Raw genomic sequence first — 144,179 nt, 5'->3', positions numbered from 1 at the left:
TAAAATTTCCACTGCAGTCTATTCATTAAAACTGCAGTCTGTTCTGTGGCTCAATCAGTGCAGAAAGATTGAAGTCAACAATTTCTTCTCTTGTGTTTTGGTCAATAAATCTGCTGGTCCAGATTCATTCCTGGTACAACTCCAACGCTGCAATGTGGATAGATGTTGTATTTTCTTCTTTTTCCCGAATTAAATTTTCTACCCAAAAAGATGACAAATCTTCAAAAGTACTTTGCTTAAGCAAGGCTGAAAATGTCACAGAACAAAGACAAATTAAAGAATTTTAATTTAAAATTTATTCCAGGTTTGCTGACAACTGGTTGTTAAGTCTATCTATTCTGGGTTAAAACAATAATCATAAATCAAAGTGAAAGAAAAGATCAGGTAAATAAAGCTACTTAGAAACAGTTATTTTTTTCAGATACATCTTTCAGGCTTCTAGGCAATGCATGGACTGTTGACAACTATATGATGACTTGGGCAGATTAAGGAATGGCAATGAGTTAGAACTGCCCGAGTGAAGCACTCCTCTATTCTTCTGTTTTATTACTGCGTTGCCTCTGGCTTCAAGATCCAGGCAGAGCCAGCTGGAGTGGGAAGGCAAATTTACAGATGTTAACCCATGCCTTTGGCATTTTCTTTCACCAAAGTCAAGAATATCATCTGCAGTCTTCTAAGGGCCGATGTGTGGCTCGGAGATGAAAGACAAAACTTACCGGAGGATCCAGCATACTGATTAATAGCCTAGGACACTGTGCTTTAGAATGTATACTCTGGTTATTTTTTGTTTTCATGAAAAGATGTAAAAACCACTGTCTGCGTTGACGAAGGGACTCAAGACGGTGGGACTGTCACCACTAGGTGGCACGAACCTGATGCAGCAGAAAAAAAATGCTGAAACACTTTAGTGATTTGCTGCACAGCTGCCGTCCAGTAAGTGAAAAGACTACCACTGCCCCACCACCATGCTAGCCATCAGCACAGGACTTGTCTGGAGAGCCCACTTCATTCTGGTTTGCACAACAGTCTTTTGGATAATAGGGGAAGGAGGACGCCTCCTTCCTCAGTGTTGCCTCCTCCCCCCAAGCAAAATGAAAATCCGTTGCTAATAAGTAGGGGGTTTTTTTTATTTCTACGGCATTTAAAGTATTTAAAGCACACTTTTTTTTTCCCACTTGGAGCTTCAGTGATGTGGACAGCTAGGACCACATCATAAAAATAAGGTTAGATGGCTGCCACTGTGGTCCCATTCCCTTTGGCTGTGGCCACACAGCTCACTCGGTGTTTAGGCCCTAAGGTTATAAAGTGAAGTATCTCAGCAGCGCGTTGCCCCCGGGTCAGCACTGACCCTGCACTGCAGCTCTGGGGAGAGCTGCTCTCATGGTGTCCTCTGAGCAGACTGTCAACCTGGAAGACTCCAAATGATGGCTCTCCAAATAGGTATTAGAGATCCCAAGATAATTCCAGTTAAAACAAGTGATCCTCAAGATTTCTTTAGGGATATGCACTCTAGTATACTGCTGATTTCTTATTCACATTTGCTAGTATCTAATCCATTCCTTTAAGCAGCACTTCTAGATAAATATGGTAATTGATCTCCCCTAAAATACAGGAAAGCTGGCCTTGCTATTTGTGACAAAGGAGACTAAGAGCCACAGAAATACATTTTGGTTAGGTTTGCAAGTCTTGATTAAGCTTTTGTAACAATTTATTTCTACAGCATTATAGATGTAGAAAGCACTTTAAAGAGAGAGAATATCTGCTTTAAATGTGGTATCATATGTGCAGAAGGCACTCAAAATAAAGAAAATGGAAGGTCCTTGTACTAAAGCACCTATGCTTTAAATGAGATTAAGTGCAGGATAAGATGACAATAAACAAAGGGCTGGATGAAAAGCTGGCAGTGGTGAACAGTCAGACTTAATAATATGACCATATCTTATTTCCTCCTCAGATTTTTTTAATACAGTAAATTTATTGTAATAGGATTTCTGGACAGCATCCACTTGAAAGCCTGCACAGAGGTTAGCAATAGAAGATTGAAAAAAAAATGAGGCATGTCAAAAGATTTTAAGGAAGTCAGAGGCTGCAGGAAAAAAAAGGATCAGAGACTATTATTTTAAAAATAGGTTTAACAATTCCCATTTCTTACACAGACAGCATGCTTTAATATATTATTCTAAGTTCCTGAGTCATTTGTGTCAAATGTGATTTTGGTTTGGTTTCCTGGAAGTGTCATACTAAACCCAGACACTACAGTCACAGAGGTTATGCACATGAAGCCAGTCAGAAACTGCAGTGGTAAGAAAGAGTTCCTTACAGGAAACTTGATTTTTTGGCAGAAAACAAAGTAAGTTCTCAATTTTGGCCAATGAGGTAAGAAAGGGGGGAAATACTCTTTTACATATAACATAGAGGAAAGCAAACTATTTCTGAGAAAAAACTCCATTTTGCTAAAACCTGAGTTTTCATTAGTACAAGCTTCAGTCATCAATTCTCAAACATTTCTAAGGCATTTTGTGTATTCTCACACTGAAGGTCCCTTGCCTGAGAAGGATTACAGTTTACATGCAGTTGTCAATTATATGCTATTTAGCAACAGATTTATTGTGGACACTTAGAAACACTGGAGCTTGAAGCTTGCACAGGGCAGGAGCTTGTTCAAGGGCCTTTGCTTCAAGCAGGCTTTCAGCTCAGGCAGAGATGTTTCACCATCCTATTCCCCTGTCTGTGGAGCAGAGCTTGGTCTCACCCTATTTCCCTTTGGAAGTGTCCAGCACTTGTGAGGCACCCAGCTCCCCTGGTCCCACAGCAGTGACAGAGGCACAAGTGATGCAGGGAGCAGCCCAGGGAGCAGACCTTGAAACAGTACCTGAAAAGGCAGAGCGAATTACTGGGACTCAGTATTTGCCAAATAAATAAAAATAAATTTTAAAAAATAAATTAAAAATAAATAAATAAATAAATAAATAAATAAAAGAGCCTGCCAGCTCACATTAGGGGTGCACAATTAAAACTGCAAATTCAAGGCATCTAATATTCACACTCTTCCTTTCTAAAGAGCGGCAGGAATTTAGGCTGTTTCATAGACAATTGGTGTGTGCTATTCTTGAGATCAAAAGAAGGAGAGAGGCACTTGTTGCATCCAGACCCTTGAAAGTGCAGCCCTGGACTTCCTCATAAAAATCTGCTTTTCCCCTTTCCAGCCCTGCCCTTCCTATGCCCCAACCCAGAGTGCACAAAGACACAGCATTTCTTTTCTGCTCAGGTTTCCTGAGTAAAATGGCATCTTTGTTAGTGTTGGTCCTATTACATTTGAATCTGTGTTACAATCAAAGGAACTAATTTTGGCCAAATCTTCCTGGGACAATCACTGGGCTTAGTAAATCTTTTTCTCTTTGTCTGTTACAGCTAGAAATCTATCTAGAGATCAGCAACTGGAAATCTCCTGTCCTAGAAGAAGCAGTAGGATTATTAGTATTTTATATTCCTGAAGGAAAGTGTTTTCTTAGGTCAAAACATTACATGATAGTGCTATTTGAGGTGCTACACCAAACATCTGTAGTCATTTCCATTAACTGCAAGTGCGCTGGATCAATATTCAAACACGGTAATTTGTTCTCTGCAGTACCACCAAGCATCTAAAAACTGTCTCTAAAACCTGGGTGGTTAATATGAACCAGGCATTTTTAAATAGATCAGCTGGCCCACCCATGATTATAAGCCTGAACATAAGGCAGCATGTTTTACAAGGTCAATTCCAATTAAAGCTCCTCTCCCAACCCAAATATCTTTAATCTCCAAAGACTACTTGTATGCATCATTTCACTTATGCAAGTCTGTTTTGTGATTGCTTCCAATTACTTCCCTGCCCACGTAGCTTTCTCACCCTCATCTGTCACGGTTGTGAGTACACACGTAGGGATGTAAGTGGCCCTAGCATACTACAGCTGCTTTCCTCAGGTGCTCCTTTGTAGGGCAGCCTTCACGATGTGATTTAATACTTGAGAACAAGCTGGCGTGTGGGGGAAGGGGAAAGAACTGCTCAGACGATGATGCTTAGTAGATCATGTTCCTGCTATTTTAGTTACTAGTTTCCCTTTTTCTCTCTACAGTATATTCACAAACATAAAGTTGCAGTTACCAAAAAGAGCACAGGAGAGGGGTTTTTCATAGTAAAAATAGAATGAGATTTTAGTCTTAAACATGGATTAGTGTCAAAACTCCTGATCTATACTGGAGGAGAACTCAAATGTCAAGGGTAGATCTTGATCTTAACTCTCTGCATGGAAGTCTGAAGTAGCTCCACACTTTGTCAAATGTTTTGTTGGAAACCTCACTGAGAGCACAGTGTGAATCAAAGTTCTCCAACCAGGACCAAGAATGGAAATTTGTTCCAGCCCATTTTAATTTAAAAATATGTTTTAAAAAGGTTAACACTGAAAAGGTCAATCAGGACACAGACCACTGTATTATTTGAACAGAGTAGAAAGATATCTGTTTCCAAACTCTACCACAATATACTGATTTTTTTCTTACTTTTCAACAGGCATAAGAAGTGATGGGCTTCTGCAATTGTTCTATGCCAGGAAAGGGGAGTGATTCCGTCTGATTCAATGTTTGTTTCCCTGCTTTGCATCAGCCCCACTGTACAAAGGAAGGTGGGAAACAGCCAGTCTCCTGACCTGACTGCCCTCTCTCTGGGGAGCTCTCGTCCAGCACCAAGCTGCCACGTACCCCTTTGTGCATCAGAAGAGAAAAGGTAGGGAGGGAGATGGCCAAGCCTGTGGTGCTCCCATCCCATCTGTCATCCAGTCCAGTGGGACACTCGCTCCTCAGGAGAGCAGAGCAGCCTTCGGGCTATAACTGGCTTTTCTGAGACATCTCTGCTCAGCTCGGGTGTGCCTGAAAATCAGACCCAGTGGATTTACCAGTATGCGTGAGAGCAAATTATGGCCCTGGCTCTTTAGTTTCATTGTTTTGTGTTGATGATGCAACATCAACATGACTAATTCGTTAGGAATAATAGTGCTGCACTCAAATATGCCCCTCTCAGAAATAGATTCCTCACAGGCTCGTTAAGGGTAATGGTTTTAGAAAAACAAATGCATTTGCCTTAGTTCCTGAGAGCAAAATTACTTTAAAGTAACAGATACTCCTTTCAAACTATACCAACTTGCTGGTGTATTATATAAAAGTATTAGGTGGCATCACACCTCGTTTGAATGGTGCGTTTGGACATGCCATTTAACCACTGCCTCAAAAAAAAATCTAAAACCATATTTTATAACAAAAATGTTCTCCTTTTAAACAGACATTCCCTCCATTACTGAGGCCTGCAGTTTGCTGGTGTGGGATTGTCACTGCAGAGTAGGCTGGTAGTGCAAATACCTTGAATTAAAGGTCTGAATTAAAGAAAGCAAATATTTATCTGAAAGGAGATCCCAAGTATACACAGTACATTTCTAATCAGTGTCCATTAATACAACTGATGGTAAAGGAATCCTGCCTTTGAACTGATTGCTCTGATCAGATTTGGTTTTAATTGAGTTCAGATGTAAATAATTTCTTAAAAGTATGCAGTGCTATAGAAATCATTGGGGATTGTGTGCTCCCAGTTGGGATTGGGGGCGAATTATGAAATTCCTCTTCTATTTCTCTCTGACTTGTGTCAAGTATGTGAATTTCTGGTTTATTTTTCTTTCGTTGGCATAGGAAAATGAGAACATCTGTATTAGTTCACCTCACCCGAAACACAAGAGGCCAGAAGGGTTTTACATGGAAGTGTCCTCCTACAGGTTCAGCCTCCATGATTTCTACAAGTATACAAATCTAGCCCTAAATGTTAAGCATGGGTTTTCTAGGGAAGCTGGTGATTGGAAGAACATGAATAAGAGTGTCATAAAATGGCAAATATTCTGGAACAATATTCACTTAAATATAGAAGGAATTCCTTTGAATATGGAAATATTTTGGGGAATGCCTGAGAAATTTTCCATTGCCCTTATAACGGTTAATGTGAAAACTCTGCCGCACTGCTTCCCATCATTTTTCAATTTGAAAATTTTATAAGGTCATATTAAAAACCAAGAGGTACTAGGAAAGATATCTTGCTAATTTTGTATATTCATTGCCTATGCCTGCACAATTAATTTAGATTTTGAGGAGAAAAAGAACAAGTGTATACATTTGAATGAAACAATACAGCATATATTTATCACCAAAATTTGCTGCATTGAGCAGCAAATCTCTGCTGGAATTCCTACAATGAGTAAATTAGCAGGCAAACTGTACCTGAAATGTTATCCCAAAAAAGCACACTTGATTGGAGACTATGTCTGTGCTTACTTTCTGCAGGAGCTGCCCGTGTCCTGAGGAGTCAGTAGTTACACTTGTTATGACTAAGGTAGACCTTTGGAGCAGATGTTTGTATTGATCCGATTTCGAGGACGCACATCATTGTAGTATCCAAGTCACCTTAGGCAGCATATTTCAGGACTATGTATAAAGAATATTGATTTTTGGATGCTTGTTTCTAAATGGAGAAAACGCAACATCTGCATCTTTCTTCTCCCTGAACTCGCACCTGGTATTTCCAATTCTTTCCATGCAGGCTGGCTATAAAGCACTTTCTTATATCATTCCCACTGCGTGTTTCTAGTACTTGATCCCACAGAAGTCAACAGCATGATCTTCATGCGGACAAGATCAAACCTTGAAGATGTAGATTAAGACCAAGGTGAAGGAGATAGGCGTACACTACTTCTGCTTCACACTTTCATACTGAAAGCCCCTTTCCGCTAGTAAACTGTATATAGTGCTTTGTTCAGATAAAAACACTTTGGAAGAAGCCATGCTGTTGCAAAGGATCAGACAGAAAATATCTGGTCCTTTCACATTACCCCTACAAACTCATTCCTAAATGATTCCCTGATGAGGAAGTGGGGCATCATCATAGAAACAGAAAACAGAGTGAAAAAAAAAGAATGGTCCTGTGAAAAGAAAGAAAATATATCACAGCCTAATCACTTAGATCTCAAGGCAGAAAGATTTATGCTATTATTGGTACCCTTGTGACCTTGGACACCAATATTCAAGAATATTATTTTCTTCACACATTTTTGCAAGTGCAGCTTGCAAACACGACCATAGTAAAAGCTCGGGTTTAAATTAGCAGAAAGCTGTGGTGTGGAGGCTGTGATGGTGCCCAGTGATGTTTGTGAATTAAGATGGCTACTGCAAGGAGTGAACATTGCATGTGGCCCCACATGACACACGTGTGCTCTGCTTCTTTGAGCAACACAGGAATGGCCACACTATATTGCGGAAGGTATCTTTTCAGCTTTATACCGGCTAGCGCTTGTATTTCAATGCCTTAGAAAGCCTCGAGCAGCCTTGAGAGGTAGCACGGGCAATCTAGCACTTTAGTAGCTCTAAAATCGGTACCTGAATCAGCTGCAGAGCAAATACCATCAGCAGAAGCAAAGAGGGAGAAATATAGCTCCCTGCTCGCTCAATTCCCTGCAGTTAGAAGCCTTCAAATGAGACAGACGACCAGAGATGTTTACAGGAAAGTAGCTGAGCTGAGAGAGAGCATTTGCCTCCCCTCGACCATCTTTTATTAGGAGAAGGGGAAAGGGGAGGACTGGGGGCGGACCCGGGGTGACCGGCCAATGAGACACTGCTGAAGAGTCTGAGTTACATTTGGCTTTGCCCGCGCTTGGAACAAAGGAGCTATGAGCACATGTCTTTGGGAGGGGGGAGGGGAAGCTCAGAACAGGCAGCAACACTATATAAAGTCCAAAGAGTGGGCCCAGCTCACCATGCAGAGGCATATAGCATATTTAAATTTACATCTCAAATTTTTATCCAAACTGCTCATCTAAGCTCCATTGATGGATACGGGGTACTTGCATTAAAATCTTCACCTCGTTGACAAATAATAGGCTATTTAAAAAGTCTTGCAATTGTAGCACTTCAGCTAGATGATGTATGTCTAAGTCAGGTGATTATGGAAAGAGAGTCTTTACACTAATTGATTGGTTATGTTCTCTATTAGTGTAGGAAACCCATCCACTATGCTTTAGCTAGACGTATGGAAGGTTTTAAAAGTGCCTTTGGCATTGCAACCCAGTATGAAATATAATGCAACATAAAGTTCTTTCATAAAATCTAGCCCAGTTTATCACAGAGACATTAGGAAATCAGTAAGGATTATTTTTGTGAGCAAAAGGTGCAGAATTTGATATATTGCCTGAATGGATCTATGCAATTGCTGCTGCACTTATTTCTGTTTGTGCAAGTTGCTTTCTATGGGAACTTGAATTGTGCCCTGTGTATTATTTACATGTGCTGAAAGAAGCATTGATGTATGATAGGAGCCAGTCTAAAACTACCAGGGGAAGGCTATTAAGACATATACACACTGAACTCATTAGGTAAATTTATCTTGTATTATTTTTAGTGAAAGTGTAGATGACTGTGTATCCCCATAACATCTCCCTGAGCTTGTAAATGATCTATTTGTTTAAAAAAAAATTAAAAGGCTTAAATTATCCAATTATTTGTCTTTCAAAAACAAAGTAAGTTTCGTTGACAATCTAACAACTCTGAGGGGCCAGGTGGAGGCTGCCTCTGTAGCTTAGTGGTTGCAGCAGTAGGAAGACCCACACCAAATCGCACCTTCAGGCTGCATATCCTGCCTTCCCAGCTGAATGCCTTTAATCAAGGCAGAGTTACTCTGTGTGTAAGGAAACCTCTGCAGCAGAAGAGGCAGTGCAGTAAAATAAGTTGAAATCTGGTGTGTTGCTGGTCTCCAGCAGAGGATGGTTGACGTCAATCATCCTCAGGCAGCAGAAGACTGAGGTGAATCCAGCCTGGATTCACCACATCTTAGGAATGTTTCTTTTCAGGAGAAAGAAAGGCTGTGGCAGCAAGAAATCCTGAGCAGGGATGTATGTACCACAGCGTCCCTTAGGAGGACAGACTCCCCAGTTGCAGTAGCTTTTACAGCTCCCCTGGCCAGGTACCTTACTGTTCCTCAGCTCCATGAACAGCCATGGCTCAGAGCTGTGGCTTCAGTGGGTGACAGCTGATAATTTACAAAGCATTTCGTCTTTGCCTGTAGCAGGGATTTTTCCATACTGCAGTGAAAATCAAAAATCAGTTCTAATGAGAACACCATTAATATCTACACAGACCTCCCAGCTGAATAAAGTCCTCTGCACCAGTGCTTGCACTCTGGCATCACGCTTCCACACTCATCTTCCCCACCACTCGAGTGTGAAGCACCCTCAGGGTGCCAGCAAACCATCATCTTCTTCCAGCACCCTTTGCTCTTCTCAAATGCTGTTCGCTACGTGACATTCGAAAGCAAAACAGGCAAGAGCACCCTGACTGATTATGCTCTATCCCACTGGCTCCTGACGTCTTTTCACTTGGAAAACAATGAGATGTTGACTGTGGCTGGGGAAACTGGGACCTGCTGGGTGAGTTACACAGCAATTATATCTATTTCAGGATAATTCAGGCACACCTCATTACTCCTGGTGTACCATTGATTTTACTGCAATTAAATCCTAGAGGTTTCAGACTTGGTTGAAATGTCAAATATCAATTAAAACAAAAAAAAAATCTCAGACATTACATTCACAGAATGGATGCTTCCTGGAGGTGCTTTAGCAACACTTCTGCTCTTCCCTGCTTTTTGATCCCCAGCTTCAGTGAACATCAAACTGAAATCTTTCTCTCGTAGTATAAAAATGTCATCCAAAATGGCTGAAAATCACTAAAACTTCAACCTTACCGGCTAAATTTAGCCAAGGAGTGATAAATACGCCGTGCCAGCACAGGTCAAGGACGACATGCTAGGTAAAATTATAGTACATAATGGGAGATGCTTCTCAGAAGTCAAACAAGTTTTGACAGAGAGAAAAAACAAGGCAGTGCAGCTGGTGCATTTCTGTTCCTCCTTACTAGAGCTGGTGTCTGAGCTCTGTGAACCAGCTGTGTTGACTGGGTCTTGTCTGTGGACTTAATGCAAAAGGCCATGCTGGCTAATGCTAAAAGCCAGGCTCTGGGCTGGAGGGTCCCATAATCCTGTTCTTACCTCCCTGACTTTCCTGTGCTGGGTGAGCATGTCACCCAGACCCTTCACTAGGCATTAGATCCATTTGTTGTGTTAACTTACCCAAGAAAAACTCATTACCCCAATACCACTATCATGCTCTCACAGGAGAATCTCTTTGTTTCCAGTGCACAGGTACAATCCATCGTCCACATCCTAGGACCAGCTTCTCTCCCTTCTTCTGCTCCTGCACAGGAGAAAGAAGTAGTATTTTCATAAAGGACGTGTTAAACATCACTGATTAGGCTTGAGAGATCTGAAGAGTGAACATTTAAAATATGGTGCTCATTTTGTTAGACACTGTTTGAAAGCCAGTAGTTTACTAGCTGTGTTTGTTGTTTTCTCATTTAATTAGGGACTTAGCTCAATGTTCCAGTGTCAACAGAGTCAGCAAATATTTTGTGCTAGTTTAAAAACAGTCTAGTTTTTGGTGGGCAGGAGCAAGCTGTCAGAGTTTCTACTATGTCCAATACAGAGCCAAGCACTGAAGGCTCTGATGATGGGCAGGTTACCAGCCCAATTAGACAAGTTGGTAACGCCTCTGTGATGACATATTTAAGAAAGGAAAAACCATGGGAAGCTCTCTTTCTTCTCCCAAGGGGTGGTGAGGTGGCTGCTGGGGCCCATCCCGGCGGGGGCCGCATGGCCGGGGCCTTCCCAAGGCCAGAACCGCGTGTCCAGGGCCCTGCCGAGGGCCAGTGACGAAAACATGGTGAACAATTTCCCGATACGGAGCCTAGATGAAATCAACCTTTTCAGCGCAGCGAAGCTCTGTAAGAACTTTTCAGTTGATAGAACTTGAGAACAATAATCCCTATGGACAACAATTTTCTTCCAAGTCAGAGAAAAGGAAAAGTGAGGACACGGGAGGAGAACCAACATGGGGACACTAAGGTTGGTGCAAAGGAAGGAGGAGGAGAAAGTGCTTCAGGTGCCAGAGCTGAAATTCTTCTGCAAGCCATGAGGAGGACTGTAATACAACAAATTATTTCCCTGTAATTCCTTAGGTGCATGGGGGGATGCAGAGATCCACTCGCAGTCCGTGAGAAAGAGTGCTCACACTGGAGCAGGTGGTTGTTGAAAAGCTGTTAGCTAGTGAGGAACTCGAACAGAGAGAGAGTGAGAACGCTTGCTTCCACTACAACAGCTTGTCCTTAAAAGACTAAACCCCATGAACTAAAATGGCCCACACTAGGCAGTTGTGGGAAGACTGCTTGGCCTGTGGGAGGGACTCACATTACAGCAGGTCGGGTGGGACTGCTGTTTGTGAAAATTAGAACCACACTAGAGAAATTCACAGAGAACTGTCTCCCGTGGGAAGGACCCCATGGCACAACAGAAGAAAAAACTCCTTTCCCTGAATGACCTGAAGAAAGATTCTTAAGAAGTGAAAGACCGACCAAAACCCCATGGTTTTGTCTCCTTGCACAGTTGGTGGGAAAGAGGGAGGGACTGGGAAGGAAAAGTGTTCTAAAGGTTTATTTTAGTTGTCATTACCCTTTTTACTTTTAATTCTGTTAATAAATTTTCCTTATACTGTTTAAGTTTTGAACCTGTTTTGCCCTAAAGTGTTTTTCCCCTAATCCTTATCTCAACTCATTAAGTTTTTGTTTTAATTCCCCCTCCTCTGCTCAGCTATAGCAGAGGAAAATATGTGAATAGGTTTTTTTTCGTGGGTGCTTGGCGCTAAGCCAGTATCAAACCATGACATATTTAAATGAGATTGGCATGCTTATTTCTTCATTGCTTTGCTATAGGGGGAGGAAACATTTTAGTGCCTGTCTTTCCAGGCACTTTTTATAACGAAGCAAAAGAGTCAAGTTATTTCAATTGTCCGTGTGTGTGTTGAAAAGAGGGATGGTAGAAAGCAGGGACACCGGAGACTAAAACACCTTGTCTCTGCATTATATGGGAACACAGCTGGATTATAGCAAATTGATGTCCTAGGCAAAATACAACACAGAGTTACCTGAGGCTTTCTCTGCTCCTCCAAGGACACGCAGTGTCTCCACTGCTACACAGAGCTACACTGACAGGAGAGTTTTCTTCTCTGGCAGGCAGAGACTTACCTACCAGCCACTTCTGGCACCATGCTAGCACCCAGGGGGACATCCAACAGCATTTTCCTGGGCCTGGCAGGGTGGCCTGAGATGTCATACTCCTCCAGCAACACCTTCCAGTGGCAGTGCAGTTAGTCTTGGCTTTTAGAGTTTGCAGTCTAATTTGTCTTGGTCTAATCTTCCAGGTGCCAGTGGGCTCAGGCATCATTGCATCCATTATGCGCTCATCGCCCTTCACAGATTTTCCTTCTGACCATGAGATCTAGAGATATGTATGAACTTATGTTCAGATGCGGTCATGCAGCTCCCAGGAAGAGAGACTGAGATTTAGACCCAATAGAGTCACCACATCTAGCATGGGGGAGCTGGAAGCATTTGCTATGGATCCATTTCACGGAGGGTGAGATGTACCCCAGCTATGAACAGAAAATACAGGCAGCAGCACTGGCAGACCCTTGCAAGGCTGGGCTTCCTTCCTCCATTCCAGCATTCCCCTGGCACACTGAAAGATTGGGAATGGAAGACTGCTTCAGATACAAAGCATCCATTTGTATTTAATAGCTAGCATTGATTTCCAATTTCATATCTGCTGAACAGTATCCACTGGCCACATTAAAATTCATCATCGTCTTCACTGCACCTTCCAATTCAGGCCCTACCATCACCCTTAATGAATCAATCTATGTCATCATACAATGTATATTTTTTAAGTATTCTCAGTCACTTTATGAAGTTAAATCATCTGGACTCTGAACAGCCTGATCTTAGTTTGTGGGGCTAGGCTACAAGGAAAATTTAAATATAAAACACTCAAACAGTTCAATGATATGTTCAACCTATATTGAAAAACTTAGTATTAGACTATTCTCTGTCCTTAAACCACACATCTTTAATGCATGATAATAGTATTTATCCATCATCATGAAGTTTTACTGCTTCTGAAAGCAACATGGCAAACACCAATCATCTGTGTTATTCTTTGCCAGTGTTTAGTTGCAGCTCTCTGCGTGGGTCACCCTGTACCCACACCATGAGCACGCACTGGCACAATCTGCCCAGGAGCTGGCTATTTTGGAAGGAGGAAGGGATCCCAGGTTTATTTCTTCCAGAAAGGGAAGCAAATCTTTTATTGCATGGCTTTGTGACTTTGTAGCCAGAATTAGGGTTTGTTTCTGTGTGAGAGGATTGCAGACCTTGCTATCCAGCGGCCTTGCTGGTAGCACTAGCGGAAATGCTGGAAATGTCAGTGAAGCAGAAGAAGGGGACCTAGGGCTTTTCCAGCCCACAAAAAGAAACGTGGCATCTTCGGCCCAGGGATCAATAGAGGCTGCTGCTTGCTTTGATTCGCATGACCTGGCACCACCCTACTTTTTTCACCTTGTTACAGGACAGCACTGAAGCGCATGTCAGTGTGTGGTCTCCTCAAAGGCTTGTGCAGTCCTGTGTAAGGAAAAGGCACAAATCTTCATTGCAAAGGGTTGTGAAGGACTCTGACAACTGACAGCAGCAAACTCGCTTGCTTGGTGCCACGTGTAAATGAGGTTTTTTGTTTGCAGAAGGGCAGCTCTGCTTATATCATGTCCTCCTTCAAGAGATTAATTCTCCCTAGACCTAATGTTAGCACAGTGAGTCCAGAGATACTACTCATCAATTAAAAATTCAATAAAAATAAGCTGTCATTACCATAATCCTTCAGACTGGGAAACATGGAGTCGAGAGCTGCACCATCCTGGCCTGTGACAAAAGCCCCAAAGATTGCCGGCTGTGGTGTTAATTGATTGGTGTCGTTTATAAGTAATCTAACAATCCTGAATAATTTATTTTGCAGTGGCATGTGCTGAAAATACACAGCTGCACAGATATCTGCACAGCTTCAGAAGAAATGGTGCTAAATGGGGTGTAAGGCAAAGATTAAGATTCAGTGATATCCTTAGGAGCACTTTATCATATGCTCTGCTCTCCAGTGCTTTTATTACAGCAGAAGTATATAGATCTGACAATAGGAATGTATAGACCTGGGTGGTCAACACATACAGGCTCAATATTCTCTTTCACAGCAGATTACCCATAATGAACTTTAAAAGCAAGGAAGGTGGATGCCAAGCAGGAAATACACAGCGCTGAGGACAGCCCTGCCAAACCACAGTAAAAATTGACCGCTGTGTTTCCACAACAAGGATGCTGATGATGGGAAAGAGTCTAACAATTTAATCTCTCTCCAGCCAAAATAGGATAAAAATTCTTGCCGTTGATTGAGCAGGTTTCCCAGGGGTCACCTAGTGGGGAGTGACTCTCATCAACCCACATTGTTTTTACAACTGCATGAAAAGCCCTGGCTGATACACTTTGAAATCAAGAGGAACCACCCCAGAGAGCCTGAAGGACCGAAGAGGCTGGCAGCCGAAGCCAAATTTCTTCCCTGCCTGTTTCAAGTCCACATCACCTCTCACCCTCACACGCCAAACCCTGCTCCTTTTTGTTTCTTTTAAGGGCAGAAAGCTTTTCCCTAAATTCCATTTAGCTGGAATGATTAACTGCATTTCTGGAAGTTGCTTTGAAAAATTGTGTATGTGCATTGTAACTGAAGCCTAATCTCATGCATGTTTGCAAAAGAACATGGAATTCAACCCCAAAACACACATGATGAGAGGATGGGCTCCTTACAACATCATTTCTGTGCTGTTGAATCAAATTTTAAAAGTAGAGAACTATATTCTTGAAACCAGATTCATGTGGCTAGCTTAAAATTGTGTTTGTACAAAACATTTGTACTTTAACAAGTGTGGCAGGGTGGGAGATTTCTTTCTGAACATAAGCTTTTGAAGTGAAGTGATCATGCGGAAATCCTAACTTTCATTTCACAAAGTTTTTGGTACTTCAATCTGCTCTTGGAACAGAGCCTAAAAATACAACCAAATATAGCTAAATGCCTCAGAAACTAGAATGGCAGGGGAAAAAAGCATGCAAAGTTTTATTTTAAAACTCTTTTTTTTTTCCTCCCTCCTAACCTTGACCTTATTTTGGGGCCTAGAGGGTGAACCTACTAACCCTAAGTACGATGAGCCCTGCTGTCTCCATGGGACTTTTCCATCTGCACTGCATTTCGAGAACTAAGCTTGTTTGAGGGGAATGCCGATTGCAGGCAGCAAATCCCATCTTGCTCCAGAGAAGTCAACAGAGAGCTCTCCCTGACTTCAGTCAATGCTGGATAGCATCCAAAGAGAGTGAGGGCAGCAGGGAATATACTTGTTATCATTATTCATGTTGGTTGTGTAAACAGTGCTCACTTGTGACTGTAAAATATGTGACTTTTTCCTATAATTTTAAGAAAAAAAACCCCAAACATTTACCAAGAAAATAATCATTACTGCACACTGATTGCTCATTTTTTCCATTGCTCTGCATATAAGAGCACTCATTGGTACAAATACAACTGATCTGGTTAAGTGTTTCGATACACCGGGGAGTAAATTGTTTGGGATGAAAGAAATTCATTATCTACAGTTTGCAGGGCTGAAAGTCTGGCTGTTTTAATGTTACTGCTGAGTAAAAAATTTAAAAGTGCATGCTGTGGCAAGCTGAATATGTCTTTAGATTCTAGTCTAGTACACTAAGCATATTAATTAGATTACTGTTCATACTTTCAGTAATGCTGAACCTCTCACATGGCTAGTAGGATAACTAAAGGTAATCAGCCAAAGAACAGCCAAATTTCCCTAGATTATTTTTCCATTAGTTTAATTCACAATGGGAAAAACTCATGGTTTCCTCCTAGGATAGGGATGGGCAAAGCATAAGTGCTAAAGACAGAATATCTCAAGAGGTCCCAGATGAATCCGAGAGCTAATGTATTTGCACAGGAGGCAGGGGAGCGTCTCAGGCTGTGGACTGCAGCAGTGTGTGTGCTCCCACTCCAGGTGATACAGGTTAGACCCCCTCCCCCCCTACAGAGGGCTCCTGTACACAGCAAACACAGCCAGGCCTTACACAGACCTTTAGTGCTTGGACAAGAGATTCTGTGATAAAACTGAAGGACCTTCTCAACAAGGCTTTCACATTAGCTTTTTTCTATTTTTGTCCATAATTCCCTCCAACTTGTGCATGATAAAGGAGAGAAAGACATATTTATTTACTTACTTATTTCTTTGTATTTCACCCTACTTTGGCAAAGTTTCATGATTCAAAAAATTCAACTTGCAATATCTGAAGCAATTCCTCTTCATGAATACCATGGGAGTAACTTCTCAGGAAATTAAATGTTTCCCACGTGGGCTTTTGTATGTAGCTGCTGCCAGATCCCCCTTTGAGCTCTGAGGTCAAGACATTGAAGAGAAATCATTTCCAGTTCATTTAAAAGCTTTGTGGGGTGGGATGGCCCATGGTTCAGCATACAGCTCTTTTTATAAAGTTGGGTTTGCTAGTGCTCAGTTAGTTGGTTTCAAAATAAATTAACTTTTCAAAGCTAATTCTTCAAAAGAAATTAACTTTTTTTGTTTAAATTATTTTTTTTTTTTAAATAGCCCCAGTCTGGCATTTTAGAAAATACCGCTAGATTATACGGCCGTAAAGCTATAGCACTGCTGTGCACAGCTTGCGCTAGAGATGAGATAGAACTGTAGAATTCCTGCGTAAGGTTTTTGACTGCCTTGGAAAAATTGTATCCCCATCAGTAAGAGTTCCCTCCAGCTTTCTGCCTTGCCCTCTGCCAAAATTTGCCACCTCTGCAGCAGAGGTGGTTAAGAACCCATGCCTGCACTGTAGAGCTCGGAGCTGAGGCAGCAGGGAGGGAGATCGCCCTTTGCTGATTGCAGCTGACAGCAGCCCTGAGGGGCCCACAGTGGCTGTGGGGAGTGGGAGAAGCCTCAAGGAAACTGAGCCAGGAACAGGACTCCATTGCAAGGCAGGGCCAGCTGCTCAGCCAGCACAGTCACCACTCCCAGCTACCAGCATCAGTTCTGCACTGGAGGGAAGTGCTCTCACAGCTGCGAGGGTCTGCCTGCACCTCAGCTGCCCCAGTTTGCTGGCTGCTGTGTAACACGAACCGCAGATGATTAATTAGCAGCATCACATCCACAGAAGTACCCACAGCACCGGCCCACCTTGCTCTTCTTCCCAGGATGCCATCCTGCCTGGCTCCCCAGGCTCACCCAGGAGCAAAACTAAGCACCCTACAGACATTCCCAGGCAGCCCCCAGCTACAATTTTCTGTTTAGGAAAACCCTGCATTTCATAATGAACTCAGTCATGCTGCCGGAGCTCAGCATGTCCCTGAGTCAAGCCCTTAGCTGCACCACAGCAGAGCATACGCAGTTCATTATCCCTGCAGCTAAAGGCACCTTGGCAAAAATGCTGCAGGGACCTGAGGTCTCTATGTATTCATGGCACTTCTTGTACAGATTCAGAGTTACTGCCTGGCCCAGTGCTGGGCTGCACATTCACATTGAGGGGGTTCAGACCTTGTGAGTGGGACCTAGGGGTGGATAGAGAATGTGTCTCTCATCAGTATTTGAGCCTCATACCTCTTTCACTCCCTTTCTAACTGAAGGGACTGTTTTGCACTTGCACAGAAAACTACAGAACTGATGAAGTGAAAAGCCATTAATTTGGCTGCATCTTGTCTCAGTTTTTGGGTACTTACACAGAGGCTCTGGACTGTGACTGATACTCATGGCCAGAAGCTGGCACCATTCCAGCAAGCATCCGTGGAAACATGATGCCTCACAAACACTATCTGGGAAAACAGGCAAGTAACCCAAATTTAGGAGCAAAAAGTAGGGGGGCACAAAGCCAGTGGTGACAGTAAAATAGAAGGAGGCTGTATCTGCTAAGGGCTGCACTGGTGCTAAGCCTAGGGCTTACAGAGATGAAAATTTTTGTCATCATCTGTTTCACTAATCCTAGTTTGGGGGGTCCTTGGTTAAAATCAAGGGAAAAGCCTGAAAATCAGCAGGTGCAGAAGTGCTTCATGTATGTGCCTCAGACAGATCTTTTTTCAGACCCATCCTGAGAAACTAGGTTTGGGCAAGCAGGGGTAGAGGAAGGAAGTGTGTCCTTTCCCTGCTCATGCAGTATGTTCTATAAGCTCTGCTCTTCTGTCTGCTTCCCTGAGTGTACTGAGGAGTGCAGAAACCTCAGTAATTTTGGTGTCCTGGCCTGGTATCACTGCCAGTTTTATCTCCAGCCCCTTGCTCCAAAGGCTTTGGCATTTGCTACTGCCAAAGGATCACTGTCCTGTCCTCTTCCCCTGGTCCATCCAGCTGGACAGAAGGGTACAGGATTTGTTCCTCCTGGAAGAAAACAATAAGGAATTTAAAATGAAGTGCCTTGTTGCTCTGTGAGTGCCAGTATTGCCCCAGGATGATACCATTTCACACAGGAGAGCTGCATGGCCCTGCTTCAGCCTGGAGCTGCAGCCCTGGCCCTTATCAGGTATTGACTATCTACAAGGACAATAGCAAAAGGAATTTTGTTTGCTAAGGTAATGACAGACTTTATTATAGAGCAACTGTACCATACCAAACATGTTTAATAATTAAGCAATGAGATATGACAAGAGGCAAATTCCAGCACAATTTTTACATGCCTTGGATTGTATGATGAGGCCAAAGGCCAAGGAATTTTCAACAGACACTCAAACTATTTTGCATTTGAATCACCTATTCTGTCTAGTTTTCCACACTCTTTAGCACAATGGTGATATTCTGTCATAAATATTGTAAGCATTAAATTTCTTATGGTCTGAGACCTTGGAATCTATTCTCCAAGTGATATATGTGTATCACTGGCATGCAGAACATGGAATGCACCCCTTTGTCCATGATTAAGTCTGGAATTGATTTTCAGACCACAGCTAACAGGTCTGAAAAATAAGTTCACTGATGGAATCGCTGACAGATTAACTACGTCGATGCAAGGGAATATCAACTCGGTGCCATGGTTGCTAACTCAAATATTTCTCCTTATGCCTTAAAAAAGAAGAGAAAAACTTGAGATTTTGAGACAATGCTTGTTCTTATCTGCTGCAAATTTGATACGAGTTCTGTTTACTTCACACTTGTCTCTCTACTTTAGAACTTGAGTACATTATTATGAAATGCAATCATTTCCACAGAAACACCACACTAATGCAGCATCAATTCTGAGACTTTAATCGTATAAAATCAGGCAAAGCCAGACTGAAGATTCTCAAAATAGATTTACAACAAGCTCTTTGTGGTGTGTTTTGCAAGGACTTTCTTTATGCAGAGAACATAATACTGGGTAGTGTGACGTACTGTACAGCAAATATTTGTTTTTGAGATAAGCATGGAGGCTTGAAAGGTCTAATGAGCTAATCGAAATAAATAAGGCTGAGCTGGAATTCAGGGCTGGATGTGCGTGGCAGTGATGGGGAAGCTGCCCAAATGCTTTGCTACTCCTTCTCTAAAGACCAAACTTCTGGCTGGCAAGATACTATAGCTTCGGGCTGCTGACCCCTTCCCACCTCTGCTTTGGGTAACCCATACCTGCAGGAACAATATAAGCCATTCCTGGCATAATTAGGTTTACTAATATTTAAGGGAGTGCGTACCTCACCAGGACAATTAAAAGTAGAATCATGCTCTTTGGAATGGCCAGAATATGTTGTTCCAAGGGAAAAGAGCAAACTTAAAAACTAAATGTTGCATGTTCTGTAATGTAGACATATATGTCTGTAATGTTCATTAGAGACACCAGAATGTAATTGTCATTCCTGTCCTCAAAAGCTTCTGCTTCAGCAGAAACCTGAAGTTCAGGGTGCACTGGAAACTCATAGGAGGCAACCTCATCTCAAGGCAGAGAGCCATCATGCACAGACTATGGCCATGTGGTAGGGTGGCTGGACACAGACCAGCCTGGATGGTCACCAAGGGCCACCTCAGAGCTGCTTTTAAACACAGCATAGATGAAGATCTTATTACAATACAGAGGGGCAGGGGTGAGGAAAGAAGGCATCAATTAAAACATGATCATCTGACTGTGTGGTTAGGTATTTCCACATCTTCCTGTGTGCTCAGCCAGCTGTGTGTAACATCTGGAGTTGGGAGGGGGAGTACAGCTGGGACAAGGTCCTTTCCTGATTCCTGCAGATAATCGGCTTTTGCCCCGAGGCACTACACTTTGCTAACCATCTTCAAATCCAATTTTAAACAGACTGCAAGATCATACTGTAACACTGGCTGGCTAGGACAGCATATAACTCAAGGTATGACACATACCTTGCAATGCATTTCACTGGAAAGTGAAGAAAGAAATCAGTTCTATTAAAAACAACAACAGCCATGCCTTTCTATGCAGCTCTTCTTTATATTATATTTAGATATCTAGACTCTTATCATTTTCTTGAATAAGTAAGGGCTGTTTCACAGAAGCTTCAGGAAAATAGCTGCATTTTAATACAGTCTAATTGACTTTTATGGTTATCTCTGAGGATTCCTGGTCATAAAAGCTAATTAAATTATACTGATCTACATATTCAAGAACCATTCTATTTCTTAACCTTGGAAAGGGAAAAAAAAAAAAAAGCCACCCAAACTGGAGGCTGGAGGCTTATACTCATCATCAGAACACCTCAGTTTGATTTGCTCACTGTTACAGGATATATTTAACCTTCTTGAACAAGTAACTGTCCTTACCAGTTTGAAGAATGTTGGTTATGTGATTTCAGATCTCTCATTCTGCAAATGTAGAAAGATCTATATACTCGATTTACAATTCTGCATTCATCTAATAATTCCCAAGAGAAAAGGTTAAAAAAAAAAAAAAAAAAAAAAGGCAAAAGTAAATCATCTAAATCTGCATGATAGGGTCTTTATAAAGTAGACTTTTTGCATTTTCTCTGTTATCTTTTTTTTAGGTGCCCATTTTTTATTTTTATCTTTTAGTTCCATTCACCTTGTAAGAGATCTTGACTTACTTGTATTAACAGCTTAACAGTATGCCAATCCTAATACTGTAAAAAAATTGCTATTTTTTTAATCTGAACTCCCATTATTTTTCTGTATTTATTACCTGCACATTGCCAGATTTCCAAGATATTTAAGTAGCAAACAAGTCAGATGAATGCCAAGTAATATTTTATGAAGCAGGCAATATTTCTGAAAGTCTTAGCAGAAGTTTAAAACTATCTTTCAGCACCTAAATACCTTTCAAAACTCGGCCTAAGGCAGTAAGCAAAATTCTCCCTAGAATTATGGCCATTTGCCCTGACAAAAATTGCAGAAACCAGTTCCTCTAGAGTTAGTATCCACATATTTCAACTGTTTTATTTAGAGGCCCTCTGACCCAATGCGCCATACTGATCTCTGTCTAAATGCCTTAATCCAGCTAAAGGCAACACATCATACACTAAAGAATTTCCGAGAATTGCCCAGCAGCAGCTCAGACTCCAGCATCTTGTACCCACCATGTCAGGGGACATGAAATGCTCTAGACACCAGCAGTGAAGTGGCAACATCTTCATTTTGCTTTTCTATTATGAATTGACTGAAGAGCTCTGACCATCTCTTTCACCTTCTGCCTGTCTGTCCCCCCTTCTTTCAACTTCTTTGGCTCCAAGTATTTGGGGGGGACTGGTGTTAACATCTTGTTTGTATCTGCGAATTGCCTGGCAATGCAAGGCACAAGTATTGTCATTTCCACCACTTCTCCTTACTGCTGACCCACCCTTTTTTCCCAGCGCCAAGCAGCTTTTAAAAGCACTCCTGACATGATTTTTAAAAAGTTCATATACCAGATATAAAGTAGTATGGGGAAGACATCAAGAAACCAGTGCAATTTGCACCAATTCGTATCAGCACCAACAAATCCCTCTGCAAAGACCCTCAGTGCTGTGGGAGTTTGTAATGAACATGAAAATCTAAAGATCACTTCCAACTAGAAAAAAAAAAAGAGGAGCCAATTTGTTCAAAAAAAGGAAAAAAAACCCACCTTTTTCTACAATGTAATGCAAAAAATTACCAATGTTTTACAAAGCACCATGAACTTCCAAAGGAAAAAATGTGAACAAAAGGAGGTAAGGCTTCTGCTGGTTTGCTAATTTAACCAAATTGTGAAAGGAGGCAGTGAGGGACCAGCCTAAAGATCAGTCTCTGCCTGTGTTTCATACTATTTAAGACCTTACTGAGCAACAGGTGCCACTTCTTTAACAGGAGTTGTTAACCAACTATTAGCTATGTTAGGCTGAAGAACTGGGGGTCTGCATTTCTTCAGTGAGGAACAGACCAAAACGAGAACATTGTGAGACAAAGAATAAGGACTCCCATTGAAACATGTACCTCACATTCTTGTCAGCATGCACGTACAGCACCTCAGTGACACCACAGCCACTCACTCTACATTGCTTTTTCTACTCTGAATTACATAAAATTCAGGATTCTGTGCATTGTCTGAGAAATTACTGACAAAAGCAGACACTTGCAGATGCAAGAGGTCCCTTTTTACAGAGATCCTACCCAGCAATGCTTCCCTGAGCACAGCTGCAATCAAGCTGGGCAGTTGCAGTCCCATGTTCCTGCCAGAGCTTCCCCGGGATGCTGCTGGGCCAGCACCTCCCTGGGAGTCAGGGCCTGCAGGGTCTCACCAGGGGGATGGGCGGGGCAGAACTTCACCCCAGGCAGGGACCAGGGCATCTGGGTTCCACCAAGAATCCAGATCACTGGGCACCTCTGTGGTGGAGAGGCAGGTCCAAGGGCAAGCCAGTCTAAAGGCCAGGGTCCATGAGGGTCAAGGGCGTCCATGACTGGGCGTAGCTCTAGAGCAGCATCACAGCTCAGATAGAAGTCTAAAGGCCTGAGCCAAAATGGGGCCCATGGGTAGAGGTCTGGTCCCTGGAGAGGCAGCGCAGGGACAGTAAGGCTGTTAGTGCACCCACAAGGCTTATCAGTCAGGAAACCTTGCTTGTTCTGCTGCCCTTAAGGATCTGGGGCTTTTCCTGTGGTCTTCATGCCTTTCCTGTCTTTCCAGGATTTCTGTAATCTTTCTTGCTGAAGTCCTTGTAGGCACACAGATGCACAACAGAGGTTATCTCCTGCACTGTCCTCTTGCATCAGCATACCCTTGGGTATTCCCGCTCCAGCTCCACTGTGACTTCAGTAAGGGTGGAGATCCCTTCCTTTCTAGATGAGCTGGTGGCTTTTTTTAGGTTTATCTTGAAGGAAAAGCAGCTGATGATGCTTACAAAGTTTAACCCAATCCAGAAAAACAGGGATCAAGCAGTCTCAGGTACATATGTTTTAGCTGTATTTACCTAACACCAAGGCCTTCAGGTTCTAATAAATAGTAACATTTCAAGGGTCGAGTTTCAGTGGTGAATCTGTGCACATAAAAGGAAACTGTATCAGCTCTGCAAGGGGTCTGGTAATCCGGAATGTCTTTGTTTCTACCTGGGAAATACGACCCCCAGGCTCGTCCTCAGCCCGGCTGGGCTGCAGGTGCTGCTGACAGCTGCCGCAGTGTGCACTGTGCCTCTCAAGCGAATCTGTGATCTAATCAGGCAGGTCAATAAATATGGCCAATATATTTTAACTGACTAGGTTCACAGGCCCATTATGTCTGTGTTCATTGATGGATCGCTAGGGAAGAGATTCACAACTTTTCTTATTAAAAATGTTTGAAGCTGTTCGCCACCACTTTGCCATAATTCAGAGTGAAACTGCTCTAGCTGAACCTTTTTCTTTTTAGCAAAGCTGCTCATCTGTGTCTGTTTGATCTAAGGACAGTTATCTTGCATTAGCACGCAGGATCTGATAAACAAGGGTGCACAGTAAGATTAGAGCCCATGGTGTTGACAGTAACAGGGTCCATCCACAAAAACCTGCAGAGTGCTTAGTGAGGACCCAGAGAGTTCATTCCCTGCTGATCATACTCTGCTTCTACCTCCCACCCATCCTCACCCACAATACTGTTTCACTGTTGTGTCCTTCCCACAACGCACCACAGTTTCTGTAACAATTGATTTTTGTGTCTCAAATGCATTTCTGAATGCAAAACTGGACTGCAAAAGAACTGCTGAGGCAATGACAGTCACTGTTTTGGATTCTTCCACAGATACGTTCTAATGCACCCCTGAGAAGAAGGGGAAGTGTGCCCTTTTAGCACAGGGGCTGTAATGTAACTAGAAAATTTCTTGATCTTTTAGGAACATGGAAGTTTTACGAGTCCTCAATTTACTGTCTGACTGTACAATGTCTGAGTGACAAGAGAGTACCAGTTTTTAAAAAATAACTCATATTTGGAAACCTCTCTTCCTATTGGAATTGGGGTATATTGCTCACTTAAATAGGAGTTGGGAACCTAAATGCCCTTTAGGGTGTAGTCCTTAGATGCTTCTTGTCAGATAATGGCCTGCCCACAGGGATGTATGACATGAGTTTGACACTAAACTCATTAATCCTGAAACTGGGTATGAAAGTGATGGGGAGGATTCTGTGCAGGACAGACAAGCCTCCTGCATCACCCAGGTTGTTACAAGTACATAAAACCATGGTTCATCTCTCAGGACCTCAGTAGCCCTTGTTAAAACTCTTGTACTGATCATAAGGATGTTTCTATAGGGAGATCGAAATCCAGAAAAAAATTAATTTAATATATTGACCACTACCACAGCTGATCTGTAGTGTGCCAGAGAGATGAGAGGTGTACATGCCAGGAATGATAGTCTTTGTACCAGACCTTGTTTAAGCAGCACATGAAAAAAACAGTTCTGTTTCTCAAAATCCTACAGTTTAAAGCTAGGAAAAAATGCAGCAGATAGGCAGAAGAGAAGACAAGAGAGTAAGTTTAAGGAAATGATGAAACAAATATTTGTCAGTCTAGTAGGTCTCATGCAAACTCATGGAGATAATATGGAAAAAGGAGAGTTTCAAAGGAGAACTGAAGAGACATTATCAGCTATGCAGATGTTTCAGGGAGAGCTTCTCTTGAGTGTTTGGGACAGCATGAGAGGCATGTGTTAGAAAAGCTAGCAGGAGTCCATGGGTATTGGTACATTCAGAGATACAAACTGGCTTCTCAGTCCTGAAGGAGGTGGTAGGTAGGATGAGGATAAGCCATGCTTCTCCCTCACCCCCAGTCAGGCACAGAGGGAAGGTACCAAAAGAGACACTCTCTTAGAGCATTACAAAAACTGTCTGTTAACGGCAAAAAAGCCCCCGTTAGTTTCGACCTGCTGTGAGTCAAAAATAGCTATAAAACTGAAATGGAAACAGATGGACAAATAACTGCTGAGGAAAAGGACTCCATAAAAGCAGTATAAACACAGAGTCTTCCAATGTTTCTAAAACAGTTTTTTCTCTGCCTACAATTCAATAAGAAGGTACTGGATGTACCTTCTGATGTTTGTCAAGATTTAACTACAAATTGAGAATTTTATTCCCCCATTTATCCTTTTGTTGTTTGTTGGTACTTATTTTCATAGATCTTCCTTACCACACTGGACTTTCTAACATTCAACAACCACTTCTTGCTTCAGCTGCACTTTTTTATATCAGTGTAACCACTTTTTGCGTGGTCCCTTAGTGTTTGTTCTCTGCTTTGTTTGGATTAAAAAAGAAGGACTTGGACTTGCAATCCTACCAATTGCTACTTGAGTATTTATCAGTACCTACCTGTAAATTCATGAAAGTTTTAGTGAGTTTTGCATAATTGTTCTGATTATTATCTCTATTGTCCTTTATAAGGGAAAACTTGTGTCAGAGTCATCACTATTCCACATTCTTCCAGCTCCAGAAACAACCCTGAAGTCAGGCCAGCTAGATGCCTGGATTTGACCCTGCTAGTCTGCTTATCCATGTGTTTGCCAGATATCGAGGTTAAAGCATAGCCCAGATCACTGAAAGTCCAAGTAGGAGGGAACTAGAGTTGCAAGGAAGAGACGACCTTACCTGTGACACCAGGGACACCACATTCAGTATGTATTTTCACCCCTCTTGCAGAAACAGGGGTAATCTTCTTCCTGACACCAAAAAGGTCTGTGTTTGCTCTGAGGAGCTGCTGTGCAGGGTTGATGTGTTGGCAGGATGCTGTCCTGAAAAAACTTCTCCTAAAGTTCAGGCACAGATGCATAGCCACGAAAGTCACAGGAACTGTGAAATGGTACAATGTAAAAAACAACTATGGATTTATAACACAAGATGATACAGGGGAAGATTTATTCATCCGTAGAACTGCCATTAAAAGGAATAACCCTAAAAATTACCTGCAAAGTGTAGGAGATGGGGAAGTTGTATAGTGCAAGGAAAGAAGGTTTTACAAGCAGCAAATGTTACTGGGCCTGGAGGTATTCCCATCAAAGGCAGCAGTTTGCACAAAATTATAAACAATATCCATCCCAGCAATTTCCTTATCCACAGCCTACTTTCCCCTTTTACCCTATACCCAATATGAACCCCTTCCTAAGTTTACCCTATCCCCAGTTTATTCCTAATCCGTTTTTCACCCCATGGCTTCCCTAGACAATTCCATTTCCCTACAATTCCTCTCCGATGCTGAGGGGGGGATGAAAAGAGGGAGAGAAGAAATTAAACCCTCTCCTGCCTCAGTTTCCCCACAAAGCATGCCCAGAGAGTCCTGTCTCCCTTCTGTCAGCCCTAAGATGTTCCACAGAATCTGATTGGTCATTTAAAGACATTTAAAGGGTGGCTTGTTTTGTCTTGAAACTGTTCTTGTTATCCAGTCGTTTTCATTCTCCTTTTATTAAAATAAAACGGGTGAGATGTTGGGGTCTCCCCTGCCATGGAGCCCTGGGAGAGGGGCCCTGGGGGGCAGACACGGGGTTTCCCTGTCCCTGCTCAGCCTCATTCCCCATTGGTTGGTTTGTGTTCCCCGGTGTGGCCAAGGACCCTTGGGTCCCGTGACTGCGGAGTTCCTGAGCAGAGCCCCGGCCATGCGGCTGGAGAAATAAACATCTCTGAAACAGCTACCACGAATCTGTCCATATATACTTCATTTCCACGGGACTCCTGGTTTGATATATGCTTGTTGCAGTAATCCCCGCTGCAACACAGATGGATCAAAAAACAATTGACAGCTGTCCTGACTACAGCATTACCATCCACACAAAGATTGTCAGCGCTTTTTTTCTCTTAATTCTCTTGGTTATAGTCACCTTACAAGACTATTAGAACATACAAGCAAAAAAAAAAATCCCAAATTGTCATTAAAACTTGTTTCTTTGTGACTCTTTTGGACTAGATGGTCTTTACCATCTGTGCAGTGCATGGATATTTTTAGCAATTGTAAACTATAGTGATGGGCCAGAAACATGCGGTTTCGTACATTTCAGTCAGAATCTGCATTTGTGCCATTTGAGTCAACCACATTCAATGTATTTGTAGTAAGTCACCTATATCAACGGTGTGTTTGTCCTCTGCTAAAAATCATGTAGATTAAAGTACCACAGTTCCTTTTTAAAAAAAATTCCTGGTCTGTAATTGTTGTGGCACGGCCATCAGGAGGCAGGGGAAGGGTGGCAGGTCAGGAGGATGCCTGCCACAAGCTCTGTCCCATTAGTTCACCATTAGTGCGTTGTATGAACTCTATGGGAAGTGTACGTACAAAGGCTGAAAAAGGAAGCCCACTCTCATCATTCTGTGTCTAAGTACTTGTATTTAACTAACATTGCTTCAACTACAGGAGACATTTCAAGAGGTAGTACTTACAAATGGCTTAGCCACGTCATGGTTTTTTGAGCTATTGACTATACTTTAATGTATAATCTACAAATATGCAAAAGGAGAAAACACATGAGTCAAAAGTAGGTGGTGGCAAGATCCTTCACCATGTTTCAGTCCCTTTATGAAGTGTTGACAACACAGCAAAAAAAAAATCCACAAAACTGGCAGCAGCAAATACTCCTTGGTTAAAGAACTGCTGAAGACAGTAGTAAAACCTGGACACTTGTGCCAATACTATCCTAGAGGAATGCTAGGAAGGGAACTGGGGAGGAGATGGAAAGTGTTGTGTTGGCTCTCAGTTGTGTTTAAGCTGCAGTATCTTTGAAAAATCCAGTACATGCCACTGAAGGTGTACAAGAAGGTGAGTGCCCCAGGCCTATGACATTTATATCATATTTCCTGGAGATCCAGCACAGTATTTTGTCCACAAATTTTGGAAACAACTGCCATACAATATTGACAATCAGCTGAATTATTTATTTCAAACAATAAAGAAGAAAATTATCCAGATGGTATTGAAAGGAGACTGAGAGTCAGGAAGGCTGGGCTATGTCCTGGTTCTATCTTTAAAAAGCTGTTTAATTGTATAATTCTCTTAATATACCTGCACATTGCCATGTCCATCTTTTAAATTATAGTGCTCATCTGCTGATGAAGCTTATATAATTTCTAAGAAAGTAATTTAGGTACCTGGATGACAGGAGCTCTGAGCATGCATTGCATTACTGCTGGCCCATGTGGTCTGAGGAGATCTTCACTGAAATATTAAGCAATAATCTGATTGATTTATCTTATGACTTCTTGAACTGAGCCATTAGCCAAAGTTAGATATCTTTGCTGATTTGACAAGAAGCCTTGGAGAGGGTCCTAGGTCTTTCTTTACTTCCAAACATCTTTAAAAGATGTTTATGCTTAGGGATTTACCAAACAAGTCACCATTCTGCTGCCTGTGGGTCAAAGAACAGATCTTTGTGCTAGGCTCTTCTCAGGGCTTGTTCAAGCATTGCCCTTTCAGTTGTTTTCTCATCATCTCCATCCCTCTGTTGGCAGGCCAGGAGAGGGTCATCATTACTTCCATCTCTAAAACATATTTAACTTCCAAAAGTGTTATCCAGAAGGCTGTCAGAGACTTTATCTGGGTCCTTCTTGTAGATGATGATCTCCTGACTTTGTTTTTTCATTTATACAAGCTCTTTTTTTTAAAGATCTCTTTCACACCCTCCAGCTTCAGTGGGGTGCAGCCTTACACACAACATTTGTTTAATAGAGTGAAAGGCCCTTTTTACCACCTGTAGTATTCCTTCTCCAGCAATAATTTTGCTGCAAACTGAAATCAAAATCTGCCCTGCATTTGGCAGGGCCTTGACTTAGCTGCTAGCAGAGGCACCATTTTTCAAACAAATATTTATATTTGTGTTTTATTTGTGGTTGATCCTATGGGAAAAAATTAAAGGTGTTATTTTCCCAATTAAATCTGAATTATTCATATTTGGGGTTAAGAGTCCATTCTGTGATTTTTACTTGCTTTGCTACAGTTTTATTGCTGAATTTGCTATGTTGAAGAATTGTGTGTGTCAGAAATAGTCAGCAGGCAACTTAATTAGGCTGGAGTACACATTTCTGAATGTCACATGGATGGTCCAGAAGTGTTCACAGACAGCTTCAGACAAAGGTCAGCAGCATCAGAAAATGTTCCTCTAAACAACTGGGAACTTTAAGGACAGATATAGGGGTTTTATATTTAAAAATAACCTCATAGCTAATCATTCTACCCATATGTTGAAGAGCTGCTGCTTTGTCATTTCCTTATGTTTGTTTAGTTTATATGGGTAGTATATGCGACGTGTAGATAGATTATGGATTGTTTTTCTGACTTCAAAACCCAAAATTTTCACCTAGAATTTTTAAAGGGAATATTAAAGTTACTGCAAATGGGCTAGTCTACTGATTTTGAACAGGCTTTCATGTTTCTTATTCCAAGTAAAATTATTAGACCAGACACTCTTGATGTTGTGAGTTTATCGATGCTCACAGGGGTCCCATGAAGGCAGAAAACTGAAGTGCATAATCAATTTATATAAAGTTACCTACAATAACGTGCAGTTCAGGGAACACACACAATCTAGACACCTCACCCCATGCCAAAATCCTGCTGGGGCAGCAGGAAACTCCTGTGCAAAGAAATCTAGCAGGTGTGGGCCTTACCTTTGTGCCTTGTACACATCACCTGTGTTTTCCCAGCTGCAGTTGCTTTTGCCTCCCTGAAGCTTTTGTGCTGAGCTATCAATACTTGTTGATACATTCTCTATTTGAAAGTGTAACATTTCGTATTTTCATTTATTTGTACAATTCCTTACTCTTGCTACAAGAAATGCAGTTGTAAATGGATATTCCATTGACTGCCTAAGCAATCAGGGCTTTAATTTTGCTTTCAGTGAAGTTTCAGTTTTCCACTGACACAAGAACAGATTTGTATTCATGACTGCTTTTGATAATTACACCAAAAAGAGAGGAGCTGCCATTAATGTAATGCAGTTTTCCAAATCAATATCATGGCCTCTTCCTCTCTGATCTGCTGAAATACAATTTCAGAAATGCAGAACACATGGCTGCTCATGGGGAGGGAGGCACCGAGTTCCTAATGTTACCTCACTGTTTAGAAAAAGTAAAATCTAAGTTGGTGGGCCTTAAAGAAGAGAGGCCGAGGGCAGCTGGTAGAGTTAAGCGGTTTTATAAAACAAACAACATCAGCTTAAGCCACACTAGTGCCTCTACTAGTTTCATGCAGGGGGAAGGTATTATCAACCTCCTCCTTGCTTCCTCATTAGTTATTTTTGGCTCCAGACAAGTCCTTCATTCCTCTTTTCCAAGAATGCCAGACTTCCATCACTATCACAAGAAGAACAACGGCAGCAAAACAATGCGCGTGTCTGGGAGTGCTCAGAAGAATGAAGCTCAAAGATAGAAATTGTTATGATATTTTAAGAGAATAAAGAGGGTTTCCAATTTAGCAACTGGTTTTATGTTATAAAATGTTGTACTGGCAAAGACGTACATTTTCCGGGCTTTCCCAAAGTCAGCTCATGCTACATATATTTCATCTTGTCATTAGGATATCTTGCAAAATTCAAGAAGTAATATGAGTGTTTCTGAAACAGTGAGGTCTCACATTGCAAAGTACAGTATTAGAGAAACACACAGGGGCCTATATTCCATCAGAGCACCAAATTCTACCAAACACTGTAAAGCTGCATTGACTTCACTCATTTCTTGGTTGTTGGCTTTTTTTTTTTTTTAAGAGAGAGAATTGTGATAAAACAAAAATTTAATAACATATTTCAATGAAAATTTTCAGAAAATATTTTCAATTATCAGGACATTTTTTTTCCCCACAAGAATGAATCTTCCAGATTCTATGGAAATCATACCATGCATCTGCACTTTCAGACATTTTCAGCATCCTCTAGTCCAAAAATCTCACTCATAGGTGGGATTCTTCTGAAAATTCATGTCTGCTTTGGGGATGTTTTCATCTGAATTAATGACATAAGATTTCTGCATAGCCAATCCCAATGGGAGAAGAAAACATTTCCAAAAAAAAAATTAATTTTATCCCAACCCAGACATCTAAAACAGAGATACATCAAGGCCTTTTAAAGTGCCTTTCTGTTTGTTGATAGTAAAGATAGCCCAAGGTGCCTGGTTCAGACATATATCTTTGTATTGTAGATGACTCAAGTTGGGTGAGATGTATTCTGCCCCATATGTCTTTTTGATTTTACAGGCTCTCTTGGAAGCAGACTAGGCAGTAGACAGTAAAAATACTGAGGCATTTTTGTTCCATATACCAGAAAGTTTGGTGTTCCCCCAGCAGGTCTACTCACCATATGTCTTTACATTTGTTCTGTATCACAAAATTGACTTCTTGTTGCTTGGTTAAATACAACATTTTTGAGAAACTGACATATGGTGGTACCACGCCACTCTTCAGAACTGGGATTCTATGGAAAGCAGTGGGGAATTCTGTTTAAAAGCTGTCCTCAAAAAATCTCAGCTAAATGGGGAAAAGAAGGGTTTTTTGTCAGAAGCACCTCTTCTTAAAATATTGGTAAATTACTTAACTACTATGAGTTATTTGTATCAGAAAATGTTTATAGCAGCTGTTGAGTATGGCACTGAAGTGGATTTGATTCTGTGCATCCAAATGCTTGAAAATTCTTTACACATAGACAGATGTTTAAGATGCAAATGTGTTAGAGCTGAACCTGCCAGATCTAAAACAGATCTTGTTTGCTTGCTGTTTTCTCCCTCTTTCAAGTAACATTCATTTCATTATTATTTTTATGTTCCAGGGTAAGGAGTAAATAATGCAATGGCAACCAGCTGTCTCACTGGCAGCACTCTTCCTGCTCCCTGAGGCTTCGATACAGTCAGTAGGTATCCCACACTGTGAGAGCCAGCAGAAGAGAGATCTGGGGAGGGCACATTTACGCAGCTCCAGAAGGTTGAGACTATCTTATAAAAGCTTTCTGGGTGCTGCCATTTCCCTCTGGACTAAGTCACACAGGTCAAACCGTACCACGTCCAGGGGTAATGTGGTAGGAAATATCAACAAATTTTCTCACTCCTGTGGCATAACACTCCCTACATCCTAATACTTCAGATAATGAGTGAGATAATCTTCAGAGCCCTCCACCCACTGCCTTAGCCACCCTACATCTGAGCTGAGGAGGTCTCAGCTACAGGATTCTCCATCTGCACCGATCACACCAGATCTAGGGTTCAGAGTATCTGATCTCGTTTCAAACAAGCTCCCAAAGCTCTGCTGGCAAGCCAGCATTGCTGCTGAATCACCAGTGTGTCTTAGTCAGTCTGCTTAAAATGGCACAGCTCTGAATTGTCTGATTGCCTCCTCCAAGCTGCATCTGACTTTGTGCTAGCACACCTCGCTTGTTTCTAGCTACTGGCTGGTCCTCTTCGCTCATTTCTAGATACTGGCCTCACCTCTGAATTTGCACCTCCATGCTCCTTCAGACATCTGTGTTCCAAAGGCCATGTGATCGTCCTTAGCCCCTTCTTGTACTGAGGTACCAGGGTTTTCCTCCACTTGCACTATCAGGCCATAAACCCTTCAGGGCAAGGGCTTATTACATGTTAGGCACTGACCTCTTCCTGTACCACATCATGTACATTTACAACACTATCAATTATTTAAAATAGCTCTGCCTTCAGTTCAGCGACATGCTCAGTTAAGCTCCATAGCCTTTGGGTAGTTTGCGGCAATTTTATTTTTCCCCCTCAATGTTCACAAATCTCTTGCTGCTCTGTAGCACTTGTTACTATTTGCTAAGGGAGATTATATATGGTATATTATCACTTGAGAAGTGTTTTTGGAGAGATAATGTAAGCTTTCTTCATAAAAATCCAGCTACACCTTCTTAGCAATGGAAGCCCAGACCTTACCCCCAGAGGGGCCTTGACTTCATTAGCACTTTCATTTAGCTCAGACAAGTAATTATCAATATCAACATCCAATTCTAGCAAATCTAGCTGGATGTGCCACAAGGTGACAAGATGTAATAAACATAAAACAGGAAAGAAGAAGAGAAAATGTTCCTTTTACTTAACAAGGGAGACAAGGCAGCAAAAGCAACAAATGGCAATGTACAAGTATCTGCTTTATTTTTAATGTAATCTTATTCCCATACACAAAGATAAGTTTTTTATGCTTTTTCTCTTGAAGTGGTGGGGACAATTTTAATTATTTACTCAGGTTAATTAAGAAATTAAATTCTGCCTCCTGAAATATAAATACCAGGATGTTATATGACACAGATCTATTTTTATTTAGCTCAGGAATAGCCAGAGATAAATGCAATGCCTTTCCTCCCTAAGGTCTGCCAGGAGCCAGAGCACTTTGGCAAGGCCTTTGCACTCCCCACCATCTTCCCATCCTGTATGTGCTCAGGGATAAAGCAGGAACAAGAGGGTCAGGGCATCCAAGGACATGGCAAAAGCCAGAAAGGATGAGACCCCTTTCTTGCACTGTGCACTCTGTGTGCACCTTTTTGTGTGAGTGTGTGTGCATGTATGTGTATGTATGTATACATGTGTGGTAGTGTCCTGGAAGAGAAACAGCAAGACTTTTACCATGGGACCACATTAGCAGATGACTCATGATAGCCATGAAGATTCCAAAACCATTTTTCTATTTTTCTCTCTTCACTCAGACCTAGACATCTAAATAATTATTAAACTTTTTTTAGCCACTGTGACAAGAGCATTAGACCCTAAGACTACTCAGCCTCATTGTGGAAGATATAATCCCCGCAGCTTTTAAGGTAAGCCCCCAAATGAAGGTGTTGAGCCACTTGCTTACCTGTGTATTATACTAACCAAGCACACTTGGTTAGTATAATAGATGGCAATCCATCTTTTAATGGAAAAGCTTGAGGGAAATGAAAATATCATCTGAACCACTCCCCACGGCCTGTAAGTCTAGCTGGTCTATAGCCATCTAGGACTAGGTCTGTTGGGTAGCTGGCCTTGGAGACAGCCCAAAGTCTGCAAAGACCTTGCTTACAGGGTGTTTGTGTAGAGCACAATCACTACAACTCAGTCACCCCCCAACCTGCTACACTCAAGGACAGGAAGAAGAATCCTAAATCATAGTTCCTACAATTTGCTTAGATGTCAAAACCTCTGTGTTTGGCAAATTCAAACCAGGAAGTACAGAGGAGAGTTTCTCTCGCTCTTTGAGCTTTTCTCTAGGATGTAGGAAGCCTGAGGCTCTCCAGGGTGCTAACACCAGCTGTGACACTGGCTGCATCCTCAAAACGAGTGCAGAGGAAAGAGGAAGGGTCTGAGAAATGAAAGCGCTAAGCCAGTATCTTGAATGCTCCTCCTCAAGTCTTCTTCTCTGTTTCATGAGGCCTTTGGCCTGCAGAACCCCTTTATGCTGTATGTGAAGGGATGTGTGCCTACAGTAGGAATGTTTTCAAATAGTTTCCTTCTTGCTGCGATCAAAGCCCCTTTCTTCCTGTCCAAAATACATACTTTACACTTACACTATTAAAAGGTTTGGGGTTTTTTTTCCTCCTGTATCTCAAATACCTCAAAATTATTTTTAAGTCTAAGCTATTTCATCATCTGAGTGGATAACAAACATTGAATAGTGCCAGACCCAGACAGATCCCTGTCGAACCCTGCTGCATCCCTCTGTGCAGCCTGTTGGTGAACTATCAATTACACCTTTCTACACATGGTAAACAATGGACCTGGCTAACCATGCCATATATCAAATTCAAGGTCACCAAGAGCTTCACTATCAGCCTGGGGAGGTGACTTCAAGTAAAGACTCACTGCCAGCCTCCAGAGTCACTGCTTCCTCACAAATTCCTCACACTTTAGTAGCTTTCTACACATCTCCCATCCATCACATCACTGTTGGAGGCATCACAATAAGAGAGGGACAGTTATTGCCAGTGCTGCTCTGACGAGCACCTACCAGCACACAGAGGATCCTACAGCACTGGGTATAGGGAGCTGGGGAAAGCTCTCAGTCCTACATTTCTTCTGGGAAAAAACCTTAAAGCCCTGGAGGAGAAACTACAAGTGGAGTAAGCCTTTACACCTTCATCCCAGCAGTCTGACTCTGGGATGCTATGTTAGGAGGCCCAAAAGAAGAACTTAAGCAAAAAACAGAGGAGAGACTGCAAATGCTAAATGAGAAGGTAATAATTCTGAAATTTTTTGCTTGTCCACAAAGCATATTAAAAAGCCACAGAAGCGCAGACAAAATAAGGGCTCTAAAGGCAACACTGTAAAACTACCCTTTTCCTGACCCATGGTTCAGATAGAAAGCCTGAGGCTAGAAGTGTATTGTGTTCTTCTCTAAGTTTTAACTAATCATCATGGTGCATTTGCCATTTTTCCTATGGCTGATAAAAAAGATCCAGTAAAAACTGCCCATTATCTTTAAATTTTTTTTTTTTAATTCTTTATTCACCGAAGCCAGTGCTTTACTCATGGTCCAGCAGCTCAAAAAAGGGAAGCAATAGAGGAAGAGAAGTAGAGAAAGCTTATGATTTCTGTAGATGGCTGATCCTCTACACATTCTCCAAATCTCTTTTACTTGCCTGTTATGCACAGTCTGGCTTCTTACTGGCCTCCTGAAAGATGTACATTTCAACAAGGAATTTGAGCAAAGAGAACAGTGAGTGAACTTTAGTGACTCCTTAAGGCAATAGCTGCAATAATCTTCTCAGATGAGAAAAATATACACTCATATGACTCGATTTATATTCCACGGGATAATATATTACTTTCAGAATGACCTCTTACGTGAGTAACTGAGCATCCTGTAACATTGAAAGTGGTTTTGTGTTAAAAGCAGCATTCAAGGCAAATAGCATGACCTTGCAGAGGTGACAGGGCTAATGCTGTGAAACGCATGTGGTATCAACAGTCACCTGAGCAAACCAGCCCCGTGTGGGTAAAGCTGCATGCCTAAGGCATTTGCTGGGTATAGCCCCATAGCTGCAGCCATCATGGAATTTGGTTTATAACCTGTCTTTCCAATGGAATTAATAAGCTTTTCCATTAATAAGATACTACAAACACTTTTGCCTTTGCTATAAAGTCTGAGATAACAAAATAATGTTCCTCAGAAGCATAATGTGAGGTTAACCATGCACTCAGAGTGCTTTCCTCAAGTACAAACTCATTCTTTCTCCTGATTAGGGGTTCATTAGGAAGCAACTGGATTTCAGTGACTCCGAGAACGAGACAAGTGTGTCCCTCCTACGAAAACATCATCTTCATGATTGTTTCTATGTGTCCCGTTCCTCTTCAGGCAAAGTGATTTTACAACATCCTGACTAGTGTTAACATAGTTAGCAAGTGAAGCAAAAAGTGGTGGCATGGACAAGCTACTACTATGTGTGCCCAGGATACTTGTACTCCAGTTGCCAGCCTGTGCTGTCATATCTTTACCACTGCATGAAGTATATTAAAATTAACACAGGTAGCTCGTAAGTATGCCATATCTGCCTTGAGCAAATATTTATAGTCTGTGTAGACATATACAGTTCAAAAGCCAAAAAAAGTGGAACAAATGTCTATAACGGCACACTTTTGCTACACTTTTTTCTCTTTTGCATATTAGCAAAATAAGCTTCCTTTGCGGAAATTCTTTTTATAGTCTTGCTTAGAATAGACTGGCAAGTGATGGGCTGAGTCATACTGGGTACGATCTCCCTTATATGGCAGCAAACTAGGAGTCACTCTGTTTAAGTTCCCTGGCATAAAACTAGGCTAAGTGGGATCAGAATTAGGCTCACAAACTTGTGCAAGGGTGTTATAGGTGCTGCTGGTGATACATGTATTTTGGAGTTAACCCCCATCTAATTCATCACCATCAGGGCAACAGCAACAGTTCTCAGAATTGGAGTCCAAATCCATATGGAAGAGTATACAACAAAATTATCTCCAGCCTGGGAAACGGGTTTTGCTTTAAGATAGGATATATGAGAGTGTCTCAAACACACACTTGATACTTGCAACCCATAATGGCAATGAGACTAAAAGCACAAGTAAGGGTTACAAGATGATCCCTGACAAAATTTTACTAATGCCTTAGACTCTTTATTCTGACCCTCTACGCTGTCATACAACTATTAAAAACTACTGGGGGATTCCTTGTGATTTCTCTCTGAAGAAGGTTCATGAATCTTGTGATCTGACTGGCTTAAAAGGCCAGTTGTTCCCTGACATGTAAGCAACATTATAACAATATTAAATAGCAAATCATCTCATCTTCATACAATTCCTGAGCATTTATAATTGCTTAATTGCTATGAGTTTTGTTGGCAAAGACTGTACAAACTACTTTCCAGGGTGTATTCATTTCCAGCCATTTTTATTGCGGTCCCTGCTGTTCTTCTTCATTATTTTTATCCTCTCTGGACCATGCACCACTTTGCTGAATCCAATGTCTTTTCTTAAAAGCCAGTTTTCCTTGCTAACTTGTTAATTTTTTTTCCCTGCTCGCTTTGATGTCTTTCTTCAGTTTCTCAGTGCATCCTCAGAACTCCAATTCATTTCAGGCTTTTATTTCTGTTGATGACTGCTCTTTAATTTACTACTACATATGCCAGCAATTTACAACTGTCTGATTTCCTTAATTTGAATTTTTCACGCAATAATAAGTAAGACACTAAGTCGATGTAGTGCTATCAACCTAAGGTGAAAGAAAAAAAGGGGGGGAAAAAAGGGAAGACACAAACCAACATCTTCAGTTGTTTTATGATTCTAAGTCTTTGTGCCATTTTTGGTCTTCTAATCTAAAGGTAAGGACAAAGATATGCAAATCAGAAGCAACAACAAAAATAACACTGAAGGAAAGTCCAGTGTATTTGAAAACATCATTTGGTTTAGGAATAAAGCTAATATATTCACATTTTTCAAAAGATATTTTCAATTTCAAGCCAAAATGCCATTTGAAACTCATTTTAAATAATTGTTTGAAGGTGAACCCCAGTCCAGCCGTGCAGCACTTGCACAGGGCAACTGTTACACTCTTCATGGGACGTCGCAAAATAGGGAGAAAGCATAGGGGGAAGGAGAAGAAAAGAGTAGAAGGTGAGGAAGGGAGAAACAAAAACTTACAGAATTATCCCATGAATTCTTATGTGCCCCCCAGAATATAGTGTATTTCCCCTTTAGCTCACTACATGGCACAAAAGCACTCTGTACACTTTTTTTTGTACTTTCCTTTAAGACCTTGTTTCCCTGAAGTTAAACTCCTTGTAAGGCTCTGACACACAGAAGTATTCTGCTCAGAGCACAAGGATCAGGCTTATACTTAATGTTGATGTAAACTATAAAGGCAGTGTTTTTAGCGTGTGGTTAAAACAAAGAATGGAGAATTTAGCATGTCTAAATTCACAAAGAGAAAACCGGAACATACTTCTAAGGGAAAAAACATGTCAGACACCATTCTCCTTGTCATGTTCATAAACCCATCATTTCTGTGTGATTCCTTTTAAGTTCAAAGCACCGACGTTTTTTTGTAAATGAGACAACAGGGTAATGGTGAAAACAGTTTCCCTGAGGAGAACTGTTCCCCAGTTCTTAAAAAGTTTGAACATTTCCAAACCTTAGGGAGATGAAAGCATTTTCTGTTACATTTGTGCTTTTCTTCCTGGTATTTTTTATTTTTTATTCTTCTTACTGAATGTAATACAGCAAGAAGGAAACGAAGAGCTAATTCAGATCCATAACTGAGCTCTTGAGTTGGCTGACACCAGTCTCCTCTCAAAATGTTTTGAAAGGTTTCCCACCATTTTCAGTGGTGTGGCATGGTACTTATTGCTGTCCTCACATTGGGCCCCCATTCAGGTGTTTCAGGGCTTTGTAGGTGTATTGTACCTGCTGTGTGGATTATGGAAGAAAATTCAGCACAAAAAAGAGCTAAGAAGAGTAGTTTCAGTTATGTCTTCGATTTTTTTTAATATGTTTCCATCTGAAATATCCTGGAAATGTTTTTATATAGCAATAGACTCACAAATAGCAGCAGGAAGGGAGCTTGGAAGGTCCTCTAATCCATCCTGTTACCTACAGCAGGATAGGCCGTACCTACACCACTTCTCACAGATGCTTCTCCAGCTTCCTCTTAGAGATCTGCTTCCTAGGACATATATTCTAATACTTCATTATCCTTCCCGTTAAAAATTGTCACTACTGTCCAAACTGTGTGATGCACATGAACTATCCCCCTTAGCACATTTTTTCTGGTCTTATCCAACATGTACACAGAGGTCAGACAATTTCCTGTCCTCTCCCTGGCAGGCCTCAGTGTGTCTGAAAAAAAACACATTTGAAGGCTGACATCATGTCACTCCTCCCTCTTCATTTCTCCATAGAAAATAACCTGCCTTTCCTCAGAGTCTGTGCCCTCATTATTTCTTGAGCATTGATCCTTCTTGTTGCTTATCTCATTAAAATCTGCCATTAATTCTGCCTTTTCTGAAGTGGGAGACCCCAAAATGGATTCTGTATGGATGAGGAAAAGATCCCACCCTTGTCAAACCCTTCCTCTCCAACTCAATATGGAATATCAATACAGAAAATCTTCATCAACCACGGCAGAAACAAATAGTATTTAAAGATCTATTAAGCTCAGCTTTCAGGAAATCGCAATCTGGCCTCATTGTGCCATTTGTAAGCATTAACAGGCATTAAGGCTAGCACCAGATACACTAGTATAAGTGAATACCCACCCAGAGGGAAAAAAAATTATAGGTGCTGTTGAATCCAGACATGTTCTCCTAACTGCCATGTTGGGGCCTCCACTGTAGCGTCCCACTAGTAAGGGTCATTTGCCTTCCTCACACACACACACACAAAAAAAGAGACGCAGAAAATCTGAGATGAGAGGGAGAAAGTGCTGACCTACTATAACTCAGTCAGTGTTGGTACAAAATGATGCTTGGATAGCAGGATTCTGTCTTCATTCTTTCCATCTTTTACAAATATCAATCCAGTTCACACAGAATTAGTATAAAATTTTCTGGAGACTAACTTTCAGAGTTAATCTCCAGAGAGACTGGTCAGTAGCTTTATAACAGGGAATTGTGTGCTGTGGGCTTCTCTTGTGTAGCATTTAGGATTCCATTCAAGAGCAGTTCCCCTTTGTCTGCTGCCTTCATAAATAATGGATGCATCTTGCATTAGAGATTAGCAAAGATTGTTAAGCTTCGTTTTTTGCATGTGCAAGATTTGGTAGCTTTTGAAATATTGATATAGTTGTGCGATTTGGTGTACCTATAATGTTTTTAAGAAAGAATTAAAAAAAAAAGAAGAGGAAAATTATGGTAGATCTAAAAAGCAGATACCTCTCTCATAAACATCAAAAAATGTGATCCTTCCGTCTTTAAATCTATGAAAAAATAGTTGCATTACTAACTTTTGCAATATTCTTTTAAGAAGACTCTACAGAGATTGCTGTAGGTTTCAAAGCAATTATGGTAGGAGGTCATGAAAAGCCTTCAGGAAATGCTTCCAAGGTACTGCACCATCTAAAAGGAAGAACACAGTGCTGGAAACTTTTCAAATCCGATTGAGGGTAGTTAAAGGAAGACAAATTTTTTAAATCCTCTTTACTCATTTCACTAATTTTATTTTTAATGTAACACTTTAAAAGTACATCTTTTATCTGCAAACACATGTTTAGCCTCAGTATTCCTTTTTGGAAAAATCACCACAGATAATTCACTGCATGTTCTGGTGGGAACCATCTTTATCAAAACTGGTGACTTCTGTTTTTCATTTTGTGTGCATACTACAGAGTTTAACTGTCTAAGCAGCAACATTGTGCTCGTTGTTGTGGTTCTCTGTATGCAATGAAGTCCTATTTCCAGATCTCTAGCCCATCCCTTCCGCATATTCCACAGACAGGACTTGTAAGCATAGCTTATTACAGGGATGAGTTAACCAGTAATTTCATTGTGCTCCATGGCTAGGATCCCAAAATGCAGTCTGCCTAGCCAAAAAAGGGTGGACAAAAATTGAAAGACTGCATTAAATAGCCATAGAAGTTACAGGCTCTGATAATACATACAGTTATGGCAAAATCATTGCTTTCATGCTGTGGCCAACTTGCCAGTGTCCAGAGCTATGGCAGAGAAGAACAGGAATAAAGGCCTGAAATAACCTAGCTAATGAAAATTGCAGGCAATATGGTACAGAGAAACTTGGTGCCAAGGCATTTGAATGGTTTGCTGTGAAGTCAGCCAGGATGGCTGGTGCCACATTAGCACTAATATGCCCTTCTGGAGCATGTTGATTCCTTCAGGACCACACAGTTGGGGCCTTTTGTCTATGTTCCACATTGCAGGGATGCTCAGAGCTGGATGAGAAGCACAGTGCAGTTATACTCAGGGCTCTGCAGGAATTAGCTCAGCTCCAGCTGGACTTAGTACCTCAAGCTTAGTGCCAGACTTGCTAAACTGAAGCTGGCTTTGTGCAAAGCTACGCTAGGTCATGGGGTGCTTGGACATACAAGTTGCCTCTGTTCAGAGCAAGCTTCATTCTGGTGGGATTAAGTAGTTCAGTGTATAGAATGTACAAAACTGGCTGAGCTTCTTCAGTGACACACTTACTTTAGATATGGTATAGCTATCTAACCAAACTACTACTAGCACTAACCAAACTACTGAGTCTGGTCAGATCCAAACTGCCTCTGTATTCATAATATGATTTCTCCTGCATGTCAGTAAGCAGTCAATAGCTGCCAGCTAACTCAACTGTTCCCCAAACTTTATGTCTTAGTCCGTGCTACTCTTGAAAACAAGGCTAGAGTTTCCATCCTTACTTTTGCCAATTGAGGGAACAGAGGGGTGAGGAACTCATAACTCATGAAATAGAGCTGAAAAAAAATGATGGTTTAGCAGACAAAGAGCAGAAACAACAGGTCTGAGGTAACAGGGACCGAAATATTCAGCTTTCATGACCACACAGGTATACCACAAAAATAATCAAGAAAAGAAAGTTATTTGAAAGTTGGAAAGCAGGGGACAGGTACTCTATTCCTAAACGGATTAACTAAGGCATGACTAGAATTACATGTGCCTTTTTAAATTGCCCATTTAGCAGCACTAGGGAATGTGGAGAGAGCAGGAGAGATTGACCACATTGTTTTCTTTTGACTCTAAGGCAGACTGTTTGGACTGGAAGAGGATCAGAACTTGCAACAAGTTCTTCACTTTTCTAAAATTCATCAGGTTACACACAATGTATCCAAAAGTGGCATAGCCTCTCCCCACATCATAAATACGAAAGTACGACAATATTTACAAGTTTCTTCTCTTTCAATTTTGTGACCTCTATTCACCTTGCTTTCTGAGTTGTCACTTGATTCCTCTCTTCTTCCCACCTTTCCTGTGAAGAAATGTGAAATAATCCACAGAAATATTTTGAAACATAGAAACAGGGACACCAATTCAAGGAACATCAGTGCAGCCCAGGCTCTAACAGTGGACAGCAGTAAATGCCTAGAAAAGAATTAGGAACAGAGCAAGTGCATCAGGTTGTTCCCAGAATATCTAGTGAGAACACGGCAATTTGTGGTTCAGAGGATTCCTGAACCAGACATGGTGATTTTGCATTTAATAGCCCCCAATGGATTAAACTTTCACTAAGTTGTCTAGTCACTCTGGAACCCAGGCTAATTTTACTCATCTACAGCATTCTGGGGGGAGGGGTCACATCTTCAGCATTCTCTCTGCCATATTGTTACTTAAGGTTCTTGGCTTTAATATATGAAGAAGATATTTCAGGAAATATGTCAAGAATTGACAAATGAGGGTTGATCTTTGATCTTGAGGCGGAGACAGATATGACTCCCCTTCAGAAGATCAGACAAATGTACCTCTGCCTTTACACAGACAAAGGAACCCCATCATAACTAAACACAACAGTAGCAAGTCTTTAAACAGTGAAAGTACGTGAATCTGGTTTCAGGTGCAAACTTTTCATCATGAACAGTTGAATCCATTAGAAGAGTTATCAAGAAGTAATCTAAACTTGGCTGCATAGTGGGACTGTGCAGATGTATTGCTTTTTGATAAGTATTGAACTGAATTTATGCTGCAGTGTGGCTAGACAGACTCACTCCCATGGAGTTTCATAGTCAGCATCTTCTGTTTTCCACCATTCCTTCTTTCCAAAGGATACAGTTCCCTGTGCCATTCCTCATAATGTTCAAAGGAATTCACAACAGAAGCATAAATTCTATTGTATACTGAGAAAAACAAATCCTTTGTGCCATAAGGTAATGGAGCATATCTAAAATAATATAGCACAAGCTTTAAGCTCAGCAAGAACAATTCTGTTGCCACTAGCTTATTGACGGAAAATGAAGCTGAAAAATTTGGCCAAGCATACTTCTGTATTTTCTTCATGCCTGATTGTTGTGTTCAAACAAAGGCCTTCTCTTTTCTACTTAATATAAACGCTCCTTGTTTAAATCCAGAGTTCATAACTTAAGATTTTTTCCTAGGGAAATTGTTCTATTGGTGTTACTAATGCTGCTGAGAAGACCAAAAGAAAAAAAGTTTTCTAAAGCATTTAGGATTCTGTACTACATTAATACAGACTGAAACAGGGGAAACACTAAAGCACTGAGCTGGCTTTGGACAGCCTAACTGGCAAAGCCGCTGCACTCTGCTGGCATATCCAGTGTTACCTGACATCATCCAGGAATTGCTACAGAATGAGGTGCTGAGATTTGGACAGAAAGCTCCGGCAAAGAGGTGGAAGTCCAAGATACCCACAGGGATGTCACCTGATTTTATGTAGGTGGATGAGATTATGTTGGGTCAAAGGCAGACAGGAAGAAGGGAAGACCAGGGAGAATTTTCCCATGGAATTTTTACAGTAACCTGGAAGAGGGAAAGGAAGACCTTCAACAAAAATGCTAGAAGAGGAGCTGGAAGGAGCAGAAAGAGAAATTAGTACGATGGCAGACATTCAATATGATATGACCCAGGATGGGACTAGGAACAGAAAGTGGCTGGAAGCAAACCAAAATCCTTTATAAATTCCAAAATTATTTCTCTGAAGATCTGGGTCAATAAATAAAATAATAAATGAAAGGGTCAAGGACTCATACTTTTGACTTTCGACTAATATGTACAAGTATCTTCCCCTATACAAAAGTCCATCTCTCCAGTGTATTGCTGTTTGCTGCAGTGGTTAATAGATTCTGCTTTTGCAGTTCAAGAAGGGCGAGATCTGCTGTTTCCTTCCAAGGAATGAAGGCTTCAGAAGCAGTGGGACGGTGAACAGCACAGGTATAAGCAGGAGAGGGGACAGAATGGCTCCATACATTACTAGCCCAGCAAGCAGGATTTTGCAGAGGGGAAGAATGGGCGACTAGACCATGGGGCTGTTGTTCCGATGACTGACTGCTTCTTGGCAAGACGAGAGGTGGGAGCTGCAAGCAGGCATGGGGCCACAGCCGTCCAGAGGGAGAACCAGAACATCCCATGTGTCTGTGAAGAAGAGAAAATGCCTTCAATTGCCACACCCCCAAGTATCCTGCCTGGGTTCCTGAACCCTCAGATTGAGTGGTTAAAGATTTTGCACTGAACGGACACAGGTTGTTCTTCAGTCACTACGTCATGCTGTGCTGTTTGCTCTAAACTTACATTCAAAACAGAGCTGGACTTTTGAACTGCAGGCCCCCAGGGAGACAGAGCTATGTACCATTACTAAATTTAGACACTTCTGAAGTGGAAAATGGTACAATGTTTTGCAAATAGCAAACTTTTCAGGATGTAACACATAAGAGTTGTTCCATACAGCCTGGCTTTTACAAACAAATGATTGGAAAACAGGCAATCATTAATCTCTTTCTGTAAAGACATATAGATTCTTGAACTGTTCACAGATTACTTCAGATATATCCAGAAAGAAAGGCCTGATTTTTCTTGCTGGCCCCAGTCGCACTGAGTGTTTCACACTGGCACTTCTGCCTAGGAATTGCTGGTCCCTGAGGAGGTATTCCAACCCTCTGCAGAAACAGATGAGTCCATGTAAACACTTCTTCATTTATTTACAATATTTTTGAAGGGGTTTCTTACACTATATTATGATCTTTTTTGTTTTTTAAAGCTATATAGGTATCATCAAAATTTATAATCTACTACGTCAGATAATTACGTTATTTATGGCCTTTAACACCTTCAGTTCAGAGCATTTAATTATATTTTGAATATTACTTTTCTGTGCAATCTTCAAAGTCATCATTCCAACAGCAATATAGTTATTATTTCTTAATATTGGGATACATAGGGTTAATTAGGATACCTTACTACTTTATGTGTCTTGTTGTGGCTTGTTTATAAAGATCTGTAAGAAATCTGACTTTGGATTTCTTGAGTTTTCTGTGAGAGCTCATCGACTGCATTACATCACAACATCTGCTTCATGTAAACTTCGTGAAGGTCACTGGGACCCAGCATAGCAAGCAGTAACTAGGGGTTAGCTTGGCGGGTGGAAGCAAGGTTCCTCTGCAGAAGCTTTCTGACAAGGACTGCAGTCACTACAAGTGATCTGTGTATTTCCATGGATATTCAAAACAGTAAATCCAAATGACTCTTGGGATGTACAAACTGGAATACATAAAGAAGAACAGAAAAAGCCCAGAGCTATGCTTCCTCCTTTCCTTTTCTTTCATTAACAATAGAGAAGTCAGACGCAATGAAATAAAGTGTGTGTACTTAGACCAGATTGCTTTACTATTTAGATAACAGAGTTATTTAATAACAAGAAGTAAAATCCTGTAAAAATTAGCATTTTGCCTCTCTGATGCAGATTGATGGTTCTGAGCAAAACTCGGATAATACAGCTGCATGAATTATGAGACAATATAATTTAAGACAAAATGTAATTATGTTGCAACACCATCTCTTGGTTTAAGTTGCACAGCAGGACAAGGGTTTCCTGAGACAAATTTGATAACCACCTTTTTCTTCTTTTTAGTTGCCTAGTTACAGAGTTTGTAAGTATCTATTACAAGGTTAGCCCATTTGTGAGGTCTCCTAAATATGTTACATCTGAAACTATAGCCTTGGCAATGTACCAGAGGCCCAAAGGTTTCTTACAGGAGTCTCTGATGTGCATCAGGTTCCAACAAAACCTACAGAGTAAGGTAATTTTTGGCATACAAAAAGGTCCAGGCTAGGCCCAGACAGACAAAGACCCAGTGTTTCTCCATGAGTTAGCCATTAAGCTTCCTTGTGATTCAATCCCCTTGATATCTGTAATATGCAAAACAAAAGTACATTTCCTTCATTTCTATAAAGAATTTTAAAATCTACAAATAAAAGAGTTGTACAGCAGAGTTAAGTACTATTATCCTAAGTAACTCAACTGCTGTATCTCAGATCTATCTATCTATCTGTCTATCTTCTATGATTCATAGATTTGCTCTCTTTTTACTAATACTTTATACAGGCTTCGTGCTTTTTGAAAGCATTTTCAATATTTTTTGCTGTCATGCTCCAGAATTTGCAAGGATTCACTTTTGGGGACTTTGGTTTGGAGCCTGAATTGCCCTAATATCTGCTTCTCTCCTGATGGTCACAAAGGTGACCTTGAAGCTGACGGCATCATCAACAGGTGCAGTAATGTCTTCCTGTGGCTGCAAATAGTCTGTGTTTAGCACAATGACCTGCCTGTTCATACAGGTGACCAGAAAGCCACATGTGCAGGAGACAGAACCAGGCAGACCAAGGGCCATCTGGAAAGCTGAAACCAAACCAGTCCCAGCACAGAGCTGTTGAAGCTGCCTAAAAGCGACCTCTTTCCTTTGAAAAAATTGAAGGGAAAGAAGGTGCTGAATAAACATCAGACAAGCCAAGTCCTGAGGAGCAGATCCTAACCAAACGAGAAGTGTAATGTAATAAACTCTTCCTCTAATATAGCCTTTGTTGAGAAAAATCACCAGTTACTTTCACTGTAAACTTCAGCAAGAGTCAGTTGGCCATCACTAATTATCATTATCCATCCTGTTCTTGGTAATTCCTAAGACAGCCCTGCACAAGCCAAGGTCAGGTCTAGAGGCAGTGTGGGCCCTTCAGGGGGAACTGTGCCCACCCGTAGACATAATGCTAGCTCGCAGTTTTCTCTTATTGTATGCCTTTAAACCATAATTTAGATACCATATTGCTCTTCTGTTTTTTCCTCAAGCCAAGCATTGACCTCTGTCTACCCTGCCTGCATTTTACTAGCTAATTAGCAGCTGCATGAACCATACTGATGGGATGAAGGTGGACATGGAGAACTGGGAGCAAAGATTAAGGCCCCATTCTTTCACCTTAGAAACACAGTTTGTTTCAAAAGGGCCCATAAGAGTTGCCATGGTACTCAGGGATTGGTTTTGTGTGTTGGGTTCTACTGTGTGGCGACTTACATAGAGCTTCTTTTAATTTCCTGACATTTTCAGTGATGGGGCTAAACTATGAATTCTTAGATCCCTGAACTTTGCTCCTATTTTGTGGTTTGAGGTCATTTTATTGACCGATAATGATTTTATAATAAGAGAATTGTTTCTCATTAGCAGTGAAGTGACTGCTGAAGGTCTGTGCCTAGTGTAGATTACTTACTCCAGCCTGGCCAGATACTTAAATCAACCGAACATTTTAGCTGTTTCAAATGAAGGCTGTTTTATTGAACTGGTTTCCATTAATTTCCACTGCTCTCTGACAGCTGCTGCATCAGAGTTTCCTTTCTGTAATTAGTTACTGCAAATTTGTATATATGAGCAGTGTTTAAATATGAAAGGTAGCTGACACTGGTGTCATACCGGTGCTGCCAATGTGATTAGCCCAGTAGGAAAATGAGCAGGGAGGAATATGGAAGACTCCTAGAAGTGAACTCCTGCAATATGAAACACCATTTGATGATTTTGATCAGAGCCATGCAGCAATCACACAGTGTGCAACATCCCGCGGTGAGTAAAGCCACGGTCCACCACAACCAACTGACACTCCTTGAGAGCAGCTCCCTCACACTCTCCTGGCCCCCTCTGTCACAAGGCTAACTTTGCTGCCATACACATAGCAGTCCAGATATACCATTAGTGCAATGAGTAATTGACCTAAAGTGCTAGTTGCAAGGAGTAAGGCCGCAGAGAAGTGAGGCTGCCAGGCCAGGCTAGCCATTAGAGCTCTCCCTACTGACACTCCAGTGGATAAGTCACCATGGTCAGCAAGTGGCCAGCTTTTCCACTGGCAGTGACAACTTAACCAGGTCTCACCATTTCTTTTAGGCACTCATTTGTGGCTCCACAAGACTCTCCCGGCAGTTCAGTGAAACTCTGTGTGGCTGCTCTGTGACCACCACATTGAACAACCAACATGGACTAACAAGTTTCCTCCTTGATTTCCCAACATAATTCACTGTGTCCCTCCACAACAGCTTCACCAGCACCAGTCATGTAACAGTGCAGAGGAGGGAGAAGGCAGGAAGACAAAAGAGCTGCAATTTAATTAAAGCCATAGCTGACAGCAAAGAAAACATCTGTGGAGCCACCATGTCCACACTGACTGCAGAACGACTGAACCTCCCCTGGTACTTGTTTCTTTCTGCAAGCTACTGACAGAGCTTAGGAAACCTCCTCAAGCTGAACATTTAACTTTGAGATTGTTAAAGTCAGATTAAAAAACCCAATCCAAAACATCTCTTGAGACTTTGGTGTGAAGATACCACATCCTGGTTTCTTGTTTGCTAACCAGGTTATCAGACGCTTCATTTCTGATCATGCATCTCTCTTGGTGCCCCCTCACTACTTACTTTTTTTTCCTCTATCCTTTCAAATTGTATTTTGACCGTTTCATTTGCTCTTGCTTCTATTGCGCTTGTTTTGTCCTTTCTTTCATGTTTTTTATCTTCTCTTTTTTCCCCTCCCCTGGTTTCAGCTTTACATTTCCGTACTTTGTTTTCAATGTGCTGCTGCCTCGTGGGTTGTCACAGTAACACCTCATAATTAGCTCATGGGGTAGAGGTCTAACTGGCCTCCCAGTTTCCCTGCTACCACTCCATGGCCAGACGTAAGACAAAGCCTTGGCTGTTCTTCTCCTTCATGCTAGCAGTCACCATTGTCCTCCTAAACCTTTCTTCTCCCTTACATCCACATGTCTTCAATGAGGAAGGCTGGAAAGCAGCTGATGTAGCCTCAGAGCAAGCCAGCTTCCTGCTTTAGTAACTCATCAAAAATTTGCATTCCTCAAAACCTAATTTGAAGCTGGCAAGTCTGAAGCCAAGCTTCAGCAGTTGTGTGCGCTTGTGGTTTCATGCTGGTGTTGCTGACTTTGGGGACTTGCACGTACCAGAACCACCTTGGGCCCATAGGACCAAATCCTCTGAAAGATGGAAGTAGAAATAATTCTGAGAAGTGAAACAAGGGGTGGCTGGAAAGGAGGCAGTAGGAGAAACAGACATGCTCCTCAGTGTTTGCCAAGGGACAGCTTGCTGTTCAATCTGGTTTATAATCATTAGCCTATAAAGAGGTACTTCCCAGCTTTGCTATGCAGTAACACTGAGGAGTCAGTGCTCTCCAAGTTGCAAAGGGTCTATGCACAGCCTGTTGTAACCAAACTGTGTGTGGTTGATGATATGTTTCCTCCAGGTACTGCCTCACATAAAAAATACCCCAAATTATTTAGCCCCATTAAAGAAAGCAATTACTGTCTTCATTCAGCTGCATTGGCAGGCCAGAACCACCATAAAGGAAATTCATCTCCAGGATGTCCAAATGACAGAGCTGGCCCCTGTACAATACAGCTTACTGCAGCAGCATTAGCTGCAGCACCTTTCATTACATTCTGCTTACACTGTACAATATTGGGTAACTTGATATTCGTCCAAGTGACATTTAAATTTAAGTCCAGAAGAAAGCTGATTGCCATCTTTTGTGAAAACATTACATGAGAATTTTAGGCCCCTATGTCACTTGATGTAAATCAGCTTTGTATATAAAAAGCCACTAAACTACCCTCAGACCTTGTAAGGGCTATGATTTTTGCATCTTTTTGGTGTGATTATTGTTCAGCCACTTATGGGTGCCTATGAAAAAAATACTCCTTTGGAATCAGTCCACTTAAAAACACATTTCCACGATCAGCTTGCCCTTCTTAGCCCTTCTCGACCCCCACTTGGTAATTTCTAAGTTATTTTATTAATGTTTATCATTACAAGGGTTCTTAGTAAAATGGTTTAGCTTTCCCTTCTCACTGCATGAAACACTGCTGCTGGAGTTTGATTTGCATGACCTAAATGATTTCTGCAATCACTGCTCTCCAGTTGTTTGTCCTGGAGGGACAGTGAAGGATTATACTCTTTTAAAAGCATTTCTATTTAGCAAATGCCTCATTTGCAATAAGACATCAGCATTTACCACATTCATAATGCAGATAATAAATTTCATTTCTGCTTCAATTTTTTTGCTTCACAGAGGACCAGAGAAAAAGATTGCATAATTGAGATCCAAGACCAGGTAATAATTCCTTACCATTAGTCCTCAAACTGCAGACCTGTAAGCCTGTTCAAAACAGTCAATCAGCAGCTTGCACTATCCATCCTAGCACAAGGACCCCACATGAGGACCTCCATATCCCTCTGCACAAAAAGGAAGGGAAGACCACTCTACTGAAGCCTTGAACTTCTGTCCCTAATGCTACTGTTCCTTTCTGCCTCTGTTTCCCTTCATTTAAAAATAAAATAAAAATCAAACCCAGGAATTTAGCACCACAAATTCTTTAAATTTGAAGATGATATTTCTTCTATTTGAGGGAGTGATCCAGTCAATAGGAATCCCATAACAGAATTAAATTTCTCCTAGTTCAAGCTCCTATTTTGGGAAAGGGGAACAGAAAAAGTGTGGAGTGAGGTGAAGGGGTGGTGTTCAAGCCTTTTCCAGTTGATCTCCCAGATGGACAATTCTCAGTACCACCAACTAATGGAGGTAATAGTCTCTGGGCCAGGAGCTATTAAGGCGCTGCACAGAGGCACTGAGGAAGAGTTTGCTGAGGGGAAGAAGGGTCTGAAGGTCCCCTGCAGCTATGTAATACAAGAGGCATGATTTTCCTCATAACAGTAAGCTAAACGAGACTTTGAGTTGATTAATGATCATGGCAGAAAAAGAACCAGCAGTGAAATCATTTATAAGTCACTGTGTACCTTCCAGTCCGGCAAAGGATTCTGAAATAAACTACTTCATGCAGTGGTTGCTGTTAAAGGGAGGCATTCACATCACATTATTGACTGTTTATTCATGCAGGTCTTCACAATGATCACTAATGTCATGTCAAAAGCAGCAGTAATGGATTTCCATCTCTTCTTGAAACAGCCTGTCTTTCTCAAAGCAGAGTATGTCTCTGCCATGTTTCTCTAATACCTAGGACATTGATATTGGACCTATTAGACTTCATCATAGTAATTTTTTATAATCCTTATAAGTACAATTTAACTGTATAAAAATTATTTCCTAATCTCAGCTTCCATATCTAGTGATGCAACAGCATTCAGCTGCACAGTTCTTTCATAAAACAGATCTGTTTCTGGTGAAGAGAAGGAACTTATTAAGGAGAATATTTTTTTTTCCATCTGTCATTGAATCCAAGAGAACCTCTCCCTCAATACCACCAGCAGTCTAGAATATTGCTCCTTGGAGCACAGCACACTTTCCTCTGCACTGCCAGCCTGCTTTTGTTGTGGATAAAAAAGCAGCTGAGCCAGCAGACACTTGTTGAATTCTGAGCATTCTCTGTCACCCACCACAAGCGGTGAGGGCAGCTTGGCTGCTGGCTGCAGCAGAAGCAACACAGAAGGCCTATTAACAGAACAGGCTGGAAGGTGTCTTATCAGTTACACGCTCACACACACGTACACACGCACATGGGAAAAGTAATAGTGGCCCAAGAGAGATAAAAGTAATTTATAATGTTTCCACCTTGCAGTGTCACAGCAAATTCAAAGACAGACAGCTCCCTAAAATGTGGCAAATGGCCATAACTGGAAGTGTCACTATTAGCAGACTATTTCTTTGCTAAATTTGTATTAAAAAGGAAATCACAGAATCTGTTGTCGAAAAAAGAAGAATCCCCTACAGAGCCAGCACTCTCAGAGAAGGTGAGGTTCACAGTAAATTGATACAATTCATGCAACATCAGGCAATATGAGGTGTCATTTACAAAAAAAAAAAAAAATATATATATATGTACATATATATATGTATATATATTTGGCAGATAACTTCAAGTCTGTTGGCTGAAGCAGAAAAAGCAATCAATACATGTTGGCAATATTTACCCACTTAGAGTGCTGCCAAATGTGAATTTGCAAGAACGCATCAGCTGCTTTGAACTGATCTTTGACTTTGTCTCTTCGTAGACAAATGTGAATTGAAACTAGAGTGATCCACATTACAGAGAAAGAGATATGGCAGGAATGCACAGGGTCATCCCTATTATTTGTTCTTGCCGTAAGAGTCACTGCAGAAAAAATTAGGTCAGATACAGTTTCTAAAGGGATTAAGTGAGGTAAATCAAATTGATAACAGAATATGAGTCTCAAAAAACTCACTGTGTCAGACTTGTTCACCCTCTACCTGGAATAAAACATAGATTTTTTAAAAATTGGAAAAATTGGAATAGAAATTTTGGATTTTACAAGAAAGAGCCCACATCTGGTACATTATCTCTTTCCAGCTCACTCACTCTCCCTCCTTCTCCATCAAGCAGTGGCTTTTAGATGCACAGCTCCCTCCCCGAAACACAGACTGAGGCTTCTAAAGTCATTATATGACACGCTGTAAATGAAGAGTAAAGAACACCTACAAGACAGAAACACATCCTGTGGCAATAAAAACTAAGACAAACATGACTTTTGTTTATTTAGTTTGATTCTTGATTGTTATTACAGTCCAAGTGCTATGAAAATTTCACTGAAAAACAATAATTGTTTCAAATATCTGGTCCTAATTAAAAGCAGCAGAAATGTCTCACTAAGTCAAACTAATGATACATCCCATTCAGTATTTTGTCTCCAGTGGAAGATTCCTTCAGTGGAAGATGTTCATGGCGAGCATGTGAGTCTAGACACTTTCTGCATTCCATTCTTCTACATCTCCCAACAAGCAGAATTGCTGTTGCTGTACTTCTGATGGTGCATTGCTACCTAGTGCTGTTAGCATGTTTCCTGACATTTTATCTGCAAATTTGCCTCATCTCTTTCTGTCCGGCTGATATATTCCACCTTCCCAAGCTCTCATACCCCTTGTGTAACACAACAAAGCCTTCCCACTCCATCATCTTTGCAAGGAAGGCCCAGCTGACTCAGAGACTGACCTTGGGCCATGAACGACAGCATGTGGGTCCCTGACTGGAACAATGTCTTCCTTCTTGTTCTGTAACATTTCTTCTTCCAAGGAATAGTTTGAAACTGAAGAACTGGTTTCTGCGGAAGAGCAAAGGCAGGAGAGGAAAATTAGCCATTTGCAAGTTGCCAACAGAAATAGGGCTCTCTTACGGTCATACAGAATTTTTTAAAAATTAGGCAACAAGCTTGAGACATGGAATAAATCAAAGGAAAAATGAACTTGTTCTAGGGCTTTTGCTAGCATTTCTAATTGTGGGAAGAAATGAGAAAACTGTCAAATGGAATCTCTTTGATACGACTGCATTAAAAGATAATTTCCATTCCCCAGATGCATGATCTAACTCCTAATGAAAGGTGTGTCCTGAAGGACAGAATTTGGCCTTATGTGAATCTAATGAACCCAACATCTTTAGTAGGCCTCTCAAATACTCCTTTGTTTTGCGAAGTGTTTTACTGTACTGTTTACATGAAAGAAGCTGTACAAAGAAAATGAGTCAGACTAAATGCTGTAGGGCCAGATTTGATCTGACCTTCCCGTGATACCCTAGTAAAAAATTAAAGGAAGGTCTTGTACAGGGAGTATTTCTTCTTACTGCATGAAGCAGCAGGTCTGCTCCCTCACTGGGGAGGTAACAAGGACTCAGGTCTAACTTCCCTCTGCAATGGAGGAGATACTGAATAGTTGAGACATTGGCATATTTCCCCCACATAGCAACACTAGGAAGAACACTGCCCAAGGTATAGGATTATCTTTCAGTAACATATAGCTTATAAAAGGATTGTGGCTTTCCCTGAAACTGCACCTGCAGGGCAGAGCTGCTTGCAGCGTGTGGGGCTGAAAGGCTGATATAACTGTTGAAGTTAGAAACAAAATTCAAAATAAAATCAACCTTTTAAAAAATCACAAAGCTCTACTGTCCCATGCATGTGATGAATTCTAAACAATAAACAGCTTCATTTCTCTTACAATGCAGATTTTCTTTTTAATTTTTCCTGTAGTTGTACTGATATCACCTTTCTACTGCATTTACCTCTTAATGGCAAATCTGTTTATGTCCCTGGAACACTAAGTTCAAGACAAACAGAACAACAGGAGAACCTATAGATGTCATGTAGCATTCTGGAAGAACTGCTCCTAGGTATGAGCTCTGTTCAACAGAAGTGCAAAACAGATTGAGAGAATGACAGTAAGACAGACTTCGGAAGTGCTGTATGATCCCTGGGGAACAGAAAGTATTTTGGATGTGATTTTTTATTTGTTGCCAGAACACTTTAAATGTGGATGGTAGAGAAGGAGATATGTTTTCAGCAGCTCAGTTAATAAAATAATAAATAAAATAAAATAACGAAATAATATTAATAATATTAATAAATAATATTAATATTATTTAATATTAATAAAATACGGTTCAAATTTACATGAACATTAATTATGAAGGACTGTTAACCTGTAGATATGGCCGGACTCTACTTAGTGGAAAACCTGACAGAGACGGAAGTCGGAACTCTGTGGCCCCCCTCCTCCTGATCACTAACAGCCAGCTTTAAAGCAGTTTTAAAACTAGTGATTCTATCCCAGCAACAGAGCAGCACAGCCACAAGACCAGGCAGAAGGGACTGCTGTTGCACAGACACTGTAGCTGTTAGATCTGGTCTGGTTGGGCTATCCAAGCTAGCTTGCACCCTTGTGCCTGGCTTTGGGGTCCCGTGCTGGGAAACTCTGCTGTGCTTTTCGCTTCCACGGAGGAAGGCAGTCAGATGGACCTCACAGCAATGTCTCTGGACACACACTTCACACATTTCCCTGACCCTCCCTGGAGAGGTCCTGGTCTGATTTCTACCAGGACAGCAGGCACAAGGTCCCACAGTGAGCATAACTTTTTTACAAGTGAGGGATGAACAGATGGCACTAATGCTATAAACATACTGAGGGAATTCAGGAAAGCTTCTGTCACGCTTAGGCAAAAGATTTGCAGGATGACCATAATGGGCCATAGTGCCAAGTTGTCTTCTGGTCCAGAGGAATCCTTTCAGCAGATCGACATCTCTGATTTCAAGAGAAAACCTTGTGAGCGCAATATAGAATACATGGATTGGAGAAACACAGAAAAGCTATTAGATTACTGTAACATGGCAGGAGAAAGGGATAAAGTTTTCAGTACTTAAAATCCAACAGCCAGTTTCTTGGACCCATTTTGACTGTCATTATAAGTAAGAATATTCCCGCTCTGCTCCAAAGAGTTGCTGGCTAATGTATATGCAGTTTTCATATAGGGCTTTTTTCCTTAGCATTGCTGAGTATCTGTGATTCTCATACTCATACTTTATCAGCCAGTAGGAATGGAGCCAGCACCACTTTACACTTGGCCCACAGGCTCCTGTGAGTAAAGAGTACCCATCGTCTGCTACCATTGCACCCAGTAATTATCTTCAGGATAATTAGCGTCTGTATCTTGGAGATCTCCATCAAGACTCTTCCTTCTATTGTAGACTATAACTATTAGGTTGGATCTCTGTCTGGTATGAACTGGCATAGCACCCTTAATTAATATCTTTTCCTCTCCATCTGAGCTGGGAGGAAGACTTAGGAAGACTTATGTTGTTAAGGGATACTCAAGGCAGCTGTGAGCTGTAGAATTGAGTCTCCAAAAATCTGATTATATATTCCTTGTGCACTCTGAGCTCTGAAAGTTACAGCTTGGTCGTAAATATGTGATCAGACCCTTGACTTGTTTAGAGGACTATGTGTTGCATAGAATGAAGGTATCATTAAACTGCTAAACCTTGCACTGATAGGAACCCTTTTTTAAAGAGAGAACAAATGATTTTCAAACCTTAAAACTTCACAGATAATATCTATGATGCAAGAGTGCGTGGTCTGCATCCTTCCCATTTTAATCAGTATAATTATAGGGGATTACTTTGTATAATTTAAACAAGTTCATGTATCATCATCTTGCAACCAAAATACCAGCGACACTTCATGGATCTTGTCAGCTTGAGAACGGATGAGGTCATTATTATTATTATTCCCTTTTCTCTGTTTGTTGTAGCTATGGCCTGTTTTATGCTTGCTGCTGAAACATGACTACAGCCTATTGTAGCAGCAGATCTGTGTGCAGCCGGGGAGCTGGCAGTGGGAACAGGGAAATCAAGTCCCCACTTCCTTTCAGCGATAAAAGCCTCAGGATAAAATGTCTGTAAAGCCGAGTTCTACTGAATGAGACGTTCGGAGGAGTGGAAGCAGGCTGGGATTGAAGTCTAGCTATTTATCTCTTCCTACAGCAGATTTGTGAGTGTTTGCCATGGAAAGAGGAGAGGCTTCAGAAGCCATCAGTGTTCACAAACTACAGTGTTAGAGCTGAAGTGTTAACGTCTTTCTGTGGTTTTGTGTTTCTTTGTAAAAAGTGCAGTAACTTCTGTCTGCAGATAAATGTTCACTACATGCATCTCTCAACTTGTGGGGAAGCTATTAGTAATAACAAGGAAGTTTCTGTACCTCATAACATTTCTCTGGATTAAAGTAAGGTATGCCAGTTCCAGGACACCTACTTTTTCAGGCACATGTTTCAACACACTGCAGTTGTTTTAGTTAATTTTCTTCTAAATAAGTACCACTAGTAATAGCTAGTGTGCTGTTACAATCCTCTTATGATCTTTCTCATCACATACAATTTATACACAATTGTAATTATTATTATTACATAGTCCAGTATAATAATTGCAAACGGTATAGGTATGTGTTAGTATGTGTACGATGTTGTTACAATAATGCATTATGTAACAATGTATTAATGTATATAAAGAGTTGTATAAATAGTAAATATTAGTGGATATATATATTATTTGATACATATATGCACAAGGCAGTCATGGGTACTTTGGCACAGAGTATCAGTTTGAGGCACATAGGAATACAAATTTGAGAAACAAGAAAAAGGAGCTATGGTAAAGATATTCTATCAATATCCAAATTCTTAATGATAAAGTATTTTTGAGGACAGGTTAGGATAAAACTGCCCAAAAAAAGAAAATAGTAATCAACAATCAAGCTATATTTTCTTTTCTTTCCCCCTTAGAATGACTTTGATTTTTACTGTATTCAGATAGATTCCAACATATTCAGGAACTGTCATCAGACCACTTGGCATTCATGGGGAAATATAACAGAACTTGTATATCAGTAAATGAAACAGGAACATCTGATATTGCCAGTATAATATCAGCACCTTCTATTTAATTATGATGCAATTAATCTGGAAGGACAGCAAGGTCCCAAGAAACCAAATTTCCCTAATTTTACACAGCAGAAATAGATGCAATTTACGGGAATAGTGGCCTCATTTATGTGGGCCAGACCTTCCAGTTGGAGTTTCCAAGCACCCCAACACTTTCATTTCACCAAGCTTCCTATAGGGTATATATATCCATTTTCGATGCTGGCAGTTACATGAGCTGCGAACTGCAGGTGTAGTGATACAGGGTGCACAGCCTCTGCACTGGAGCAAGGGGAATTGCACGACATTTATAAGAAGATTGGGGTAACATATGGAGGAGGACAAGATGGTGGATGTGTAAAAAGGAACAAATAGACACTGAAGATATGAGAGGCAAAGAAGGACAACTTCAAAACACTGCTTGTCAACAACACAGAGAGGGCAACCACAAGGTCCCCAGCCCCAGTGGAGTTATTGTCCAGTTTTGAATCCATGTGGTGGCTCTGAATGGCTTAAAAGTTCCTCACTCTCTGGATCTGTTCGCTGTAATGACTGCAAGCACAGGGATGGTGTTTTTGAAAAGCTGCTCAACTGGGGAGTGAAGTTACCTACTGGGATGCCTCTGCTAGGTGTTGCATCTTCCTAGTGCCACCCTCAGGTGCTGGCAGCTGTTGCTGGCACGAGCCAATACTCAGACATAAATGTGTTTTACTGTCTCTGCATGAGGTATTCAGACACAGAAAAGGGCAGGTAACTCCCTAGCCTATAAAGCTGCTATGAATATATTGACATTTAACTATTGTGACTTAATCAAGATTTGTAAATTCCTTAGAATGAGCAAGTGATAGAGTCAATTAAAACAAGAGGATGACACAGCACTGAGCTAATACTAGCCAAAGATATTTCTTGATGATCTGAGAACCACACCTATCTATTGCTGATGCTTGGGGCACATTATTTCCATAGGCTTGAACAATTAGAGATACCCTTCTGAATGATGTTTATCTAACGCTGCTTTCTTCACAGTAAAGACTGTTAATGCAGCAGTTGAGCAACTCCAGGAAGGCACAGTTATCCTGAGATAATCAGGAGCCTGAGGGCTCAGAGGCAGTCATCTGTGTTCTCTGCCCCAATTTCATCGGTATATTAAATTTAAAAAAACCCTCTATGTTAATACATCATGAAGGTCAAACATTTCATTGCAATGAAGTGTGGAAATTCAAAAATAGGATTCCGAGAGCAATTCTAACTAAATGTTTACATGTATATAGGTAGAGTGCATTATGCCAAATATGATTATATTGTCACTGAAAACCCATTAGACTGTAGAAAAATTATTAGGAAACTGATGTATCAAAATTGTGCATTTGTTTTTTTGTCTGCATGTATATGTTTATGAAGTGTGTAGGTAAGCAAATGACCAAATCGATTTCACTTGGGAGATATATTTAAAAAGATTCTTTGACTAATTTTGTGATTCATTTACATATTATGCTATTACTTATATGGGAGGGCAGAACTAAGGTTCATCTGTCCATCTTACAAATTCCATGTAACTACACGGAATCTGTTTTATGTGATACTGGTACCAAACCACAGGACACTGAGTATATAATATGTTTTTAATTGTCTTTTAGGGAAATGATAGTTTCTATATAGGTTCAGCTATATAGCATTTTGCCACTGATATACTCTGAAAGAAAATGGGGCTGAGATTTATTAGTGTTTAGGATTCCTATTTATGAACTAAGCTGCCTTGGACGTATACTAGCAAACCTGGAACAAGCTGTAACAAGCTGACAGGAATCTATATGACAGAATGGCTCATGACTCTGTTGTGCACAGGTAACTTATTACAGAGCATTAAAAAATATATCTCCAGAGTGTACCTTGGACAAGTACACACTCAGCTTTTCATCGTGGGTGTCACGTATGTGGCAAGGAGTCATGACTGACTGCCCTTCCTACATTGTCATCTGAGAGAGCCATCTAATCACACTTTGGCTAGATGAGCAAAAATCCTGTGTATGGAAAATTCTGAGAATTACTGGCCCAGTGACTTGTTGACACTCGGTGTTCTCTGTACATTAAATACTGTGGGCAGTTGTGTTCGCTTTCTGGAGTCCGCGTGCCTTCATCAACAGCCTAAACCGCACACAGAATGTTTTTGGGAACTAAAATACAATGTTATGCCTGCAACAGGGCAGATACAAGGAGAGTAGGAAATGGGCTAACCTGGGAAAGCCTGAAGCACCTCAGAATTTCTTCTATAAAAGGAAGGATTACCCCCTGAGGACTTTTCCTCCATTACTGAATGCCAGAGACAGAAAAAAAAAAATCACTTGAATGATAAAAAGCTATTCGAAAGAAGTGGTTATAAAACGACTGTTATCTACAAGACACTGCTCTTTCTCTGAATCCACCATTATGTATCAGAATTGTTAAATAACAAGGTACTAATCTAAGAGTGTTTTCAGGCAAAAAAAGCTACAGTCCTCTCTTTATAACACTGAAGTAGCATAAGAAAATGCAGTAAGAGTAAATGCTGATCTCTGAGCATAAATTTCAGTATTGTAGTGATGAAAGGAAATTTAAATACCATTTTGAAGTTGATTATATCACACAACTCCACCCTAGAACTAACTTGCAGTCTTTAAACTACCGTGTTAAAGCAAAAAGGGAGAGAAGATAAAAGATAAAGAGAAAAAGGGGGAAGGGAAAAGTTGCTATTTTATAAAATAATGGGATTATGTAGAATAAAGGTTAGACAAAATTATAGGAGTTAGAGAAAGACAGCATGAAACCCATTACTTGAACTCATTGTGGCCTTACTGGGGTCTGAAACTCACATAATTTGATGGTTTTTTAAGGAAGAATGGAAAAGGAAAAAATGTAGAAAACATCAAAAATTAGGAAAAGCAGGGAGGAAAACTAACAATTCAGGTGGCAATACTGTTAAAACAAATTAGAATTTTTATTTTATGTCACATCATTAAAAACATAGTCCTGTGTCTTCTTTCATTTGAATTTAATTTGGAAATGCCACACGGACCACACAAACAGGCTGCACAACTAGCATAGCCCCTGGAGTATCACCTTAGCATGTGAAACACAGCACCAGGGCAACAGGAGTACCATTTTCACGGAAGGAAATGCAACACCAGGGCAACGGCTTCCATTGTGTCCCTATCTTTGGTAGTGATTCACAGGCCTCCTCTTCACCAGCCTTCTTTGAATGCCAAAATCCTGTCTAGAGTTCAAATTTTATGGTGCTTGAGGTTGAAACAGAAGATTCTGTGCAGTGCAGAGGGAATTAAAAGTCTTGGGACTTCTGAATTTCTAAGAAAGGAAGAGGACACCATTTTCATTTCAAATTGATGTTTTTATTGATAAAAAGTAAATATAACAACAAAGATATCTCATGTCAATAGGATATTATGAAATCTTCAATTTGAAGTTCAACAGAACTGTATAGTACAGCAGAAGTAAAATCAGAGTATTCATAAAATAAATCTATTGCACAAATAGTCTATTCATATTTTCAAGACAGTTAAGGAACAAGAAGGGAATTGACCCCTGAGTCCTTCTAAAGGTGACAGCAGAAAGGGGTGAATAGATTGTAGGCCTACTAGCTGATAAACCCCCCTGAAAAGCAGGCTAAAGTGAAGCAAACAAGCAGCAGAGTATGATGAGAGGGAGTGAGCCAGAGGAGGCAGAGTGGGGCATCACCAAATCTCTGCACAGGTCTGATGCCACTGATCATAGTTGCACCCCTACGACCCAAAAAAACATCCAAACTTTTCCAGATCAGACTGTGAACCATGGCCTGTGCCAGATGTAACATCTTATTTGGAGATGGTTTGATCATATGCACTTACCCAAAATCAGCATTTTCCTGTTTTTACACTGGTTATTTAGAGGATACAAAATTTCACTAAAATATTTTCTTCTAAGTATAGTATATACAGTTGGATTAGTGGTAAACACTTTAACAAAATGACTATTTCAAGTGTTTGCAATTTATGGACTTCTTAAGAAAGAAGTAAAAGAAAGAAATTTTTGTCAGCTAAAAAACCCACAATGCACTCATTTTCCAAAAAAAGAAAAAGAAAAAAATAAGGAAAAAATTAACCTGCTTTTTGGCTAGCTTTAAAAGGCAAGGAATATGTTGAATATGTTTATTTCTCAGTGTAGACTTTAACTATACTCATTAAGACCTTTCTCATGATTGTAGTTTCAGCAACAGCTTCCATGGCCAGAGGAAAGATATAGCAGAACAAGGCCACATCTACAGAGAAAGCTAAGAAGAAAATGATCTAGCAAAGTTATGAAAGAAATTTTCCTTTCTGTGCTGTATATTTTGTTGTTCTAACCAAACTGAATACCAAAACTAATGAACTGCTAATGTAAATAATTATTTTCCTGTGAATGCTTTTGGCCCATTGTGTTAATTAAGGCTTGATTCTGAAGTGGACAGAAACAAAAAAGAAGCAAGGAAAAGTCACTTCCACATCTATATGTCAGTGTAAATTGCAGTATTAACTGGGATATAATTCTGCTGCTAGGCAAAGCAGGAGAAAAATACTGAGTATTTTTAGGCCCGTTGTTCCAGTCTTAATACTGTCATGAACCAGAAATGAATATATATTTTAAACACAAGTATAGCTAAATGTTGCACATCCCTCAAAGGCTGAATTTAGGTCCTAATATAAAGCTCATTAAAATCAACAGGAACCTTTCTTCTGCCTCCAGCAGAGTCACAACCTGGACATAAATGAGTATGCTAAAAACTAGTAACAATGAAAAAAAATCAAAGAACAAAAGAAGGGCACAATAGTTAAAATGTTGTTACTGACATTCAGTAATAATTGTAAATACACTTTTACCAAGTAAAAATTCTGTACTCTCATGTTTCCATAAAGCAGAGTGAAAAGTACCCACTTTCTCTGTACTTGATAGCACTACCACTATGGACCCAGTGCTGTCTTTGATCAGGCTGTTCTATTTTGCTCAATGCATTATTCTAAAATAACTGGTAATGGAGTGAAGAAAGACATTCTCGAGAATAGTGCAGAATTATAAATGAGGAAATTGTTCGTTTACAACTTTATACTGACACATACAGTCATCATCATCAGTTAACTGCCATTGCACCCAGCCCTTTTATGGAAAACTTTGAAGAACTATCCAGGTATCACAGCAGCTGGTGATTCAGAAAGTAGTAACCTCCTTTCTGCATCACGCACTGCTGAAAGTGTCCTGGAAAAGCAGGGAAGTAAAACTTTTGAAGCTTTGAAACTGTAAAAATATGTGTGGCTTTCCAGTTTTTTTGAGAGAAACAGTCACCCATATCCTGGACAGATTTTCCTCCAGGTAATTACACTCCTTCTCTAGTTTCAAGCAGATACATTATTCTTCATTTACACTTTTAAAGCACTTATGTTGTGACAATCTTGTTCCTTATCTGATGAGCTGGTTGTCCAAAGCAATTTGAAAGATCTTTTCCACAGAGGATAAAATAAAGTAGGCTTTTCCTTTTACCAAATGAATCCTAATTTTTAAGAGTTTAAATTCCAGAGCTCAGGACATTTTCTTGAACCCATCTGCAATTCAGAGTACTCTGCTTTCACAACAGGTATGTTGTGAAACAGCTATTCCTTGCTTTATCTGAAGTATCACAGTGATATAAAAGTAGTCTCTCAAAGACAGAAGAAAATAGATTAAAACATTAGACCCCTGTAAATAAATGCTGACATTTACAATTTAAATTGCAGTAGTGTCCATTGCCTGTTCTACCCCAGCTTAAAAAAAAACAAAGAGAAATTTTGCTCCTCAAAGCAGTTATCACAGGGTAGGGAAGGAGACAAATCACAAGATAAAGGGAGGACTATATTGTATGAACAAATAGGATTTTGGGCAAAGATAAGGAAAAGGGTTAGTTCAGTAAGAGATTTTGGCAGATAAATTGAAGAGTCATGGAGCATCCCTTAGAGATAAGAAAAAGCATTAATTCAAGATAGTTTGGAGGAGGAAGAGGAGCAAAGTGACAGAATTTTCCTCAACAATGAGGTAAACATATGGAAAGTGAAAAAAAAGTTGAGAAAAAAAATCTTCATGTTAAGTTTCAGTCAAGCTTGTGATTAAACCAATGTTTAAACAACTTTGATTAGCAAATAGCAATACATCAAGAAGATGCAGTGAAGAGATGTTAAGAAGCAGAACTGCATAATGGAAGCTATGTCTGAAGTGAAGATGACAAACGAGAAGAACTGATAATTATCAGGTGAAAAACCTCAGGCTGAAGCTGTATCAACAGATACGAAGACACAGAGAAATTGCACTGAATCTTGAGGGGAAGACACATCCATGAAACATCTCAAGGTTCTATCCAGACAGACAGCTATTCCCACTCTAAATCTGAGTATGGAGAAATAACAAATGAAAATCATGTTGAAGGATAAAGAATGATAAAAATACCTCACATACCTATGTCTCAAAAATAACATTTTTCCTTAGTGTTGCAGAAGTTTTCTCTTTACTGCTCTCATGATTCAAAGCACATTCTCATCTAGTAACCATTCTCTTGCTGGAATAGCCAAGTTGTCGAGCTAAGAATTGATCCCTTTCAGTCCATTCACCTAAAAAGATGAGAACTTCGCTTCCCCTCTGAAAGCAAAGCATCCTCTTAGGATTTACCAAATGACATTTCTTTTCCCTTCAAGACAAGTTTCTAGAACAGCTCAAAGCTAGTTGGCATGCAGCCAGCACTGTATTCCCTGGCACCACATACCCATTTAACTTTAGAGTTTGCTGGCACAAGCCAGCTCTGCATTCTGTCCCAGAGATGGCTGTGTTTCAGCAGTAATGAAACTGCAATATACATAGTGCCACATTCTTCACCCCAACACCCATGCAGTCCCAGTGAAAACAATGCAGGCAAAGTTAGAAAAATTACATGGAGGTGACCAAAGGCTGCCCTGCCAAGCTTTTATTAAAGAATCATTTTTAAAATATTACTTTGTTTTCTCCAAATAATCTGTCAGCCCCCACCTTACTCCCCCACTAATTCCACAGAACTTTTTAACAAGATTTGTCAGTATTTTCCTCCTCATCTTCCATCAGAGGGGATCTTCTATGTTCTCTTGTTCCTCACAAGAGCCATGAAATTATCAGATGGCTCACTGTGTTAGTGATGAGCAGACTGAACTACCTCCAGCTAACCTATGGTCATTGAAATAAAAGGGTTTTGAAGTACATGAAAGCAACTGGTAAATTGGGAGACAGAAATTACAGCTCAAAGGACATGTGCTACAGTGCTTTGGAAAGGTCTACTTGACATTAAGATTTATGTGCATAAGCAGGTCTCTTCTGCTTTTTGTTCAGTAAACAGGCGGCTGAGTATTTGACCACCTTCTTTTAAAAATTCCAGAGCAATGCTGGGCACAGGCAGGCCCACTAAAGCAAGCTCATGTATCTGTGTTGTTCCTATTCAACACAACAGCACTGTGGCCATATCCCCCTCATTTCACCCATATTCCTGGTTCTCTGGGGAGTTGCTCTATCACAGGGAAACCTCAGCACTTGTTCAGCTGCTTGAGTGACCGTCAGCGATTAGGCACCTATGAAACTCTGAGCAAGCTAGGTAGAACAAGCCCTGTGAAGTACCGGGTGAGTATGCTTAACAAGCACACCAGTTGCTATTTGCCAGTCACACTGATATGAATAAAGCTGGTTTAAGAATTGTGCTGAGGATTAGCTAGATGATTCATAGGAAAATCCAAAATTAAGGGCCCAATTTACATTCAACCTATGTGGCTGAGAAAGTTGGGAAAAGAGAACACCTGGTCTCTTGCTAGGATGAATCCTAATTGCCTATTTCTTCTGGTTACAGTGATCAATCTCCAAACATGTCTATATTAAGCAAACCATATGTGTACATATGTCTATATACACGTCTTTTAAAATACTAAGTTCCAGATACCCCCGTATGAAACTCGAAACACCAGGATCTGCTCACAGAGTTTTACTCAAGATTCCCAAAGGCCACCTCCCTTTTTTCTTCTTGTATAGCAAAGAGGAGGATTTGCTCCATTGCCTATGAAACACAGAACAATTAAAGGCACACTGTAAAATACCATTACATTAATGACACATATCTGTTCCTGGAACACTGCAAGTTACTTGTGATTAGCCTAGTTCACTGAAGAAAGTTGTGACGGTTGAGGATATATATCTTTGTTCGTTCTTTTCCTCTGAATATTTCTGGGTGCTGATAATAATATCTAATGACATAAAAAATAAGAACACAAGTTATTTTTCTGTCTGGTGAGCAAACATGCTACACAGCCAATAATTGCATGAAATGCTCTTCTGATTTTCACTTGAAAGGCTGTATTTCACCTATTTTGACACCTCTCATTAATGATTTTTGTCCTGGATAGGATGCCTTGCTGAGAAAGGACTGGTTTCTATGGACTTGACTTCTCACAACCAGAGCTCTCTTGCATTACCCATCATTTACAGGGACTCATTATCAAAGGACTGCACAAGGGTTTAAGCTGTAAAACACCAAGAGATTTGTCTGAACTTTGGAAGAGATTTTATGACGTTCAGGATTTGGGAGCAACAATGTAGAAGAAAAATAAATTTTTAAGTGTGTCGCTTTCTAGATGTATCTCGATGAAGTTCATTTCACTGGTCATCCTTTGACCCTGCTCTGAGCTCCAGCATCTCCTACAGATTCGCTCGAAGTCATATGATCTCTGTTTTCTATCTGCCCTACAGACAGCCTCTGCTTCCTCCACACCCAGTCGCCTCGCCAGAAGCCTCACTGCAACTTCCTGTCAGTTTTATATACTCTTGTGTAAGTGTGGAAGTGCCGTGGACTTCCTCAGAGCACAAGTTCTATCTGAAAGGACCACGTTAACCATTTGCTTACCAAGTGTTTCCTAGAAACATAAATGCTCATTTATTTTTAACTTTCATCAGCTAAACCCTTTGTAACTGGAAAGTATGAGTGACACTTGGGAGGAAAAAAAAAGAGATTAACGTATTTTAGGACTAAAATAACAGAAAAGCTGGAAAATATCGTAATTATTTGCAGGCTTTGGGAATCCTGCTTTGTATCAGCACGACTAATGACAGACTGTTCACATCCAGAGGCATAATGATCCACATAAAACCAGTAGTATGCAGCATCTCTGAAACACCCTTCACCAGTGGACCTCAACACCCCATTAGAAACGCAGGAAATACTGCACTGGCACTTATATTTCCAGCTCTTTATGGTTTTCATTAACTTTAAGCAACCATAGTGTGCTTTTGGCGCACCTCTGAGCCGTAACCAAGCCACGGCTCCCACCCGGAGCGTACAAGAACTCGGGGACAGGGCGGGCGCTAAGCCAAGGCGCACTCGGCCCCCGCCGTCCCCGCGCCGCCGCCACACGCCCAGGGGCGGGGCGGCCGCGCGCGTGCGCAGGGGGCGGCGCGGAGGGGTCACCCCTCCCTGCGCCCGCCCCTCCCTCCGCCCCCGCCGCGCCAGAGCGAGGCTGGGCGTGCGGCGTCACGGCGACGGCCCCGAGCCGCGCCCCGGCACAGGCGGCGAGCGGAGCCGAGCGGAGCGTAGCGGGCGCAGCGCAGCGGGATCGGCCGGCGAGGCGGCGGCGGCGGCGCGCGGTCGGCGGGGAGCGGAGGCGCTGTCCGGTGGGTAGCGGCCGGCAGCGCGGGCCGGGCCGGGCCGCCGTGGCGGGGAGCGGCGCGGCGTCTCTGGTACAGGTGGCGGGGCGGGGTGGGGGCGGCGGCGAGAGGGGGGGCGGCGGCGGCGGCGGCGGCGGCGGAGAGCGGCGCGCTCTGAGGGAAGGGGCACCAGCCTGGAACATGGCGGAAGAGGAACGGGGAGCCGCCGCCTCGTCCGGCCTCAGGCGTGGTGGGACCCCGAGGGGGTGGGGGGAGCGGGGCGCTGAGGGGCAGCCGTCGCGGCCGGGCCCAGGGCCCGGCCCTGCCCTTCGCCGCCGCCCCCCGCCCGCCGGTCCCCGGCGCAGAAGTTGGAGCGGAAGCGGAAAGTTGTAACCCCGCCGGTCGGGGCCGCGACGTGGGGCCCGGACGGCCGCGGGGAGGGGCGGGTGACGCCCGGCTCGGCCCCGCCGCGGGCGGGGAAGGCGGCGGTGCCCGGCGGCCGCCGGCGTTGTCAGCGGGAAGTCCGAGCCGAGCCCCACCTAGTCCGGCCGCGGGAGAGGAGCCGCTCGCTCTTTCCGGCCGGTGTGTGGGGGCGAGGCGGGCGGGTCAGGCCGGGCGCGGCCGGCCGGGGCAGCCCGTCGGGGCTTGTGCCTGGGGTGGCCACGGAGTGGGACAAGTAGACAGCGCCGTGGCCTGTGAGTTCCCGTCCTGCTTACCACAGAATGAAATGGAAATGACAGGGATGTTCGTCTCGTCTAAACACCCCACCATCACCCGTGTCAAAGCAAATGGAAGAATTTGACTGACACTTCGTGCGCCAAACCCGTCTAATGAGCCTGAGATCCTTGTACCCTTCTGCGTGTGTTGATGAAGAAGCGATTTAAGGAAAACAAAATTTGCAGAGGAGAAAATAAACCCAAATCTGACTGTTCTCGCATTGGCCCTAGATTACAAAACAGAATGAGAAACCAAGGTTTTCTACGAAAAAAGAATAACGTGCTTTTACTCCAGTTTCCATCTTAAAAGCATGGGTTGTGTTGCTCAGGGTAAACGAAACAAAAAAAAAAGGAAAATCTTTTTCTATACTGTTTTGGGGTATGAGAGTAAGGTAGTACAGTTCCAAGGGAGAGGGTACGTCAGAGATGCCCAGCTTGAAAATAATACATGTTGTGTGTTCTTGCATTTACATGTTTTGATTAGTGTAGTTGTAATTTTCCGCATACAACGGCTACATCATACCCCAGGATGAGATGTGTAGACAGTGTATGACAAAGACTTTTCAGTACTCCTTCACAGTGAAGTATATATTGAAATTACTGTTACAAGAAAAGGAGACAAGAAACACTCTTCCATGAATTATAATTAAAAGGCAATGGAGCAATTACATTGCCTTAAAGAATAACCATTCAAAAACAAGTGTATTTCCCTTTGGAAAGAATATCTTATCTCTATGAAAAACTTTGAACATTAAGCAAGTTATTACCTTTTGGATGACTTGCCTCTATATTAAAATCACAAGCTTTTGGGAGGAAAAAAACCCAACCAAACTTGGTACAGTTGAGTATTTTCATTTTTTTAATTCATTGCATCTTTTTTTACTCTTGCTCAAAGTCTATCCTGTAGACTTCATTCTAGGTAAAAATGAACTGAGTGAATAGTGGGGGATACTTGGACTATTCACATTAAAGGCTTTGCAAAAATAAACTTTTAACTAAGTAGATGTGGTGTTTTATTCCTTTGGTACCTGTATGTTTTCAGGGATGCTTGTTGTAGTGATATGGACTACTTCAGGTTTATCTTAGAGCTGTAGTCTAAAACTGTATTGTTATCTGTACCCAAGTAACTGAGTTTGGAATTACACTGTGCAATATAAGTGCTATGTGTCTTTTTTGCAGCCGATATCTTACTTGGAGCACCCGTCTGCCTGGGGGTGAAATAATCTGCAAAACAGAGTTGAAAGACCAAAAAAAAAAAAGTAAAATCAGAACTTTTATATGGGGGGGGGGGGGAAAACCCAGTAGTCATGTGCACCAGTTAAGTTTTCTGAGTGGAATTAAAATTGTGCTTTTTTGTTCCAAAGCTCTGCTGTAGGACAGTTCATCAGAAATAAATCTGAAGTGAGCCATGACAGTTCTTTTTGTGCTGTGCCAGTTTTGCAGAGTAAAACTGACTGTCTTTTTAATTGAGAGTCTTTCTGGAACAGAGGCAAACAGATGGGAATCTAGGTGAGGGCCTACAAAAGGAGAGAGAAATTGCTCGTATAGCTGAGGAAGGAAGTGTGTTGAAGGCTACACTGTAGCTTGTGATCTCACAGTTAGTAAATGTGACAGGGAACTAAAATAAACAGTTGTCCACCTATCATCTGGGATGTGGGAAGTGCAAGAGTCACAGAAGTACTTGAGTACTTGATGCTTACTGCTGCAGTGCCAATCCTGTCATCCACAGAGCTCTGCTAGCTGCTCAGGGTTAGGTACAGAGAGGTGCTCTTAAGGACAAGAATATCTTACCGATAAAAACAGGCACTCTTGTCCTTGGGTGTATGCTGAGAGGGTAGGCGGATCTTTTATGAATTGGCCTTTCCAAGTAATGCTCAGATGACTTTCGGATACCCAACTGACATTTGAGAGTGTTCGTCAGGTTAGGTTCAAGTTGTGAATTTTAATCAAAATTGCTCTCTTAGTAAAACAGATCACTCAGCATACGTTGTGCGACAGAAGTTCGTGTTTAGCTTGTGGTTGCAAATGCTGCCACTCCTTTACCTCAGAACAAATCCAAAAGCAGACCAAAGTGCACTGTGTGGTGTCAGTGTGCTGAATCCCAGCTGAGTTGGGGCAGGCTTCTGCTGTGTTCTGTTGCATCTAGGTCAGGTAGAGGGATATTTTAGACAGCCTCCTTGTTCAGAGAGATGAAAGAAGTATCTACAGTAACTACACCTTCATATTTCAAGACAAACTTTGTTTTCCTGCTCAGCTGTGGTTAAGATGGTCTGTTTCTATTCTTCTTGCATAAAGCAGGGGGAGAAAGAAGTGGTTTTGTACTTGAATGCCATTAATAGACCTGTTTTCAAGTTGACTGAATTTTCAAAGTTGTTTAACAGTTGAGTGTAGTAGATCTTTAGTACCTTAGAGCACCTAATGTATGGCTTTTTCCTTAAGGGCTGTCATCCATGAGGCAACTGGGTGAGACAGACATAGTAGAAGTAATATTTTGATGAAGTTATGGCAGTTTGCTTGTAGTAGGCAAATGCTATTTGGAGAAAGTCAAACACCTTGTCTGCTGGTACAAACTGTGTCTTCATGAAGCAGTTGAATGAGGTTACCTTCAAAAGCAGCAGTAGGTTTTGGCTTGAAACTCTCATCTCTCAAGCTTTAGAATGTGTAAAGAAACACTGGACAGCTGAAAGTGAAAAAGTTTTTTATTTTTGTGTGTACCTGCTCATGCATGCTGTTGTGAGCTCCTGACATACTGCATGTTCCTCTCTTCTAGCAGCAAGAAAAGGGTGGAAGGCTGTAAACAGGTTGGAAATCTGCCTATTAGGCAACTTTTGAAATATAAAATGATTTGGGGGCCCTCTAGCTACTCAGGATGCTTTTTTTTCAAGAACAGTGATTTTAATGGTGATTTTTACTACTAAAGCAGTAAAGGCACTATTAAGACCATAGGGGAATGTGTGTTGTGGAATTACCGAAACTTTTTAGAAGTGAACCAGGAAGAAGAGGAGGCATTTGACAATATCTTGTACACTGTCCCAGTCAGCTCTCTATAGTTATTAATCTAAGGACTTGATATAATTTGAAGTAAATCCCTGCTGTTCAGCTATGAAAAGAGACTGCCAAGTAAGTCCACATGGTTAGTTGATTCCTGACCAAGGGAGGAAGGCTAGACAGACCATAGTGCAGGAGCAGGACAGCCTAGCCCTTCTGATGGATTGGTGTTTGCATCCTGTGGCAGACAAGCAACATCTCGTGTTTCTCCCCAGCTTGAAATTCTCTTCAGGAAATCTGTACTTTCTTAGATCACTTGGTATCATTCCTGCAGCTGTTGCAACACAGGAAGCTGGCCTAGATCTGAATGACTTGACCAGGTCTTCTGCAAAAAGGATATTGTGTGCCACTGTTACTCATTGATGAAATAATTTGCAGTGTAACCCTAATTGTAGAGCTGTGAGAAACCTTACATCATTAATTTTTTGGGCACTATTGAAGACCTGAAACAGTTTATTTTCATAACTGAAGACAAAGCAAGGCTCTATAGTTAAAACTCTTTTTCACAGAAACTCAGGAAAATGTGTTCTTTGCATCAAGATTTGACATTGAAGTGACTCTTACTTGCATTAATTATAGTGGTTATTACTACCTAATTTCAGTAGGTAATCTGGATTAAAGGAAAATAAGTACTTCAGCATGTCCATTAGTATGGCTTACTCTATAACTTTTTGTGACATTAGATGATGAAAGTTTTTTCTTAAATTAACTTATCTATTGCCCAGATAACGTATGCCTGTCTAACCTCGTCTTCAGTTAATCTGAAATGATTTGTGAACACAGATAGTCCCTGCAACTTTCTTTTTCTCTGCATTAGTTAGCTTTTGAAGTCTTGTCCTATTTTTCCCACTCATAGTCTGAACACTCTGTTTCTGAAAGCTAACGAATTGTGCCCTCACTTTGTTTTATGTCTGCAGTGAAGAAAAGTTTCTTAAAAGCATGCTTCATATATCAGGAAGAAGCAAAAAAACCAGTACCACCATGTCTCTGTCAAGGATGAGCTGCAGACATTTGTATTATCTATGTGGAGTTCCAGAGAGGAGGTACAGGAGGACCTGTTACTGGGAGTGGCACTTCAGCACTACAGAAGTGAAAGTGGTTTTGGTAGTTGCAGAGTCAGACCAGCTACCTTGATTTTTTTTTTTTTTTTTTTTAAGTTTTCATGTATGGTCAGTATTTTTTTATTTGAGATTAAGCTATCATGCTGAACAGTAGTTGGATTGCATCAAAACCCAGATAAGGGTGATAGTTAAGTTGTGAAACTGTACAATCCTTGCTTGCAGTTAATCAAACTAATATAACATCTGGTCTAATACTTCCCTTAGATTTGTTAGAAGACTAGTGGAAAGTTGCTAAGTGTTTCAGAAGGGTAAACTGGAATGTGGAGTGGAAGTAATCTCCATTGAAGTGGAAGTTACCTAAAAATCTTATTCTCTGCAGTACAGTGTTTAGGACTGGATTGATTTATTTATCAGGTGAGATTTACTGTTGATACTGAGTTGTGGATGTCTGATCACTGGAAATGTTCAAAGCCAGGCTGGATGGGGCCCTGAGCAACCTGATGTAGGGGGTGGTATCCCTGTCCGTGTCTGGTGGAACTACATCATCTTCTAGGTCCCTTCCTACCCAAGCTGTTCTGTGTGTGTGACTGTGTCTCCAGGTGTGTGGAGGGGCAGCCCAACGACATACTGTGCAGGAACCTGTTTTATTAATCTTTTAAATGTGAAGCAGTTATGGGGGATTGTTAGAGGTTGTAAGATGTTGTCAATAACCCTCCTGTGATCTTTCATTCTGAAGGTACCTGCAAGGTAACATTTTGAAAGCTTGATGTACCAGTTGACCCATAAACGTAGCCTACTTGTCTTCATGTGATTGCTTTTTGCATAAAATATTACTGAAAGGTTTTCTTTGGGTTGGGTAAGTGTATAAATTAACACAGCTTGCAAAATCTTGACTCTTGCACTTCTGGAGTTATATTTATATCATTAGTAAGAATAAGGATATATCATACTGTCTTTTTGTGGCTTCTGACTTGTTTAAAAATGGAGATTTGATGGGCAGTAGATAGTCCGTGAGTGTGGTGGTTTTATTCCCATTCAGGGAATGGTCCTTTTGTTATTTATTATCTGTATTGGTAGAAGCATACAGAAGATGGAATGTGTTTTCATGGGTTTTATGATGAGGAGCATCAAAAATAAGTTTGTGGCAAGTGTGAACTCACCTTCAGAATTCTTAAAAATATAATACCAATCCATAGATGAATTTCCAAGGTAGTTTTATATCAACAAGTATACAGTTCAAGATGCCTTGGACTTTTGTTCTTTGTGAGGTGTGAAATGTTACGTTCAAAAATCCAACCTCTACCAAGATAAGTTCTTGAATGTGCCATACTTCTAGAAACTGATGCCAAATTGTCATCAAATTGTCACTTGGTGGAATCAAAGACACTGTAGTAGTCCTGTGGCATTGAGGAGGACTGAAGAGGCAAGAATAGCTGACTGTCATGCTGGAGAGTATCAATCTTCTATTTTTCTGATACTTTTTTTTTTTTTACTTAGTAGCAGGTTAGGTGGGATTTCACCAAAGAAGAGACACCCTGGCACTTAATCTCTGTGGGCACTGAGTAAGTTTGGAGACCAGTAGAGAGAATTTGTAATACTATAATAAGCAGGCACTCATAACTAGTTTTTTATCTGGATGCTTGGTCTTCAAATGTTCTTACTTTTGGTGTACAATTTTCTGCTTCCTTTTTGTATCTGAATATTAGAGAAGAAAGGAAGCATTTCTGAATTATAGCTATGTATACCTCTACTTATTGTATGTTCTTATTTTATTGTTACCTTTTCACCTTTCTTTATATTTGAACTTAAATTTTTATATTTGCTTATATTTTTAATGATCCTCTGGGTTTTTTTCCGATCTCCCTAAATCTTTTATTTCAGAAATTGCCCAAAGCCAATTTGAGGTTCAGCCAGAGATCTTGCATAGAAAACTTAAATGTGGTAGCTGAAACTCTGCAAAGACTGAGGAGTTGAAAATGAGGTTTTACAATTAAGTGCTTTAGGCCACTGTGTGAGCTTGTGTTTGGCATCCTTTTGATCTGTGTAGTATTCTGAAGAAGGGTGCTGTATTACTGTGAGTATGAATTAGAGTGAGAAAATAAGAATATTTCACGTGAAGCCTGGAAGAGAAAGATCTAGTAGGTTGTACAGTTTTATGCTTGAAGAACAAAGAAGTCCTGAAGTCCTCCTTTTCTGCTAGAAATCTGGGTGCTGTTTAGCCAGGAAACCAGTGAAGAAGCAACATTAAGTGCATGTTAGTTTGAACATAGTTTAACTGCAGTGACCAATATTTTGAACATATGCAGTCTTGCTAACTAGTTCTGCTTCTAGACAGAGGCAAGATCTTAAGATGCAGTTTGCAAAAACTTTTTTTGAAGACAAATAGATGAATTTGAAAATATTTGTATTTACGGGTAATGCAATTCTTTCATTACTTAATCTTATTGTGAGACTACTTTTTAAATGGAATTTGGTGCTATAAGTTTCACAGAGGAAAGCTGAAGCCTCTTTTCTGAGCTGAATGCGGAATCTGCTGTGGTAGTAGAAGTGAAAATAAGGAACCATTCACAGACTTGCCTACAGAAGGCTGAAGTCACAGATCACAAGGACCTAAACAAAGTAAGCATTTGGTAAACTGCAGGCACCCCAAGCAATGTAGAAATAAAGGACTGGTTTCCTGAAGGATAAACTTGCTGCACTGGGTCAGTCAGGGTAGACTGAAAAGTCATTCTTCTGCTTGGGCTGTGCCTAAAATACAGATTGTTTTGAGATGCTTGTATTTAATTTGCTGAAAGTAAAACTCTTCAGTGAAAGATTAAGGATGTAATGATAATGCTCATTTAAATGCTGTAGTGATTGTGATTGTCATAGCCTAAATAATAGATGACTCTTAGATTGTGGATTTTATTTAGAGAGGTCTTTCCGAGCAAACCCTTAGAGTTGATTTTAAATTTCAGTAACCTTTGGACATCTTCTGTTTCCTTATCAGTGTGTTTGATCTGTTGTGGGTTGACCCTGGGTGGACATCAGGTGCCCACCAAAGCTGCTCTATCACTCCTCTCCTCAACTGTACGGGGTAGGGTATTGGGTTTGCATGGCCACGCTTTGGTAGTGTGTAGGCTATAGGGGTGGCTTCTGTGAGAAACTGTTAGAAGCTTCTTCCATGTCTGGCAGAGCTAATCCTTGGTAGTTCCAAAGATGAACATGACACAGATCAGAGCTGGGCCAATTAGAAATGGTAGTAATGCCTCTGTGATAACAGATTCAGGAAGAAGAAGGAAAAAAGAAGTTATTGCGCAGTCATAATTGCAGCCAGAGAAGAGCAGGGTGAGAACGTGAGAGGAACAACCCTGCAGACACCAAGGTCAGTGGAGAAGGAGGGGTAGGAGGTGTTCCAGGTGCTGGAGCAGATTCCTCTGCAGCCCGTGGTGCAGACCGTGGTGATGCAGTTGTGCCCTAGCAGCCCATGGAGGACCATGAGGATGCAGAGATCCACCTGCAGCCTGTGGACGAGACCCACACCAGAGCAGGATGCCTGAGAGGAGGCTGTGACCCCGTGGGAGGCCTTCACAGGAGCAGGCTCCTGGCAGGGACTTGCAGACTGATGGAGAGAGGAGCCCATGCTGGAGCGGTGTCCTTGTAGGACCTTTGACCCTGAGGGGGACCAATGCTGGAGCAGCCTGTCCTCGAAGGATTGAGGGGTTCTGTTGCCTGTGGGATGGACTCATATTGCAGCCATTCATGAAGAACTGTTGTTTGTGAAATGGACTGGGGAAGGACTCCTCTCCCTGAGCAATGGGAGAAACAGCATGTGATGAACTGACCGTAACCCCCATTCCCTACTCCCTGTGCTTCTGGGAAGGAGGTAGAACTTGGGAAGGAGGGATAGGTGGGAGGGAAGGTGTTTTTAAGGTCTTACTTTATTTCTCATTATCCTGCTCTGATTTTGTTAGTAATAAATTCAGTTAATATCTCTCATTCCAGCCTGTTTTGCCTCTGATTGGATTTGGTGAGTGATCTCCCCCAGTCCTTACCTCAACTCATGAACCTTCCATTATATTTTCTCTCCCTTATCCTGCTGTGGAGGGGAGTGATAAAGAGTCTTTGGTGGGTGCCTGGCATCCAGCCAGGGTTACTCACTACAGATAGAAAATATACAGCACAAGGCTTGTGGGTCAAGATAAGGATGGGGAAGAGCACTTGCTAGTTGTTGTCATGGGAATAAAATAGACTCAGTTTGGGGAAATCAGTTTAATTTATTGCAAGTCATATCTGAGTAGGATAATGAGAAATAAACCCAAATCTTAATAACACCTTCTTCCCAGGCTTAACTTTGCTCCTACATTCTCTACCACCTCTCTCTTAGCGGCACAGTGGGGTGGGGAATGGGTGCTACAGTCAGTAGCATGTACATGTTGTCTCTGCTGCTCCTTCTTCCTCAGTAGTAGGACTCCACACACTCTTCCCCCGCTCCAGTGCGGGGTCTCTTCCGTAGAGATAGTCCACACAAACTTCTCCAGTGTGAGTCCCTTCTGGGGGTGCAGTCCTTCAGGAACAAACTGCTCCAGCATGTCATTACCATAATGTTACAGCCTCCTTTGGGCATTTATCTGCTCTGGCCTGGGGTCCTGCAAGGGCTACCAGTGGGTCTCTGCTTCGCTGTGCGCCTCCATGGGCTGCAGTGGGACAGCCTGTCTCACCATGGGCTGCAGGGGAATCTCTGCACTGGCACCTGCAGCACCTCCTCCCCCTCCTTCTTCACTCAAGTCGGTGTCTGCAGAGTTGTTGCTCTTGCATATTCTCACTCCTCTCTCTGCTGCTGTTGTTCCCCCAGCAGTTGACCCCTCTAACCCCCTTCTTAAATACCATTGTCCCAGAGGTGCTACTGTTGCTGATGGACTCAGCCTTGGCCTGCAGTGGGTCTGTCCTGGAGCCCATCTGGCAGGGGCTCTGTTGGACATGGGGGAAGCTTCTGCCAGCTTCTCACAGAAGCCACCTAGCTACCAAAATGTTGCCATGCAAACCCAATAAAATTTGACTTCTAGCAAAGTGAGTCTTGAGGTATGACAGGTTTCTCCAGAAAGTGGCAAGCTTTGAAGATGCAGAGGAAACAAGAATTATGGTCTAAACATGAACTAGAGTGATCTTCTTAAGAAGATTCAAATAGAATCTTGTGAAGACTTGATTAAACAAGTTTAACCCTCATTAATTTGATAACTCTGTACTAAAGATCTAGTCCATATAATAGAAAGTGGTGTGGGGATTAGTGTGATTCAAATTCATTTGGTTAAAATTATTCCACTTTTTGCGTAGGTGTCCTCATGTCTATGAGCTCAGGCTTGCAAGTGTGAATTGCTTATCTTTGGAGTTGTGTTCCTAACTCGTAGGTTTTTCACCTCTTGGAAATTTGTGACCCATTAAATGCGAGTTCTGTGGGGGCTAAGGTGCAGGCTAAGGTGCATCAGCTGCTCACAGAGCAGATGCAGAGCTATGGCAGTTCACAGCTTTGCATGCAAATACTAGCTAGAATTTGTTTTTATGGGGATTGTTGGTTTGGGTTTTGGATTGGGGATTTTTTGTTGGTTGTTTTTTGGGGGGGGCGGGGACATGGGGATGGGGAGCCATTTTAGTGGGTGGGATTTTTCTGTGAGGTTGAGTTTGTTTTGTGTTTGGGGTTTTCTTAAATACTGTCTTCTGAAGCTTGTGGCAACTTAACAGTTTCCTAAGGAACAACCAAGTTGTCTGTGCATCTCCATATGGGCAGAGGTGTGAAGGTCAACTCCTGCAGTTGTCATCTTCTAGTTGAAGTTTGCTTGTGGGTTGGATGTTGTCTGTGAAGCAGCCATCCCTAGGTTCAAAGTGCTACTGCCTTGCTGCCAGAAACAGAACAGGATGTTTTGCCCAAGTTTCACCCACTTCAGTTAAGCATGTCAGACCTTATAGAAACTCATGTTTATCAGTGGATTCAGCTAATGAAGTTAATTGTGAAAAGAAGCAGTTAAGGTTGCACCTCCATTGTTGCACAAGTAGCAAAACCAAGTGGCAGAAAATAGTAGTTGTTGCTGGGTGTTAGTGTATGCCTTTTTCAGCTTGCTCTCAGGACAGATGTCTGAAGCTGTAACAAAAGAACTGTTAGGTAAAATTTGGGTGACTTTTAGTGAGGTTTGTTGCTCATGTTCAAATACCATGTTTCTATTAGGGAAGTATCGATTGAGAGGTCAAAACAGACATGAGTTACAATTACTTGGGACTTTGCTGGAATGGTTCAGTTATCATGAAAGAGCTAATTTTATTTCTGTTAATAAATGCTAGTAGTGAGTATTCTCAATTTGCATAGAATCAGTGTCTTTTCAACAGATAAAACTTCTAATCTTAATTAAAATGAGGTATGGGAATTTGTAAGACTTCTCTCTGGCTACCAACCTGATTTGTAATAGAATTACTGTAAATTGTACTATGGAAGGATACTTTGTACATAAAGGGCCTACACTAGCTGGGTTTAAATGGCCAATAACAAAAAATCATATAATTATGAAAGAAGTCTTTCTATCTGTGCCTTGGTGATGTGTTAGTAATCTAAACAAACCTGAATAAAACCCAAACTTCTTACAATGAAGACAGTACAAGTAATGATACCTTGGCATGCAAGCTCTGGTGTTGCCAGGGGTGTATATGATGTGTAGGTTATGGGGAAAAATGGAGACACAGAAGGTGATCCTGGAATTGCAGTTGAACCCAGCATTGGCTTCTGTCTGTAGAAGGAAACCCGATACAAGGCTTTACCAGTTCAGCAGCCAGTGTCATAATCAAAGTAGAGCTAGGTTTGCCAGATATTAAGCAAATACCAGATGGAATTTGAGGCTAGGTCTTTCTTCTGAAAGAGAAATTAAGATGCCTTTTTCCAAAGAAGAGTGTCTTAAGCCAACTGGCAAGCTTGTTCTTAAAGTAACTTTCAAACTGCCTGAGTGCATTTTACAGAAGGAGTATCTTAACTCAGAAAACTTCCGTGCCTTACTTGTAGTCTTGCTGGGTTTTACCTTGTTTCATAGCTTGAAAGAGAAAATTTAGTGTAACAATTATGGGGACAAACAAATGCTTACATCTGCTTTTAATCAGAAGGATGTGTATCAGGTAAAGCATGTTGTGTATACTATGATGTGGCAATCCATTAACTTTTAGAAGTTGTAGAGCTAAGCACTGATCCTTCGCTGCAATGACAATAGAGCCAAATTCACAGCATCAAATTGCTGGCGCAGTTCTCAGAAGTGGCTTTATGGTTGAATATCTAACTTATGCATAGCAAGATATTGTAACATGGTAATTATGCATTCTCTGAATTTAATATACTTGTAATATTTTTTTAAATCTGTGTGTTTCTGTTTATTGCTTGCCTGGATTTTCTTTGCAAGCATAAAAACTATTTGCAATTCAGTTTCTTCAGGAATTCTGAGGTCATAATTTTAACTGTAAGTCTGACTGGTAGACATTCACAAACAACTTTCCTGGGGGATGGTGACTATTTAACAGAAATAATGCCAAATCATGGCAAACAGTCACCAAAAATGAGAATATATCTGATAAGTGTTACAAATGCCATTTGGAGCTTAAATAGATTCTATAGGATAGGCTTTATAAGGTACTCCACATTTGAATTGACACTTCAGACTTTTTGCACAAAGTTGAACTCAGTAAGTGTTGAAGCATAGCATATTCTTAGCATAAGAATGTTCGTTACATCACTTGCTTTGAAAATGCTTTTTATATTTTGTGTGAATCTACTGCAAGTTGCACATGATTGTTAGTCTCTCACATCAGGAAGCTTTCATCTTGAGATACCAGTGACTTGAAGCAGGCAGTTTTTACCCTTAAAACATCCACTAAATTTGTGTTCAAATATAAGATCTAGCTGGGAGTTAACTTTGACTTAAGAAAAAAAAATCATATTTTATTCAGCTATACTGATTATAGACAGTAGAACTAGTCTCACAAGGTCAGATGCTGTTAGCTGCTTTGCAGAAATGGTCCCTGTGTGCAGTATTAATCAAGGAAGCTCCCTTCAGTGGAAGGAAGAAAACTTGGTTACGCTTTCTCTGTGTAAGTGTCCCGGTGGGCTGTTCAAGGAGCAGCTTAAACCTTGGTGCCATGTTTGTGCTGCAGTAGCTTGTTCTCAGGTCTCTGGCTGTTTCTCAGGTGGTTAGTATGATTTCATGTCACTGAATAAGCTTAACCACCCAGACAGCTTTTTGAAAATCCTCTGAAGATTGTCTGACATCAGTTAAAATATTTGAACATAATTGAAGAGCTATTTTTGTCCAAGAAAAATGACAGTATTAGTGCCCAGAAGAACTAGCTGTTCAGCTGACGAAATACATGTTTGTCAAGACCAGAAACTATCAAAAGCGGGTAAAAACTAGAAATAAAAATTGCTTCTAGCTTTGTTTACTGAACAGTTGATTTGCTTCCAGAGAGTCTGCATTGGTAATGAAATAGCTGTACTTCCAGGAGTCTTGAGTATGAAAGTCTTTAATTAGACCCCGATCAGCTTTTCAGAATTTATTTCTGAATAATGTTTTTTATAAATTTTTATAAATGTGTGAAAGTCAGCTCTGGAGTATTTTAATTTCTCTTTTATAAGAGGTACACTTACCCTGTTGAGTAAGGGTTATTGGAATTGCTTTAGTTCCTAAAGTCTCTAAAAGTTGGTGAAAATGAATGGGCTTTCACTTTGGGCTATGTTGTCAAAGTTCTGCTTATGCGCTGAAATTATTTGGAGGGGGGACTCTCCTTGGAGTTGAGAGATAAGAATTTAGGACTTTTCACATGTAAGGATTTGGGGAATATTAAGAACAGCACACATCATCTCCTAATTAGTTGTTTATCTAAAGAGGAGGTTCTAAACCAGGAGATTCCAAACTTAGTGGAGTCTGATGGTTTGGCCGTCTGAGGCTGCTCCAGTATCAGAAATGGGAAACATCTCTGGAAAGACATAATCCTCTGAGCTTGGCTGGTCCTGTGACTGAACTAGTGCTAGTCTTTCAAATGTCTGACCATTGTCATCTTGTTTCATCTCAGGGCTGGTATCCCCTTTCTGGGAAAAAAATTGGATTTTTTCCCTTGGCCTTTTTTCCCCTCTGCTGCTAAATGTAACCACCTAAACCGGTCAGTTCATTTGTTTCATCTGTCAATCTAGTGTTTGAATCTTTTTTTTCTCATGCAAATAGTTGAGATTAATTTAGGAGTGCTATTCTCAAGGTTGTTCTAACAAAGTCTCTCTTCCAGAGAGGTCAATGTTCTGAGGCAAAAGTGTTAGGAAAATTTTAGTGAATACGATGCAACCAAAATGTTAGGGTCTGGATAAGAATCATGTAGTCTATGAAGTACTAAATAATTATGATCCCTTCTGAAAATGATAAGGCTTCTGGGAGGGCCAATTTATTTAATTCCATACCTGAACAACTAGTTCATATAAGCAAGCCTTGCAAATAGCTTCAAGGAAGTGACTATACTTAGTTCATGTCTTCGGCCTGGGACTGAGCTCCAGTTACAGCTTCATATGGCTTAATATCACTTGAAAAAATTGGATTATTACCTTTCCCATTCCTCAGATAACAAAGTTCAATCAGAACCCAAAATTTGAAGCTGAAGGAATTGAAAGAAAACTAAATAAAAAAACCCCATCCCACTTTCACAACTATGACATCAAGCCCAATTACCAATGGTATATGAACTTCCTTGAATTCTGCATTGCGTGGTTGCTTTTTAGAAAAGCTTTACAAGCAGTAAGTGTGCGGTTTCTTCATTCACTTTCAAAGTAAGGTTACTTATTCCTCAACTTCCTTAGCATCATCTTTGGTTTGCATTTTTCTGGAGACATGCTTTAAGAAACTATTGAAGAAAATGTCCAGGAAGCACGTTTTCCTGATTCATCTGAGGACAGAAGCAGAAAGCAAGTCCCATGTTCACAGTCCTTGTCAGATCTGAAGCTTTTGAAATGCTGTGTTTTCAGTGACTTGTCTTGGTTAACCTTTCTTTTTTCTGTTCAAATGGGTTTATTCAAAGATGTGCTGCTCATCCTTCAGAGAGAATCTTTATTGGGAAAAGTGTCTGTGTGCATATAAAGTGTGTGCATGTGCTCTTCTAGTTTATCAAGTACTTAAATTTTAAGTGTGCCATGAAGAAGTAGAATTAGCAGTTAGATTAATACACTACACTAATGCACTAAGTACAAAAAGTAATATGAACACACGAGAGAGAGAGGCTGCACAGACACGGTGGTTTTATGGACAGTTGCATCTCGGGAAGCGTGCAAGGCAGTTCCTGGGGTGTTGCTGGCAGTTGATGGAGGCAATCTGGAATTGAGCTCTGTACTTTTGAGAGATTCTATACTTGAGACTGCATTAGAATCAAGTTTGTGATAGTGCTATTTCTTGAAGAGTAGCTTCCCTCATTTTTTCTAGCAAAGTCTTACACATTAGGCATCTCCACAGGTCAGTTATGTCAGATATGTCTGTGCATATAAATACTCAACTCAGCTGTTCAAAGGCAGTACCTGCTCCAATTAAATGAAAAAAAAAGTTTTTGCATGCTTCCTATCTTCCTGCTCTTTAGCTCCTGCATAGGGGCCATAGTTGACCCCATAGTATTTTCCTGCCTAAAGTTAGGGGAATGGAAAAATGAAAAACCAAAGGAAAGTTGGCATTACCCTCATTTCTTGCAGGTCAGTCACCTTATAGATAGCCAGCCCTTAAAGCAAAATTTCTCCCTTAAAATTAACTCCATTAAATGAAAAGGGGGATTCAAACAATTTACTTGGTATATTTGCTAGGAATGAGTTTAAACTTGTATCTAATTGTTGGGTGGTTAGGTAGGTATTTCTGAAGTGTTTGGGAAGGTCTTGTTTATCTGTTGCTCACATATCTTAGTATCTTTATTTCTGTTGTGCCTCTTTGAGTATATTTATTTTGCATCCCAGAGGTGATCTGGGGTCTACCGACAGATATTGTTGTTGGACTTGACCCTAACTTGTTCTAGAAATGCCAGCCAGATACGGTGTTTTGTGGCTTAAACCTCCTCTTTTAGACTTTGTCTTCTTCCTTTTCCCCCAGTCATTTGTCACTAATGAGTCAAAAGGAAATCCTGTTGGCACTAGATGAATCTGAATACTTTATTAGTTCCAGAGTCAAGCATTGTGTCAACTGAAAAATAAAGTAAGAGCATGATTGAGATTTAGGATGCCAGCACTTTCTACAAGATCTGATCTGGAAAAATGGGTTTGATCAAGAGCAGAGCCGGGTCAGGTTAGCTGGGAATCACTGGAAAGTCAAGCTCAGGAAGGATCAGAGCCCAAGCTCAGTCTTGGGCATGCTTGCAGCCATCAGGCATAGTGGTCAGTGAAAAAGTTTGTGCTAGTCTTTAACAACATCAAATAGTGTGGCAGACTGCAGCGTCCTACATGAGTCAGTGGTTTCTTGGATGAGGAGGCAAAGACCTTCAAGCAGGAAAGTTTTCTTAGGAAAGCTCTTCTAGCCAGGAGTTGAGGTTTTCTTTTCTGTTAGAAAACATGAGGAGAAAGGTGAAGTGACATCAGTACTGTTGCTCAAAGGCAGTGGGGTGGTAGATGTAAGTGGCAGCAGTCTATAGATGGTGCTTCTGCTTTATGCTGTGTTAGGGATGTCCAGGGTAGCTTTCTTAAAGTGTTTTAGAGAATACGTTTGTTTGTGTTCCATTCCAGGGTATAATGGCCAGATGATAACACCAGTGCAGGGATACCAGGCTGCATCTGTGCTTATATGGGTGTGTGCATATATAAAGCATTACTATGTTCTCTCAATGAGTTAAAGAGTAACTGTACAAATTTCAAAAAAGTTGTCATGGTGAAAGGAGTTAGTACTTGTATTGTCCATTGCCTGAGTTTGGAGGGAAGGTCAGAGAAATGTTTAACCTCTACTGCAGTCTGGCTTTGTCCTCAAAGATCTTAAAAAGCTTCTTGCATAGGTGTTCATTGATTAAGAAGATTGCCTAACCAAGCTGTAATACTATGTATATATGCTTTAATTATGTGCCACCACTTAAAGTAGAGAAATCAGCTCCAGAATGTTATACAGTGATTGGATATTTAGAGTTGAACTTTCAAATCTGGATGCTGAAAGAAGCTTCAGCTTGCATTTAATTCCTGAATTGCTGAATTCCTGAATTTCTGAGCCAAAAATGAAACTGGCAGTCTCTCACTAAAACCAAGCTAGTTTATTTCAGCATTTGGAATTTTCTTTGGAATTACAGATCATTGAGTAAGAAAAAGTCAGAAATAACTTAAAACAGATACGTGATACCTGTTGCTTAAGTTCTGTTACTCTAAAACTACTGTCAGCCTTCATTACTGATATCTCCATATTTAGTTGCTAACTTCAGGCTGAAGACTGAAAAATTCAGCTTAAACTTTTCTTTTAAAGACAGTAAAATTGCTTGCAGTTCACCCAGATTACTGTACTGGGATTTCCACTACACCCACTGTGTTTGTCATTCTAGTGACACCCTTCTAAAAAGAAAGGGATAACTGAATGTTTGTTTTAAAGAAATGACAGGTATTGTAGTTATAAGCTTAACTTGTCATGAATTTGAGAGGTGCCTTTCAGTACAGTTAGAAACAATCCTGTTTATAGAAAGGCTGGACAATTGATGGACTTGTAGATCTAACAGCATTTACCGTGGTGCCAAATAGATGAAACTTGTGGTGTGAATGGTTCTCATGGTCTGTGTTTGCAAAAAATTATGTAGGGAGGGAAACAGTTTTTTAAATCAGGAGTGAAAAGATGTCCTATTAGGTATGAAAATCACCAGAGTCACAAAATGTATTGGTAATGGAAGCCTGTGGAGACACCTCCTTTGTTGGACATCAGGTCAATTATTTCCTCAAGGCTTTCTCCTTGTGTTCCTTTTGCGAATGACAGCTTAGATAAATTGAAAGATTTTGCATTTGCAAGAAGAAATAGGACCTGGTCTCTTGATTTCTCAGTCTTCTGACAATCAGTAGATTTAATCAGTGATGGCAAAGGCAGGACTCTACCATAGTGGTTTAAGTTCTGTGTAAATCGTCTTAGCATTTTGTGCTAAACACCTAACAGATGTTGTGATTTCAGTGATACTGTCAAATTACTGCTGATGAGAACGGTCTTTTTTACCTTACTTTCCTCCCTGCTTACCTTTTGCACACACTTGTGTTGGATCCCTGCACTTTCCCTTTTCCCCAGCCCACAGATTATTCATTGCTTGGGGAGGGTTTCATCTTTCTTTGGCGGTGGAGAGGGGAGAAAATGGATAACTCAATCTGATAAGTGCTAGAGTCCCTGCAGGAAAGGAACTGAGACCTTCCTCTCGGAGAAGCAGTAACAGTCCTGCTAGCTCAGTTGCCAGCAGGACTGTAAGAGGTGGTCTGGGTTTTTGAGCAGTATGACCCAAAGACATGTCCCAAAATCTGTGGCCTTGTTTTGGTTTGACAGGTTAGTTTCCAACAAAGATGAGCAAGCAGATCTCATAGTTCGCTGTAGATAGCCACACCAGCTAGTGTGGAACATGGCAGCAGATCTAGCTTGTAGAAGAGGTATAGTCTCAAAATACTATTTTAGTTGCTTCCACTTACTCATGAAATGAGTCATTATAATTGCAGTTAGAGATCTAGTGGAACATTAAATGGTTTTCAGACTAGGGAAGGGATTTTTTTTTTGAAAAATGATTTCTGGGATCCTGCTGTTCTTTTTAAGAAGTGTTCGTTTGCTGGGAAGGGGAGGTTTTAATTTTCTTGTACAAGTCTTTCTCTGTGATTCTTTGTTTAGTGCTTAAGTGTTTCAGAATGATAAAATTCATGCTATCTCCTCTTGGATAATTATTTCTTACGAATAGTAACTGTTAGCTTTAGTATCATAGGGTTTATTCGATATTCATGGGAGAACCAGCAATGAGGTAGAGGAAATACTATATCTGATGGTTTGCAGCATTTTATTGTAGCTGCATTGAGTGTTGATAGTTTGAAAATATCTGCTGTATTAAAGAAGTTAACTAAGGAATTTTTATCAAACCTTGCTTAGTGAACTGGATTGTGGTGTCATGATTGTACTTCCTGCATATAGATTAAGTTTTAATCAGACTGGTGTTTTGTGTGTTCTAGGTACTGAAGGTGATTTATCTCTTGCATCATGCGTGAATACAAGCTAGTGGTTCTTGGTTCTGGAGGTGTTGGAAAGTCTGCTCTGGTAAGTGCGAGGCAGTTCAAGTATGGTTTTTTAGGCTTATTGTATTTCTTCTCTGATATGCTCTCTACTAAAGTATATTTCTTTATGTAAGTGTGCACAAATAAATATAAATGTTAGTAATGAGGCATCATGGCTAGAATAGGTAGATCCTTTACTGGGTGCATCTGCATCCATTGGTGCATTCTCACATGCTGCTGTTTCCGAATGGGTTTGGTTGATGGTGCTTGATCAGTCTCATGCAGTGAGGTGCCGAGCCACAGCATTATGAGGATGTCTGGCTTCAACAGATAAACCAGCCATCAGTCTGTGGGAAATCAAGCTCCTTTGTGAATTTCTCAAGGGATATGAACTAGCTTGCCCCCTGTAAGTCCTGTCTCTAGGTCTTCAGGGTGCTGTTTGCTTAATGTTCAATAGCAGTCTCTTCAGCACTAATATTTTTAATGCAGATAGAAATATAGATTTGCATGTTGGTAGGAAGTTTAATGTGTTTCTTGCATCCTTTCTGTGCAAGTAGGTATATAGCTGTGGCAGGTAGATGATTAAAATTCATGAGCTCTTTTATTTACAATTAAATGATTACTGAACAGTCTACTCTGACCTAGACCAGAATTGAAAAAATTCACAAAACATGATGCTCTCAGCCTACCTAAGAACTTTGCATCTTTCCATTTAATTGTGCACCTTTACCATAAAGTAGGTTCCAGAGCTTACTCACTTTCCTTGGATAAGAAGTATTCTCTTGTGCAGCAGTTCATTAAAAACTTCAATGACAAATCGTGTTAGATTGTGAAAGAACATTTTCGTTCACCTCTGAATTCTTTATCTCACTGCTGCATTTCTGGATTTGAATGTGCCTGCTCTGGCTTGGCCACTGAGTCTTAAGTTCCATTTGACTTGTGCTAAAAACATCCTTCGGTACACAGGAACAGCCTACTGAGTCTAGTTAAGACTAGTAAAAGCTGGCAGTTGTTTTTTGACTAAGTCTTGTGCTGGCAGATACGTAGCAGAAGATGAAGTAGTTCTAAATGCAAACGTCAAAGCTGTGCAGCCGTATGGTATCCTGGTCAACTAGAAACTAATACTGATTCTAAGAGTTAGGCGAACCTTAAATCAATGTGTGCTTTAATTCTTACCCTCCAAGTGACGGTGGATAAAGGAAAGTGTAGCATTGCTTCATTTAACAGTTAAATAGTTAAATAGGCATACACATCTAACTTTCTGTTGTTTCTTAAAATTATAGTTATGGCAATAATTTAATTTGCTTTAAAAATGTTATGGATAAGAGTATACACCTAGAACAGTGATTTGTGTACAATGTTTACAAACTGTCACTAAGCAAGAGAATCCTACAAGAACTTTTGTATTGCAGACTGTACAGTTTGTTCAAGGAATATTTGTTGAAAAATACGATCCTACGATAGAAGACTCCTACAGAAAGGTATGTACAAAAGACCTCTCTAGTGTTACAGAAAATTAAAGCTGTAGTACATATTGTCAAATATTTTAGTCACTGCTTGAAAATGGGTATGCCTCATAATGCAGTATTAAACCAGATAACAAGTTTGAAATATCAGTGTTCTCCTAAAGTTTGTTTAAAAGGAATAATTCAAGACTAGCTTTTTAATGTTTAAGCAAATACCTTGCTGGCTAGTCAGTAATAATGGTTATTTCATTGTCAGAGTTGGGAACATGGATTGAAAAAAAAATGTAAAAACACTACCACTTTTCAATTTTATAATATTTATTACTAGTTTGTTTTTGCATTAGTATTTGCAGGTAGATTAGGACTTGGAGGTAACTAAGCTCCTTTGCTACTAGAAAAATAGTTAAGAACAAATTCATACCCTTAGAACACTGGAGGCATCTATCATACTGTACTCATAACAATTTAAATGATAGCTAGATATGCTTCCATTAGATGAGTTGTTGTTTTATTAATAAGTTAACACAAACCTATCATAAATGAACAAGCATTTACAGCAAGTGGCCTGTTAGTTTCTCTCTTCCTATCTTCAGCATGACAGGCTGAAAGGTCTAATTCTGCTTGCATCATCTTGAATCTCCATATTGCTCACTCTTCAGTTTCACCTAAGACCACAATTAAGATTCCAGACTACGATAATTTATATTCAGCCTGCTACCGTTAACCATTTGGTGCAAGAGAGAAGTTTTTGGCTGTGTCAGTTTCTTTATCTATCTGTCTTTTTTAGCTGAATTACTTTTCATATGCATTGATACCCTTATCACATGGCCACAAAAATGTTGGTATCTGTACAAGGGAGGCAAGATGCACAAACCCTAGCTGGGAGTGGGCAAACTGCAAGACCTTTTTTTTCAGCACTGAAGTACATTTATATTGGAACAAAGGTGATGCATTAAGAACTGTTACAGCCTACAGTCACCAGAATCTCTTCTGACTAGAAGAGGAATTAGTGAGAGCAAAATAATAACTTGATACCTCTTTTCTTTGACCTCATATAAACTGTAGGTTGGAAAAACTTGAGTCTGTCTTAAGTACATGGGCTTCCAGCCAAAGTTAGAACTCTTACTAAAGAGACAATAGCAGAACCAAATTCTGTGTTGACACCTTTTCTGTATTAGAGAAGCAGGAATTTTTAACCATATACCAGTGTTTGGTGCAGGACTTTGCTGGGTCAGGCCCAGTAGATGATTCCAAAAAACATTCACAGGCTGATCTTAAGTGAAATGTTTCCTTTGTTATATATTTACATTCTTTAGGTCATACTAGAGTCATGATGTTTGCTGGGTCAATTTTTCCAAAGACTGTTTCCATGGAGCTTAAAAAAGTGAAGCCATCTTAAGGGATTTTGCCTTTTGCTAACTACATTTTTTTGTCGTTGCTGCTAATAAAGATCTTACAATATTCCTTTCAGGTTTGTTCCTGAAATAACTAGTAATAGCTCTGGGCATTCTTCTTTTCAAATCAGCCAGATTGTTGAGTCTTGCTGAAGTTACTTTATGTAGTCATTTTCACCTTCTTACTGTTAGTTGCAATTCTAACTTGCTTCTTGACTTCAAAATGTATTGGTTTGGCAGCTGAAATTCTATGTTATTTATTTTAAATGTAATTTTATAATATTTAAAGTTGAAAGGATGTGACTTGTTTGTCTAAATAATTGAGCTTGAAGTCTTGAAACTTTATGGTCTTGGTTTACTCCCCAAATATTTCTTCATAAAGTGAATAAATCCTGCTTAATTAGCTGAATAACTTCGACAAAAATACCTGTTAAAACAGTGTTTATTTTTAAGGAATTGCAATCCATAGGAGACATGAGGGAGGTGTAAGAGGAGGGGAAATACTCCCCTTCCCTGTCCCAAGCTCAAATCTAGTTACAGAAGAAAAGCTGTAAATTAAACAAGTGACAGTGCATAAGTGGGGAAGAGGTGACACAAAGTTCTTTGAGTGCTGATTTGTTAACTAGGAATTTTACATGCAAAAGGAAACAAGGGAAGTTTACCAGTAGCTTGAAAGGAAAAAAAATTTTTAATGTGAGTAGTCTGCTTGAAACAGCTTGAGGGCACTTCCATGTCCTTTGCTTCCCTCAGGGCCATTTCTTTGAGGTATTTCCACTAGATAAAGGAACTCTGGAATGGATACAGAAATTGTTCTGTCTTCTTAAACCTGCCATTTTTTTGCAAACTTTTCTAAGCTGGATAAATTTTCTAATTAGTGTTCCTAAAGGCTTATTTAGGGGACACCACTTCTAGTGGTTGTTTACTTGTTTGCTGTGTATTACTTACTCTCTTGTTGATGTACATTACAATTAAATGAGCCTTAGTATGCCAATCCAGTTTTCTGGCTTTACTTGTACTTTTCTTTCAATCTCTGATGATCCCTGAAACAAGGGAAAATTAGTTGTGCTAGATGCTGATAACCATCATTACAAATTTAGCAGCCTCCTTTTAAATAATCAAAAATCCCTAATCATTTTGCAAAGTGGTACTTGGCTGCTGACACTGCATTTGAAAATGTCACTGGGGCTCTTTGAAAGGCTTCTTCCTGCTGTTTTCAAAGTGTATATCCATACAAACTTCTTAAGCCATTATGTTGCTTTATGCATTATGAATTTGCTTATAAAAATCACACAATTTGTGATGTCTTTGGAGGAGAGCGTTGCAAGGGGAAAAGTTACAACCACATCTTTCTCTCTTGACAGCAAGTCGAAGTAGATGCGCAACAGTGTATGCTTGAAATCTTAGATACTGCAGGAACGGTACGTAAAAAACAACTTTCCTAAATACTGATGTACAATGTATTTTAAAAAAACTTGAGTATTGCAGCAGAAAATTAATTGCAGGTTTTCCCATGAGCTCATATTCTGTAACAGGGGAAAGAAATAGAACATTTGAAAAGAGATTGTGCTCTTGTTTTAAGTTTGTTGCCCAGAAAAAAATTAAGGCCCACTGGCTACTGAGATTTGATTTCTGTTGCTGTAGAGAATGTGCTTTCTTCTGATGTCCTTTTTCTTTTGTGTGTGAGATGTACTGTGACATTGGGATAAAAATAGTATTGCTTCAGTTAGCTTATAGGAGCTCAAAGCACAAAGGTTATGCTGACCCTTTGCATATTGGTCAGGTTTTTCTCTGACTAGTTCCAAAATTATTGAAATCAGTAATTTCCTTTATTGATTCCAGTGAGTTTAAGCTCAAGACTCTTGGAGTTCAACATGTGTTCTCTGAACTGTGGTAGTAATATGGTCCAATAATAACTTATTTCAATTCCCTATTAGATTAATACTCTGTAAATATACAGTAAGATGGAGCAGCTGTTTTCTAGAAATAAATTGCACTTTTCATCTGACATACAGCAAGGGACAGGGAGTGATTGATCAGGCACCAGATAGCCAAGTCACCAAGGTGAAAGAGGCAAATGCTGTTCTACAGTCATATTGGTAAGAGTGCACCAGCAAGTCTTTATATGCAATATCATAGTTGTCACTGAAGTCAAGGAAATGTGACAAGTCTATTGAGTGTCTTCATCCTCTAGTCCATCTCCTTGAAAATTAATGTAGAATTTAACATAGGAAATTGCCTAGACTACAAAATTGAATCTGAAAAGGGATGCATTTACTTTATGATCCATTTAAAGGAACTATCAAGATACGGAGAAAATGCTGCTATGTTAGGAGATATTCAGGAGGAGTTTTAACTTCTGTGATCTACAGATTACAGTGTACCTTCCGCTGTACTTCTCTCCAGTGAAATTACTCTAGTTTCTCTGACCTTTTTTCCCCAGGATTTGTGGCTGTTGGCAATATCTAGATGTTGCTCAGCCACACCAGATAGTGTTCCAAACTTGAGATTTCTTTATTAGCAGGTCTGTTTGCTGTAGTGCTTATAGTCAAATAACAAAACACTAGTCAGTTTAACAGGAAAGGGAGGCAATACAAATGCATTGTACTTGTGATCCATTTGTGACCTGAAGTTTATAGCAGTTTGTGCAAGGAAAATGCAAATTGAATGCAACATCTGTTTCATTTTTTAATTACAGGAACAGTTTACAGCGATGAGAGATCTATACATGAAAAATGGACAAGGTTTTGCATTAGTATATTCCATCACAGCTCAGTCCACATTTAATGATTTACAGGATCTAAGAGAACAGATTCTTCGAGTCAAAGACACTGATGATGTAAGATCTCTAAAAATTCTTAATACTTAGAGTTTTCATTAGCATGTTGTGGTGTATACACTGTGGTCAGGTGGCCTCCAAGTTTTAAGTTGAAACGTATGAACCAGAAGATGCATAGTACAGAAATGCAACTCTTAAGGTAAACTGGAGAAATTGTAACGTGTCATGTGTTATATAGAGAATTCTCTTTCTTTAAAATACTTTAATTGACACTGGAAATAACTTTATTCATTAGACTGCAGCAAACGTTTCTAAAGCAACTATTGTTGCCTTAATCACTATCAGTGAAGTTTTAAAATCACTTAGAGTTTAATTTTCTCCTCAATATCCCTACTGTTTATGGTATTTTAAAAGCATAAAATTTTAAGTTGTAACCTTTAAACTTTGTGTTATGTAGCTTTTATATTTTGTCTTGTCTGCTTGCAGTTAAGTTTGGTCATCCTATTTCCACACAATTTCTATTATTATGCATCTCTTAGCATTATTAAAGCTATAAAGTGAGGCTAAAACATTGTATTTTATAAATGATGAAAAAAACCTTACAACAGTTGGAGGAAGTGAATGCTTGGTCCCCTAATAAAGGAAAGAGGTATTTCAACTGTGAAAATAGCAGTGAGTTTTTAACAGCAACACCTTGTAGCCTTCAGGCAGGAAAAACTCCCTTCTTGAAGAAAAAAATAAGCTATGAACAGTTTTTAAGCATGATCATCTCATTTAAACTGTTTATGCAAACTTTGATACCTTCCTTACTGCATGTATATATATGTGCTTCTGCTGTCAGCAGACACAGAATATATAAACCATTTCAGTTTCAGGGAAGTGCATTAAGACTTTTTTAAAACAAATCACCTTGACCATAAGCATTTGCAAGTCTTGCCTATGTTCAGCAGATTTCTTCTTGGAACAATTTATTACCCATTATCACAAAGGTATCTCAAAAGGTTAGTATTTAAGTTACATGGACCTTTCCCATCCACAACCTACCAAGTTATAGCCTTGTTTACTGTGAAATTAGTTTTGTACAATAAAATCAAGGTAAATGTGATATTTAAAATCTTACTTTATGTGGTCTATTTATGCTGATTAGTATCATTTTGGTAGTATTTCCTTATAACGTTATTTTTTTAGAAGACACCCCTCAGCCTTGAAAGGCATTTCATAGTATCAGGAAAAAGATAAGCTTCCAGTTGCAACTTTAGTTTCCATCGGAATTCACAGAAAAAGTTTCTCTTACGCCAAAGCTTAGGCATGACTTGCTTTCTTGGTGGGGGAAAATTAAATGGTCTAAATATTGTAAACCTTTTTTCAACACTTGAATACATGAAGAGTTTAGCTATGTCACATTAGTAAAAGAAAAGAAGGAGAAAAAAGAATAGATGATGGCATTTTCTTGCTGCAAAGGTCAGTTCAGCGTTTTCTGTAGTTGGGAATGCTGGTAAGGTAGCATGTTTCTTTTCTCTGTGTGCTGTAGCTTGCTAATAAGAAGTGTGTGCACTGAGTGCTCTTGAAAGGTGTACTGATATGCTGAGAGTAGAGGAATGGTGAGAGGAGCTTTAGCGTCCTTCATCATGCTACCCAGTACAGGACACTGTTTCCAGGATTTCGGAATTTGTAAGAATCATTTGGTAGACTCTTCAGTAGACTTCTTGATGCCTTAAACATATAAAAATGAAATCTCATTAAGTCATCTAAAAAAACATGAAATTTGCTCAATTGGCGGCATACTGAATCCTCAAACCATTCCCCCTATTGCCCTGCCAAAAGCTGGCCAAAATGCAGTCACTTTCATTTGAAGATTGAAATATCACAGAGCTGTAAACTTAAATTACAGTTATACTAGAGCTTGATTATTCTGAAAATCAGGATCCTCTAAGGATTCAGATGGCTTTTAGGTGTGCATTTACATTGTGCCATTCTAAAATGTTAATTGTTTCTTTGCTGTCATTGAATGGTTTTTTAGGTGCCTATGATTCTGGTTGGCAATAAGTGTGACTTGGAAGATGAAAGAGTTGTGGGAAAGGAACAAGGTCAGAACCTAGCAAGGCAATGGAATAACTGTGCGTTCTTAGAGTCTTCTGCAAAATCAAAGATAAATGTTAACGAGGTAAGGCATTTTACCTTTGGTGGGGAGAGGTGTCAGGGGGAGAAGAAAGAGACACTGTTCTGATAACCAAACATTTACTGTTTGTCAAGGAAAAAACTAATCATGAATAATATTCACTATAATGGGCAAAACTGTTCCTGCTGTTGTGAGATGGTTATGTTAAGGGATGTATTTAGCTTTGATGTGGGATTTTTTCCAAGTTATACTGATTTTATTGTAATTAATGTAATTTTCAAATTATCTTCGTATGAATTTGGGATAAATATTTCTCTTATGGTCCATTCCCTAGTTGATACAATCTCTATCAATTGAGATAGTACTGCTAGACTTACTTTTTTAAAGACCTTTAAGAAAGTTAAGTCATTAAAACTGTTTATTTGGTGTTAACACTATTTGAGATGATAAGTTGAAAAACTATAAGTTTTGTTCGAATTAGCTGCTAAAATTACTGTGAAGTAAAAGGGATGCAAAAGCCTCTCTACTATATATCTACTTGTTTATTTAACAGGAGCTAGACAATTGATCAAATGCATGCATTTTGGGGATTTGCCATAATGCATGCCTTTTTTTCCAGTGGGGGGTGCCAGCATAAAGAAAGGGATACAAAAATTTTAGAAAAAGAAGCTGTGTTAGTATTTACATTTCTGGAACAGCTTGAATTTTATGATAAATCCTACAGTTCATTAGGTCATCTGGAAAACATTGTTGGCAACATCAGTCAAGTTGAAAGGGCCTCTGTGCAAGACTTGCAAATAATGAAAACAGTATGGGGGTTTTAGCACAGCTGATTTTTAAAATAAGTAATATGTGTTTAATTAGTTGGGAATTTCTGGAAGCCATTGACTTTTTTTAAAATTCAAATTAATCACCATAACTGTATAAAAGTCATATGTTCAATAAACTAGAACTTCCAGCAAATACTATAAGCCCTTGTTGGAACATTTGCTGCTTTGCAGCCAGTGCTTAGGAAGGTGCCAGGATGGCTCTGGTATGAGGGCTTCCTTAGTTTAGGAGATGCAGAAGTAATTGGAGCAATGTCAATTATGAATGAAACAGATGCTGTTGAACTGTAGTATGTTGATTTGTTTTAAATTAGCCTTTCAAAAAAATCATGTTCTCTTTAGAATTCTACGAGACTTAGTGTGAGAGTCTCATAAATGAGTTACTTTTCTGGGAAATTTTATGCTTCTATCATGCTGTAGGTTTAGAGAGGCAGAATTAATTCTTTATACTTCAGTATTTTGAAAGTATCTTGAAAAGCATGATCTCACTCAAATACAAGAGACTATTACTGAGTATGTAGTGAGTTACCATGAAAAATGTGTAGTAAAAACTTACTAGAACTTTCTTTAAAAGAATATCCTAAGAGTGATTTGAGTTAGAAGAAAGCTGTGACCTGTTTCTTGACCTCAGTGCTAAACTGCAAAGTAATACCATAGAGTAGTTGATCACTGTGGCATTTTTCATGTGAGTTCAGATGAGTTTGACCCAGAGATTAAATAGCTGCGGGTTATAGATGCCTTTCCAGTTTGCTTCACTGAAAGTGTAGAACTCTTGGCAGACAATTATCTTAAGCAAGAAAAAAAACCACCAGTTATTAACCAAGTATACAATTGAACTTAATAGCTTTGTGGTAACTAAATATTTTCAGGGGTTCTTGAGTATGTGAGTGCATTATGTGTGAAGATTCAAGGCTTAAGGTTATAAGAGAAGCCTCCTAAAATCCATAATCAACTGATTTTTATATTTTCAGATCTTTTATGACCTTGTGCGACAAATTAACAGAAAAACTCCGGTGCCTGGAAAAGCACGCAAAAAGTCATCATGTCAGCTACTTTAATGCATAGCTGTACTGTAGCTCTGAGCCAGGTAAATGTTTTAAATTTTTCTGTGCATTATGGCTTTGAAAAACAAACAAAACAACAACTAAAAAAACCCTAAACAGCTGTGGTAGCTGTTGATGCAGAACAGCATTGAAAATTATTGATTTACATTAGCATATAAATGTTTTTGGTCTTTATTTTGCTGTTTCAAAGTCAGAACTATAAACATGTGCAAGATACACTGTTAACACTAGTCTGGGGGTTTTTTTCAAGCTTTAAGGTGTTGATAGAGCTCAAATTAACAGTGTTTCCTCCTATACTTCAAAGCTTTTGGAAACACGTTTTTGTCTTTTAAAGCCTGATAGAATAGACTGCAAGAGCTCAGTTATCTGGAATGCACACAGTACAATATTGTAGTTTGCATGCTGGTGTCTCTTTCTGCTTTGAACTCCTGCATATCCTTTTGTGATGTCATAGGAATTTAGCTTCTGTCCTTGAGACTGTGTGGATATTTTGAATTGAATTGTGATTAGTATATTTGGATGAGAAAGGCAAAGTGATCATTGTAACACTCCAAATATTTGACCTGGAGCTATTGGTCACTGGATCAATTTCTTACTTGTTTGCAGTTGGCTAAATTTCTACATGACTTAATCTGTGCTCAAAGAATGCTGCTGAAAGATCAAGCAAGCTCCAGCCTGCTCTTAAAGCAAGCCTTTCCAGAAGTTAGTCAGGAGGCATGGATTTTTTTCTGCTTTTTTTTTTTTTTTTCTGAGTAGGTTGTTTCCCTCTTTCCATCTCCAAGCCTTAGTATGGGCAGAGGTCTGTTGTGATTGACCTGACATCATCAAAGTTGCCTGTTACCTCCCTTTCCTTCAGTTTTATTGAACATACAGTGGTGCAGTTACTTCAGTACTATGATCCATTATTTTGTCATCAGTAGACCTATCTGATATACTGAAGGGTCCTAGTAGGACATCTCACTGTCAGAAATCATAAGCTTTTATTAATAATCAGGTAGCGCCATATGTAACTCTTTTTTTGGTATATTCAAACTTCCTCAAATTGAACTACTTAGATCAGTTAAAAGTAAAACTAAGATGGTTCCAAAAGCATTAGCTGAGGGTGGCAGAAATGGTTGTTCCGTTTCCTTAACAGGACTTTTGATTCAGGAGCTTTGATCCTTCAACTGTGTTTGTTGTTAAAGCCATGGCAACTGTCATGCTGTAAGCAAAACTAGTCCCACCAATCAAATACTACTTCCACAGTGCAGCCTGGATTCCTCTATGTATCCTAATCCAGTTAGGATAATAACTGAGATAGTCTGTTATTTGTATGTACACAGTAGAAAGTGTATTATTAGAGAAGTGTTAAGGTTGTTTTCTGTTTGTCAAGAACTTTGCTAGTTCCTGCTGTAGCTGTTTTAAGTAAAGAGCAAGGATAAATAGTTGTTACTAATACTAACCCCTTGTTTTGTTGCTACAGGTCTGAAGAACTGTTGCCCAATTCAACAGTGCCAGCATTCCAACTTTATTAAACCTACCAACATCTTAAATGGACTTTCCTGTGGTGGTACCCTTTAAGAAATGGATGAAAGCTACATCAGTTTGCACATTCTATCACTTTCCAGTGTCATGAGAGATTTTTACTTCTAAATATTCTATGTATGCAACTGGTAAAACCAGAGCCTACATCCAGTATTACTGATAAGAGACATTGTTCATCCACCAATGTTGTACATGTATGAAAACTGTGTACTGTATACTTCAACAATCCCCACTTTCTATTGGAGAGTACAATAATGTAAATCCTAAAAGCACCACTATTTTAGCATAATAAAAGAAAGTCCAAAGAGCTCCTATATAGACTACTCCAGATAACTTTGCTTCATCGGTATTTGTAGCTTATTGTAACTTTTTTAAAGAAATACAGGATCATCATCATCGTATTGTACAAAAGCGCTTTGATTAACACAACGGCTATATAGTTTTTTAATTTTAGGAAAAACCTGTGGAGACAGTGAACTAGTCTTTAAGAGTCCTTTCAGTATAACGTCTGACTAAAGACATGGCCTTTAATATCTGTTGGGAAGGAAATGTCCAGACTTTTCAACCTTTTATTGTATGTTTCCTTTTCCTTGTTTACATAGGGAACAATGTTTATAGTTGTGTGTACAGTGGGGGTCTACAACAAGAAGTGTATATTTTAAAACAATTTTTTAATGATTTAACAATTTTTTGTAAATCATTTTCGGGCTTCTGCAGCTGTAGATTCTCACTGTGAATTCCCTTGCTTGCTCATGCATAAGTGTATTTGCAATACCAAATATACAGGTTTAGTACTTTTGCCTGTTAGTGATTGTTTTACATGTGTAACGTTTTGGTTGAGATGTTAAATGGTGGAAGAGTACTGTGGATGTGAATGTGGGAAGTAATTTTAATCATGTGTAATTGGTCACAGGGCCTAAGTTGCAGTAATTAACTTTCGCTGATTTATTTAACAATGCCTTGTTGCTTTGTATGCATTAACGTTTGGGTGTAAAGATTGTGTGTATATCCAACAGGGAGCCACAGTATTTAAATTGACCAACCTAATGTTACAACTGCTTTGAGGTGGCCAAATGTAAACTAAAAGCCTTAATTAAAAGTGGTGCAATTTTGTATGACTTAGCATCAGTAGTTCAATAAATTTGGATTGCCATGCAAGGGCTTGCATTACAGTTATACTACTTGAATGTTTTGTGTTTTAGTAGTGCTAGTAAATACTGATTTTTAAATCTCTTGCACAGTGCAGATTCATACATCTTAGGATGAAGAGGAACACTTACGACTTTTTCTGACAAATACACGCCACAGATATTTTTTCTAATAGTATACCATGTGTTAGTGTGAATGAATTTCTGACTGAATGAAATTCCACTTATTTCTGGACTTGGAATATTCCAAGATCTAACAAAACGAAAAGTCTAACAGAAAAATACCTGTCTTCAAAGGTTAGACTATCAGTGGCTGTTTTGGAAACCTGAAAATATGTTGCCTGCTATTTTCTTTCTTTCCAGGGGAGAATTAATTGTTAAAATTTACTTAGTCTAGCAAAAAAAAATTATCTTGGGAGACAATATGATTTTTCTGCATGATTCTTCTGCATGATTTCTGCATGACCAAGCCTTATTTGGTTGGTTTTAAGGAAATCTGCAGAAAAGCATTCTTGCAGTATTGAGTGTAGAGTTTTTCAGACTTGAAATACCTGTTAATAGTGTTGGACTGAGAAGTGGAATGCATGGACTGTAGATGATTTCCTGATCGTGGCTGTGCTGCTGAAAATTAATGTCACACCCAAATACTTGGTACCTCCTGTTTCTCTGGCACAGAGTTATCAGAGAGCTTGTTCTCTAATTCATTCTCGCAAGTTCAATCAGGCTAGGTTAGCTAATACTGGTAAGCTTTGAAATAGTTTATGTTGCCCACAGTGAAGTAAGATCCTTCCTGCTGGTAGTTTCATCAGTCCAACACCATTGTTTAATGGAGGTAATATACTTCTACTGTGCAGAGCTAGATTTAAGACTGAAATTCCTTTTCATTTATCATTAGAAACCATAAGATATGATGATCCCCATCCTGCTTGGTCCCCAGAGTAGAGGAGACTGGAGCACTAGGTGTCCTAGTTCTTATCTCACTAGGTACCTGCCTTCTTTGGTGAGCTAATCTGAATTTTTCTTCCCTTCATTTCCAACCTCTCATTATTCAGGTCTTGTAACACATTTATGTCCTGGTTGTCCTTTTACTGGTTTTTTTAATATGTTTCTTTTCCAGGCAGCTGTACAGATGGCATTGGGTGGGAGTGAGAGAAAATTCTTTGACAACATCAGAGAAGGGGCTTTGGTCTGGGGTCTTGATGTCCAGTCAAAGAGTACTATTGACAGAGAAGGTCAGGCTTTGTCCTGAAAAGCTCTGTACTGAAGCATTCTTGGCTGTTCTGTTCCTCAGCATTAGAGGTACTCAGTTGGATCAAACCCTGAGGAAGTAAAATTTTCAGAATCTCTAGGCTTTAGCATATGAAGATTATTCTAAAGAAGGGAAGTATGTTTCCCCCTCCCCCATCTTTAGAACTAATGTCAGAATTGTAAAGCCAGCACATTGTAACCCACGTAACACCCAAACTCCGGTATTCTTGAAAATTTAGGCAAGCTTCAAGGGAGCAGTGTCCCAGTTGTAAAGGGAAGATGCTTGACAAAATGTTGCTAATTAAATGATGAAGTGCAAAGAAAAACACATAAGAATTCTTTTCGTGTCTAAATAATTGTGGTGTAAAAAGCTGTTACCACTGAGGAACTGAACATCCAGTTCCCCATGGGAATTGGAATTATGTAAGCAGTTACCAATTCTAGAAAAGAATCCTGTCTGCTGAGATTTTTGAACAAACTTTTACGTATCTTCAAGACAATTTCGTTATGTACCAATGTTTAAGAAGTTCACGCTTGAACTACTTGTACAGAAACAGAACACTTCTCCTAAAGCTTTGGATGAAAACATGCATAACTCACATTTTGAGAATTAATACAGGCATTTTTGCAAATTTGGTGTTAATGCACATGTATTACTGCTTGTAAAGTTAGCTTATGCTTGCAGTGCACACTGCTTTATTTCCTCTCTAATCTGAAACTGGTATATGTCAGTATTTAAAGTCTGAGCCTTCTATGGAAAAAGTAGTATTTATATCCTGAAATACACAAGTATTATTTAATGGAATTGCACTCTTCATATTAGGACTCTTTCCTTGCAGTATAAATTTCTCTTATACCTTACCTTATCCTAGTGCTCTTTTTCCTTCTCAAATTATTCTGTGAAATGAATGTTACTTGCCTAACTTGGAAGACTATTTTGAGACATTGCAAGATGTTTTCAGATGTCCAAATGAACTAAGTGTATGCTCAAACTACTACTGCTCTCCTGCATAAGAGACTTAAATTCTGGAAAAGTATCATGGAGTTAGATATTACATTTCTTTCATAAGATGTACTGATTCTCTGATGCTAGAAATTAAAGGTGGCAGGAGTTTGAAATTGGGATTAAACTGTTGTAAGTAGAATTGCAGTTTTCTTACAGGTGAACAGTAAAGATGAGAATTTTTCTTCTTTTAAAATGCTGTAAACAAACTGGATGAATCAAACTTCATGAGTTTTTTTTCCCTGAGTTTTCTAATCTTTGCCAGTTTTGAAAATAGCTTAGTTGGAGAGAAATTTGGCCACAATACTGTACTAGTTCTAAATAGACTTCAGTTTAAGACATATCAACAGTAGAAAGTTACACTAGATGTGAGTGGTCAAAAATAGTCTATGTACAGCTATGTAGCACTTTTTAAACTGTAATCTGATGATGCAGCCAAGTGTAGACAGAAAGCTTTTTGTTCAATTTTCAACTGCTGTCCCAACAGCATTAGGCTATATTTCAATTTACTGCTTTTATTTTGCCTGTGTGTGGGGACGAGAATAAAGACAAATAAAAAGTTGATTAATTATAGCGAAATGCAGTTGTAAGTTGTTCTCTAAGGTAGTATTAGAGTACCAGAGTTATTAAATTAGTTATTAAATTTTTTTCTGGATCTCAAGCACATTATGCTTTTCTTTCAAAGGCTTATGAACAACTTGAAGACTTCTAAAACCTCATCTACCTTTTCCATTTTATAAAGTAAACTTGGAATGATACTTACATTTGTGGAAAACTTTACATTCTGAGTCTCGAACTTATAATAAGCAAAGTCATTTCATAGTCTTGATTTTGTTCACAGTGTTTCAATATCCGGGCTTCAAACAACATATAAATGTGGATTTTGCTGTGTTTTCTGTGTTTTGGGGTTTTGGGGGGTTTGTTTGTTTGTTTGTTTTAAATAACCTCCAAAGCCATTTATTTTCAGAAGTTTGAATCATCAAGCAGAGAGTGGCTTCCTGTTTTCAAAGAGCTGTTCTTTAGGAAGAGATTTGTGAATGGATAAAAGAATGTCTTTGTAATTCCATCGTACTCACTTCAGTCTCAAGAGATCCTAGTTCTGCCAAACAACAGGCTCTACAGCTTCATTGTTTTAAGAAAGTTTACTACCACCAGGATTTTTTTCTTTGAAGTTGTGACTGGGGTGAACTTCATTTGAGAATCATTGTCATTTCTAATTAATTCATGTAATATCTTTTGTTTAGCATAAACTTGGAGGCATGGGGCATTTCTGCAATCTTGAATACTGAGTGAAATCATAGTGGATGTTACAGTTCCTTCTTTTGTCAGTATACTTTACCTTTGTGGCATTTTAGCCTTCCCAATCTAGTAGGGAGGACTCAGTAGCTTCGCTCCCATTCTAAGTACAAAAAATCTCTACATGTGAAATCCCAGCTCTCATCAAGTGGGTTTACTGCTTGTAATGCACCCAATAGCAACAAAGACCCTTGGCAGTACTGTCATGATTTTCAGACACAAATAAAATGAGTTACAAATTTGTCTCTTTCTTTTTCCTGTTTAATAATAAAAACTGGTTTTAGCTGAGCTGCCTCAGTAGAAGTAGCATGAGAATCAATTTGTTCTGGTAAGAACCTGAGCAAACATTTTGAGAGTCAACATGTATTTAAATACTAAGCAATCACATGAACACTTTACTTAAATTCTTGAGATTGGTTTTTAAAAAGTTTCCATGCATTCAAATGAAAAAGTAAAAATTTATACACTTCCAGGAATGTGTTTCAGCTAAGAAAAGATGAGCTAAAAAACTTTGCTTCTCTTACAAAAAGGCAAGGTATAGTGTAGTTTCCAGTTTTCTTTGTACTAAATGCAGCTGCTGTCACACACTGCACATGAACTTTGTTGAGCTCTTGGTTTTGGTAATTCTGAATTAAAAGTAACAATTTTGTATATGCAGATGGCATGTATGCAGCTTTGCAGGGCATTAAGGAAATTTATTTAAGTCATGAGCTGTCTTAAAATGTATTTTGTAAAGGGTAATTGGAGTTTTCAGTTAGTTTACTTGTTTAAAGTTCAGGATATACTAGATTAAAATTAACATAGTACATCCTGTAGGTCCTGTTACCTTTGCAGAAAGGTAGTAGGGAACAGAGGAACCTTAGGCATTGGCAATAAACATGCCAGGTTTCTGTGTTAGTTGTGCTGGCTGCAGGGTCATTTTTGGGTGTCCTGCCTCTAAGTAAGGAGCATTGCTACCTCCCCTGATATTCTGGTAACAACTGGAGTTAAGACCAGTGATCTGATGCAAATATGTGAAACTTCAGATGGATTTAGAAATTTTAATTGTAAATTTGGAGTCCTTTATATAACTGACTCGGAAAAAAAGTTGTGTTCCCTTCTGCTTCTTGCTTTCATGAGATTTTCAGTTATTTTTTCATTTTTTCCCCTATTTCCATCTCAGTAGATAAATATGAAATGGGATGCCAGTCAAAAAGTACTGAAACACACTTCCAGGTTTTTACCCAGTTCCCCCTGCCTTGCCCCCTCACTGGAGCCTCTAAGGTGCTTCCCCAATCAGCACTTAAGAGAGGCTGTACATACTAAGACAAGTTCTCTCAAAAGCCTCAATCTTTCGTATACTTTTACAGGTTTGTTGGGTTTGGGTTTTTTTAAAAGCATGCATCCTGCCCTCTTAATTTCTCCTCAGACTTATTTCCTTTGCTTTGTTCTCATCTGTCATTGCTTTGAATGAATTTGAGACAGCACACAAAGGAAGCATCTTCTCTGTCATCCATGTATTTCTCACTTGTTTACTCTCTGCCCTGAGGCAGGGCTAGCCTGAGGGTGTGAGCTGCTAGCAAACGATTGAACCAGATACTAATTTGTGCATTACTCTGTTTGAATTTCCCACTGCACTAGAGACGATAATGCTACACTGTTTCAGGAGGATCTGTTGAGAGGTAAATTCTATTAAATATGTAGCACTAAACTAGAATGTAATAATTCCTTTAACACTCTTCTGGTTTTCTGTTATCAAGAAGGTTGTTGCTACTTGTGATTTCTTGATAGTCTACAAGATAGGACTTTTTTTTTTTTTTTTTTGTTTAAATCCAGAATTACTAAGTGAGTAATCTACTCTCTACAGGTCCTCTGCTTGCTTGTGTTTCTGCAAGCCCAGTCTTCTCAGCTTTCTTCTTGTGGAGCCTTCTGACGTTAGGCTCCCTAGTAGCTTCTGTGAGACCCTATGCTTGGGAACTGTGGCATTTTGTCAGTATCTTAAGCAAGTTGGAGGACTTCAGACCATGTCTTGCACTTCTGCTGCCTTTTGCAGCTGTTGTCAGGTGTATCCTTCTGACGAATGTGAACGTCTAATTTGAAGTACCCCATTGTAGCTGTAGCCCTAAAAATATCCAAATACTTACAAGTATTTTTCAGAACTTGCCGGTCTACATGAAAAGATTCGGTTTCGACAGTTTTCCTTGTCCTAGAGCGCAACTAAACGAACCACGGTCAGTTGCCCAGTCGTTTGTACTTATAAAGTAGTAACAATGTTTTTTCTCTAGTTAGAGAGTAGGCTAAATTCATTTGGGAAGGAAAGGGAGAGGTAATTTCACAATTCTGTTAAATTTGTCCAGCCTTGTAGGGATTGAGTGATCCTGCACGTTGCTTACCCTTTACCGTTGGTGCCAGTAGTGAGTTACACTGGGAGAAACGCGGAAGAAACAGACGCGCGTTTGCAACTCGGGGAGAACAAAACTCCTCATTGCAAAGGCCGGTACGGAGGCCGCTCCAGCTGAACGTGTGAAACACTTTGCGCGTCCGATTAGCCTTTCTCTGTGAGGCGGGATAACCCCAACAGCACCTGACACTTTTAAACTACGGGGCTTTTTTTAAGCTGTGACCCTCAACGCGGGGTCCCGGGCACCAGCAGAGGAGAGCAGCCTTGAGCCGGGCCCCAGCGCGGCCTCCCCGGCGCCCGGGGCGGGCGGGGCGCATGGGCGGTGCGGGCGGAAGGCGCCCGTGTCCTTCCGGGCCGCGGGCCGGCGCTGGCGGCGGCGGGAAGGCTGAGCCTGGGCCGGGGCCGCCGCCATGGACAGGTGAGGGATGGCGGCGGCCGGAGCCCCCGAGCCGGGGCCGCGCCTGCTGTGAGCCGTGCCCGGCGGCGGGGAGCGGGTGCGCACGGTGCGGGCTGCGGAACGCAGCGGGCCTGCAGCGGCTTCTGAGCGGACCGGAGATTTTTTTGTCTCCCGGGAGCTTTAAGTCTGGCTGTTGCTTCTTGAATATGTCTTTGGATTAACCAGGAGCTGTGAGTTGCTCAGGGGTCGCGGGGCCGGGCCTTTGCCAGGCCTGCTGAGGCCGTGCTGCCTCCACAGCCCACCGGGAGCGGGTCCTCTGCTCGGAGTAACTGGGAATGGGTACTTTCCCTTTGCAAGACACGCGAACTTCCCCAATCTGCGGTGATTGCGTCTGTCCGACGGAAAAAATCATGTAGTGAAATCATGCCATTCTTTCAATTTAATTTTTCAGTTCAGAATAGAATTTCCTACTGTTGCATCTTTTACTAGCTTTTTTTTTTTTTTTTTTAATAATAGAAGGTTAGTTATGGTGTAGGAGGAACAAAGTCTGGTGTTTCAGGCAAGCTCGTTTGCCTGAGCTAATAAGCAATGCCACATTTCCACAGAGGAAGCTGGACATCAGTAGTAAGATTGGAGATGACTTAACACTTTTAAGTTTCCTGGTTGTGGAGTTACTTTGGCACGACAATAAGATCTTGGATGTCCTGCTTGAATTCACTTGCTTTTCTGTCTGTGTTGCTGTTTCATAGAAATGGTTTTGAAGACATGCCATCCCCCCACGACACAGAGATGGCCAGACCTGGACGGAAGCAAGGCTCTCAGAAAAGGGTTTCTAGTATCCTTTTTCTGTAAAGAATTTTTGTCTTTAACTGCTGTGTTCACCAGGTGTGTATATTTTTAATACTGCTTTGATTTTCCTGGGTTATGAACTCCAGCTGGTTGTCCACCCAGAGAACTACATGAGCTATAGCTGGCTCCATTTCTGAGCTTTTGGAAAAGAAAAATAAGTTTTCTTCATTATATCTTAATTTTATGGTTTTATGCTTATTTGTAGGTATTGTAGTATGAGAGTATTATGATGATCTAGTGTATCTTAACTTTCCATCCACTGTAACAGCAAGAGTAGTGCACAGATTTAAATTTCCATAGAAATTTTCCCCGCTGCTTTTTTACAATAAGGAAACCACCCCCCATGTAGTTTGACAGGTAAAATAATGGTATTTTCATGGTTATGATAGCAAAGGAATGCAGTACATTTGCTTGTTCTTCTGGGTTTTGCATTTAAAATAAAGCTAGTGAGATATTTGCCCTGATGATATTGTGCCTAAGAATCAAGATGTTTCTGAACACTAATAACACAAGCTACTGAAACTTTTATACAACTACTTCTTAGTAAACCATACCTAGAGCACTGAACATGGTTGCTGACAGGAAGGAGGACAATAGAGCAACAGACCACCTGGAATCAAGAACGAGAACGTTTTTGAAAATGCATCCAGACTCAGCTTTTCTTGTTTTGGTTAATGTAGCATAAAGCAGCTCCTTGTGGGGCAGGAGGATTCTCTTCGATCTGAGCCGTTGTGAGGAGTCCCAGGCCTGTTGTGTTCTGTATTTCTGAACTTCACTTTGTGGTGTCCCTTTTAACCCTCCAGCTTTTAAGGTTCTGATGAAACATTTTATGACCTAACTCAGGCTTATGAACAGGACTTGAAAGACAAGATGTGTAATTTTCATAACATCTGAGTTATGGCAAAATATTTTTCCTTTCCACGCAGTCACAGTCATTTAGAATAGATCCAAAAGTATGTTTAGGAGAGTGTTTCTTAACTTGTTTATTAACCAGTTCTTACAACCCTGGATGACGCTATTGGAAACATGACGCCCAAAAGCCAGTTTCTCCCCCGAACTCCTAATTCATTGCTTCACCAGCCAGGTAAGACTGCGTGCTTGCTTACTATTTAGTAAAAGGATTTATGTGCTTGGACTTAATAATTAATAACAATCCATAAGAAGGACATGGATGTGCTGTAATCCAGTGAAGGCCCACAAAGTTGATTAGTGGGTTAAGTGTCTGACATACAAGGAAAGATTGAGAAGAGCTGGGATTGTTTATCCTGGGAAAGAGGTTGGGGGATCTTGTAAATATATATGAATACTTGATGGGAGGGAGTAAAAAGGGAGCCGAGTTTTTCTCAGTGCCCAGTGAAAAGTCAAGAGGCAATAGGCACACCAACATATACAAGGAACTCTGTTTAAACACAAAAAACCACCCCCTTTTTTATTGTAATGGTGGTTGAATGCTAGAACTGGTTGCCCACATGGTCTATGGAGTCTCTATCCTTGGACATAACTAAAGCTGGACAAGGTCCTGAGCAACCTTTTCAAAAGATGTTAACACATCTTTGGGCTGCCTTTTGCTTTAAGGGTTTGGGGACCAATTTCCAAGAAAGAGTAAGTGGAGATGTACTGCTCTTTATGCTCGTGTGTGTTTACAATGACCTCTAGTAACTGAGGATATGTTGCCTATTTGGTGTATATATACAACCTGCTTTCAGGCTTCTCTCTGCACTTCGTAAGTATTTCAGTCTGTTAAAAAATTCTTTTGGAGTTTCTGGATAGAGCACAGTATATTAAATACTTTTTCTTTTCAGAAAAGCCTCTTTCTCTTTCAGGTACTGCATTACATCGGAGCTCCATGAAGCCATCAGATATGTCTGCTATCCTGGGAACAGGAGGGAAATCTCCTCTGATTCTACCAACTTCTGGACTTTTTGGCAATCTGTCAATGGTAAGATGCTTAGAGAATCTTTTTCTCTTTCATCCCTGTGAAACATAAAGTTTAGTGTTTCTCTGTTGTTTGCTCCAAAGACAAGCCGTGGGTGCTACAAGCTTGCTAGTACTGCTGTTGCTGTTTACTGATGGTGTTATTTATTACTGTGTTGTTCTTTGAGATGGTGCAGTGAGGAATAATAGAGGTTTTTAAGGACTTCCCAAATATACCATGTGTGTTAAGCTAGTGTTCATAACATCGGCTTGTGACTACAAAAATCCTGACTTTGCTTGTTTACAAATTCTTCAAAGATAATTGTTTTGTGTCAGCAAGTTAAAACTTCAGGTTTTCTCTTATTTTAGCATTCTGCAGTATTAGGCTTCCCTAGGGTGTTGAACTTTAGACTTCAAAGAACAAGCTCTTCTGATGACTTCTTAGAGACATTGATCATCTTCTACTGCAATGTCTTTGGAAAAACACTGATTGGAGAAATTATCAGTAGGAACGTCTGAAGTATCTCCATTTGTTTTTAAGCTAACTGAAAAGAAGCTTTTCTGTATGTGCATTTTAATTCATTCTCCTTTTTAGTTGTTTCTGTAGTTTGATACAGGTCATTTGTTTCTTTATAAATTATCAGCTTCTGAGGCCTAGTTGATCAGCATGTATACAGAGCTCTTAGTATTGGTAACTTTTTCTCTCTTTTAGAGCCTCCTGTAACTAATGTTTTGTGAGTGGACTGCATTTTAGGTTAGAGTTTAGTGTTCTGCCTTGAATCCAGTTTAGATTAGCAGGGGAAACCTGTGACTAGACACAGGCTTTCAGAGGTGGGTGACAGAATAAAGGACTTTTGCTTGTGGAAATTTGCTTGCTTGTTGATAGGAACACAAATTGGCCCTTTTTGTACTTCCCACAGCAACTCAATGTGATTGTGCTGAAACTGTGGTATTTTTGCTCTGCAGTGGGAGGGCTATGGCGTTGGGTTCTGGTTGGCTAAAGGGCAGTAATGGCAGAGGGAAGAGGAATACTTTGAGTAGAAACTGGGCCATAAAAGGGAGAACAACAGGTATATGTGTACAGTTTTTAGATATGCTTAAGAGACTACTAGTGCAATGTTATCTGGTTCTGTGTTTTTGTACTTGTATGGGTAGGATTATTTTAAGAATCCAGAAAAAAGAATCAGCCAATGGCACATCTGTAAGTCTTTGTATAGTATTAACTGCTGCTGAGAAGGCAATTGCTGGCATGGAAACACATCTAGGAAGCTGTCCTGTCAGTGCAGTATATGTACAGTCAGTCTCCTCTTTTGGTCATTCTGCTGCTCTGTTGTCGGATATGTTATCAAATACCTCCTCTGAAATGCTCCCCACAAAATAGAGGTTATGTCTTTATTTCCTCCTTTAATATTCTCATACTTCCTATTATTTTAAGCATATTGCTGCATTTGTCAAATGGTTTTGAGCAATTCACCAAGAAGGTTGATGACACCTAATGGTTGATTTATATTTTTGGTATTTTGCTTAACTTTTCACAGCTGTTTACAGCTTAGTCAATTTTATTATCCTTTTACTTTGAAAGACAAGCATATAGCATAATAGAATATGAAAGTTTCGAGAGATTTATTTGTTTTAAGATGAAAAGTGATGCGTGTTCTAAAGTAAATGGTTTTACTCCTATTTGTTTTAGCTTCTGTTTTAGTTATTTTCAGAAAAAAATGGGTATTTTCTTTTTCCAGATTAAAATTTAACTTCTCAGAGCTGTTCGTTAAAGGCATAGCTGCACTTTATCTAAAGGCAGTTATTTCACTATTAATTTTTTAGGATTCTCTGTTTATATACCATTCGTATAGAAGGAAAAAAGGCATAGCTAGACTTGTAATGTCTGAGATTACAATTTACTTCCTTTATGTTCTTGTTGTGGTTTTAGCTGGATGAAAGTAGCTGGACAATGGCACTCTCACCTCAGCAGACAGGAATGTTTGTAAATGCAGACATGTCCAATATGACAGAAGATGTCACTATGAGTGCTGTATTGTTGCGTGAGGATGATCCTGGGGAAGCTGGTGAGACAATCTGAAGTTTTACTAACAATTGACCCCAGTTCTGATTTGCAGGGTATAAATACATGTTTCCTTTTTTTGTGTATTTTCTGAATTATTTTGCCGATATTTCTCAAGTCAAAAGCAGTCTAGTTTAAAAAGTTCAGAAAATTACGCTGTTCCAGTTTATTGGAGTTTTGTGAGTTGGTGCTTTCTATGGAACTTTTTCTGATGGAACAAATGGAATGCTCTAGTGATGTGGGTCGCAAACTGGATTAGTTTTGTGGAGATACACAAAGGAATTTGCTGTTGAAACTCTTGCAGGTGGCATTTTAACCCCAAAAGTTGTATAACTGACACAGCTCAGAGTTTCTGTATATCTTACTATCTTAGCTGATAAATTCTTCTGACTTCGTGAGATAGTTCATATCATCATTTAAATTTGCAAAAATGAGATGTCTTGTCATCAGAAGGATGTTTTTGTAGTCCGGTGGGGATTTTTTTACTGAGTTGTGCCTGACTAATATGGCTGTTTCTTCTTATATCTGTCCTAGCTACTATGAGCATGTACTCAGACTTTCTGCATTCCTTCCTGAAGCATACATCAACTACCATTTTTGGTCTTGTGGATGAGTATGAAAATATTTGTAACAATCAGGTAAGTAGTTTACTTGGTTTTTTATTTACTTTATTTTACATTCTCTTCCCAAAGCAGCATTGCTGCCAAGTCACAGTGCTTAACACACATACTTTAAATTTTCCATCTTACGAGTCATTGAACACTAGCATTGAGTAGCATCTCACTTTCCTCAAACACTACTTTGGCATAGCAATACCCATGGTGTAGTTTGCTGAATAATAAAATTGTCATCTGGCTGCCATGCCACTGACAGTGTCAAGTGGCAATAAACATTAGCAGATGTATAAATGTTTTTGCTAATGTTAATAAGATGGATTAAAATGTACTTATTTCTCTCAGATATAAATAAATGAAATCATTGTATTATGATGCTTTAAGCTTTCTGATACATTGCTAACAAGCTGGGAGTAGAGGGCTCAGCATTAGCTTTAAGATGTCTGCTTTTAGACACTTTTTGAGTTCTTTATATGACTGGTTGTTGACTAACAGTTCAGGATTAGCAGGATTGATAGTTTGAAAGTAAGAAATTATGATTCTTCTGTCAATAAGTGTTGATCACAAGGGAGATGTACAGATAAGTTTTCTAAGAGATTTCTTACCTGTGTCTATGTTAAGAAAATGTCTTCTTGGTAGAAGGTTGCTAGCCCTCTTTTGTGCAATTTTATTGTGGGGGCTGAGTTGGAAAATGCTGAGATCTTTAATGAGGTTGTACCACATTATGTGCAGACAAGAGAAGGAAAATAAATGTGAACTTAAGTTTTATGAGATGATGGAACCCCTGTTTGAGAATATGGATACCATCTACAAGGTCAGGGCAGAACTGAGTGTTTGTTTTAAGCAACGAGGGCAGTATGTTACCAAGGATGTACAAGAGTACAGTGGAGGATGCTGCTCTAAGGTGTGGCTTGGATGCTGCTGCTGGGGTTTGGGGTGGAGGGGCAGCCCTGAGCTATCATGCAGTCCCTCAGGTGTACCCTGAGATTCTGCCCGGTAATTCCTAGCAGCCGTAAACTCGTCATGTTTTCTGAGGGGTAACAGAAAGGAACAGAAGACTGTGCTCCTCTCTTGCATCATGATGGTACACCTCTTTCTTTTCTCCAAATCTGTTGTTCACCTCCCATTTGAAAATGGATGAATATATTGATGCCTGACAAATTGGGTACACCTAAAATGTAAGAGTTTGGGGCTCTTTTTGGAAGTAGTAAAAGCTGTAGAACTAGTTACCAATGGAAAAGACTTTATTGTCTAAGTTTTCTTTATAATAAATAAAGGAAAAGATAGTAGAATTTCTTTGGGGTGCTACTGTAAATTATGTGGTAATCAGCAGATTGGGTTCCCTCATTTAACAGAGCTAGAAAGAAGGAAGTGTCTTTCAGGCATGAATAAATGCATAAATGCTACCACAAATACCAGCAGGGCTAACTTTGTGTTTGGTATTGATATATGTAGGAAAAAAAGTTGGGGATTTTGGCAGCTTGTTAGTGGGTTTGTGTGTGGTTTTGGTGGGTGGGTGGGGGGAAGGGAGCTTCCCCACAATGGTTGCCCTCTCCCTACCAGTCTTTTGGTGCTTTTCAATTGTGCGATGTAAGCTGGTTTTATCCTGGGTTTGTACAATGTGTTGTAAAACAAAGCCGGTCTGTTTGTCTATATCTTCTAGTTTATGTTAATGTTATTTTTATTACTAATTCAGGAAATTTATGATAGGGAGTATTGTCTACCTATTTGAAGAGATGGTAATCAAGCCCATTTGTTGGAAACATTCAGGATAATGAAAAGGTTGCTGTAATGGCTTAGGAAAAAAAATACACTGGGCATATCAATTCTGTATTAATTATGGGCTATATTAACTCTGTATAAATTTATTTCCATCAGGTGAATATATTAGGGAAGATAGTTTATCGGGCAACTCCTGGACAACAGAAGTTTTCCAAAACTGCCAGTGTCTTGTGGCTTCTCAAGCAGGAGATGGTAACTTGGAGACTGCTGTCCTCACTTTATAGGTAATTCCTTTGAAAAGCACACTACTACATTTTTGTAGTGAGATGACTTTCTTGGATATATTTTTTATGAGTTTATAAATAGGAAGTTAAGAAAATAAGTACCTATTAATAAGATGTTTATAGAACTAGGTTCTAATATATATGTCTATTCATTATCTATTTACAAAAATGAAAGTTGTAAATAGGACTATTCTTATTACCTTTGCAACTTCTAGTATTTTTAAGAACATTTTTGTAAAGTTTTTTTAAGCATTTTTACTTAGGCATTTTGCTAAATTTTCTCAGCTTTGTTTTAATCTTTAACATTTTGCACTTTTATTTCTAGAGACAGAATACAGTCTGCACTGGAAGATGAAACTGCATTTGATGTCACAGTAAGCATGAACTCCTCTGAGGTTTTTTATAAGTGATATAAGAAGCTAAATAAGCAAAATATAGGTTAAATGCTTGTATTTTACAGTCTCAAAGTGGCAGCCACTCAAAATTCAAAAGTGAAAAATGAGACTGATTTTTATCAATACAGTTATAAATTATTTCATCTATTGTGAAGAGTAAATCTAACTATTCGGTTCTAAAGAGAGAATGCTAGTGTGAAAATTACTGTAAACTATTCTTTGTTGTATTTCTTCGAATATCCTGAGTTGGAAGGGATGCATAAGGGTCGTTGAGTCCTACTCCTGGCTCTGCACAAGACAACCCTAAATTCACTAGAAATAACTATATATTTATTTTTAAAAGCTGCATCAATATTTGTGATGTTTCCATAGGTCAGAGATAATTTTGCTTTGCATAAAAGAAGTACATGTAGTCTCAGGCTGTCTAGCCTTTGGAATCCTGATTCCAATTTATCTCAAGAGAAATCCAAATTTTTTATCATTCCTGTTCAAGCTGTAGTCATCTTGGCTATGTCAATAGTGTGCTTCCAGCCTTTGCTGCCAGAATATGCTTAGGAACACGAAACAATAAGTAAAGTAACTCTGCCTTTGTAAAATTTATGATTGCAGATCTTTTTTCTCAGTCACTGAATAGCTTCCTCTAGGATTCCCACTGCTAAGTTGTCAGTGTTAAACACTGTTGTGCCAAAAATACCCAGTTTCCCACTACCTGTGTTTTTTAGGAAAATGCATCTTCTGTTCTCTTTTTATTGCAAGTATAATGAAAGATAAATTAATGCAGGAGATCAGATAGCAGGATCAGGGCTCTGGGGTTGGTATTTTGTTTGTTTGTTTTTCACACTTTTTAATGTTAAATGCATGTATGACCTTGAAAAATGTCACCTTTTTAATTTAAAGTAACAAATGGGTTTAGGCTAATACGCAGGCAGTCAAGGAATCAATCTACTGTGTAGAATCTTTCTGTGGTCATATATTGGTAAGTTATATTCCAAGTCTCATTTTTACAGTTTTTAGTGTAACTGGATGTAAAAGATCAAATAAAACAATGTATAAGGCATTTATTTTTTTAAAATAGGGAGGGGAGAGATAGCATAGCAAACTTGTAGCAGGTTTCTGAATTAGTATGTGCTTGGTTTGGTATTTCTGGGTTTGTGGTAGTTTTCCATGAAGTAATAATCAGCTTTTTCTTCAATAGGTTTTAACTGCTAGTGAAAAAACGACTGTAGACAACTTGTTTCAGAAAGATTCACTTGTTCGACAAAGTCAGGTATGATGGAAAGTTTATAATAGGAGAATGAAAATAGATTAAATGTTTATAACAGTAATGCTCTATGCACCTTTTGGGTTTTTTTCTAATACTTTTTTTTTAATATCCACTCAAGTGTGTATTAATTGTGTGCATAAAAATGATGCTCTTTAGTTGCTAAAGATCAGAAAGGGTTTTCAGGCTGTTTCGGAAAGGATGGAAGGCTGAGAGCTGTTCCCATTTTCAGCATCCGTTACTGTTGATGGTGATTGATAAGCTGTTAAGTAGCACTGTAGTAAACTGCAGTATCAAATGAGAAATAGAGATCAAGTGCCAACCACATTCATACTGGATACTTAAAATGCAAGTGGAATAGTCTTCTGGATCTGTCAGCTTTTTGGTTGCCACGTAGATAACGAGTGGATCCAGAGATGAGAGGAAGGCAGTAAAAGTACTATTTGTTACATGGTTGTTTTAAAAACACAATTTAATTTTATTCCAGCTGGTGGTAGATTGGCTAGAGAGCATTGCTAAGGATGAAATTGGGGACTTCTCCGATAATATTGAGTTTTATGCAAAAACAGTATACTGGTGAGTTCAGACTTTCTTTGATTATACACATTTTCCCATCAAGTGTAAGATTCACAGTCACAGAATCACTCTTGAAGTTTTTTAAGTTGTTCACTTCATTCACTTCTTTTCTTTAAATTCATACATGTAAAAATTGAGATTTCTTACCCATCCACTGAAGTAAATCTCAGAAATTAGTTAGTGCCTTTTGGGAGGCAAGGATGAAAGGGAAAACCATCAAACCAACTTAATTTAATCTTTGTCTGGCTTTAATTTTTGCCTGTTTAAGTTCTTATCACTTTGTGTCATTGACCCTTCACCAGAAGCCATTATTGTCACCTTTATTATCACTGATGGGTTTTATGGCAGAAAGGACCAAAGACTACCTTTCATGCTAGATGCCTAGAATAAACCTGCTTTTAATGGCTTTTGGAATTATGTGTTTATTCTAAGTTAAAGTTCTATCATAGACTGACTTTATAGTGAATGCTAATGGGAAAATTTGCTTATGCAGAAATCAGTTCATAGTTGAATACATGAATGATTGAAATAACGGATGCTTTTGAAAAAAATCAAATATATGTGCATTAATTCTACTATTGTACTTGTTGTGAAATGCTGCGTTTTCACAATACTAGCAGAGTCCATTGCTATATCAACCAAAGCAATTGTCTGTTCTGTAAACATATTCCATGTAACAAAATATATCTTTCAATATTTGTCTTATTAAAAGGTGCTTGCTAAAAAAGCCATTTTTCTGTAAAACATTTCACTGCTTTCAGGGATAACACACTGCACACTCTGATGCAGCGACGGTCAAGTACATACATAGGAAGTTCTCGTCCTCTGGTAACAGAGTTGGTAAGTATTATATAAAAATAAGGCTTGGCTTCAAAATGGGCTAGAAAGAGTATACATGCTGTCCTCACAGATTCTCACCAAATCTTACATAGTTATGCTATTTAAAAGTAGTTGTAGTACTTAAAAATTGGTACAGAAATTGTGAGACAGAACACCTCAAAAATTATTTTCAGGATCACTGTGGACTTGTTTTCTTTCAGCGATTGCTTCCATACTCCCACCCCCCCTCACAAGTACTTGTGATCTATTTGGTGAAGTAAATGGCTTTATTATGCCTTTTTTACATCTGAAACAAACTCATGTTCCTAACCAGAAAAGCTTATAAAAGTATTAGGGTGTCCTTGCAGATAAAGGAATGCTGTCTTTATGCAGTAACTAGTACAATGAAACCAAGTCCTGATGCAATACTTTGGGAGCTCTATAATGAAATAATAGGAGAGAAGTCAAGGAAAGAAAGTCCATTAGAAGAAGGTGATGAGCTGCCTTAGTGACAGCAAAGCACCCGTACAAGATTAATTCAACTGGGGAGTGATCTGAGGTATTGATTGGCTTTAGAAAATCTCTTTGGATTAAATGGAAGCAAGTGTAGCTGTTGTGAAAAACCTTCTCAGATAGAAGGTGGAGGAGGAGAAAGTCTGGTAGGCAGATAGATGGAATGGCTGAGAAGAGCTGGAAGATGAGAAATTGGGGGGAAATAACAAGGCAGTGGAGTAAATGAATTGCCTTGAGTCCTTCTGATAGGGGCAGTGACAGAAGAGGAATAAAAGAAATGAGAGGAAAAACAGAGAAGTATCATGCTCAATATTACATGGGTTGTACAGATTGTTGTGCCAACAGGAAAAAGTGACTCCAGATTATAAAACAGGGAAGGACGTTAATGGAAGAGACGTATAGGCATTGTGTAGATGAGTGATGACTTTTTCTTTGCAGGATCCTGATGCTCCTATTCGACAGAAACTGCCACTTGATGATTTGGACCAAGAAGACGATGCAAGGTTGTTGAAGTATCTCTTCACACTCATCAGAGCGGGAATGACAGATGAGGTAGTGTAACTTTTAATTAAGCATAAGTATCTTACTGTTAAAGCCAGTGAAAAGCTGTATACTAAAACGTCTGTTTAAATTTGGCTTGTAGTGATTCAGTTTTCAATTTGTTGTGTCAATACTGACTGCCAAATTAGCATTTTAACAAAACTTGCTTTTAGTTAAGTAATTTTGGGTGTACAATAGATTTTATGGAAAAAATGTAGTTTTGGGGGTTTGGGTTGTTTGACAATATTTTTTCACTATTGTGGTTTGATACTAAGTACTGCCAGAAAAACACACAGAATGCTTTAAAAAGCTTCCTAATTGTGTCTCTAATCATCAGTGGATTATCCAACATGTATATATAATGACATTTGAGTAATGGGGAGGAAAGGGGATTTGAGATTCTCGTGCTGAAGACCTTAACTGAGGAATATGGTTACTCGCTCATACTCTGTTCCAATATGGTGCACATCAGTTCATTTTCTGATGGTATGGGAACACAAGCATGAGCATATTGCTGCAGGACAATGTGAGTACAAATTTGCAGCTTCAGTTGGGGTTGGGAAGGCTAAGTGAACTGGGAAAGTAGATGACTGCATAAAGACATGGATTAAACATCTAAGCAAAAGGACTACACTTTACACTAAACTTACCAGAATGATGCATAACAGCTGTTTAGGTAACAAAGATGAGCCTGTAGCACATTTCTCATGTTGCTGTAAATACTGACTGAGAAACTAAAAATTTCAGTGAAAAAAATTTGATGACATTTACTTTGAAGTCTTCGAGGTGTTTGAAGATCCTCTGTGCTTATTTTTCACATAGCAGAATCTCTGCATAAATTAACTATTTTAATAATATTCACATTATTAAAGAAGAAGCTGGAGGTTTTCTTACCTTGAAGTGTGTTGCTGAGAAAATGCATTATTTTTCAGGCACAGCGCTTATGCAAACGATGTGGTCAGGCCTGGAGGGCTGCAACTTTGGAAGGCTGGAAATTGTATCATGATCCTAACATAAATGGAGGTATCTTCTCCAAAGTGCATTTGAGACTCATATAAAAATTCTAAGATCTCATAGTATCTGTTTGTGGCAAAGAGAAATAGCTCTTTCTTTTCACCGTATGAGCCTTTTTTGGTATCTAAAATATTTTACCGTGTCTGTTGAACATGTAAAAACTAACATGAAATTTTAGTTGAAGGTATGAGTTCATTGAATCCATCTAAACATACTAAAGCCACTTTCTTTTTTAGACATAATCATTAAGAAATAGATGTCTCAAAGTTCTGTACAGATCTTGTTCACCTCCATATAATACTTGGGTCTTTATTTTCTTAACATCTGACTTATGCCACCTAGCACACATTTTGTTGCTTACATACTCAAACTGGACTATATATCCAGCTTCAGAAAGGTGTACAAGGACTTGAATTCAGCAAATGTAAATGCAGGAAAAATAGATGCTTTTAAAATATTTGAAAATTGTTAAACTATCTTTCTCCTTGGTTCCTTGCACACAGTTCCCCATTTATAACACAGTACCTCACTTTTCTCTGTGTTCAGCACATGGCAGGATTTAACAAGGACAAGTCTAAGTGTTTATAGCTGGGTGTGGAAGGCTTAATGCTTTCCTTCTTTTCAAATGCTGATAGCCTGTCGATTTTATCTTCGTGCCACACCACTGTCATAGCTTTTCTTGAGTCTACATACCTAACCTGTTGTTACAAAGGTTTGAATGCCCATGCAGATGCATGCAAAATGGCAGCACTGAAGCAGTGACATTTTTAAGAAGCCTTGATTAAGATATAAATTTTTTTTCCCTTAACTTCGTTTTTTATCCAAATGTAGACACTGTAGATATATTACAGTCCAAAGAATTATTTTTTTAAAAGCTAGATAGCAGCCAAGTTTTTAAATTACTGTAACTTATAGATGCAAATTCACCAAACTAGCAGAAAAGCCACTTTGCAGTCCAGTCAAAAGCATCAAAATGCTTTAGGAAGAGTTCCAAAGGGATTGAAATTGGGTTATGGAAAGTGGAAAGAAAATAGGCTTTACCTGTTACTGGATTCTCTTTTCTTTATAATACTTTTTCTCTTTTTCCTTTCCTCCCCCTTTTTTTTTTTTTTTTTTTTTTTTTTTTTTTTTTTTTAATTATTCTTTGCACGTAGGAAAAGAGCTGGAGCCTGTTGAAGGCAATCCATACAGGTGCATTTGGAAAATAAGTTGTTGGCGCATGGCTGAAGAGGTAAGATAATGCTGGTTTGCTTTATTTTAATACATAAATTTGAACTTCTCTGAACTCTGAAATGGGATTTTAAGTTAACATACCCACTCTGTGTTTGCTGCTTAGAGGATTTGCAATTAATGTTTCTAAGAGGACTTCTGAAATACCATATTTATGTACTGTGAGAAATCTACGTAATCAGCACCACTTTTTCAGGAAATATCTGCCTTTTTTTTCTGTTTGAAAGTAAAACCACTGACATTGACTTTCATCTTGACTTAATTGAATGGGAAAGAGAAAACATTGCTTTCTTTCCAGGTCAGTGTAAATTTTTCAGATAAATTACAAGGGGATGCTAATGAAGAGAAAGTCACTTGCTATTCTTATTTTGACTCCTTGTGTATCCTGTGATTTTCCAGCTTTTCTTGGAATCTCTTAGATGGAATATTTTGCAATGAATTAATCTCTTATAAAATGTGAAGTGACTAGAAAACTTAAATGCTTCGCAATTAAAAGTTTGGCTGTTTTTACTGTTTATTTTAGGAGCAGTTTAATAGATATGAAAGAGCAATTTATGCAGCCCTGAGTGGAAACCTCAAACAGGTAAGTCAAACCCCCTAGGTAAGCAGTGTTCGGTAGCTGTGCATTCCTTTTTCATACGTGACAATGATATCATCAGAGATATTGCAGTTACTGGTTACTGTACTTTTAAAGATCTAGTAAACAGAGCAGTACCAAACATTGCTGCTTTAGTAGACATGCTCTTTGTAGTACTGACATGTCTTAATTAAAGATGTGGTAGAATTTTCGTTCAAGGAAAGGCTGCTGTTTAAGGTGGCGACTACTCTGCTTTGGTGCCTGAAAATCTAATCCAAAATTATAGTTGCTCTGTTTGGGTTCTGATGTTTCTTCATCTCTTGATAATTTTTGCTCTGTTTTTTTTGATATGTAGCTTCTTCCAGTTTGTGATACCTGGGAAGATACTGTTTGGGCATATTTCAGGGTCATGGTGGACACTCTAGTTGAGCAGGAAATACGAACCTCAGTAGTAACTGCAGAGGAGATGGAAGAGCTCCCTAGAGATTATTTAGAAACAAAGTAAGTTTCAAGTAAAATTATGCTCCTACACTCTACAGAGCATCCTGTATGATCTGTCTGGAATATTCAACATTTTTTGTCTTTTCTTTCCTGCTTTGAAGCTGGACTTCAGAAAAAGTTTTTGAAGAACTTCAGGCAACAGACAAAAGGGTACGTAATAATCGCAGTGTTTCTCCTCACTGCTTACCATTTTTAGTTAAGGTTCTGCTTTTTACTGCACTATTTAATGAAATGCTCAAATATGCACAGTGACTAATTTGTTTCATATTTTCTACCTCTGTGATGTGTGACTTCTCAATTCGAATAGATTTTTCTATATGCTGCTACCTCTTAACAGTGAAAGTGATACAGGTTTTGTGTTGCCCTGTATCTGCAAAACTAGCTGGGTGTGCTAAAGAAACAGATGACTGACAAAGTCTCAGTTTGAGACAAATTTAGGAGGAAGATGCTCTGGAATGAACTTCCCCTCTAGAAGCTAGGTTTCGGCACTCCCTCCCCCACCGATACAAAAGGAGTTTCTTGGAGGAAAGTGAAAAAAACTATTTAACAAACAAAGTGCTGGCAGGGCACAGGAAAAATGAGTAACTGTTAAAGTAATAAGCCTTCCTGATGAAGAGAAAGCTGGTGGATTTAGAGTTCCCTCTGTAGCTGGCTCAGCTCTGATGTCCAAGGCCGGGATGCCATGTCCCTACAGCCTCCCTGCAAGTCCACGGGGTCCAATGACCTGGTTCTCGAATCACAGCTAGGGCGAACAGTTCCAGAAGAAGAAGTAGTAGTTCTGGAGGATTTTGGTATGCTGGTATGGGAAAATTTCTTGCCTCAGCTAACAGGCTGGCTAAAAGCAGGAAGGTGCTCCCTCAGCTCTGCAGTGGTGAGAACGTGGGGGAGTGTGTGGGAGTCCTCAAACACAAACTGCGCTGAAGAATATGCCTGGCTTCTCTCCCCCTCTCCTGGACCCAGCTTAAAGCTGCAGGACCCATTTCTGGGCATAAACAGACGATAGGGAAATACAGTATTATCATAAAATCACCCCAAGACAGAAATGTTGTCAGACATACAAAGCAGACAGAGTAAATCAGCTATTTAATAGTTCAATAAAATGTTCAAGATCGATTACATTCCATTTTCTTCATAGGAGGTTTGTGTGCATATTTCACAACAAGCCTTTCTAAATTTAAAAGCATATTTGCTTAGACTGTAATTCTTTGTTACTTTTAGTACCCAAAATACTCAGTTCATGTAAGATGGGGATATATAACTTACAGGTTAATTTTGCAGTGATTAAATTGAAACTACACTTCTGTTTGATGGAATGGACACATAGCATTTATCATATTGCTAAGACAAAGACATGCCGTCAGCCACAGATACACCCAGCTGCATTTGCCATTGCAACATAGCTCAATCCACACCATAAAGCAAATTTACAGGTGTGTTTGGATTGCATTTCATGCATTAATGCATTCATTCCTGTGGGGAGACAGTGGAATTTCTTCCTGAAGCAACTTTCACAGGCCTTTTCTTTAAGGATTTATGCACGTTGTTGCTTCTTCTGTGATTTTGTAAATCTTATCTGTAACGTCATTGTTTATTCTCCCCTTCAGAGCAAAAAGCCCTTAGTTTTGGATGTCTTCCATGACAGTATTAACTGTACAGGTCTATATTTCAGTTCTTTCTTTCAGTTTGTCAATGTTCTTGTAATTTTACATGGAGATAGCAAGTGCTTTTTCTCTTGCTCTTTATGCCCTTTGAAATAGGATAGCTTTCTTCCCCTGAGGAGCCTTTGCTTTATTTATAAGTTTGTTTTCTTCATACATTATGCTTGAAGATTCATTCAGAGTTTGAATTTTCTTTTTTTGTCTCCAGAGGGTTATAGAGGAGAATCAAGAACACTATCATGTGATTCAGAAATACATTATACTTGGAGATGTGGATGGTAAGCATTTCTCTCTAAGTGATTTTTTTTTTATTGTCAACTGACTACATTATTTTGAGTGACCTTTCCAGAAACTTCTGTATGAATGGATTTTTAGAAGCACACAGTAGGAGAACTGAGTTAAAGCTATGCTCTAGTCAAGGACTGGAGGGACAGTTTGGCCTACAAGATAGTTTTCAAAGAAGTAATGAAATCATGTAAATATGTCAGGGATACATGCCAGACTATAGCTATAACTTCTGAGAAATGATAGAATACATACAGTACATTTTTAAGCCAAACATCTACATCTTTCCAAAATTGTTGCTGTTCTGTTTTGTTGGACTTCGGAGGCTAAATTACATTTATTGAATAAATGCATAATTTTGAAATATTTCTTAGGGTTTTTTTTTTTTCTCCATGCTATGGCTAATGCAGACATTTCCTTGGTGGTTATAGGTTTGATGGAAGAAGTCAGCAGGTGGCTTTCCAAAGACAGAAGTGTGCTCCCAGGACACCTGCTTCGTTTCATGACACATCTTATTCTCTTTTTCCGCACTTTGGGTATGCAGACTAAGGTCAGTTCACTTGTCCTAGATTTGTTGTCATAGCAGTAGCCAGTCTTTGAAGTAGAAATGCCTGCGTGCAAATACATAGACAACATAGAGTGATGGTAAATTACTACCAGGCTGATGAGGAAGCTGCATGCTTAAATAGAGTATTTGTTGATCTTGGAGCCTAAGGGAGAAAGGAGCATCCTTCTCCCTCCCAGCTGAGCTTAAAAATTGGAGTTTGAGGATGGTGGATTCTACTCAGAAGCCCTGTGGTGAGAAGGTCTTGAATCAAACTTCAGCGTTAGGCTGATTCATGGTAGCCAAGATGTTTTGAATATAACCTATTCTTACAGACAGTTATTGGAACTGTGCCTATTGCTGCTGTAAGCTCATGAACGCTTTTGCTTGAGGTAATCAGTACTAGCTGAAATTTTCTTGTTATCTCCAAGTATAAACTAAGTATAGCCTACTACCTACCTGACCTATTTATGCTAAATATGCAGATGTGTCACATAGCTGTAATTAACTCGTTTCTGACAATATCACAAGTAATTTGGGGCTCTCCTTTTCTACTGTTTTAAAATTTAGAAGACCTTATGTATAAGTTTTTGAATGTAACCTCTTTTGGCAAAAGACAAATGCATGTTTTCATTAGATGATTTAAATACAGCTCTGAGTTATTGTTTATTCAGACTTCCAATCACTGCTTGATTCCCTTGTGGAAATTTGTTTTGAAGTTAGTTTACATTTAGCTAAATAAGAGGAACGTGTGTGTGTGTATGTTTGCATACTGATTTTTTAGCCAGATAGAGTAGGTCTTTATGCTAAAGTGCAGTAGAACTAGCCATTAGCATATGTTTGACAGAGGGGACAAAAAAGGTGCAATTTCCTACATGAATTCCCTTGTGGCAATTTAACTGTTGATTCTGCCTTTACAGTTTTGGAGTAGGTGAATTTATTGTATGATTACTTGATCAACCCTAAGTAGACTTCAGGGGGAAGAGGCAGATATGCAAGCTTTTATGATGTTTATTATTTGTTGATTGTATAGAGTTCATATAGGTATATGCTTAAATGAAGGTCTTCAGTTTACACATATAAAACTAAAATGATAATTCTTGACAGCAACAAACGCTTGAGTCTTGGCTAAAGCAGTTTCAGGTGCTCGGGCTATACTGGTTGTTTAGCATAGGCTATTACAGATGAGTCAGATGATATTTATACCCTATTACATTATAATTTTCTATAATAAAACAGGGCACGTAGTACACTGCAGTAGTAATCTATGTGCCTGACATTTTGTTTATTAATTAAAAAAATACGGTAAAATGGAAAATTTTAAAAATCATGTAAAAAGTAACATTTCGGTTAGACCAAAGACTGTTATCCAGTTGCTGAAAAAGAAAATCCTTGGAACACTAAAGCTTTGAAACAGAAGACATACTTTTTTAATCATGCTCCAAGAGAAACAGTTCTTCCAGTTGAGTCTGTCTGTGTAGATTACTGAAGCAGGAATAAGCAAATAACCTTGTGTCTGTTTTAATAGTGATAGCCAGTAAAGTATCTTTTATTTTATTTTCCACATTGTCTGATTTAAAATTGAATTTGTATTTGTTTGCAATAAGGAGGAAGTTTCTGTTGAAGTCCTAAAGACGTACATTCAGGTAAGCTTTCAGAAATATAGATTGTTTTCTCTAATGTAATTTATATGTAAAGGAGGAAGAAAAGGAGACCTAAGGTTTCAGGATGAAAAGAGCTGTGATGCAGCTAAAGCTTTCTTCTCAAGAGATACGTGGAAGCTTGCATAATACGCAAAGTATCTGTCAGCAGTTCTTAAATAAGAGACAGTTTTATTGATCCTTGTTTAGAAGCTGAGCGGAATCTTCCTGTGTCAGAATAAATTAATCAGAAATTTGTTATACATTTTTGGGTTTGCCTAGTATATGTTTTTACTTAAGTGTAAACGCACTTAGGTGTTTACACTAAGGAATACAGTATGCATATCTATTATATATATTTATATATTAGTGGATATCTTCTATATATTTGCTTCTTAAATATTTGCTTCTCATTCTGTATGTTTGCTTCCTTCTGTGCAGCGGTTGGTGTCTGAGAAGCACACAGATTTAATAGCATTTTATGTCAGCCACCTGCCCCCAGAGCTTGCTGTTGCTCAGTATGCTTTATTTCTTGAAGATGTCACTGAGAGCGATCAACGCCACCACTGCCTTGAATTAGCAAAAGAAGCAGGTGAGAGACCCTGATAGTCCAATTACCGTTTTATATCCTGGGTTATTTTGTCTTTCAGTATTTGCTCCAAAACCTAGCTATGAATACGGTATTCTTTCCTTCCTGTGTCTCTCTACTTTTCAGTTAAATAAAATTAATTTGCTGATCACTTCTTCAAGTAGGTATATTAGGTGTGTTTTCATTAACCTGGAATTGATTAAACTAAATATCGCTGCTTCTGGGTTATGTCCAAACACACCAGGAAGTAAATGCCAGCTGCCTGTCTCAAATACATGTTCTGAAGCTTGACATGACCATATTATTTCAGATAACTACTTGTAAAAATACATACCTCTTTGTGGATTTAGGAAGGTTATGAGAATCTTAAATTTCATGGTGGGTTGCTTGCATTAATTGTAAACTTCCTTCCAGGCCTGTACATGAAACTAGAAAGGATTACAATGAAGCAAAGGATTACAATGAAGCAGCACACTGTCCATTGCTTGACAACCCCTCTGTGCCACTCAGAATACTCAAAGAAATAGATTTCCTGCAGATTTCAGTGTCTTAACTTCTCTTCAGTCATTTTTAAGTCATTTTCTTTTAAACTGGGCTAAGGTTTCAAAAATAAAACATCCTGCTTAAGCATCTGTAAAAGAACTATTCTGAGCTTTTCCTGGTACATTCCTGTCAAATCATAGTCTTGCTGTCAGAATTGTAGGAATCAGTGATCTTAGCAGATATATCTGTATGCTATCTTCAGCACAGACTGAAAAACTTATTGGTTGTCTTATTCTCATATTTGATGTTCTCTGTTATATCAAATTTCATTCTTGTAGAATACCTGCAAAAGCTTATAAGCTTTATAAGCTTATAAGCACAAAAGCTTATAATTTATTCTGGCAATGTGTATGTGAACAGACTGATAAGAATCATCAGCAGTAAGCAATAAGATCAACAACAGGAGTCTGAAATTCAATTTGTGTCAAGTTTGATTTCATGATAGTTCTTACACAGTTCTCTTTTAACCCAGGTCTGGACGTTGCCACCATAACAAAAACTGTTGTTGAAAACATCCGCAAGAAGGATGCTGGGGAATTCAGTCACCATGACCACGTGCTGGACACAGGCACAACAGAGGTGAGTGCTTCACAGAGCAGTTACTCCAGTTTGCAATCAACTACGGAGTCTTTGACCATGTATGAGCCATATTTTTCTTCCAACGGTGGTGAAAATTGCTTTGAAAAAGCCTGTGAGGGAAATGTGCTTTTCATGTGACCAAGTGAGGACATTGCACTAATCTGTAACTCTGTTTCTACTTCTCCTTGCTCTTTGGGTGTGTGCTTATCAGCAGCCATGCGTGTATACAAACACTGAGTGATGATAAGGCCCATGAAATGACTGCAGCACCCTATGTTGTAGCTGGGAGTAGGATGTTGTTGTAGCCAGTATGATTTATGAGGATTAGTACTTTAGATCTCAGATGTACCTTTTAAGATGCTGAAGTGGCATTTCTAGCTGCAGCAGACACTGCCTTTGCTGACAGTTTCCTTGTCACTGCTATTGAGCATTGATTGGAGCCAACTCAGTGCTTTAGGGGCAGCAAGGTAGTGTTAATAGCCTCTATTCAAAATAGTGTTTAGAAAGCAACTGGTCATTTGCAAATTTGTGGCAATGTTTTTGCTGTTCAGTACAAAGTTTAAGCTCCCTAAGATAAAAAGGTAGTTTATCTAACACAAGAGTTGGAAAGCTGTGGTTACAGGCTGATAGCACCCCTGAAGATTATATCAAGAGCTCCATAAAACATGTTGGTACAGTGTATTCATATTAAAATTTGAGGAAAATGCATCATAATCCATAAACAATTTTGAGAGGTGATGCTCTGAATATCTTGGGAACACTTAGAAATGTTTTTTTTTCTCCCAGATGGCAGGGATTTTATAAGCTTTTGAAAAAAGCAATCCTTGTTACTATGTTGTAATGCTTTCCAAACTTGTGTATTTCCCTGACCAGATTTAATGTATGTTGCATCAGCTGTGTGCTTGAAATGGTGGTGAGTGTTTGTGTTGGTTTTTACAGGCGGATCAGCTGAAAATAGATGTAATTGACTGGCTCGTATTCGATCCTGCACAGAGGGCAGAAGCACTTAAGCAAAGCAATGCAATCATGAGGAAGTTCTTGGGTACTAAGCTTCACAAATATTGTAGACTTATTTTTAAATGTTGGCTTTGTTCTCATTAACTCTTGGCACGACATTTGATATAACTTTGAATCTAGTCTATTAAAAAGCATGGGTTTGCCAACTTAAGAAGATATGGTATGGAAATTGCAAAGCTCTGATACCCGGTTCACGTTCTCATAGCATCCAAGAAACATGAAGCTGCAAAAGATGTGTTTGTGAAGATTCCCCAAGACTCTATAGCAGAAATATATAACCAGTGGGAAGAACAGGGAATGGATACTCCGCTTCCAGCTGAGGATGACAATGCTATCCGGGAACATTTATGTATTCGTGCATATTTGGTGAGTTTCAAATATGCAATATTCCAAGTTATTGTTTAGAAATACTGGTGGCTTTGCCTTGGTGGTGAAAGCTTTGTCCATTTGATTTAACGTCTGATTCTTTGATGCATTAAAACTGTATGTATAATGACATTGTGGTTATTAGATGAATCAAAAATATCCAAACACTGTTTCCAATGCAATCCAGGAAGCTCACGAAACCTTTAATGAATGGTTCAAACACATGAACTCAGCTCCACAGAAGCCTTCTTTGTTACCCCAAGCAAGTTTCACTGAGACAGTGGCCCATGAACATAAAGAAAAGAAGTATGAGGTAGGTAGAAGTCCATCTTATTGACTGTAAACTACTATATTCTTGCTTTAGACACAGTCTAGTTTAATGAAACAGAGTAAAAGACGGTATCTCATATTATTTAAGGACTCCTGTAAATTATTTATAGGTTGAGAAAGTATGAGAGAGTAGAATAATAAGGCCACTGCACAATAAATTCTGGTTTTTTAATGACTCAGCTTTACATGAAATATTGTAATGTAGTAGTAAATATTCATTATAATGTGTTGTCAGTGTTATTAATAAATCTGAGCACTTCATTTTGCTATTAACTCTTTATTCTTGTATTATCACCTTTTGTTTTCTAAAAGATGCTGCAGTTTTGTTTTGACTGAAGTTCTTTTTGCATGTCTGGCCAGTACAAATATACCATATTCAGTTAATACAAACATTTGTTTTCTAAGCATGGCAGAATAAGTTGTTTAGAATTATCTTCCTCTAGTGGCTTTGCTTCTGAACAACCTGTCTGATTCTCTGGACAGGGCATTAAGCAAAGATGGAAATAGCTGTTAGCAGCAGGCTTTTAAGTTTCAGCCACTGGCTGAAGACTCTAATTTGAATTGGAGCTGCGTTGTCTGTTGCAGTCTGTTTTAAAATAGCCTTGGAAATTATCCTGTTCTGCAGTAGTTTATTTTTTGTTTCTTTGCCAGATGGATTATGGCATTTGGAAAGGCCTCTTGGATGCTCTTACAGCTGATGTTAAGGAGAAAATGTACAATGTGTTGCTATTTGTTGATGGAGGATGGATGGTTGACGTTAGAGAGGTAAAATGAATTTTTATATCACAATGCAGACCACAAAGCACAGATCAGATGCAGTTGTATCTTTGTGACATTTAGTTTGATGTGTTCCTGTTTAATTGGTTCTGGCCTTGCTGTGAGCATTTAGAGCTTGCTCCCCTTAGTTACCATACAGATCATGTCTGACAGTCCACTCCAGGCTGCTTAGGCCAGTTTTCTGCCTCTGACAGGACTAATTATGTGGTTATGCTGAGTTGCCTGTTAGATTTTCTTAACGCTAGTATGTTATTTTTCTCTGGTAAGGATGCTGAGGACGACCCTGAGCGAACACACCAGATGATCTTGCTGCGAAAGCTGTGTCTGCCAATGATGTGCTTTTTGCTGCACACGGTGCTCCACAGCACGGGGCAGCACCAGGAGTGCCTGCGCCTCGCTGACATGGTCGCCTCAGAGCGCCACAAGCTGTACACGGTGAGTTAGGGCGGGCTGCAGGCAGCCGAGCTTACATTAAAAGCTCTGTGGGTTGGCTGTGGAAAAAGCTTCTATATAGAGAGGAAGACACCATATGTTCCTTAACACCGTACGTTTCTTTATTGCTTCCCGTTCACTGCAGTAGTAAAAGGTTTCCTTGTGTTATGACTTAAGGAATCAAAGAGTTAACTTTGAAACATTGAGGATGATGACCAGTGTTAGGACAAGCAGTTCTTCTGATTACTGCAGTTACTAGTTTTTGGATGGGGGCTGTTGAATTTTAACTTCTGGATCTTAAAGGTCTCTTTACCAGCCTAAATGATTCTATGATTCTAAGTTTAGCTGTAGAATTGTAATTGATTTCTTCACTTCCATTACATTGCAAACACTGTATAAGCAGGTTTTGTTTTAGAGCATTTGGTTTACCCGTAATCATCTTTGCCTCCAAAAGCCTGAGAAACACAACCGCAAAATGAGACAGAGCTATCTTGAGCCTACCTTCAGGTTTTGGATGCTGCTGCTAACTTCCTGTGCCTTACTAAATGTCCTTCTGAAATGCCTGATGATCACACTATCTTCAATAGAAATAAATAATCAAACAGAAAAATAGTAACTTAATTAACCACCACTTACTTTTTTATATCAGTGTTATTCATTGCAAATAAATGTAACTTTATTATGTTTGGGTTTTTATTATTTATTCTTAGGTATTTTCAAAAGAAGAACTCCGAAAGCTTCTACAGAAGCTGAGGGAATCTTCTCTGATACTTCTGGACCAGGATCTTGATCCTTTGGGATATGAAATTCAGTCATAAGTTTTCATGTAGATACTTGCAGAAACTTCTGAGCATGGACATTCTGGTTATTAACAAAACAAAACAAAAGACCCCAGCAAAATCATTACTTGGGCAAAGCATTCTCTTTGTGTGGGGTAAAAACCCCAAACCTTCAGATTTCAGTTTAAACTTGAAAAAGTATGACCAACTTCAGAGATGTTATTTGTTATACAACCTTTTTCATATTTTTTTCCTAATAAAAGTGCTTGAAAAAGAGAAAATGTCATTGTATAAATTTGGTGATTGTGTGAACCTCCTAAAGCTATTTGCTACATGCCAAAAAGAGCTACCCATAGACTGGAAACATTACTTGGCAGTAAAATGTGCATTAATACAGTGGGGAAAAAGTGAGACTGCTGGAAGGTGTATGGAGAAAGCAGGGGAGAAGAAAACACACACTGGAGGAAAGGAAAACCAAAAAGCAAAAGTGAGGGGTTACTTCCAGCCCTTCAGAAGAGAAGGCAGCCTTGTTTCATGGCTTTGTACTCTTCTCCTGTACATTAAGAAGTTGCTAAAATGCTGATGAAATCCTGAACCACAGGAAAGATGATCATACTTTGAAACCCCCGTTCAAGATTTTGTAGTTTATATTGAAAGCTTGTCCTTTACACGTGTAAACACACGTTTAGCTGCCTCTCCCTTAACAAGACGCAGTGCAGAGGACACGTAGTGCAGTTAGGCAAGGACCTTGGCTCCTTTGCCCAAGTCGGTGTCTTTTGACACCCGACAGAGAATGTACTTCGTGCTGTACATCTGTACATACAATTACGTGTTTGTGTTTACGAAAATGCCCTGTCCGGTTGTGGAGAGGTACTTGTGGCTTGGAGCTGAGGTGCGTTTCTGCCCATCGGGGGCTGTCGGGCAGGAGCTGGGGGCACACACAGACACACACACACGCTGTCCCCCCAGCCCTCGCTGCCGCCCGGGCCGGGCGGAGCCGTTCGCGGCGGGCGGGGCCACCGGAAGGCGCGAGCCCACGTGTCCCGGCGGGGCGGGGAGGCGGCGGCGGGCCCGGCGGGTGCGCGGGCGGCCGTCGGGCTGCCTCAGCCATGGGCTGGCTGCCGGCGCAGGGCCGGCTGGCGGCTGGGCTGCTGGTCAATCTGGCCGCCTCCATCTGCATCGTCTTCCTGAACAAGTGGCTGTACGTGCGGCTGGGCTTCCCCAACCTCAGCCTCACCCTGGTGCACTTCGCCATCACCTGGCTCGGCCTCTACTTGTGCCAGGCACTCGGCGCCTTCTCCCCCAAGAGCCTCCAGCCCGCGCAGGTGCTGCCGCTGGCGCTCAGCTTCTGCGGCTTCGTCGTCTTCACCAACCTCTCCCTGCAGAGCAACACCATCGGTACCTACCAGCTGGCCAAGGCCATGACCACGCCGGTCATCGTGGTCATCCAGAGCGTGGCTTACGGCAAGACCTTCCCTCTGCGGATCAAGCTGACCCTGGTGAGGAGGCGGCGGGCTATGGGGAGCGGGGAGGGGCGACGCTGATGGCAACGACCCTGCCTAAAACGGCCCTGTCCACCTCCACAGGTCCCTATCACACTGGGTGTTTTCCTCAACTCCTACTACGACGTGAAGTTCAGCGTCCTGGGGATGGCGTTCGCCACCCTGGGCGTCCTGGTGACCTCCCTGTACCAAGTGGTAGGTATCGGCGCGGGAGCGTTGGGGTGGTTGGGCTTCAGGATGCTGCCCCTCGGTTTGATCGCCTTTAAGGAGCGCCCAGCCTCCCAGGAAACGCTCCGTGCTCCGGTATTTGTTTTTTAAAACCCCACCAAATTATGATAATCCACCATAACCCCTGATAAATTAAGGAATTGATCGTCCTTGCTGCTAAAAATTGGGGTGTCATCTTTAACGTGAGCATTACTTTCAAGGGGTGAAGATTGCTTTAGCGGTAAAACTCCTTTTTTCCTAGAGGGAACAGATGTTCTCCTTGCTGAAGCAAGTGCCTTGCGTTTGAGCTTTTTCCCTAGAAAGGATGTTTTCCAGTCCTTCAATCCCATGGTTTATCCTTGAGCTATTTACATTTTATCAGTATCCTTCTTCAGTTTCGACTATACACGTTCTAAGATGGTTTTGTAGAGGGTGGATTAATACATAAACACCATACAACCTTTCTGGATGATTACGGTTGAAAAAATTGTTATGTCCGAGGACTGTCTCAGCCCTTTCTGCTGTAACATTGTACTAATAGCTCACCCGATTTGTTATTGACCATGACTGTAAGAGCCTCCTAAATTAGAAACCCCTGTCATGTTGATGTGATAGATTTAAACGTGAATTTCTTTGTACGAGGTGTACTGTGCCTCCAAAAAAAGTGAGGCTCTTTGACCCATAGGCTGTAAGATGATAAATAATGGTCTCTTGTCCTGTTTTGGGGCAGGGGGAGGAAAGGTGCTGCATAATAACATTAAGTGATGATGTGTGTACTGGAGAAATAATGCTACTTGGGCAAAATTATATAGATAAAAAAACCTGAACAAGTTTATATGTTGGAATCCATGTCACCAGTTATTGTGATTTAAGAAGTATTAAACGTCATTCTTCAGCACAACATAAAGATGTGTCTTTTTGGCCGTAACATCTTAATAGCCATAGATAAGTAATATTTGTGAAAGCATGCAACCTTGAAAATTGAAGTGAGAGTCAATTATAATCAATATTGAAATGAAATCTATTAAATCTGGAATAAACTGATAAAAGAAGGACAAATGTGTACCGGTTTTGTTAGCTTGTATGTACAGGAAAATGAGAAGAAAGGAACAGAATCCAGCCGCTGCTTAGGCAAGGATACTCAGCTCCAACACAGACAGGGTCTGGAATTTGTGTTGAGAAGGGGAGCTGGTATTTTCTTCCCAGCTCTGCTACCTTTTTGTTCTTCCTCTAGTACGATGCTTTACCCGCAGGCTATGGGAAAAGGAAAGTTTAGGCACTCTTTTCACTGCCCCTGCATACGATTTTCTCCTCTCATGGCTTTTTCACTTGAAAGAGACAGACACATGGGACCTCCAGTGAGGCAAAGTTGAGGCTCAACACCCTGTTTAAATAGTATTGTCCACGTGAGACTCCCTCTGTGTTAGTAGCCAGTTTGCTTTTGCTGAGATTTTTCAATTTATGGGGTTTTTTTTCCTCATGTTTAACAGTTTTCTCTTTTGGTTTTAGTGGGTAGGCGCTAAGCAGCATGAGTTGCAGGTAAACTCTATGCAGTTGTTGTACTATCAGGCACCAATGTCCTCAGCTATGTTGTTGTTCATCATACCCTTCTTCGAGCCAGTCTTTGGAGAAGGGGGAATATTTGGGCCCTGGACGCTTTCTGCTGTGGTAAGGCTTTTGACTTTATTTAAATAATTATCACCGAGGTAGTTAAATTTGATAGTAAGACCTGTTTCTTTGTGAAACAGATTTTTGTACAGCTGTTGGCTATGGTGAGATGACAGGGGCATGTGCAGGACAAATAGCCCCTTGTTGAGTCTGCCCCACTTTCTCTGAGAGGAATGAGTCTGTCAATTGATTTATCTCCTTATTCTTGTTTCTATTTAAAGGGCATCTGAACAACAGGAAAATCTATCAAAATCCAGAAGCTTCCCCTGGTGTATTAAGTTCTCTAGTTCTAGCTCTGACTGTCCACTCAGAGAAAGACAGTCACAGCTTCTCTTCTGTGCAAGGATGACAACATTGTTTGTTGTTGGCTGAACCATTGAATTGGTTGTTCTCTAGAATTAGTAGTTTATTTTCACCAAGACTGTAACTTCTCTCCGTATCCTTCTGTCCAAAAAAGAGCCAGTGGCATATTCTTTCTACTGCTGATTGTGCCCCTCAGTGATGGGTCATTTCTTGTAGCACTGCAGTTTATGAATGGGATAGCAAGTATTGACAGTAATAAAATCAGATATTTTGCTAAAATAGTTTTTGTTGTGACCATAAATAAGACTTTATCTCAAAGTTGAAGAGTACAACCTCTGTGTGAATGAGTATCCAGATTGTCCAAATCACTTTTAAATGTTCACCAAGAGTAAAGGAGAAAAGGCCTGTGGCTCTGTCAGTGTATATTTATGGACACCATACCCTGAACTGCTTAATACACATCACCAGGGTCTGTACTGATTTGAAGCTATTGCTATTTTTGTTCTCCGTATGTTTTTCCTGCCTGATATTTTGCATTTGAAAGTAAATGAAACTAAATAAATAACTTGGAATGTATCTACAAATAGCCAAAAACGAGTCAGATTACTGACTGTGTCCATTAATCCACAGATAATGGTACTGCTGTCTGGAATAATAGCCTTTATGGTAAACTTGTCCATTTACTGGATCATTGGAAATACGTCACCTGTCACGTATCCTTTGTAACATTAGTCATTTCTCCTGTTTCCAGATTAATTATGTTGGAATTCATTTGGGCTGATTTATATGGGAAAATTGTTTGATAACCTTCCTGGTTTATTTTAAATGAAGAAGCTGGAAAAGCATGTTCATGTTTAGTGTATTTTTTCCTTTGTTTGGGGTTTGTGTAGGTAATGGTTGTTAACTTGCTGACCTTCATACCTGCAAGGAATATTATCTCATGCTTCGGCTGCCTTGAGGAAGTGTTGGCATGTCCATCAGACTGGAGTATACAGTGAGTGAAAGGCTTTAGGTGGAGGTTAATACAGCCACAGAGATCGGGGAAAACTGTATGAGTTGGAGTCAGCACTGTGTACCATTGCATGCTTTGTGTGGAACTAAAGAAAATTCCAAGTGTTTCTTTTTACAAAAAATAATACTGGTGTTGGCTGTTATCCTTAACAGATGTCTAGGTATAACATGTTTGGACATTTCAAGTTCTGCATCACCCTCCTGGGAGGGTGCCTCTTATTTAAGGATCCATTGTCTGTTAACCAAGGCCTTGGGATTCTGTGCACACTGTTTGGCATTTTAGCCTACACCCACTTCAAGCTTAGTGAGCAGGAAAGCAATAAGAGTAAATTGGTCCAGCGTCCATAGAGCAAGAGTTTCTGAAGACTGTTGTGAAGGAAAATAAGTATTTAAATATGCATTGATTTTAGAATGCACAAAATTGCCTCATCCATTTAGATCTATGGTTTTAGTTTAACTGCCAGGATTGTTTTCCTGTAACTAAACCAAACGAACTAAAGGATGTAAAATACTGGGGGTTTGCCATCTCAGTCTGTCCTATCGTTTTCATTAAATTAAAACAGTAACTTAAAAGAGAAAAAGGCACACTTCAAATTGCTGTGGAAATTGTACTGAAGTAATTATATTTTTTTGCATACCAAATGAGATCATGATGGCTACAGTTACAATACAGAGAGAGAGAAAGAAAAAGAATCCTGTCTCTGTGATCAAGCCAGTATTGCTGTTGTGAAGAAACTTGGAGGCACTTTTATGCAGATGTTCTGGTATGTAGTGATGCTTCCTCATTTTTGTCTGATGAACAATGAAGAGGGAAACATACTTTGTCCGTCATTTTAAAAAAAGGCTGCCAGACTCATTTCTGTTTCTTGTATATGCTTCCTTACCTATGTTTGGCTTCAGCAGAGGGATAGATTTTTAGATGGAGAAAGTAGATAAAATTACAGGTGAAGAGGAAAGCAGAAAACTTGAAGCCACAGGCCAAGCTGTGGAAAAGTAAGAAATCTGATGTAAACAGCTCATCTTAATTTTTACTTTTAATTTTTCAGGACATTAATGAAGTAATTAACGCTTTGAAAAATTTTGTTACTGTTTTATAATTTTCTCTGTGCCAAAACCAAGACTTTACACAAGATCTTGTAAATACTTGTAAGCCTAATAAAATCTCTGGCTTTGTGGTAGTAACCTAATGTTTTGCAGCTCTTGCACACAGACACCCATGCTAAAAACATATTTCAGAGAAGGCTTCAGAAAGGTCACCATCTTTAATGGGAGTGAAGGTTGCCCAGTTCTCTCTCTTGCCTTCAGCACCACCTCCCTTGCTCCCATGCCTTTCCCCAAGAGTTACCTTGGGTGGGATCTGCAGGTTTGTCTGTTTTCATTGTTTTAGGGGAGAGGCCATGGGGCTGTCTGGACAATGCTGAGTGTGAGGCAGCATTTCCTCAACAGACAGTCATGGGCAATGTATCTGAATGACTAAAGAGTGCAAGGTGGGACCTGCTTCTGCTCTAATTTAAAAAGTGCTTTGAAATGATTTTATGACAGTATCAGGCACTTATTTTGACAACGTGGACGGAAAAAGTTCAGTGCTGTTCTAGTTAAAAAAAGGAAAGAAAAAATAACTGCTTTCTGTAAATCTGGTGAGAACATATGTTCACTAGATTTGCAGGGTTAGAATTTAATTGCAGTATCTTAATCCTTACATGTTGGGGTTTGTTTTGTCTTCATCTACCTCTATCAGATTTAAAGAGGGGAATTCTGTGGACAAAACCAAGTATTTTAAGTTTTGCAGCCACTGACAGAAATAATATTTAGTTCCTCTAAGCTTTTTACAATAGAAGTAAGAAGTCTTTATGATGGAAACAATGCAACTTTTCTCAAGTTTGTAAATTATTTATTCTGTTACAGAGTTCTTGATTTAAGAAAAAGTTATTCCTCTGTGTAACCTAAGTTTACACTGTAACACTCTATATCATTTCAAAGTTACAAATACCTGAATAATTTTTCATCTTTACCAACAGTTTCTTGGACATTGTACTGGTCCAAGGATAATTTTTTAAATACATTTTTACAGATCTGTATAATTAGTTTAAAAATACAGCCTGGACTACTGGAAGATGTGTTCAGATGGTCAAGCTCTGGATGCATATCCTTCAGTATGTACACTGAGAAAGCCATTTGCATTAATTTGTGCTGTGCACAAGTCCTTTTGAGATGTAGATAGACTGTAGAAAAACAGCTAGAAAACAACTGAATTATATGCCTGTATGACAAAAATATTTGAGATGAGATGGATGTAAATATATATATATAAAGTGGTAGAATGAACTAAACAACCAAGTCTGGAAATACAAAAAACTCCTTAAGGAGAGGAGCAGATCTGCAAGAGAAAGTTAACAGCATCATTAAAAAAGTACATTATAAGTATCTGGTGCTGGAAGGTGTGTGTGTGGGAGTCACTTAAGTGATGTGATTTTTTTTCATGCATTCAAGAACTCTCTCTTGAGATTTACTTGTTGTATCTAATAAATAAAGTATCTTGAACTTTGTCATATGGTTCAAAATATTAAATCCAGGAGGCTTGTGTAATTGTGGGATAAATAGATCTTTGTATGTATTGGTTTTTTGGATACCACATGTAGGGTGGGAATAAATTTTTAATTATTTGTCTGATGCCTGCTTATTGCAGAAGAGAGGAGTTGTTCTTGTCTTTTTTCATCTTCTGTTTGAATTGCATAACTTTGGGGGTCTAGGTGTGTATAAGACAAAATGGTAGCACATGGATTTCTTCCATATGAATGTGGCAGGGCATTTGAACATTTTGGAATCATGGCACAAATGAAGGAAACTTTAAATCCTGAGGTAAAACTGGAGTCATAAAAATTACTGATAATTACTTGTTTATTCTAGTTTTTACTACATCACTTGAATGTGTTTTCCTGCTAACTATGTGTATTTCAATCAGTTTTGTCTTTCCTGAAAGAGAAATCAGAGAGTTGCCATCTTCAGCAATGTGTAGTCATCACCCTGTGTGAGCTGTTGCAATTGGAGCTGTACTATACACGCCCTGGTGTTTGCTTTCTGCTTTTCATTTTACTTTATATTCTATATATGACTAAACTGTGGTAGCAGGATAGGCTTTGGTCCTTTTCTGCCATGTAGTGCTTTGCTGCTATATTAGCATTCTTTTCTTTAAAAAGCTACCGTTCATGTAGTTCGAATGGAACTGTAGATATCAAGATGAATTTAAAAATGAGAGCAGATGATTCTGATTAAAATGTGAGTGACTGGCAGTAAATTATCTAGCCTTGTCCCCAAAAATGCTTTAGAACAACATGCACAAGATTTTCCCATTTTACCCAAAGCAATAGGAAGTATATCTTCATTTAAGAGATGTAAAGCTCTGTTACCTTTAACTCTGGTAACTCTGCGCTTGTTTGACAGCTTTTGCATCAGGTTTTGTACAACTTGTTAAGTTCTTGCAGGCTCTGGGGCAGAGTGCCAGAGGAGTTTTCCTGTTGATGCGTGAACAGCTGCTCTCTCAGGCTTGAGGTTGGAGAGTGGTTTGCTGCTATTACACGTATGAAAAGGAGGTTTGTCTTGCAGGAAGTCTACAACGTTCAGGACAGAACTGCAATTCAGCAGGACTGTATCCTCTCTGTCTCATTTAATGAAATGAATGGACAGTGATGGCCTGGGGCTAAAGCAACATTAAAACTTTGTTTAGGCTACCCATATTTTTTAATAAACTTTTAAAAAATCTTTAGTGGTAGTTGATGCTGGTTAAATTTTAAGGTAAAAGTCTCATTTTTATGATGTCTTGTTATATAAGAGTTTCAGAAAAGGGTTTTATAACATTTTGGAGTTCAGCTAATGTCTAACCCACGTCTGGTTTGTCAAATCTGCAAAATCTATCAAAAGATGCTGGATTTCATAGCTGGCTGTATATATCGATACAGTTGGGCTGCTGAGGAGGGGCCTGCTCTTGAGCAATGCTGGACACTGGCACACTGTTAAGGTATTTAGCAGTGACTAAGAAACATCTGGCCTGAAATTCACCAGCATTCTTGGTAAAGGAAAAAGGCTCACTGACTGGTGAGAGCTTTTTAAATTCCTGCTTTTAACCTTGCAGGGGAATTTGGAGAGCAGGCCTTAGTCCCTCATATCACCTTTTGCATTTCTCCCAAGATGTCCATTTTGCTCCCAGTTACATAGTTATGTCTTACCTAGATTTTAAAAGAAACAGAGTTTGGATTAAAGACTTGCGGGTGTTTATGTTACAGGTTTTTTTCCCTCTTAAACTTTTATTTTAGCCTTTCAAAACTCAACTTCCCTGTTTAATGAGAAAACAAAAAATGGAGTATTATTTTTAATAAATGAAAGGCAACTATATATATATATAGTGAAGATATGTTTTGTTTAGCAAAGGAATTCCACTCTTCTAATTTTGAAGATGCAGTTCTTTGTTTTTCTACTGTTACAATCTGGCAGATGTAAAGAAGCACCAGCTTTTCTGCTTCATACAAATTCACTCTCTTCCTACAGGTGCTCTCCCTCTGATCGAAGTCTCAGCCTTCCATTTGACAGCTCAGTTGTTGCAAACATGATTGGGATGTCAGCTGCAGAGGGTTAAGAACACAAAGAAAGAAACTATCAGCAGGAGCTGATACAATCTTGGGTAATGAGAAATCCTCCTGTAAGACACAGAGACATCTTACCAAACAGGCCTGTGCTAAGCAGTAGGGAGAGGTGTGGGTTCATCTCTAGGCAGGTATTGCAAAGAATGCAAGAGCTAAATTGTTTGCATTCTTACTGTGCTGTAGTAGTTGACAAATGTAGTATAAAGTAGTTTTTAATAATACAAAATTTAAAATACAAAGGCCATGCAAAAAAAAATAGCTGGATTCAGAGAGTATAAAATCTTTGCCAGGCTTGTTCCACAGCAGTGATTAACCTTCCTTGAGAGAAGGGAGCTATTGTTGTTCCTCCCCTGCTCCAATGATACTGGGCCTGGTGAAGGAGGGTTTGTGTTCCAGAAAGCTGCTCTGCTTTTTTTCAGCTGTATCATTTGGTCCAATGAAAACATATCAGCTCTCCCCTATGGGACTTCTCTCACTGACGTAGCTGTTTCTGCTTTTATCTGACTGGCTTCATTGTTCTCCTGTCTTCCTTGTGTGTGTAAAACAACCTGAAAGGTCTAATGGAGCTAACGATTCTGTTCTGTGATGCTGTGACCCTGGGGAGTAGAACATACTCCAGTGCCTTGTGTATCTGCAGTGTCCAGTCAGCAGTAGGGAATCCAGCCCAGCCCAAGAGGTCATGGTTAAAATCTGCAGTACAAGGACTAAAGAAAGGGGAAATGTGATCCCTTTTCATTGGTTTAGCTGCCACGTAGATTCTAATACTTTGCAATTTTAGTTTTGTCATTTCCCTTTTGTAGGTGCATAAGAAAGCTACCTTTCCTGTTCCAGTCTGTCCTTTCTGTATAATTATGACATAGTTTATGGAATTCTGGAATTGAGATAGAAATCGTATCACTGCTCACATAAATACATTGACCTCACCCACTGCTGCTGGTTTTTTTCACATAGGGGCCCTTGTCTGCCTTCCAATCCAGAAAAAATTATTTGCTTAAAATACAGGAGGAGTCAGGTTAACCTGAATTAAGGGGTAATTAGTCAGCTTGGGAGTTGCACGTGCCTTCCCAGCTGTACTCACTCAGTATCTAACAGGAACAATGTGCTGCCTTTATAATGGATAGGCAGGAACAGACATGGGCAGATTAAAAATAACGTAATTAAAGTAAGTTACGTATTTAGAAGCAAGTAGTGGGAATAACCCAAAGGCTGCTTGGAGGATTGGCATTGCAAAGATACTTTCTGATCTGTTTGTGGCTTCACTGGAACATGAATACAAGCCATTCATTTGCAGGCACATGTTTGCATTCAAGGAGCTCCAAGAAGTCCAGCATGGCTGTGTGGGTAACACACACATGCACGATGCACATGCAGGCTAAGCAGTGTGTCAGAGCAGGATTATTTTTAGAATCATAGATGGCTGTGTCTCATCCAGGAAGTGCAGGGAGGAGATCTCTGGTTGAAGAAGAGCATAAGAATGTAATTTTTAATGACCTTGGCAGAAAAAATTGTGGTTTTTTACTTTCTTACTAAGCAGAGATCGAGAAGCAAACTTGTTTAAAAGAACTGTGTTCTGAAGCACAGGGAATATTCATGGTTACTGAGACCATAGAATAGAAGTGGTTGTGACTAAAGAAAAAAAAGTGAGACAATGGATTAAGAAACAACTGAGAAGAGTAAACAGCACATACACATCTAGGCAGGTTTTTAAATATAAGGTCTAAATTTAGATGCTTAACTCCACCATTAGGCAGCTCAATAACAGGGACAGATTTGTCAGTGTGAATTTCTTCTCTTTCAATAGAACTTAATAGAGAATGGCATTGGTTCAGCATTTCCAGAAAGGAAGCTGCAAAATTGACAAGTTTGACATTTTTGTCTCCAACTTAATTAGGTGTGCTACTTGACCAAGAAACTGATTCCTTGTTCTGTTTCCTTACTCTGCCCATAATGTTTTTAATCCTCCTTACTCTCTGGGGAAAACAAACCATTTGTGCACTTTATTTTCTAACTAGAGTGACTGAATCAGTTTTGTTTTGCAATATAACTAAGTTGTGTATTAAAAACTTGGATTAAGATCTTCTTAATCGGGTTTCTGTCTTTGAGCTGAATGGAAAAAGCCTCTCCAGCTCCTATTATACAGCATCAGCTGTTGTGAAAGAGATGCTTCTCTCCAGGGAGTCCAGAGTAATGTTAAGGTCTTCTGGGATCCAAGGTGGTTACTTGTTAAGCGCATTTCTTGTGGTGGTTAGTCAGAAAATGTTTTTTTATTTGTTAACGCAGTTGAGACAAGAAACTGACAGTGGTGATCACACACCCTCCAGGAAATTATGATACATTTCTGAAAACACACAATCTTGCTTTTCTGAGTGTTAAGGTGGTTCTTCTGATCAGGACTAACAATGTACCAATGGTTTTCAGCTAGTATTCCCCAGAGACCCACTTCTTCAACTTTTCTTCAGGCACAGTTTGCGTATGACTTTAGCGTATAAGTAAAAAAAGAGAAAAATATCATATAGATGTAGTAGATTTTTTTCCCAAACAAAGCCTGAGCAAAACTTTTCCACAAAACATATTCCAGTTCATTAATAGCTTTGTCTCTATTGGGATGGACACGTAAACCTTAATTCTATAGCCCTAAACCTAGAGTCTCAAAGAGTTCCAGCTGACAGCAGTGTGAATGGACCACATGGGAGGTTGGCACTGAGCTGGGATTGCTGAGCACCTGAACCTAGCTGGTTTTACAGAAATAGATGCAAGGTTACAGAACCAGCTGTGTTTGGGTGTCATTCAGACCTTATCTTGGATGCAAGACAGAAATTTAAATTCAGAAACTTTGGGAAGTTAGCAGATGTAGTTGAAGACATGCTCCTAGCACACATCATATGAGACGGCAGCATCACTGGAATGTCATGTTCCTGCTTAAAGGCACAAGTCCCATTTCTCCCATGGACCCAGCCTGGGCATTTGCTTCTGCCCTTGATCTTGTCTGAACTGGGAAGTTTATATGGCCCTCTGCTGGCAGAATAGCCACGACTGGCTACAGAGCAAGTCGATGCCTTCTTGCGCAGGCAGGCAAGTTTCCGTGCTGGGACAAGGGGGAAGAGTGACACCCCACGGCTGGAAACAGGATCGAGGGAAGCGGGGCAGGGCGGGAGGCGCCCCGCTCCATGGGCCGGATGTAACGTCAACGCGCCCAGACTCAGAAGGCAGGTTTTGAAGGAGAAAGTGTCACACATAAGCGAAGTGGTGAGAAAACACTGTTTTTATATACAAGTACCAGCCGCTCAGACAGAAGCCCTCAAAGAGCTTCTTATAAGCACTCAACATATTTATGAGCCTGTAAGTGATCTTGAAGTGTTTGGGAGACTGGCCCTGAGCCTCAGTGGCTTGCTTCCTGCCTCTGCAGCCTCCTGTGGACTGGCAGTTCTCTATTCCCCTTGTTCCCTGTATAAAGGGAAGATCTTTGGAAATTAAATTGTATGTTGATCCTATTTTTCAGTGTGCTTTATTTAGCTGAACCAGTCTGTGCTACATCATCTGTTTCTGCTTCTTTGATAGCCTGTAGTAATTCACTGGTGTCACACAAATCACAAATCACTGGGATATTATTTTTAAAGGCTGGTTAATTTTCTAATCAGTTACTTGTCCCTAAGCAAGCCAGGATTTAAATGCCTTCAAGTTAAGTATTCTCAGTGTTCTCATTGAGTGTAAAAGTAAGAAAAGCAAGTCCCCCTGTCTTCAGAGTTTCCTTTTAAAAATGAATGTAAATCAGCATATGCAAAGATGTCTGAGGAAATTATTTTATGATGTGATGTCCTTATTGTCTAATGAGATTTAAATTTGGGATGCTAGGAATGATCGAGATGAAGAAAAACTTATGTAAAAACTCCGGTACAAAAGTGGTTTGGCGGGATTGGATTGTAGTAGAGGAAGCCAGAGACACTGGGCTCAAAAGAGGGCTTGCTTGCATTGGAAACTGGAACCAGGATCTAGTAAAAATGGAGAGCTGATATGCATATAAAATGTAGATAAAACCATACAGTTGTCTTAGTTTTAGTGCAGTCATCATTTTGATCATGCATGAAATAATTGTATGGCTGCATGAACCAAAAGGACTCAGTCTATGTGCAGAGGTGGTGTGTGACAGTACTGCTCCCCAGCTACTTCAGGCTTCTGCTTTTCCAGAGACTATTGCCCTTTTCCTGTCTGTGTCAGCAAAGAGGAATGTGTACCCATGCTGTGGTCTCCCTTGGATACAATCCTTTGAGTATCAGTTTAACATGCCAGACTGAGAACTGAGATGTGGGTAGTGATCCTGTCACCGAGGCTGTGGGAAAAACACAAACTCCCCAACAACGTCTTTTCATTGTTAGAGAATCAAGGCAGTACTTTATTCTGGCAACAATGTTATTTCGGCCAGGATGTCCAATAGAAATTATTTCGTCCACACACGCCCGGGTTGTGCAGTGAAAATCATTCCATCCAAAATGGTTCTTCACCAGACTTTTCACATATTTATACAGACAAATCCCAAAGAAATTCACGTTCATTGGTCTTAAATTACACAATTCTTAGTATTCGATTTCCTATTGGTTATTGATCCCTTCGCCTTCGATGCTAATTTGGTCCTCATTCTTCGGTTCTCTTAGCGATCTTTTCTCTGACCAGGTGTCTCCGACGGCACCGGGGGAGGGAAGGGAAAGGGGGGGTAATGTTCGTTAATGTTCGCTCGTCTCCTGTGTATCTTCTGGCTACTCCCAGTCTGTAGAGGTTAAGCTCATCAGACTTCACCCGGTGAACAGCATCTTTTGAAGAGAAGCTTCAATTCCCCTCCCCCTGGGCAAAGGCGAACAAGCCCCTGACTAAAGTTACATAAAAAATGTTAGAAGTTGTATCATTTCCAACAATCCCTCCAACTTAAGTTGTGTTGCAAAGGCAGTAACTTTTGCTGACAAAGTCCCAACAACGGCAGAAGGGAGTGATATCTTGAGCTGGAGCAACTTGCTAGTGCTGCTTGATATCTGCCCAAATGGAATGCAAAATATGCAGCTGAGACA

At 39.8% G+C, this 144,179-nt stretch overlaps 3 protein-coding genes and 1 long non-coding RNA gene across 5 annotated transcripts; 3 read left to right on the top strand and 1 right to left on the bottom strand.

The window, feature by feature from the left end:
- The first annotated feature begins 67,652 nt into the window (after positions 1 to 67,652).
- Positions 67,653 to 102,850, top strand: RAP1B (RAP1B, member of RAS oncogene family). The gene is made up of 8 exons (XM_032105903.1): positions 67,653 to 67,741; positions 86,701 to 86,785; positions 88,155 to 88,223; positions 90,964 to 91,020; positions 92,298 to 92,438; positions 94,399 to 94,542; positions 96,296 to 96,411; positions 97,851 to 102,850. The coding sequence occupies exons 2-7, from the start codon at positions 86,729 to 86,731 to the stop codon at positions 96,380 to 96,382; spliced, it is 555 nt and encodes a 184-aa protein (XP_031961794.1). The 5' UTR covers positions 67,653 to 67,741; positions 86,701 to 86,728; the 3' UTR covers positions 96,383 to 96,411; positions 97,851 to 102,850.
- LOC116442667 lies at positions 92,208 to 105,290 on the bottom strand. The gene is made up of 2 exons (XR_004239615.1): positions 104,980 to 105,290; positions 92,208 to 94,091 (listed from the first exon to the last, which is right to left on the bottom strand). It is a non-coding gene; the product is annotated as an uncharacterized LOC116442667 (long non-coding RNA).
- A 27-nt stretch (positions 105,291 to 105,317) lies between these two features.
- On the top strand, positions 105,318 to 130,075 carry NUP107 (nucleoporin 107). 2 transcript variants are annotated; one of them, XM_032106261.1, is made up of 28 exons: positions 105,318 to 105,405; positions 106,134 to 106,219; positions 107,228 to 107,317; positions 108,057 to 108,172; positions 110,078 to 110,213; positions 110,744 to 110,847; positions 112,702 to 112,829; positions 113,155 to 113,203; positions 114,420 to 114,491; positions 114,973 to 115,061; positions 115,823 to 115,901; positions 116,832 to 116,945; positions 117,866 to 117,956; positions 119,102 to 119,178; positions 119,701 to 119,760; positions 120,110 to 120,255; positions 120,357 to 120,405; positions 122,122 to 122,191; positions 122,630 to 122,748; positions 124,350 to 124,388; positions 124,824 to 124,974; positions 125,987 to 126,093; positions 127,033 to 127,135; positions 127,316 to 127,476; positions 127,664 to 127,789; positions 128,458 to 128,571; positions 128,851 to 129,018; positions 129,726 to 130,075. In XM_032106261.1, the coding sequence occupies exons 1-28, from the start codon at positions 105,398 to 105,400 to the stop codon at positions 129,831 to 129,833; spliced, it is 2,760 nt and encodes a 919-aa protein (XP_031962152.1). In that variant the 5' UTR covers positions 105,318 to 105,397; the 3' UTR covers positions 129,834 to 130,075. The 2 variants fall into 2 exon arrangements, with proteins under 2 accessions (XP_031962152.1, XP_031962153.1); XM_032106262.1 differs by lacking the exon at positions 105,318 to 105,405 and adding an exon at positions 105,521 to 105,614 and having other exon boundaries at positions 129,726 to 130,070.
- Positions 130,076 to 130,860: 785 nt separating this feature from the next.
- SLC35E3 (solute carrier family 35 member E3) lies at positions 130,861 to 137,173 on the top strand. Its single transcript, XM_032106270.1, has 5 exons — positions 130,861 to 131,293; positions 131,381 to 131,491; positions 133,013 to 133,171; positions 134,105 to 134,187; positions 134,647 to 137,173. Exons 1-5 carry the CDS (start codon positions 130,904 to 130,906, stop codon positions 134,831 to 134,833), a joined length of 930 nt encoding a protein of 309 aa, XP_031962161.1. The 5' UTR covers positions 130,861 to 130,903; the 3' UTR covers positions 134,834 to 137,173.
- Positions 137,174 to 144,179: the final 7,006 nt, after the last annotated feature.

The sequence above is a fragment of the Corvus moneduloides genome, chromosome 4, assembly GCF_009650955.1.
Source record: "Corvus moneduloides isolate bCorMon1 chromosome 4, bCorMon1.pri, whole genome shotgun sequence".
Taxonomy (NCBI): Eukaryota; Metazoa; Chordata; class Aves; order Passeriformes; family Corvidae; genus Corvus; species Corvus moneduloides.
This window is presented reverse-complemented; position numbering and strand designations above follow the sequence as displayed.

Excerpts from the sequence above, each read along its gene's own strand:
- RAP1B (XM_032105903.1), top strand. The coding sequence starts at position 86,729 with ATGCGTGAATACAAGCTAGTGGTTCTTGGTTCTGGAGGTGTTGGAAAG. Across the intron at positions 91,021-92,297 it reads TCTTAGATACTGCAGGAACG|GAACAGTTTACAGCGATGAG; the intron begins GTACGTAAAAAA and ends TTTTAATTACAG. Across the intron at positions 94,543-96,295 it reads CAAAGATAAATGTTAACGAG|ATCTTTTATGACCTTGTGCG; the intron begins GTAAGGCATTTT and ends TTATATTTTCAG.
- NUP107 (XM_032106261.1), top strand. Across the intron at positions 115,062-115,822 it reads TATGCAAAAACAGTATACTG|GGATAACACACTGCACACTC; the intron begins GTGAGTTCAGAC and ends CACTGCTTTCAG. Across the intron at positions 127,790-128,457 it reads ATAAAGAAAAGAAGTATGAG|ATGGATTATGGCATTTGGAA; the intron begins GTAGGTAGAAGT and ends TTTCTTTGCCAG.
- SLC35E3 (XM_032106270.1), top strand. The coding sequence starts at position 130,904 with ATGGGCTGGCTGCCGGCGCAGGGCCGGCTGGCGGCTGGGCTGCTGGTC. Across the intron at positions 131,492-133,012 it reads TGACCTCCCTGTACCAAGTG|TGGGTAGGCGCTAAGCAGCA; the intron begins GTAGGTATCGGC and ends TTTTGGTTTTAG. Across the intron at positions 133,172-134,104 it reads CCTGGACGCTTTCTGCTGTG|ATAATGGTACTGCTGTCTGG; the intron begins GTAAGGCTTTTG and ends ATTAATCCACAG.